The 121,896-nt window shown below is 40.4% G+C and overlaps 9 protein-coding genes across 13 annotated transcripts; 5 read left to right on the top strand and 4 right to left on the bottom strand.

Annotated features, from left to right (window-relative positions):
- Positions 1-10,489: 10,489 nt before the first annotated feature.
- On the top strand, positions 10,490-15,457 carry zgc:123217 (uncharacterized protein LOC641414 homolog). The gene is made up of 6 exons (XM_034214659.1): positions 10,490-10,612; positions 11,115-11,129; positions 12,770-12,935; positions 13,422-13,690; positions 14,393-14,535; positions 14,836-15,457. The coding sequence occupies exons 1-6, from the start codon at positions 10,540-10,542 to the stop codon at positions 15,163-15,165; spliced, it is 996 nt and encodes a 331-aa protein (XP_034070550.1). The 5' UTR covers positions 10,490-10,539; the 3' UTR covers positions 15,166-15,457.
- Positions 15,458-30,022: 14,565 nt separating this feature from the next.
- aldoab (aldolase a, fructose-bisphosphate, b) lies at positions 30,023-34,147 on the bottom strand. Of its 2 annotated transcripts, none has more exons than XM_034214699.1 (7): positions 34,009-34,147; positions 32,723-32,839; positions 31,787-32,053; positions 31,536-31,696; positions 30,915-31,173; positions 30,623-30,822; positions 30,023-30,465 (listed from the first exon to the last, which is right to left on the bottom strand). In XM_034214699.1, exons 2-7 carry the CDS (start codon positions 32,832-32,834, stop codon positions 30,373-30,375), a joined length of 1,092 nt encoding a protein of 363 aa, XP_034070590.1. In that variant the 5' UTR covers positions 32,835-32,839; positions 34,009-34,147; the 3' UTR covers positions 30,023-30,372. The 2 variants fall into 2 exon arrangements, with proteins under 2 accessions (XP_034070590.1, XP_034070591.1); XM_034214700.1 differs by having other exon boundaries at positions 32,723-32,835; positions 34,009-34,026.
- Positions 34,148-36,095: 1,948 nt separating this feature from the next.
- LOC117545042 (integrin alpha-X-like) lies at positions 36,096-51,642 on the top strand. Its single transcript, XM_034214691.1, has 30 exons — positions 36,096-36,276; positions 38,890-38,992; positions 39,165-39,268; positions 39,983-40,053; positions 40,190-40,304; positions 41,719-41,843; positions 42,004-42,152; positions 42,801-42,951; positions 43,042-43,189; positions 43,382-43,455; positions 43,702-43,822; positions 45,025-45,161; positions 45,246-45,392; positions 45,483-45,701; positions 45,778-45,911; positions 46,076-46,218; positions 46,300-46,454; positions 46,565-46,690; positions 46,875-46,948; positions 47,851-47,992; positions 48,086-48,184; positions 48,261-48,340; positions 48,436-48,522; positions 48,616-48,685; positions 48,811-48,909; positions 49,099-49,179; positions 49,308-49,418; positions 50,034-50,147; positions 50,224-50,334; positions 50,811-51,642. Exons 1-30 carry the CDS (start codon positions 36,246-36,248, stop codon positions 50,898-50,900), a joined length of 3,411 nt encoding a protein of 1,136 aa, XP_034070582.1. The 5' UTR covers positions 36,096-36,245; the 3' UTR covers positions 50,901-51,642.
- A 7,344-nt stretch (positions 51,643-58,986) lies between these two features.
- vkorc1 (vitamin K epoxide reductase complex, subunit 1) lies at positions 58,987-60,650 on the bottom strand. The gene is made up of 3 exons (XM_034214488.1): positions 60,365-60,650; positions 59,902-60,011; positions 58,987-59,704 (listed from the first exon to the last, which is right to left on the bottom strand). The coding sequence occupies exons 1-3, from the start codon at positions 60,532-60,534 to the stop codon at positions 59,493-59,495; spliced, it is 492 nt and encodes a 163-aa protein (XP_034070379.1). The 5' UTR covers positions 60,535-60,650; the 3' UTR covers positions 58,987-59,492.
- Positions 60,651-61,752: 1,102 nt separating this feature from the next.
- mapk7 (mitogen-activated protein kinase 7) lies at positions 61,753-67,969 on the top strand. Its single transcript, XM_034214390.1, has 7 exons — positions 61,753-61,875; positions 63,125-63,402; positions 63,525-63,690; positions 64,187-65,715; positions 65,796-66,889; positions 67,022-67,146; positions 67,609-67,969. Exons 2-7 carry the CDS (start codon positions 63,129-63,131, stop codon positions 67,754-67,756), a joined length of 3,336 nt encoding a protein of 1,111 aa, XP_034070281.1. The 5' UTR covers positions 61,753-61,875; positions 63,125-63,128; the 3' UTR covers positions 67,757-67,969.
- Positions 67,970-68,070: 101 nt separating this feature from the next.
- zgc:92313 (uncharacterized protein LOC436869 homolog) lies at positions 68,071-73,530 on the bottom strand. The gene is made up of 6 exons (XM_034214391.1): positions 73,230-73,530; positions 72,927-73,039; positions 72,707-72,786; positions 71,450-71,721; positions 69,418-69,578; positions 68,071-69,227 (listed from the first exon to the last, which is right to left on the bottom strand). Exons 1-6 carry the CDS (start codon positions 73,273-73,275, stop codon positions 68,973-68,975), a joined length of 927 nt encoding a protein of 308 aa, XP_034070282.1. The 5' UTR covers positions 73,276-73,530; the 3' UTR covers positions 68,071-68,972.
- Positions 73,411-87,396, top strand: pax10 (paired box 10). 3 transcript variants are annotated; one of them, XM_034214392.1, is made up of 9 exons: positions 73,412-73,768; positions 74,706-74,894; positions 79,315-79,541; positions 79,748-79,945; positions 82,200-82,282; positions 82,367-82,526; positions 83,053-83,126; positions 84,391-84,523; positions 85,273-87,396. In XM_034214392.1, the coding sequence occupies exons 3-9, from the start codon at positions 79,436-79,438 to the stop codon at positions 85,371-85,373; spliced, it is 855 nt and encodes a 284-aa protein (XP_034070283.1). In that variant the 5' UTR covers positions 73,412-73,768; positions 74,706-74,894; positions 79,315-79,435; the 3' UTR covers positions 85,374-87,396. The 3 variants fall into 3 exon arrangements, with proteins under 3 accessions (XP_034070284.1, XP_034070283.1, XP_034070285.1); XM_034214393.1 differs by lacking the exon at positions 74,706-74,894 and having other exon boundaries at positions 73,411-73,768; XM_034214394.1 differs by lacking the exons at positions 73,412-73,768; positions 74,706-74,894 and adding an exon at positions 76,717-78,483.
- Positions 87,397-88,941: 1,545 nt separating this feature from the next.
- mmp25b (matrix metallopeptidase 25b) lies at positions 88,942-106,921 on the top strand. 2 transcript variants are annotated; one of them, XM_034214509.1, is made up of 11 exons: positions 88,942-89,072; positions 89,206-89,294; positions 92,585-92,717; positions 92,852-92,990; positions 94,655-94,968; positions 95,605-95,784; positions 96,817-96,901; positions 100,060-100,142; positions 100,338-100,490; positions 104,602-104,895; positions 105,205-106,921. In XM_034214509.1, the coding sequence occupies exons 1-11, from the start codon at positions 88,982-88,984 to the stop codon at positions 105,450-105,452; spliced, it is 1,809 nt and encodes a 602-aa protein (XP_034070400.1). In that variant the 5' UTR covers positions 88,942-88,981; the 3' UTR covers positions 105,453-106,921. The 2 variants fall into 2 exon arrangements, with proteins under 2 accessions (XP_034070400.1, XP_034070401.1); XM_034214510.1 differs by lacking the exon at positions 88,942-89,072 and adding an exon at positions 89,083-89,131.
- Positions 106,922-107,152: 231 nt separating this feature from the next.
- On the bottom strand, positions 107,153-111,079 carry ca15b (carbonic anhydrase XVb). The gene is made up of 9 exons (XM_034214511.1): positions 111,014-111,079; positions 110,576-110,645; positions 110,441-110,467; positions 110,189-110,359; positions 109,504-109,652; positions 109,307-109,402; positions 108,947-109,025; positions 108,703-108,866; positions 107,153-108,183 (listed from the first exon to the last, which is right to left on the bottom strand). Exons 1-9 carry the CDS (start codon positions 111,062-111,064, stop codon positions 108,004-108,006), a joined length of 987 nt encoding a protein of 328 aa, XP_034070402.1. The 5' UTR covers positions 111,065-111,079; the 3' UTR covers positions 107,153-108,003.
- Between the last annotated feature and the right edge of the window lie 10,817 nt (positions 111,080-121,896).

Raw genomic sequence — 121,896 nt, forward strand, 5'->3', positions numbered from 1 at the left:
TTTATTTATTTATTAAAATTATAACTACAATCCGAAAAACAGGGGAAGCCTGGCTTCCCTTGGCCTCCGGGAGAAAACGCCACTGGTCGCTGGGCAACACGGACTTTCAACTCCCTCCAAAGATTTTCTATGGGGTTGAGATCTTGAGACTGGCTAGGCCACTCCAGGACCTTGAAATGCTTCTTACGAAGCCACTCCTTCGTTGCCCAGGCGGTGTGTTTGGGATCATTGTCATGCTGAAAGACCCAGCCACGTTTCATCTTCAATGCCCTTGCTGATGGAAGGAGGTTGTCACTCAAAATCTCATGATACATGGCCCCATTCATTCTTTCCTTTACACGGATCAGTCGTCCTGGTCCCTTTGCAGAAAAACAGCCCCAAAGCATGATGTTTCCACCCCCATGTTTCACAGTAGGTATGGTGTTCTTTGGATGCAACTCAGCATTCTTTCTCCTCCAAACACGTCTAGTTGAGTTTTTTACCAAAAAGTTCTATTTTGGTTTCATCTGACCATATGACATTCTCCCAATCCTCTTCTGGATCATCTAAATGCTCTCTAGCAAACTTCAGACGGGCCTGGACATGTACTGGCTTAAGCAGGGGGACACGTCTGGCACTGCAGGATTTGAGTCCCTGGCGGCGTAGTGTGTTACTGATGGTAGCCTTTGTTACTTTGGTCCCAGCTCTCTGCAGGTCATTGACTAGGTCCCCCCGTGTGGTTCTGGGATTTTTGCTCACCGTTCTTGTGAGAATTTTGACCCCACGGGGTGAGATCTTGCGTGGAGCCCCAGATCAAGGGAGATTATCAGTGGTCTTGTATGTCTTCCATTTTCTAATAATTGCTCCCACAGTTGATTTCTTCACACCAAGCTGCTTACCTATTGCAGATTCAGTCTTCCCAGCCTGGTGCAGGTCTACAATTTTGTTTCTGGTGTCCTTTGACAGCTCTTTGGTCTTGGCCATAGTGAAGTTTGGAGTTTGTCTGTTTGAGGTTGTGGACAGGTGTCTTTTATACTGATAACGAGTTCAAACAGGTGCCATTAATACAGTTAACGAGTGAAGGACAGAGGAGGCTTTTAAAGAAGTTACAGGTCTGTGAGAGCCAGAAATCTTGTTTGTTTGTAGGTGACCAAATACTTATTTTACTGAGGAATTTACCAATTAATTCATTAAATATCCTACAATGTGATTTCCTGGATTATTTCCCCCCATTCTGTCTCTCATAGTTGAAGTGTACTGATGAAAATTACAGGCCTCTCTCATCTTTTTAAGTGGGAGAACTTGCACAATTGGTGGCTGACTAAATACTTTTTTGCCCCACTGTATGTGGTTGGCTTAAAGTTTGCTCGATGTGTAAAACAAGCCATGTTAGCCAACATTAAACAAACTGAAATCAGATTCCCACGATAGTGAAGGTAAACACATTTGAAAATACTTCTGTATTTGTGTGGCACTGCGCCACATATTTCAAATCCTTCTGGTTAGTAGCAATCACACTTTTACGTCAACAAAGCTATTTCCTGTTCTTGACACACAAGTGTCTTCTCTAAATATGCTAATTACTTAACTTGTTTACCTGGATGGTGAAGTATGGCAATCAGCATTCAGGTTAAACAATAGTGAGAAACAAAACATACTGGAAGAGTACCTTTCTAAGGCCCTAGCCACTCCGAGACGAAAGGGGTTGTATCCGCTACAGTTCTCTATCTTAAAGACCAGGGGTGCCCACACTTTTTTGGCTGGTGAGCTACTTTTGAAATGACCAGCTCACCGAGGTCTACCAACCCAAAATAATATCCCAAATTGCAAGGGTTGCTGAATAACACGTTTTATTTATACATGGGATAACTACAATAGGGCTGCAACAAACGACTAATTTGATAATCGATTGATCTGTCGATTAATGAAACGATTAATTGACTATTCGGACTATTACTGTATGCCTTGCACAATTTCTCAAACGCTCTTATTTAGCCATCAACTTTTAGATTTAGCTTGAGGTTGTTTTAGGCATGTGGAAACTAACAATGAAGACAATAAAGATGAATACTTGAACAAATTGTTTACAAAACTAACATTGCTTTTTATTTAAATTAAATAAATAATATTTCACATCAAAAGAAACAACAGTGTTTTAACAAATCGTATTAAATAATCTGATGACAGAACTGTAAACAGAATTGCTGAAACTTTAACAAACTAAATAACTCAGTTACCTCTAATCATTAACCCATGTTTGTATAATTGAGTTAACTCCGTGTGTTGCTGCTAGCATAAATAACACCTGACGTGGAAACGTTACTCGTGGATGGAGCTACAGAGCTACAAGAAAGACAGTCGAACCCGGTGCATTCCTTCGTCTGAATGTGGTGCAGTTTTTGCTAAATGTTTAGACAAATTGCTCGTGTTATCGCCCTTACATGCTAAACTCTTATTGCACTTTTGGTAACGAGCATTGTCCACATCGAGACGGGTAACATTTAACCACACCTTGGAGCGCTTCTCTCCGCCATCCCCGCCGTGTGTTGCTGCATGTAGCAGCCGCGTGTGTGTAAACTGCCCCGCCCCCTCGCACACAGACGGGAGAGAGATCTCGTCTCGATTGGAAAGATACAAAATACACCGACCATAGGCGCATTTGTTTTGTCTTTTTGCATATTAGAAACGAGTTGGCGAGATAATGTTATCTATTATCTAATGTTATATATTGAAGTTTTATTTTTAGCGCCTTGGAGGTGATGGTTCCATGACGTGCAAGCATAGTCATAGTCAGTGCTGGAATTGGGCCGGTACTCACCGGTACGCAGTACCGGCACTTCTGGTTCTGACCCATGGAGTACCGGCACTTCTTGCTCAGTACCGGCATGCTGGCGGTACTCCGGTACTCATGCACCGTGCCAGTACTCAACACTCTCCCGCCGTTCTTATTATACATCCATATATATATATACAGCCGCCCGGTACTCAGTAGATGCGTCATGAGGTGCCGAACGGACATTCTCATCGCTCTAACCGCTGGAGTTTCACAGCGGCTGTCAGCTGTTTACTCCTGTCATTCAAACAGAACGTGCTGGAGAGGGGGCGGGGCTTATCTTCTCCATGTAAATACTGTGGTGGAAACGACTATGTCAAAATTAACCTATTTGACCGTGATTTAATAGTAATACACGTTTCAAAATAATAATAATAATGCCGAAGTAACAACATACTGAAAACTGTTAGTAAAACCATGTTTTAATGCTTTACAATTTACATACCTAGATGCACGTGTGTTGTGTTTATGCAGTGCAACTCCCACCCAGTGGGTGGCTATGTAGAGTGATAGAACAGAGCAGGCACGCCCCCGAGAGAAGGAAAGCAAGTCACGTCACAAATTAGCATTTCTAAAATGTTAGCGTGGATTAATAAAAGTGCAAAAAGATAGCGGTTGTCGCCGGAAGAAACTTCAAATACAGAGAATGCTGTTCCTGTGTTGGAAATTGTGTCTGATGGGGAGCTTTCTTTGGTTGATCCTCCTGCTCCAAGTTCTAGTGCATTAGCATTAGCACTAGCTCCGCCGCCTCCTCCAGAGCCTCTAACGTTAGCTGCTGCTGGCGCAACTGCCACCACCAACACCGGGCAAAGCGATGCACCTGACTGCTGGACAACGGACCAGGTGCAATATTTTTGCAAGACCAATGCATGGCTCCTTCTTAAAGATAAGAAGCTAGGATGTCGGATATGCAGAGATGTCAAATCTTTGGGAATACACACTGGACAAGGACTGAAACTGTCAACTGAATGGGGTGAGTGTGCAGTGTCTCATTTCGGTGTTGACAAGGGCAAACAACAAGCTAGCCTGAGAAAAAAAATCAAAGAACATAAAGAATCACAAGCCCATGTAAAAGCTGCTGACATCCTTACATCTGCTTCACGTGAAACTATTCAACATCAAGTGCAGTCTATGCATAAATCTGAATTAGACACCACTATCAGAGTTTTTCGAACGGCATATAAAATTGGCAAACATAGCCGGCCATTCACAGACATGCCAATTGATTTGAATGTACAGAAACTGAATGGGCTGAACGTGGGCAGGGTTTTGCTCTCCAATAAAACCTGTGGCGAAATCATCGACCACATAGCTCAGGGCTGGCCAACCAGTCAGAGGTTAAGAGCCACATTTTTTCTATGTTACTGCAAAGAGCCACATCAAACACAGTCACTGATACCGCTTGTTTCAGTTTTTTGTTTTCTGGAGACAAGATTTCAACCACGTCACTGATGCATTTTTGTGGCATTGGGATATATATTTTTAAAATCCTCTGGAGCAGAGAGAGGAGCTGTGGATTATTGTTATTGATTAATGCATCAGTGTTTCTTAGGGTCAAAAACACTAAACTCACAACTTAAAATGAAAGCGTTTAGTTTATTTAATTAAAGAGCACATGTTCAATGTGAAAAGTGACAGTAGTTATAGATTATTTGCAATTTGGTTCGATATATATATTTAAAAAAAAAATTATATATATATTTTTTTTAAATACCTTGAATTTCAGGGGGGGCGCGGGGCTCCGTTGGCGGGGCGCAGCGCCCCTCCAAGACAATGGTAGGGGAAACACTGGATAATGTTTAATCAACGATAGGTTTTCCCCCCCATAAAAGGTGATTGTTTCACTGCATCGCAGGTATTATTGTGATTGGCTCTTGGGCCACATAAAAATTATACGCGCTGTCATCCTCTCATACTGACACCACACATACACCACATACATAACACGGGACGAAAGTAACGGAGCGATTTTATCCGAGCCCAAACAACTTTGACCGGCCAAATTACGTCAGAATTATCAGCATTCAATACTTAACAGACCTACTAAATATCAGGTTTAACTGTCAGGAGTAGCTAGTGTTGTCACGATACCAACATTTTGGTTTTGATACCAAGTCAAGAATTGCGATTCCGATTCTTTTTCGATATTTTCTTTAAAAAAGGGAAACGGTCTTAAATGTAATTATTGTGCTTTATTTCACACCAGAACCATAACACACACTTTTAAACAATGAGAACAATAAATACAATAAATGACAAGAATTCGTATTAAATCAAATTAATAAATGTCTGACAGACAGGCCTCGTGGTGTCCGTAGGCTTGCCCTCACTGTCAGAGATATCGCTCAAATACTTCCAAATTTCGCTTCTGGCGTCTTTCTTGTCAACAAGCCGAGGCGCAGCGGCAGTTGCACTCCCACTTGCAGCCATGCTTCTCGTTTTCTCACATGCTCTGGCAGCTAGCGCGTGCACGAGAGAGGGGAGGCACTTAGAGCGTGCTTGAGAGGGGAGGGGCTGCAGGCACGGCTACAGTGCAGGGAGTGGAAGCAGAGCGCTGAACACACACGGCTCTTATTAAAACGGCGCTTTCTCACCGGAGTACTTTTCCCCGTCATTCTTAAAGTACCGATACTAATGAAACGGAGGAATCGTAACGTTTTTAACGGCAGGGTATCGCGGTACCTTTCAAGTATCGGTACACCGTGCAACACTAGTCAGGAGTCAGTGTCTCTCCCCCAAACTCACACATATAAAATTCGATATGAACTGAAGAGCCGCATGAAACTAGGCAAAGAGCCGCATGCGGCTCGAGAGCCGCGGGTTGGCCACCCCTGACATAGCTCATGAGCTGAAGAAAAAAAATGGCAAAAGACATTACAGAAAACCAAAGAAAACTCTGTGTTTTGGTCGATGAATCTACCACTATTAGTGGTAAAACGGTGCTTGTTGTGTGTCTACGCTCAGCATTAGCTGATGCTGAGCCCGAAACGTTTTTTTGGGAGCTGATCGAGTTGGATGGAACAACGGCTGATGACATCACAAAGGCGTTAATGGAGTGTCTTGGAAGAGATTTTAACGAGGACTTTTTAGGTCAGTGTTTCGTTTCTTTTGCATGTGATGGGGCTTCAGTCATGCTAGGGAAGAGAACAGGCGTTGCTACCCAGTTGTGTAGTAAATTCCCAAGCCTGTTTGTGTGGCACTGCTCCAATCATCGTCTAGAGCTGGCAGTTGGGGATGTGGTCAAGGAGGTCTCAGGGCTCAATCATTTCCAGATCTTTTTTGACAAACTCTATTCCTTGTTCCATGCCTCCCCCAAAAATCAGAGGCAGTTAGCGCAGTGTGCGCAAGCAGTCGGACAGCGTCTCCTGGTGATAGGGCGTGTTTTGTCCATCCGCTGGGTGGCTTCAAGTGAAAGGAGCGTCATAGCAGTCTGGGAAAACTACCGAGTGCTTCATGATCACTTCACAAATGCTGCAAACGACACGAGCAGGGATTCCAGAGACAGAGCAAAGTACAAGGGCCTGGATGATGTGCTCACATCTGCAACGTTTGTCAGCAATCTGGGACTGATGTACGATGCGCTCACAGAGCTCAGCGACCTCTCTCGGCAACTCCAAAAAAGAGAGATGACACTGCCTACAGCAGATAGGCTCTTAACTCGAGAAATACGAGTTTTTGAATCCATGGTCACCATGCCTGGCCCACACATGACTACAGTTCATACAGCTCTAGCTGAGAAGTCCTTCAAGGGTGTTGCCCTGCGTGAGAATGGCAGGCTTGTACAGATTCATGCAGGTCAGTTTTTCCGCAGTATGGTAGAGAATCTGAGACACAGAATGACTTCCACAACCTCCTCTCATGTCAGCACAAGAGAAATCCCATTACATGGCCGGGAGGCCCGGGACAATCAGCTAATCCAGGACATGAAAGTTATCCATCCTGGAAGTTGGCCTGAAGAGGAGTTAGACGTACAGTATGGGGACGTAGAGGTGCTACGTTTGTGCGAAGTGCTGAAAGTGGACAGAAGAGAGACTGTTCAGGGCTTTCGCGAATACAAGGAAACCAGGGCATCCCGTACACCTGCTGCCATGGAGCCTCTACTGAAAGCAGTCCGAACCATCGCTGTCTCCACTAGTGAGTGTGAGCGGGCATTCAGCTGCATGAACGATATCCTTACTGCAAAAAGGAATGCTCTCTCTGTCAGCCGACTGTCCAGCCTGGTTTTCATTAAATGTAATGGACCATCACTAGGACAGTTCAATCCGGAACAGTATGTGAGGTCCTGGCTAGCAAAGGGAAGGAGAAGTGCTGATGAAAGAGCCTGTCCAGCTCCAGCCCCTGATACTGATGTCCCCAAGGCCTTCTGGAGCCTTTTCTAACAATGTGAAGTATATTGCAAAGCAGCTCACCCAGTGAGAAGACTTTTGGCATAATGTGCCGATTTGTACAGATCCTGGAGATAGAAGGACTTCAGACCAACCAGGGAGTTATCTGATCAGCTTGGTGTTCAATGTAACTCTTTACCATGGCTCAGACTTTGTTACTTGCAGTTACAGTTTCTCATTTTAGATTGTGCAAATTTTGCATTTGTTTTTACATGTTCTTTGTTCATGCTCTTTATCATTTTTCTGAGTTGGAAAGTTAGATTGCATCATAGTTTACTTTATACATATTTGTATTCTTCAGTGGTGAAGTATATTGCAAAGCAGCTCAGCCATGTGAGAAGACTTTTGGCACTTTTTCGTTTTTCGTTTTCTGAGTTGGAAAGTTAGATTGCATTCAAAATGTACAGAAATACTTAATCTTGTTAAAGCTTTTTATAAAAAATGCTTCTGACCAGAGCTTTGTTTCCTTGTCATTAATGTTGAACACCACCAGAGGGGCTCTCACCTGAAAGGTCTCTGCTTCATGTGTCTTCAGCAGAAGATCTAGACTTTGATTGCTATATTTTCAGTTAATATTGACCTTACTGAGCTTTAGCCATATCCGCTGCCTATCATAAAAAATGTTACGTACAGTGAACCTTTCTAAAATATACAGTAGTAAAGAGACAAACCCACCAGCATTATAGTAGCCAAATTCTTGTTTGTGGGCTGTATATATAAAATTGACTTGAAAAAGTTGCTGATTTTAGAGTACTGGCACCTTTTTCATTCCAATTCAAGCACTGGTCATAGTACCCTTGAATGAGTGCTCCTGCCAGAGTTTTCAGGGTGTTTTTGTTTACCAGAGAGGAGATCCGGTATAGGAATCTAGTTCTTTGATTGACTTTTTTTATTACATCGGATGCCATTTTGTCACAGGAGAGGTTTGCCTCAAGAATAGATCCTAGGTATGTAATTTCCTTCTTACTTGTGACAATAATGTCGCCCACTGCAACTGAGATTTGCTGAGATTATGTTTCGAACCGAAGAGAATGGACTCTGTTTTACCCAGGTGTAATGATAATTTATTATCGGTGAGCCAGGTGCAGATTCTGCCGAGCTCGGAGCTGAGGGTTTTTTCAACCTGCAATCTGCTCCTGTCAGAGACCAGCAGGGCTGAGTCGTCCGCGAACAGGAACAAGTTGCAGTCACATGCTGATGACATGTCGTTTGCATAAATTAGGAACAGTAACGGACCTAATATGCTTCCTTGTGGAACACCACAGCTCACTGGGAGGGGGGGGGACAGAGTACCGTTTACCTCCACCATCTGTTCTCTCCCCTCCAGGTAGGATTGCATCCAGCTCACCGATAGTTTATCAAAACCAATTGCTTTTAGCTTGTCAATCAGAATGGGGTGATTGACAGTGTCGAAAGCCTTTTGTAGGTCCAGCATCACCATGCCGCAGTACTTGCCCTCGTCCACCTCTTGATGTGGTCGCTCAAATAAAGAAGGCATGTGTCAGTGGAGTGGGATGTTCTAAAGCCAGATTGAAATTCATAGATTAGTTTCTTTTCCGCGAGGTACTTTTCGACCTGTTCATATACTATTTTTTCCATGACTTTCGAGATGGAGGTAAGTATAGAAACAGGGCGGTAGTTGCCTGCATCCAATTTGCTGCCCTTTTTGTGCAGGGGGGTTACTCTTGCAATTTTGAAGTCTTTGGGTACTTTTCCCTGTTTTATGGAGAGGTTAATTATGTGAGCTATGACTGGTGAGATGGCGGTTGCTGTGTCTCTGAGGAATTTGGAGGGGATATTGTCGTGGCCAGTGGCCTTGTTAGGTTGGAGGGCGCTCAGTTTAATGAGTACCTCTGCTGTTGTTACCCTTGCTAGACTGAAATCATCTTTGCGTACCCCTAGGTTTTTGTAGTAGGTCATGATGTGATCTACTCCAAAAAGCCCTGAGTGGGAGGGTAATTTATTTACAAAAGTTGTGGCTATGTTTGTGAAAAAAATGTTCAAGTACTTGGCCACATCCAGTTTGTCTGTGATGAGCCTGTTATCTGTCTTTATGTTTAAGTTCGAAAATCTCGTTTTAAGTTTTTTACTGCAGCCAAGCTGGTTATTGAGTAATTTCCAAAGTTCACGGGGTTTATTTTTGTTTTCCTCAGTTTTGACATTGATGAAACTCTTTTTGGCAGTTTTGATCATGGAGCAATGCTCTGGGGGGCCAAACGGCTCCGTGTCTACACCCTATACCACATGTGTCAAACTCAAGGCCCGGGGGCCAAATCAGGCCCTTGGTGGATTTAATTTCGGCCCGCAGGATGATTTCAAATTACTATTAGATCTGGCCCGTCGCTATATTGCACGCACACCTTCACTCAATCCTGAGGGTTTCCTCAGCTCAGAGCCTGACCCCAAACATTGATGAACTTGCACTCAAGATGAGATGCCAAGTATCTGGCTCGAACTAGCATCACAGAGCAGAAAACTGAGTTTACATGGATGTTTCCTTCTGCACTTTTTCTCTCACGACAACAGGGCATGTTTGGTTTTTTCTTTGAGGGAAATCGTTTTTTTGAAGCTGTGGAAAAATGTAATCATAAGAAATGACTCTGCAGATAGAGCCATAAGAAATGAATGCAACTGATTATTTAATGTTTAATGTTGTTTTTATAGGCAATCATTTAAGCTTTGTTAGTTCAAGGTTTAATATGTGCAATAAGTTCATTTCAATACGTTTTGCAATAGACATTGAACCTGTACGGCCCTCGGCCAGTACAGATTTTTTTATTTTGGCCCACTGAATATTTGAGTTTGACACCCCTGCCCTATACAATCATTTCCTGATAACGATGACGCAATAGCCCCACCTCTCCCCACCTCTACTGCTCCCGCCGCGTCATTGCTGATGTGTTTCGCCAACAACAACAACAACAACAATGGCGGATCACAGGGTTGATTTTAGATATTTTGGTAAAATTACTTCTGCCTAGTGTTAGATTAGAAGGTCAATACTATTCTCATAGGTGAAAGGTAAATACAATACAACAATGCTTAGAGTAGAGATTGGAAAATAGAGGAAACACCTAATATTTCCTGAATATCGTTGGTGGTTTCCAGACAATCTCATGTCGCATTTATATAATTTAGACAATTATAAAGTCATACATTCATTGGTTATCTAGAAATATTAACTAATGTTATCTCTAACATGTTTTTTTAAAATTATGGATAGAGTTACTCCATGTTCAGCTGAGGAATCAAGAAAAACAGGTATGAGGAGGGAGTGGCATATAACATCATCTGTGGGATGGCAATGACAGACTTAATCATACTCTCTGCGCTTACTGACAAATGTATCGACAGCACAGGATGGTAGCCTGGACGGTGTGGACCCTCCTGATGTGTGCAGTCCTCACTGGGCAAGGTGAGCTTTTACCAGAAAATTGTCCATTGTCCAAGTGTTAGAGGTTATTTTTAGTTCTTAATAACATCTTAGAATAAAGATTGAATATAAACTCTATAAAGACAGGGGCTTTGTCTCGTTGATTTTACAGAGAAATTAATTCATGTTTTTGAAATTGTAATAATTATCTTTAATTGATTGATTGTAAATCATAGGTAGGTGTATTCAAGTTTTCAAATGGGTTTGAGAGAATGACTTGCAATAACTTGGTTATTGTCAGCCTCGTCACCTGTTAACATAACACTGTCTGACCGGTCTGCCGAGATATTTAGGCCTAACAATTAAACATACGCACACACACACACACACACACACACACACACACACACACACACACACACACACACACACACACACACACACACACACACACACACACACACACACACACACACACACACACACACACACACACACACACACATTATTAACTCATGTTTCTCTCTTCCTTGTGTCTCTCCAGGCTCAAAGGCGCAGAGTGAGTTCAGTAACATTTAACAATGAACACATCTAAAACGGCACTCCATTTCCTCCAGGTGTTTCTGGGACATTCCTACACATTTTCCTCTTTCCCTAAAACACATTTTTACAATCCAGAAGTGAATTTAAAACCATCCTAAAATCTAAATGTTCTGTAAATGATTTCCTTGTATATCGACAGTAACTTAAAGGTGGGGTAGGTACATTTGAGAAACCGGCTCGAGATACTGTGACGAAGGTAACTTCGTCACTATGGACTGACGGCTTCAGGCCGGGTAATATTGCACTTTATTAGCGTGATTGCACAGTACAGTTGACATTACATATTTGCACATAATTCATACTAATTATTGAGGTAGTATCTTTTAACTGATTAAACCGTATTTATTGGAATGTTGTCTGGCAGGTACTGGTCGGGTCCTCGGCTCCGCCTGAAAAGATAGGGGAGTTTGCGAGAGCGCCGAGAGTAGTTATGCTGGTGTAAGGATGACAGCGGTTGAGAGTAATCAGGGTGCAAATAATATGTTGATGTCTGTGTGGCTGATGATTGTGTGCACCTGGTGTCCTGTGTTGTCTCCTCCCCCCTCACCTGTCTTGTTGTGCTGATTAGAGTGTGTGTATTTAGGCTCTGTTTCCCTGTCTGTTGAGGAGGCAGGTAGTGTGTGTGAGATCCTTGTGGCTGCAGGCTGTGCTGTGCTCAAGGAAACAACAGCAGGATTAAGGCTGTGTGTGTCATTGTGTTCATGCTGTAATAAATGCCCACACCGGGTTGTATTTTGGACGTTCTGCCTCTGCCTCCTTGCTTGGTCGGGCCGCTCAATTGTCAGCTTCACAGATACACTTTTTGTTATATTCCATGGAATGCTCTTAACATCCTGATAGCAATGAATATCTTAAATGCTTTGACAAAAAATCCATACAAAAATGTCATCTGTGGAAGCCGTAGTACTGTAAAAAGCACGACCAATCATTTTAGCCGGCCAGGCTAAAATAACTGGATGGCCTACCTGCCTGTCAGCCTTCCATCTGTTCACAAATGTATCTCGTGCCCTCATTGGTCATGTGCGCGTTCGTGTGTGTTGGAGGAGGGGCTCTGTAAGGAAGTGGCAGATTTTTTTCCAGCTGTGTATTTTCAAATTCTAGCGCACTCGAGCTGGTTTCTCCAAAATGACCTACCCCACCTTTAATGAAAGCAACAATGTCCCAACTAAGGTATTCATCAATAATAATCACCTATTCAGCCAATATTGGGTTGAAGGCTTAAAGGGACAAATTACGCTATAGAGCCAAAGCCCTCCTCTGGAGCCAAATTAGGAAATAATACTGAGGATAACAAGACATTGACAAAAATAATAGGTTTTCTCCAAACAGCTTACAAAGTGCCAAACACTGCAGTTCATCAAGTGGCCACTAGAGGCCGGCTGCAGAAAGGAGTGAATCTCCATAGACCCCTATGTTAATTAAGTCAGATTTTGGTCCGTATTGCCTACTTAGATATTCATGGTAACTCACCAATTCAAAGTCAAATGAGTCTTGAGTGGAACTTTCGTGCCGGGGCCCTTAATATCCGACACACCTGAAGTGGATGTATTAGCCTAATTTGAATGTATATTAATTACACACAGTTGTCTCTGTCAGATTGTGGAGTAGCACGCCTGAACACGAGGGTAGTTGGTGGTGGAAATGCCACAGCCGGGTCATGGCCCTGGCAGGTCAGCATGCACAATATAGGGCAAAGTCACTTCTGTGGAGGGACCCTCATCAGTGACCAGTGGGTCCTCACAGCAGCCCACTGCATTATAAGGTAATATAATATCCTACTACCTGCATCTGTTGCCTTTTCCAACTCTATACTAAAACGTTATCACTCGTAGCTTCGAACAATCGGTGGCCATTACCTGATTCACATAAGCATTACAGTAGAGTGTTTTATTCTGTGGCTGCAATGCACATTAAGCATACATACATACACATGTAATGAGTCTACAATGGTATTCACAAAGGCTGTCTTTGTTGTTAAACAGTAAACAAAGAGTAAAGGTAAACAAAAACAAAAATCACGTCATGCAGAAACACAAAAAACCAAGCCACCATTATGTTGTTTTGTAACCCTTGGTGCAGACTTTTAACCACCTTAACCTCCAGACACCAAATGCCTTCTCACATAAAACAAGTGTAAAGGACCCTGCAACTCTTAAAATTACAAACCCTGACAATGTGCAACCATACATTTCTTTATGTCAAAATGTGTTCAGTAGAAGTCTTTATTAATTTTCCCGTTCTTTTCCAGTGTCACACCTAGTTCATATACTCTCTACTTTGGAAGAGAGACTCAGTCCGGCCCTAATGTTCATGAGGTTAACCGCACTTCGTCCCAGATCATCCTCCATCCGGACTACAATAACACATGGTTTAACAACGACATCGCCCTGATGAAGCTCAGCAGCGCAGTCAGTTTCAATGACTACATCAGACCTGTATGCCTGGCGAGTAACTCCAGCCAGTTTCACAACTCCACCTCCTGCTGGGGCACAGGTTGGGGCCGAATAGGAAAGGATGGTGAGTATTTGTATGCTAACCCTAGCATGAACCTTGAAGCACAGCACTTCTGTTTTAGTTTGGTTGGGTAGAACTATTGCAAACTAGTTGTCTTGCTAACAGACAACCTCTCCTACTCTCTATGAATTAAACTGAATCGTTACCTTACATGTTACTTGTTAGACACTTTTATCCAAAGCGACTTACATACTCAATACTGTGGGCAATCCCCACAGGAGCAATTTGGGGTGAAGTGTCTTAACCAGGGACACAACGACATGCTGACTGCAGTCGGGTTTGAACCTGTGCTCCCCTGATCCGAACACCACCGCACTAACCCACTACGCCACACGCCTCCCCTGAATCCATAATAAATGTTGATTGGAGAGATTATAGATCATGTTAAAACAAAGTAGTTGTTTCTGTTCAATATTTAGTTTATATCTACAGTAAACATCAATTTAAACTAGACGATGAATAAGGAAAAAATGCTTTATCCAGTTTATATTCTATCCACACGCCTTTTTTTCACATCACATTTTTTGCTAGTCCCACCCCTGCCAATTATTAATGTTTGAGGTACAAAAACAATTGCATTATCAGAAGACTTGTTGAGTCTTGTTCAGCTTGTCCCAGAATACGAAAACAATCCCTTAAAACTGTGCAAAAGAAGGAAAATTAAAAGTGTGTCTGTCTTCTGATTTTTGACTCTCTCTCCCACAGAGGCCTTACCGAACGCTTACTCGCTGCAAGAGGTTCAGGTTCCTGTCATTGGAGGAAAGCAGTGCGGTTGCATCTACCGCTCAGAAGTTAACATCACTAATGAAATGATTTGTGCGGGACAAGAGAACAAAGGCATATGTCAGGTTGTAAAAACAATCCCTTGTATTAGCTGTGCTAATTTTCTTTGTTGCTATTAAAGCTATTAAAGATGTGTTGTTTTTTGTTTGTTTGCCCCGACTGTGCATTTGTTTTTAAGGACATTACTTTTGATAAAAAACTTGTTAAAGTTAACAATTTTGCTTAAGAAGCCACATTCTCACAGAGAGTCGAGGCAAAGCAGCCAGAGGACACAGAGAGAAACAAATGAAAGAGAAATATGATCTTGTTGCACCCAAATCAAACGACAATCATCTAACAGTTTTAGTTTTGTCCCTTCTTTTCAGGGGGACTCCGGTGGTCCTTTGCAATGCAAACAAGCCTCAACGTGGATCCAGTCTGGCATCGCCAGTTTTGGAATACCGTGTGCTACAGCTGGTTTCCCTGAAGTCTACGCCCGAGTGTCTGAGTTCGAGACTTGGATAATAGATAAAGTGGCGGGGGCGAAGGTAAACTTTGTGACTTTCACCTCCGCCGGCACTGACCAAGACAACAGTTTCAAGTGTCGCAGTTCACCCACAAAAGCTCCAAATACGACTTCCACAGCTGTTTTTACTGAGCTTACATTGATTGTCATTGTTGGGACAGTGCTCCTGCAGCACACTGTAGCTCCATAGTGCTGCAATGCGCTAACAACTTCTCAATGTCCTTTTCTGTTGTGTTGGGTTATGTCTCTTACATTGTTTGACTAACATTCTACTTATATGTACTACATCAGTAGTTTTAGAGCATGGTTTTGTCTCTGTGGAAAGGTTTTTTGCACTTACAAACTTAATTCAAAATGCATCTTGTTTAAAATACCAATGATTGTAATAGCTAATGGTATAGCCATTCTTGTTGTCAGTTGCACTACAACACCCTATATTAAAGCAAATAATAAAAGATGATCTGTTTTTCTCTTTCAAAAAAGATCACAAACCTCTTTATATTTTTTTATTCCAGATATGAACAATATAGCCTAATATTTAAGTTGTATGTAACTTCACACCATGGAACTGAATAGTCATTGTGACTAAGGTGGAGCACGACTCGCTTCAAGACATGTAACCTACCACAATAATGACTTCCCTATAGTGAATGATAGTAGTTATACACATACCACTTCAATCTCATTAGTATGCATAGAAAGTGACAGGTCACACCTCTAAGCCCCGCCCCCTTCCGCCGGAAGTCCCGCCTCCTTCTGCCGGAAGTCCCGCCTCCATAAACCACGCCCACTTCCACCGGGGGTCCCGCCCCCCATAGGCCCCGCCCCTTCCACCGGAAGTCCCGCCCCCACTTCCGGTTTTTTCAAAAATAAAATTAAAAAATATTTTAAAAATGATAAAAATAAAAATGCTGCCCCTACCGGTCGCCCCCGCATCCGGTTTTCAAAATAAAATAACATGACATTTAACAACCATGAGAAAAATAAAATGCTGCCCCTGCCGGTTTTCAAAATAAAATGTGAAAATAATTTGAAAATGATAAAAAAAAAAAATGCTGCCCCTACCGGTCGCCCCCGCTTCCGGCAAAATAACATGAAATGTAACAACCAGGAGAAAATAAAATGCTGCCCCTACGGTTTTACAAAATAATAATTTTATAATGAATCACATATGCATAGGATCAATGTCCCTGCCACCTAGTCACTTCCTGTGCGCCTGTATACAGCAGTATTGACTGCAACTTACAAATACTTGCAAATAACATGAAATATACAACCATATATTTTAAAAGTAATGTCTCCGCTCTAAAGAGCAAGGTCCCGCCACCTAACCACTTCCTGTGCCCCCTGTATACAGCAGTATTGACTGTAACTTACAAATACTTGCAAATAACAAGAAATATACAACCATATATTTTTAAAAGTACTGTCAATCTCACTAACTCTTTCTCTCTGCTATTCTCTGCCGTGAAAAGTTTGGTGAACAGTCAAGACAGGTGTGGGGACCATAAAACCCCCGACATCCTCTGCAGGCAAATGGTGGGAACACACACACACACACACACACACACACACACACACACACACACACATACACACATCCCCCACCACTCACCCCTCATCCGTTAGGGTTAGATAAATAAGAGCCATTCGTCTTTCTCACTCTTCAATATTTTCTCAAGTCGAGAGAAATGGCCAAGAGACGTCTTGATATGGGTGTAATCTGCGAGACACCGCCACCTAGTCACTTCCTGTGCGCCTGTATACAGCAGTATTGACTGCAACTTACAAATACTTGCAAATAACATGAAATATACAACCATATATTTTAAAAGTAATGTCTCAGCTCTAAAGAGCAAGGTCCCGCCACCTAACCACTTCCTGTGCCCCTGTATACAGCAGTATTGACTGTAACTTACAAATACTTGCAAATAACAAGGAGAAAATAAAATGCTGCCCCCTACGGTTTTACAAAATAATAATTTTATAATGAATCACATATGCATAGGATCAATGTCCCTGCCACCTAGTCACTTCCTGTGCGCCTGTATACAGCAGTATTGACTGCAACTTACAAATACTTGCAAATAACATGAAATATACAACCATATATTTTAAAAGTAATGTCTCAGCTCTAAAGAGCAAGGTCTCGCCACCTAACCACTTCCTGTGCCCCTGTATACCGCAGTATTGACTGTAACTTACAAATACTTGCAAATAACAAGAAATATACAACCATATATTTTTAAAAGTACTGTCAATCTCACTAACTCTCTCTCTCTGCTATTCTCTGCCGTGAAAAGTTTGGTGAAACAGTCAGAAGACAAGCTAGGACACGTCATAATACCCCCCGACATCCTCTGCAGGCAAATGGTAGGGCGATGGGGAGGGGGGAACACACACACACACACACATTTAAATTCAGAGGATGAAAAAGCAGAAAACATAACTTGTTTTGTAAAACGGTCAGCACGTCAGTTTCAAGAAAGACGTTTGCATACATACAAAAGTGTATCTTACAGTTCCTTTTGTGAGAGAATTACACACAAATCTGCAGAGTGTCACTAAAAAGTTGTAACACAGGGACTGACATTCTGTATGGGGTTTCACACGGACACAAAGTCTACTTCATTATCTACTTTGTCAGCTTTTATACACAAAAGTGTATCTTTCAGTAACTTTCTCAGAGAATTTAAGCATACATCTGTCAAAGATTCTTAACGAAATCTACTTCATTATCTACTTTTCAGCTTTTATACACAAAAGTGTATCCTTCAGTAACTTTCTCAGAGAATTTAAGCACGTCAGTTTCAAGAAAGACGACAATAATTAGTAGTTAGACATTTTGGAGAAATGTTCTCTGTCGTTCTTAATGCAAAAACAAATCATCTCTACTCCCTTTGGGTGAAGTCCAGGAATGTTCTCGGGGGGAGTGGACACTTGCTGTTACATGGCATAAAGCTTCTGCAGTGTGCCAATAAATGTATAGTTTCCCTAAAGCTCCATACATTTACACATATTGACTAATGACATGAGGGGTAAATACAAAACAAATCTAAATATCACCAATTATTCCAGAATGTGACTAGAATAGAGTCTAGAGAATGGACCCAGGCTTTGTCTTCAGCCATCAACTAAATAGGGGCGTGCTTTTTTTTTTTTTGAATCACCAGTATGTTACTCACCATTGAAGACAGTGTTGAGGGGGCAAGCAAAGTGTACTCAGCGGCAGATTGCATGGAAGCAGAAAGGCCTGGCTCAGACACCATGTCTCCAAAGGTTGACGGGGAACTTCCAACCAGTTCCATCACCTGTTTAGCTTGAGGGAATTTAAACACCATTAAAAATATGGATTACAGAAAAACAATATATGTAGTAAATCGGGTAATCATTAATAAGGGGAAAATGTGCAAGTCTAACCTGAGTCTGGCATGAGCACTTGATCAATAAGGTGGATGACAATGTCCTTCTTGAGCACCATCTTGATGCCATTGACTGTTAAACTCTCGCCATCACAGCCTTGAAATCAAAGTAACGCTTCTAAAAACATATATTTTAGAAAAGTAATGTTAGTCATGTCAAGTTATCAAGACTGCTGTGTTTCATCGAAACAGTGTACAGAGCAGAAAGGGGAACATTTGTCGCCACATTAACATACCGACTCCTCTATCAGTTTTTGCATACATAAAAAGTGTATCTTACAGTTCCTTTTGTGAGAGAATTACACACAAATCTGCAGAGTGTCACTAAAAAGTTTTACACAGGGACTGACATTCTGTATGAGGGTTTCACACCTGAGCTGCTGGGGGGAGGGCGTTGAAAAGGGGGTGAGTATGTTTTGGCTCTCTGGTGTGTTAAGAGTCACAGTCTTAAAGAAAAATCTGGTCAGAAAAAGTACTTAACTTTCTACCAGTTGTAAATTGTCTTACATATAAAAAAAGTAAGAGACTTACTGTTTCCTTTGTGAGAGAATTACACATAAATCTGCAGAGTGTCTGTAAAAAGTCTCAAAATCACAAACTGCAGACGCCTCAAGGAGAGACTTGAAAAGATCCATGCCGAGTGGGGGGAGAAGAAGAAGACTAATAACCAGCAGTTGACTGAAGCCAGGGACTTTTTTCTTTAAAGTAAAATAAAAATGGGAAACTACTATGCAAAACGCTCTGTATATATTGATCAGAATGTAGTCAATACCCTTTTAATAAGTGTGGTGATGAGGACGATTGAAAACAGAACGAGTAGTGACCCCTGTGTAAACAGAATGGCTGAAGTTTGTAAACTAGAAGACATTTTGGCTATCGTGCGTTCTGGCAGTACTATCCCCGGTCATTGGGAAACGATTGTAAACGAAACATTTAAAGTGGTCCTGGAATCTTCATTTTCCGAAACATTCTGTAACATTATCTCAGAAATGAAACAAACATCAAAAGTGTATCATGTGCTCTCAGTGTATGCTCTGTTTGTAGATGTAATGCATCTCTGTGCAGAAAGCAGCATACACATGAATATTCTGACTGAAGTGAAAAACTCCATCACGATATCTCCAGTCATATGGGGAATTCTAAGCTGGAGACGGTCCTGCGGATGTTGCAATCAGTATAACTATTTGATTTTTGGGTGTGAAAAATAAAAAAGTGTTTTTACATTTAAAAACTGTTGTCTTCATTATAGCAAGGGGGGAGCGTGTCTCATACATGTGTATTACAGTCCTTCTTTTTGTGTTTTTCAGTGTTTTTCTGTGTGTCTGTACACACAAAGCACAAATCATTTCAAACAAACCCTGAATCAAATTTAGAGAGGACCATTAAGAGTCAGATTCTTAATGAAATCTACGGACACAAAGTACTTCATTATCTACTTTTCAGCTTTTATACACAAAAGTGTATCTTTCAGTATATTTTTGAGAGAATTTAAGCATAAATCTGCCAAATGTTTCAAAAACAGCCTTGTTTCACTGAAATAGCCTCAAAATCACAAACTGCCATTAAGAGTCAGATGCTTTTACGGAATCTAATAAAACAGAGTATTTTCTACAGATGACTCCTCCCACTCAACGCAATAAGTACCATCCCATTCAGCAAATCATATAAAACTAAGGACCCCCACTAAGACGACCGTTGAAAGTAGCCATGAATCTGAGAAAAACCAAGTCTGATATAGCCTCCCCTTATTATCACCAGGATAACGGATATGGGCTTAATGACTGGATGTTACAAAGTAGGGGAGAGGATGTTCCCGAAGAAGAGCCCTCCTCTATATCATATCCATGTAAGGTCTTTAGGACAAAAGAGGACCACGATAACATGACATATGAAGAATATCTTTCTTTAAAAGATGGTATTATAGATAACCTTTATAGAAACAGTATATCTCATAGCACTCGCCAAGATCGCAAACGACAATTAGCAGAAAAGAAAAGAAAAAGTAAAGAAAAACGAAGAAAAATGAAAAGGAGAAGAAAAATGAAAAGCAAACGCAGAATGCGAATGAAAAGAAAAGGACGGAAAACCAAAAAGACAAAACGAAGGAAGGTGAAAAGAAAAAGGAACAAAGTGAAGAAATGTAATGGTGTTGTTGAGTCATTACCGGATCATAATAATCTTATAGATCATCTACCGCTAACCGACTGCTGCGAATGTGTTGAACAAATACCAAAAGCAATGGCAGAGCTTTGCTTCAATATAATGAGAGAAAAAGCACGATACTGTGGAATTGCCCAAATTGGTGACAGTGCCAGAACATGCATTAAAAGAATGTTGGAGGATTTCTATTCTAGTATCGGTTGTCATTACATCGAAGGATATGCCAAAACGTGTGACGACATAGACAAAGCTTTTGAAGACAATTATATGGTACCTGTCCTTACAGCTAAACAAATCCTACGCCAGGTATTCAACAGACCACAAGAAGCACAAGAAGCCCCAGAAAGGATTACATTCAGAGCTAATAACGGTGAAACCGAAGAAGAAGCAAAGCAGATTATAATCGTTGCGGGTGAAAGGATAGAGAATTTGCATGTGATGTTAATGCATTTATCTGATATAAAAAATGCATTTGTTTACTTCCAAGAGACCCCTAAACATCTACTTGGGCAATGTGAATTGAACGATAAACCGATCACTGTCAATGAAACGCGGAGAGAAGCAGCAGTGCAAATCGTTAAGTCTATTACCTTGTATGCACTACGGCATTAACTTGGTAAAATGTAATGTGTTTTTATGAAAGTGTGTTGAATGTTGTGTTTTCAATTAAACAACCATTACAAAATGAAAATGTTTTTTTTTTTTTTTGCTCTCATATATAGTAATAGTATTGTAAACGAAACATTTATAATAAATCTTCGACAGGCTGCCACACAGCCTGCAGTCCGTCACCCCGACCCTCAGTATGTGCACTAAAGAATGGGCAAAGATTACGGCTTTTTCGGTTTTCTAACCACCATTAGGCGTCTAAAAAGAGTTGGTTTTACTGAGGCACCATTTTTTGCACGTAATGGATGTCCTGTGGTGCTGGTCAGTCAGAGTTGAATAGACCTGCGTCAGGGGTTCACACCAAAAGCCATAAAGGAGTCTTTTGTCATTGATGAGCGAGGTCATCTCTCTCCTCCACTGGCCAATAAACTTTCACATTCTCCACTTTTTTATGATTTTGTTTAGCTCACGGACCCCAAACAAAAGTGCAAAGAATTGAATTAATCACAGGGAAATGAATAAAGGATTAATTTGCATTGATTTTTGCTCCACCACAAATGGAGTCATTTTCTTGACCATAAGGACCTGAGATGTGCACCAACCTGGTGACCAAATACAAGAAGCATCTGACCTATGTGCTGTCCAACAAGGGTTTCTCCACCAAGTACTAAGACATGTTTTGCAAGGGGATCAAATACTTATTTCCTCCACTATATTTGACTCTTCACTTGCTGTAACAAATATGCATTTCCTCTCTGTGGGACGAATAAGGGTATTCTGATAATTCCTCATACATACTCCTTTAAACCATTTTTTTAAAGTTAAGACATTCAATGGTAACCTTGTTAACAGAAGTGGCAATAACAGAGTGATATTGACTTTTAGTGATTTATTTATTATGCACTTTTTTCCTGCAGGTGTGGCTTGAGGAAGGAACACAGCGGCGGAGGAAAATGCCACAATGTCAATGGGGGTACATGAGCCAACCACCTTAGGTATAAAGGCAGGGTGGGGCTTCAGCAACACTCTCGTTTGCCCCGGGGCAAACTGAGTGCACGAAGGATGTACAGGCAATAAGGCTGTAAAACTCCTGAGCTCTGTGAAGTGTTTTCACTTATCTTTTTTATGTCTTGAGTATATTGTATGTTGCATTATTGGAGAAGCTTAGGACCCAGGGTTAGGTTTAGGATTTTCATTGCCTAAACAACGCTGTTGTGCATACAGTATGTCAATACAACTTGGTATGTTGAATTGAAACTTGTGTCCAACAGTATAATCAACCAGTGCTGCTATAAGCTGCCATCACGTCTCCCCCTGCCACGGAGCTTATAGCAGCACTGGTTGATTATACTGTTGGACACAAGTTTCAATTCAACATACCAAGTTGTATTGACATACTGTATGCACAACAGCGTTGTTTAGGCAATGAAAATCCTAAACCTAACCCTGGGTCCTAAGCTTCTCCAATAATGCAACATACAATATACTCAAGACATAAAAAAGATAAGTGAAAACACTTCACAGAGCTCAGGAGTTTTACAGCCTTATTGCCTGTACATCCTTCGTGCACTCAGTTTGCCCCGGGGCAAACGAGAGTGTTGCTGAAGCCCCACCCTGCCTTTATACCTAAGGTGGTTGGCTCATGTACCCCCATTGACATTGTGGCATTTTCCTCCGTCGCTGTGTTCCTTCCTCAAGCCACACCTGCAGGAAAAAAGTGCATAATAAATAAATCACTAAAAGTCAATATCACTCTGTTATTGCCACTTCTGTTAACAAGGTTACCATTGAATGTCTTAACTTTAAAAAAATGGTTTAAAGGAGTATGTATGAGGAATTATCAGAATACCCTTATTCGTCCCACAGAGAGGAAATGCATATTTGTTACAGCAAGTGAAGAGTCAAATATAGTGGAGGAAATAAGTATTTGATCCCCTTGCAAAACATGTCTTAGTACTTGGTGGAGAAACCCTTGTTGGACAGCACATAGGTCAGATGCTTCTTGTATTTGGTCACCAGGTTGGTGCACATCTCAGGTCCTTATGGTCAAGAAAATGACTCCATTTGTGGTGGAGCAAAAATCAATGCAAATTAATCCTTTATTCATTTCCCTGTGATTAATTCAATTCTTTGCACTTTTGTTTGGGGTCCGTGAGCTAAACAAAATCATAAAAAAGTGGAGAATGTGAAAGTTTATTGGCCAGTGGAGGAGAGAGATGACCTCGCTCATCAATGACAAAAGACTCCTTTATGGCTTTTGGTGTGAACCCCTGACGCAGGTCTATTCAACTCTGACTGACCAGCACCACAGGACATCCATTACGTGCAAAAAATGGTGCCTCAGTAAAACCAACTCTTTTTAGACGCCTAATGGTGGTTAGAAAACCGAAAAAAGCCGTAATCTTTGCCCATTCTTTAGTGCACATACTGAGGGTCGGGGTGACGGACTGCAGGCTGTGTGGCAGCCTGTCGAAGATTTATTATAAATGTTTCGTTTACAATACTATTACTATATATGAGAGCAAAAAAAAAAAAAACACATTTTCATTTTGTAATGGTTGTTTAATTGAAAACACAACATTCAACACACTTTCATAAAAACACATTACATTTTACCAAGTTAATGCCGTAGTGCATACAAGGTAATAGACTTAACGATTTGCACTGCTGCTTCTCTCCGCGTTTCATTGACAGTGATCGGTTTATCGTTCAATTCACATTGCCCAAGTAGATGTTTAGGGGTCTCTTGGAAGTAAACAAATGCATTTTTTATATCAGATAAATGCATTAACATCACATGCAAATTCTCTATCCTTTCACCCGCAACGATTATAATCTGCTTTGCTTCTTCTTCGGTTTCACCGTTATTAGCTCTGAATGTAATCCTTTCTGGGGCTTCTTGTGCTTCTTGTGGTCTGTTGAATACCTGGCGTAGGATTTGTTTAGCTGTAAGGACAGGTACCATATAATTGTCTTCAAAAGCTTTGTCTATGTCGTCACACGTTTTGGCATATCCTTCGATGTAATGACAACCGACACTAGAATAGAAATCCTCCAACATTCTTTTAATGCATGTTCTGGCACTGTCACCAATTTGGGCAATTCCACAGTATCGTGCTTTTTCTCTCATTATATTGAAGCAAAGCTCTGCCATTGCTTTTGGTATTTGTTCAACACATTCGCAGCAGTCGGTTAGCGGTAGATGATCTATAAGATTATTATGATCCGGTAATGACTCAACAACACCATTACATTTCTTCACTTTGTTCCTTTTTCTTTTCACCTTCCTTCGTTTTGTCTTTTTGGTTTTCCGTCCTTTTCTTTTCATTCGCATTCTGCGTTTGCTTTTCATTTTTCTTCTCCTTTTCATTTTTCTTCGTTTTTCTTTACTTTTTCTTTTCTTTTCTGCTAATTGTCGTTTGCGATCTTGGCGAGTGCTATGAGATATACTGTTTCTATAAAGGTTATCTATAATACCATCTTTTAAAGAAAGATATTCTTCATATGTCATGTTATCGTGGTCCTCTTTTGTCCTAAAGACCTTACATGGATATGATATAGAGGAGGGCTCTTCTTCGGGAACATCCTCTCCCCTACTTTGTAACATCCAGTCATTAAGCCCATATCCGTTATCCTGGTGATAATAAGGGGAGGCTATATCAGACTTGGTTTTTCTCAGATTCATGGCTACTTTCAACGGTCGTCTTAGTGGGGGTCCTTAGTTTTATATGATTTGCTGAATGGGATGGTACTTATTGCGTTGAGTGGGAGGAGTCATCTGTAGAAAATACTCTGTTTTATTAGATTCCGTAAAAGCATCTGACTCTTAATGGCAGTTTGTGATTTTGAGGCTATTTCAGTGAAACAAGGCTGTTTTTGAAACATTTGGCAGATTTATGCTTAAATTCTCTCAAAAATATACTGAAAGATACACTTTTGTGTATAAAAGCTGAAAAGTAGATAATGAAGTACTTTGTGTCTGTAGATTTCATTAAGAATCTGACTCTTAATGGTCCTCTCTAAATTTGATTCAGGGTTTGTTTGAAATGATTTGTGCTTTGTGTGTACAGACACACAGAAAAACACTGAAAAACACAAAAAGAAGGACTGTAATACACATGTATGAGACACGCTCCCCCCTTGCTATAATGAAGACAACAGTTTTTAAATGTAAAAACACTTTTTTATTTTTCACACCCAAAAATCAAATAGTTATACTGATTGCAACATCCGCAGGACCGCCTCCAGCTTAGAATTCCCCATATGACTGGAGATATCGTGATGGAGTTTTTCACTTCAGTCAGAATATTCATGTGTATGCTGCTTTCTGCACAGAGATGCATTACATCTACAAACAGAGCATACACTGAGAGCACATGATACACTTTTGATGTTTGTTTCATTTCTGAGATAATGTTACAGAATGTTTCGGAAAATGAAGATTCCAGGACCACTTTAAATGTTTCGTTTACAATCGTTTCCCAATGACCTGGAATAGTACTGCCAGAACGCACGATAGCCAAAATGTCTTCTAGTTTACAAACTTCAGCCATTCTGTTTACACAGGGGTCACTACTCGTTCTGTTTTCAATCGTCCTCATCACCACACTTATTAAAAGGGTATTGACTACATTCTGATCAATATATACAGAGCGTTTTGCATAGTAGTTTCCCATTTTTATTTTACTTTAAAGAAAAAAGTCCCTGGCTTCAGTCAACTGCTGGTTATTAGTCTTCTTCTTCTCCCCCCACTCGGCATGGATCTTTTCAAGTCTCTCCTTGAGGCGTCTGCAGTTTGTGATTTTGAGACTTTTTACAGACACTCTGCAGATTTATGTGTAATTCTCTCACAAAGGAAACAGTAAGTCTCTTACTTTTTTTATATGTAAGACAATTTACAACTGGTAGAAAGTTAAGTACTTTTTCTGACCAGATTTTTCTTTAAGACTGTGACTCTTAACACACCAGAGAGCCAAAACATACTCACCCGCTTTTCAACGCCCTCCCCCCAGCAGCTCAGGTGTGAAACCCTCATACAGAATGTCAGTCCCTGTGTAAAACTTTTTAGTGACACTCTGCAGATTTGTGTGTAATTCTCTCACAAAAGGAACTGTAAGATACACTTTTTATGTATGCAAAAACTGATAGAGGAGTCGGTATGTTAATGTGGCGACAAATGTTCCCCTTTCTGCTCTGTACACTGTTTCGATGAAACACAGCAGTCTTGATAACTTGACATGACTAACATTACTTTTCTAAAATATATGTTTTTAGAAGCGTTACTTTGATTTCAAGGCTGTGATGGCGAGAGTTTAACAGTCAATGGCATCAAGATGGTGCTCAAGAAGGACATTGTCATCCACCTTATTGATCAAGTGCTCATGCCAGACTCAGGTTAGACTTGCACATTTTCCCCTTATTAATGATTACCCGATTTACTACATATATTGTTTTTCTGTAATCCATATTTTTAATGGTGTTTAAATTCCCTCAAGCTAAACAGGTGATGGAACTGGTTGGAAGTTCCCCGTCAACCTTTGGAGACATGGTGTCTGAGCCAGGCCTTTCTGCTTCCATGCAATCTGCCGCTGAGTACACTTTGCTTGCCCCCTCAACACTGTCTTCAATGGTGAGTAACATACTGGTGATTCAAAAAAAAAAAAAGCACGCCCCTATTTAGTTGATGGCTGAAGACAAAGCCTGGGTCCATTCTCTAGACTCTATTCTAGTCACATTCTGGAATAATTGGTGATATTTAGATTTGTTTTGTATTTACCCCTCATGTCATTAGTCAATATGTGTAAATGTATGGAGCTTTAGGGAAACTATAGATTTATTGGCACACTGCAGAAGCTTTATGCCATGTAACAGCAAGTGTCCACTCCCCCCGAGAACATTCCTGGACTTCACCCAAAGGGAGTAGAGATGATTTGTTTTTGCATTAAGAACGACAGAGAACATTTCTCCAAAATGTCTAACTACTAATTATTGTCGTCTTTCTTGAAACTGACGTGCTTAAATTCTCTGAGAAAGTTACTGAAGGATACACTTTTGTGTATAAAAGCTGAAAAGTAGATAATGAAGTAGATTTCGTTAAGAATCTTTGACAGATGTATGCTTAAATTCTCTGAGAAAGTTACTGAAAGATACACTTTTGTGTATAAAAGCTGACAAAGTAGATAATGAAGTAGACTTTGTGTCCGTGTGAAACCCCATACAGAATGTCAGTCCCTGTGTTACAACTTTTTAGTGACACTCTGCAGATTTGTGTGTAATTCTCTCACAAAAGGAACTGTAAGATACACTTTTGTATGTATGCAAACGTCTTTCTTGAAACTGACGTGCTGACCGTTTTACAAAACAAGTTATGTTTTCTGCTTTTTCATCCTCTGAATTTAAATGTGTGTGTGTGTGTGTGTTCCCCCCTCCCCATCGCCCTACCATTTGCCTGCAGAGGATGTCGGGGGGTTTTATGACGTGTCCTAGCTTGTCTTCAGACTGTTTCACCAAACTTTTCACGGCAGAGAATAGCAGAGAGAGAGAGTTAGTGAGATTGACAGTACTTTTAAAAATATATGGTTGTATATTTCTTGTTATTTGCAAGTATTTGTAAGTTACAGTCAATACTGCGGTATACAGGGGCACAGGAAGTGGTTAGGTGGCGAGACCTTGCTCTTTAGAGCTGAGACATTACTTTTAAAATATATGGTTGTATATTTCATGTTATTTGCAAGTATTTGTAAGTTGCAGTCAATACTGCTGTATACAGGCGCACAGGAAGTGACTAGGTGGCAGGGACATTGATCCTATGCATATGTGATTCATTATAAAATTATTATTTTGTAAAACCGTAGGGGGCAGCATTTTATTTTCTCCTTGTTATTTGCAAGTATTTGTAAGTTACAGTCAATACTGCTGTATACAGGGGCACAGGAAGTGGTTAGGTGGCGGGACCTTGCTCTTTAGAGCTGAGACATTACTTTTAAAATATATGGTTGTATATTTCATGTTATTTGCAAGTATTTGTAAGTTGCAGTCAATACTGCTGTATACAGGCGCACAGGAAGTGACTAGGTGGCGGTGTCTCGCAGATTACACCCATATCAAGACGTCTCTTGGCCATTTCTCTCGACTTGAGAAAATATTGAAGAGTGAGAAAGACGAATGGCTCTTATTTATCTAACCCTAACGGATGAGGGGTGAGTGGTGGGGGATGTGTGTATGTGTGTGTGTGTGTGTGTGTGTGTGTGTGTGTGTGTGTGTGTTCCCACCATTTGCCTGCAGAGGATGTCGGGGGTTTTATGGTCCCCACACCTGTCTTGACTGTTCACCAAACTTTTCACGGCAGAGAATAGCAGAGAGAAAGAGTTAGTGAGATTGACAGTACTTTTAAAAATATATGGTTGTATATTTCTTGTTATTTGCAAGTATTTGTAAGTTACAGTCAATACTGCTGTATACAGGGGGCACAGGAAGTGGTTAGGTGGCGGGACCTTGCTCTTTAGAGCGGAGACATTACTTTTAAAATATATGGTTGTATATTTCATGTTATTTGCAAGTATTTGTAAGTTGCAGTCAATACTGCTGTATACAGGCGCACAGGAAGTGACTAGGTGGCAGGGACATTGATCCTATGCATATGTGATTCATTATAAAATTATTATTTTGTAAAACCGTAGGGGCAGCATTTTATTTTCTCCTGGTTGTTACATTTCATGTTATTTTGCCGGAAGCGGGGGCGACCGGTAGGGGCAGCATTTTTTTTTTTTATCATTTTCAAATTATTTTCACATTTTATTTTGAAAACCGGCAGGGGCAGCATTTTATTTTTCTCATGGTTGTTAAATGTCATGTTATTTTATTTTGAAAACCGGATGCGGGGGCGACCGGTAGGGGCAGCATTTTTATTTTTATCATTTTTAAAATATTTTTTAATTTTATTTTTGAAAAAACCGGAAGTGGTGGCGGGACTTCCGGTGGAAGGTGGCGGGGCCTATGGGGGGGCGGGACCCCCGGTGGAAGTGGGCGTGGTTTATGGAGGCGGGACTTCCGGCGGAAGAAGGCGGGACTTCCGGCGGAAGGGGGCGGGGCTTAGAGGTGTGACCTGTCACTTTCTATGCATACTAATGAGATTGAAGTGGTATGTGTATAACTACTAATGATAATTAAGAATACAGCTATGTTAACTGAGCTTTCTTATTACACTCATGGTTGTGCATAAAGTAGGCTACTGTGCCTTTGTATGCCGGGTCACAACCAAGCTTTTTTTTGGTAGTAGTATTGCTAGGAGCATGAACATATTTGGTTTGGAAGCATGTTAGTACATTTTAGCGTTAGCATGTTGAAATGTGTACAGTTAACATGAACTTGCAATTATAGCTCTTATTTCAGAAAAGCCACTACAAAGATCTTTTAATTTTCTGTTGATGTTGGTGGCCCCTTTGGAAAAAGTGATAGTGGTTTACCGGAATGAATTTCCCATGACAAACATTGTCATGGGAAATTCATTAAAGATCTTGATCTTTGTGTCAGCTACCTAAGAGATTAATTAAACCACGTTGCATTCCCACTAGGAGAGTCGTTTCTGAAATGTTGTTGCAACATAAACTTTGCATATAGGGTATTCGTTGATGAAATATCACATTAATTAGTGTAGCAACCTGCAGTTTTAAATTAAAGTGCTGTTGTCAGCCTGCAACCTGAAATGAAACGTCACATCTATTGCAATACATTTGCTGCCTGACCGCTTAAAAATGTTCAGGCTAACATTACATGCCCAAGTAGGCTCCAGCTTTGAACTGTTGTTTGCATGAAATAATGTTTAGCAAGGACTCAAAAAGGAAGTAAAGCAACAGGTTAGGGCAAATTCTTTATTCCATGGTACCAGTATTAATCATATACTGCACTTGGTGAATTCAAAAGAAATCGTACAAGTTGTGTAAAAACAATGTGGGAATCTTCACCTGACAACAGGTTTAAACGTTTTAAAAATAAAAGGAAAGGGAATGGAGGCAGAACATTTTTTACGAATTTCCTGGCTGCAGCAGTACCCAAATGGAAGGTCTTCTCCTTCGCTTTCTACCAATATCCTGTACGAGTGCTGGTCTTTAAAATAATTTTCACAATCGGTGACATGGCCTTTTTCATGGTGATGGTGGTACTAATAATGGGAAGAAGGCGAAGAGGGAAACGGTGAGTGTCCATGCTTAATAAGCGTGGTTGGCCACGAACAGGGAGTCTGCGCCGGCAGCACTGGCTCCAGAGGGAGCATATTTGCCCTGGCAGGCCAGGTTGTTAGCCTGTATGAGACAAAAAGCACAATATTACTTAATGCACAATACAGAAAGGGGTTGCTTGCAGTCCTTACAGTTCTATGAACACTCTACTGCGGCTTCTGTGTAACACAACACTTTTTTATAGACGTACAAACTTTTAAATAATATTATTCATACATACCAGAGCTCTCTTGATGAACTCCTCCTGGCATGCCTTTCCATTCTCCGTCTTGCCGCACCAAGCTTTGAGGGCAGAGGCCTGCAGGGCACGGCCGTATGAGAAGGTCACGGCCCAGGGCCTGTGCAGAGGGCACTGGTTCATGGCGTTCAGATTGACAGAGGCCTCCTCCTCACTCTGGCCACCAGACAGGAAGGTAATGCCTAAACAGGAAGAGCATGAGTGTTTAGCTGTGCTAGCAAAGTTGGCAAATGTGTGCAACTCAACAAGGCAGTATTGTGTGCATCCTGTTTACCAGTGACTGCAGGGGGCACAGTGCGACGCAGGGCAGTAACGGTGGCCATGGCGATCTCCTGGTTGGTGTATTTGTGTGAGCAGGAGTGTCCGGCGGTAACCATGTTGGGCTTGAGCAGTGTTCCCTCCAGGTAGACGTGGTGGTCGGACAGGGCCTTGTAGACGGCAGCCAGGACCTTCTCAGTGACGTACTGGCAGCGCTTCAGGTCATGGTCACCGTCGGGGAGGATCTCAGGCTCGATGATGGGGACGATGCCGTGCTGAGGATGGCAGAGACAAAAGGAGTCAAAAACGATTGTGTCAGCAACATGAGAGAAGGTTAACATTGGAATAAGAGATTATGATTTGAGTTTAAAAAAAGAGTAGATCCGAGACATATCATGCAGTGGAAACAGGGCATTAGAGACGACATGTTTCTGATCTGACTAATGCAGATTGTTTTTAATGATACAATTAGAGCATTTAATGCAGCTTTGGGGCCATTGTGAAATCCATCATAGCCACATAGACTTTTGAGAAGAATTTTTTTTTTCTACTGATAACTGAGAATGAAGCTTATAAAACCAACGTGGAACTTGTCCAGACCTTACACTGATTTCAACGTCTGTCTGTTGTGTCTTACCATCTGGCAGATGCTGGCATAACGGGCCAGGACATTGGCATTCTCAATGATGGCCAGCCTGGAAGGAGTGGTGGGGGTGATCTTCAGCACAGAGCGCCACTTGGCGAAGTCAGCACCATCCTTCTTGTACTGGGCGCAACGCTCATACAGTCCATCAAGACCTGCGAAAGAGGGAGGATAGAGCAGATAAGTTAGACAAAGGTGTCAAAAGACGTAAATACTCTTTGGTTGTTTATCGGTTCTTCGCTCACCCTGGGTGGTTGTCTCGCCGTTGGTTCCGGCCAGGGGGACAACACCTTTGTCGACCTTGATGCCCACCACCATGTCTCTCTCTTTGAGATACTGGGTGAAGGGCTTGCCGTCGTCGGTCTTCTGGTACATGGTCTCGTGGAAGAGGATCACGCCTCCAATGCAAGGCTTGATGCGTTCATCAGCGGTGAAGAGGAGCTGGCGGTACAGCCTCCTGTTCTCCTCGGTGTTCTCAGCATTGATGCTCTGGAAACGCTTGGCCACGCTTCCTGGAGGATGAGGAAAAATATGATGAATGAAGGCTTGATCCATCTGAGCACTTCACTACAGTTTGTTTGAGCACTTGCATTAGAAACGTTTTAATTCTAAGAAATGTCAAAGTCATAATCGAACCAGTTTTTCCCCATTCTTATTGACTTTTAAAGATCTCCTACAATGCTATTTTTAGGCATATATTATGGGTCTCAGATATATAAAAATATATAAAAAACATGGGGCTCAAATGCTTTTCTCTTGCAGGTTTACCACAAGGTGGGTGAGTACCTTTTTATATCCTGATTGTTTACACATACTCTCTCCAGTACAGCTTAGCTCTGAGTGTTAGCATACTTGCTAATGTAAAGAAAGACCATATTACTTCCAAAACACATCACGCATTGTTTCTGATAGCGACTTTTCTGATAGGGCCGTGAGCGTAAAGCCAGCCCACATTTCCGATATTACGTAATATCGGCAGAAAATCTGGATCAGCTCCGTTGTACCCCCGTTTTTAGAGATTTGGGTACGGAGGAAAAGAGAGAAGGTTTTGTTTGACACTTTGTGAGTTCCCTGACACATCGGGACACATATTTATGTATAAAATACATCAAAAAGGGAATTTGTGCATGATAGGAGACCTTTAAACAATAAAAAGTACATTCTCTTAAAAAATGATTTACCGGTAGACTCGTCTGCGGCGAGGATACCCTTGCCGGTAGCGACGATCTTGTGAGCAATGTCACTGAGCTCCTTCTTCTGCTCAGGAGTGAGGAAGGGGTATGCGTGAGGCATCCTGACTGAGAGAATTACAAAAAATGAGAAATTAAGAAAATATTAAAAGGCTGATAGGTCAGCGGGCTTCCACTAGGCAGATGTGCAAGGTGAAACGTTTAACGAAATGTCAAGCTGTGTAAACCAGACATTTGGGGTTGTGGTTATACTTGCAAATACATTGGAACCTGCTTCATGAAAGGAAGCAAAACTTTTGGTTGGCCATATGAAGGAAGCGGTGCAGTAAAGGCCTAACAACATGCTTTGATGTTTTCCTGTCTGTCTTCGGTGACTATAAAATTAGACATGCTGGTGCCCCGACCGTGAGACTGCAGTTGTTGCAGCTATAACTGCTCCAGTAACCCAAATACTTTATGAGCTGGGGCTAGGCACTATTCCCCAAGCACAATATGCAGCTGCAGAGGGGATCAGTATCAGAGAGCCCTCCTCTACCCCACCCATCACATACTGTATCTGACCACCCTTGAAAATGCGGGTGACCTATTCCATTTTCTAGCCTCTTATCCCTGACCTTTCTTTTCCCATTCCCTATCCCCCCCCCCTCTTCTATCCCACACCTCCTGTTCACCATCCCCCTCGCCTGTGCCTCCACTATCAATTGACTGGACTAAATATAAACACAGTGTACTTTATCAAGCACCATGGCTCAGCCAGAAGGCATTACATAAGAGAGAATCGTTCAGTTTCTCTACCCTATTTTCAGCAGGCATGTACTGTAAAGGAAGAACAATAAAAGACAGCCTGGAAAATTGAAACAGTTTTGAATAAGAGCTTAATAAGATTAGTGAGTCACTTCTGACCACAATGCAGTGGAAAGTTTTCATCAGATAAAGAGGGGCGTTGCAGCCACCAGTGATGCACGGAAAAAGACGAACTAAACTTCTCAGTATTGTGAAGTAAGGAGAATACTGAGTGTATTATTAATAACACTTCCCGTTTTTAGTGTCTCAGAAAAGCCACGACAAAGATCTTTTAATTTAGAGTTAGTTAAGAGGACATCACTGTGAGTTAAATGTGACTCGCATTTAGTATGTTTAGCCTTCATAGAAAAGGGAAAACGCCATGCACTTCATGCTTTATAAGAAATAAAAATCAACAGGTTGCACAAAAAGCCAATTAAAACATTGCATTTATCTCATATTTGTGTGAAACCTTCAGTTTAGTTTAGTTTTACCTTGGAGGTTAGGAGGAGATCTGAGAGAAGAGAAAAGAGGGAGAAGATCCGGCGTTCGTCTGCGACAACCCTCCACTCTGCTGGCCCTTGTATTTATCCTCTCATTGTGACCCCTCACATTTCAGCTGCCCGGCTATAAAAAGATCAGGACGCAACCAGAGATGGCTCGTGACATTCAGAGTGACTTGGGCTGGAGTAACATGGTGGTGAGCAGCCAGTCAAAGGGCAAAGAGTGTTTCGGTGAATGGCAAAGAAAGGGAGGGATGTATACAGGGATAAACAAGTAGAAATGTGGTAAAGTGTGCAGGTAGATGGGTAGGAAACAATAACCAGAACATTTGAGAGAGATTGCTTTACTTTAAAGTCTTAATTTCCTGAGTTATCCACAGGCAAAAGCATGCTTCTTCTTCCATGCTCAAATGGCACCCTGAGCATTGTAGTTTAAGGCATTGTTATTGTATGTAGCATTGATTATGGCATTCTGTATACAAATGTGCTGTTTCATCTGAGAAAAGCCTCCCAGCAGCCAGAGGCCATTACAAAGGGTATGTGGATGAAACACAAGATAACTTAAGTGCAGCACACATGCAGTCTCACACAGAGAGCATGTGACAACATTGCTAACCTGAATTTAGAAATCAGATCCAGACACGGCGACACAGTGCTCTGATCCTTGATCTTTCTCTGACCTTTCCCGATCACCCTTGCTCGACAGGAAAGGGTGAACTGGCAAGCTTGGCAAAGGTTGCACATAGTCAGGTTGCAGAGCACTTTATATCTGTTTTATTTTATCCCTTCAGATAGGTAGACACAGAGCACAAGTCACACATATAAAAGGATGCGAAATGTTGCACCATTAAAAAGGTCAACGTTTTTGGCTTTATCTTTGGTGGTCAGTGGCAGGAAGAGGTTCACTTCCTGAACCGGCTGTCAGCTAAAAGAGTAAACACGCAAAGCTATTTTAATAGAAATAGATAATCTGAGTTACATTTATCATGTGTCTGGCAGGTCGAGACTAAGTTATAGTGCATAACATATTGGTTTTAATGTCACAGTAGGCACCATGTACAATAATCTGTCTATTTTTAAATCCATATATGAACAGGTATATACATAGGCACTTATTAAACTGGAACACAGGCTTACAGGGACCAGACAGTGCAGAGGAAGTCATGCAAAAAGGAGAAATGGACATTCTTATTTTTGAGTTTGGTTTTTGAGAGTAAGCTTATGCAAACATTCACTGTTTGTGCATTGATCACAGTGAGGTTGGGCCATATAAGGAATTAAATGTGTCGAACGATGTGTGAAATGTAACTTCCTCCTCTCTTCATGCTCTCTGAGAAAATTTTATAAACAGCAACAGCTCTGTTAGAAAGAAGGAACAGGCCTTCTTGCTACTGTGGATATGTTCATACAATTTGAAGTGATAAAACTATGTTCAAGGTTTGTTGAAAAGTCTTTTTGTTAAAATAATTTAGCAGCACATTAAAGGACAGGGTAAGGTGTGAATTATTTATTTGAATTATTATTCATCAGCCTTGCATGCAAATAAGGATCATTATACACTACACTATTCTACCAAGTTACAAAAATAGGTGATCATTTAGAAGTGTGTAGGTGTGAGATTGCGTGGATATTGACTGGATCAAATTAAACAGTGCAATCAAGTGACAACATATGGTGTGCTCATATTAAAATATGTATATATATATATATATATGTATGTATAAATGTAAATGTATGTAGGAATAACTTGCATAATGATTTAAAGGACAATCATTGATCAAGTAAGGGGTGGGAATTAATAAGCATTTGCTTCCTCCTACTCCCTTTCGGACACATGTGATTTATTATTATTATTAATATGAAGACATTTTTTGTTTTTTTGTTGAATATACAGTACAAATATTACCATGAATGTGGATAAATACTGTATTATAACAATACGGTATTCTGTTTTTCACATTTGTTATTTGTTATGTTTTAATCTGTTCGAAATAAAGACTGAAAGAAAGATATATGCTGCAACGCCTCCTACACAAGAGTTCCTCTAAGTGGCTGCCTTACTCCGAGCTGAACCTTGTGATTTCTGCATTTTGCTTTCAACATCCCCCTCCTTGACAGTTGCAGTGGTACAAATTGGAACTTGGCAGCCAGAAAGCAAAAAAGTTTTCAATAAATGTCTATGAGCTTAGAATATTTTACACATTTAGTGTTTCCATGGGAATAACACAATGGACTGGATCATTTTCATACTTTTGTCAGGTAAGACAAATTTATACTTTCTGATTGTGTCTCTCTTTATAGATCTTTAAGGCAGCTGTTAAAACAATCCTGTCATTTAATACATTGGTATGTTCCTACAGCATGCTGAAATCATAGAAATGTATTATCATAATATTTATGTTATTAGTAAAAGTGAACAGGGTGAAATGATGAATACCTCCTATATGAATAAAGGGCATCATTAATAGTTATTATTTCCATTATCTCTAATCTTTTTAGATTAACTAATCGTTTAGTCTTTTAAAATGGCCACATCCCAGTTCCTAAAAATCTACTGTTATGTATTAAAGTGTCTTGTTTTGTTAGTCCAAAACCCAAAGATATTTATCTGATGATATAAAACAGAGAAAAGCATGACATTTGAAATATGAGAGGCAAAAAAAAAAACAGCATTTTATGCTATTTGTTACTTTTACCAATGAGTTGGACCTATAAGCTGCTAAGTCTAATTATGCATTTATAAATTAACATGACTTGGGGGGTTGAGATAAAAGGTGTACATTTATCTACGCTTTTAATCTAGAATACCAGAAAATAAATTCACAAAAGCAGGTTAAACAGAAGCTTAAACTTCAGTCCAGCTCAATAAGGAACACAATGAATCCACCAGTTAAAACAGAAGTCAAAAAGTCCAAGCAACGTATCCATTTGTTAAAACTGGAGCTAGAAGTTCAGTCAGGAAGGTATGAGAAGCAGGACAAGACATAATATGAGCAAATTATTCAAAATATGAATAAAAATATGCAATAAAAACAACACTACATTCTCAGCAGGGGGTAGGAGGGCAGGGCCACTTCCTGCTGCCACTTTACTGACAGCTTCTGCTTCTGGTGGTACATAGAGAGTTCTGTTTATATTTATTGAGTGACAATCTAACATTTTTAATTCACTAAATTAATTTCTGTTCTCTCACAATGCTGTGTTTTAACACAACCGAAATGCATGACATATATTGCAGTATTTGTGTCATTCTGAAGTCAAAGACTGCTGTTACCTACTAAGGCTGTAGTGGTCACAAGAAAAAGCAGAACCTTACTTATGGTGATTCAATCTGATACAAATGATATGGGTTATGGTTAGAAGCTATTACAACAAGACTATGATGTTATTTCGTCAGACTTTTGAATGTACATCATAATCAAGAGGTTAGGGTTAGCCTGAGGTTTAACACAAGTATAAGATCATCAGAGAAGTTAAAGGTGGGGTAGGTAAGTTTGAGAAACCGGCTCGAGATACACTTTTTGTCATATTCCATGGAATGCTCTTAACATCCCGATAGCAATGAATATCTTAAGTGCTTTGACAAAAAAATCCATTAAAAAATGTCATCTGTGGAAGCCGTAGTACTGTAAAAAGCACGACCAATCATTTTAGCCCGGCTAAAATGATTGGATGGCCTACCTGCCTGTCAGCCTTCCATCTGTGCACAAATTTATCTCATGCCCTCATTGGTCATGTGCGCGTTCGTGTGTGTTGGAGGAGGGGCTCTGTAAGGAAGTGGCAGATTTTCTCCGGTGGTCTATTTTCACATTCTAGACTCGAGCAGGTTTCTCCAAAATTACCTACCCCACCTTTAACACATGTATAAGATCAGAGAAGTTAAAGTAGTTCAACACATTGTTTCTATTTATATTCATCTCTTGTAAACTTGAGAAACCATGAGGAAGTAATACGCCAGTGAGTACAATTGTACAGAAAACCTCATGTTGTGGCCAAAAAAGGAAAAACGGAAGACTTCATTTGTGCAACGCAAATCTGTCGAAGTCAGGAAATGTAATTAAGGGTCAAAATGAAATATAGACCTCATAGATTGCACTATACTGTAGTCTCTAGGAGGTAGTGTCAGTTATTTATTTTAAACAGTATTGAACTACAATTTAAGGTCCTCTAAATGTGACTATAACTCACACAGAGCAAGGGTTACTTCATTTTCTGCTCATGTAGAAATTATATTTTTAAACATAAATCATTTCTTTGTGTCTTGATCTTTACTTTTGAAGTTGAATTTATTTGTAAATGTATGATACTGACGCTCCCTGGTGGTTTTTGTTTTTTAACATAGCAGATATAAATCCACATCACTTTTACATTTAGGCTACTAAAGGCAGCCGAGCTTTAGTCAAGACCAACTTAATCAAGTCAAAGTTGAAGAAATAGGTCCAGTCGAATCTGAGGAAAGAGTGAGAGCATACCGAGTCCTAGTGTCCTGATTATGATGATGTTATTCCATTGATTTCCTGCATAATCACACCCACACGTGATCACTGATCACAGCCTGTTACTGTAAATGCAGGCAACAGACTAGTTGCAACATAGGTATAAATAGAAAATGTAGCAATGTTAAATGAAGGTCAATGACCAAAAACACTTCCTTCCTCTACGTAAAACTCAAGACTAAGACAATTCAGAGTCCAACATGCATCAAAATGTTAAAAAAGTGGTTTTGAGACCATACCGGCCTCAACGTCTTGGAAAGCAGCACATACAATACATGTTTCTATTAGCTATATGCAAAACAAGTGTTAATGTCACATTAACATTCTTCATTTAGTGGCTTTGATTTCGTTGTTCTTTTTTCTTCTCGTTCCTCAGTGTTAAAAGCTGCACTTTGTTTCAACATCGATCCTGTGGCTTGGAAGATCCTGAAGTACTCTGACGAAGGTTTTGGGTACCAGGTGGTGCAGAGGCCATCAGAGTAAGTCAAAGCATGGATGTTGTTGTGGAACATGGGTCTATAAGGCAGAATGTGTTCTAGCTTTTCCATCGTGTGTATCTCACACTAATGCTAAATCTCAAGTAGCATTTTAAATGTTTTCCCATTTAGCTACACTGCTCAGTTACTTGTCTGTCTGCTTGTGTTTCCTCAGCTTGCTGGTCAGTGCTCCTCTTGCACAGTCGTCTCCCACAGAAAGGGGGAAAATATTTAAATGCTCCGCCGAAACTGAATCATGCAGTCCTCTACCAATTCCAGGTAAGAAACTATCCAAACGCTTCATAAATATTAAACTCAAGTAATTCTCATTGCCTGTTTACACAAATGAATAACAAGAAACAAAAGGTTGGTTATTGAATCTCAAAAGCAGTTTTTCATCCAGTTTTTCTGAAAAAGATGAAGAAGTCATCAAGCAAAACATAGAATTTGAGAGAAAATATTTATTTTCTCTCAAATTCTATTTTCTGCTTGATCCGGAAGGAGTTTTGCTGAGGTTTCAGAATCAGAATCAGAATACCTTCATTAGAGGGGAAATGTGCGTTGTTACAGCAGAACAAGAGCCACAGCCAGCTTAATGTTATGTTACATGCATTAAAAAGTACAAAGTTAACAAAAAGTTATGATATAATAACAAATATAATAAAAAATTCAAAGTTACACAATTTAGAAAATACACATCCTGTAACAGTTTTTAGTATTTAGCAGCCAGGTATATATTGCACAGTTATTAACGGCATATATATATATATACATATTGCATGTATGGTTGGTATTTAACAGCAAGGGGTGTTATAGTCTGTGTTGTTGTGTGTGTGTGTGTGTGTGTGTGTGTGTGTGTGTGTGTGTGTGTGTGTGTGTGTGTGTGTGTGTGGTCTCTCCATGAGACAGCAAGGGTTTGTAGTTGTGACTTGTGACTGAGGCTGTTGTTGTGTTGATCAATTATATTTTTTCAACATGACTTTTTCAATGCAGTGCCAGGATTTGCCGTCAACATGTCTCTTGGTTTAACAATGACACATGATCCAACCACACACAACACTTTGGTGAGCAAGTAAACTGAAAATCCTTATTATTTGTCATTCTACCAGTTAAATATTTTTTTTCTCTGCTTTACATTTCATTAAAGGACAGCACCGATAGCAACATAATACTCATCATTCAGGACTTTGTCTCTTTCAGGCATGTGGACCAACCATTCCAAGAGACTGCAAAAGTATCACCATGTACAGCGGTATATGCATGCAGATAGACAGATCTAATGGCTTCACAGGTCCTGTACCTTCTACTGCACAAAGTAAATATGGAATAATAAATACGGACACACTAAGACTTGCATAGGAATCGTTGCGTTGTAGTAACTTACCAAGAGGCTTTTCTAAAGTGTTGAGCCCTTAATTCATCCTTTTTCCTGCATGAAAACGGACATGTACCCATAAACTATGTTGAAAACAGGTTAATGAAAGACAAGAACAAATCATGGAAGTATTGTTAGTACACTGCCATTAATATCATGGGAACAGATATTTATAAATCACTTATTCAGATGTAAGGTCTGTTTCCTTTATGATGTCAGCAGACACGCTCATAATTACACATACAATGGTTGTAATGTACATATAAGAATAAAACAAAAATAAACTCCTACATTTTATGGGTGTAGCATACTGTACCTGTCACGGTGCATACTAGGAAACTTGGACAAACTCGACACATTACAAAAACAAACTACAACGCCTTTACCGCTAGCCCTAACTGTGTTGGTCATTGGCATCTAAATCTTTAGTTAACAGCAAAAACAAGTGGAGCTAATGTTAGCCTTTAGCTTGTAGCCCCTCATGCTTCCACCCAAGAAACATAGATTTTATTTAAAAAGCTGGATTTATTCAGTGGGTTTATCAGATTTACTCATTGGGTATGTTTGTTTTGGAGAGGAGGAGACCTCTGTGGATAATACAGCTTCTGGTAAAAACCTCCTGAACAATAAAATCCTAAACAGGAGAAAGACTGAAATGACAGACTTCCATGATTAGCTGTTAAGCTTTTGTAATTGTTTTGAGTAAGAGACCCCTAGTGGCAGAACATGACATAGTGTAATTTTAAAGGTGAATTGAGAGAGCCGTTTTGGTAGTGATGAGTGGAAAGAAGGCTATCTGCAATTTCAGCACAGGCCAAAAGACAAGTTCCTATATGAGCCTATAGTAATGTATTATTTAAAGGGGCCCTATTAGGCTTTTGGGGTTTTTTCTATTTCCTGTAGTGTTATAGGTTTGTGTGCATGTAAATGGTCTGCAAAGGCTAAAATCCGCAATTTTCTCCAGAGGAAGTTTCTCTCTCCGACTAACTCCCCCCCCTGCCTGAAACACCTCCATTGGACTCCTTTGTTTACTTCTGTTACATCATGACATCACTATGTAACATCCACGCTTCTATTGGCTAGCGCTCCAACACATTTTACATGATAGGCTAAGGGTCGGGACATCTCTACGCCGCTGACCAATCACAACAGAGCTGGCCAGCTAACCAATCAGAGCAGACTGGGCTCTGGTTTCAGACAGAGGGTGAAAATAGGTGCTGCAGCACAGGCACTATGAGAAAGATAAAGAGCTTATTATACATTAAATAGGGCCCCAGTTTGCTGCTTTTATCTGACTTAATGTAATAAAAAAAAATTCAACTCACTTTTAAATTGGTTGAAATCTCTTTGACAGAGTGCCGATTAGCAGATATTGCATTTCTATTGGATGGTTCAGGCAGCGTCCCCAATCAGGACTTTCAATTAATGAAGAGATTTGTGAAAAATGTTGTCGACTCACTCCTGCCACTTGACACAAGGGTAAGTTTATGTTTACACTGACCTGACAAAATCAGAGAAGTAATTTTCAGAGTTTAAAACCATTCTTAATAATTTCTACAAGAGATTTGACAGGTACATTTTAAAATGTGAGTGTTGACTGTGATATTAACTTGAATTTTTGTTTTTCCCATTTTCCCAGTTTTCTATTTCCCAGTTCTCTACTTACCCTAAAGTACATTATTACTTTAATAATTTCATATCTGGAACTCAATTATGGCAATCTAAAGTTGACAACATTAGGCAACTCAGTGGTTCCACTTACACAGCCAAAGCCATCAAGTTTGTGGTGTAAGTGTCATCATTATGTTGAATTCCCATTTGTGAGCAATGTTTTTCAGAATTCATTTTCTTTTATTGTAAAAATGTATTGAGTCTGTCAAAGCATCAATTGGTTTAGGCATTTTGAATTGTGTGATGGAAAAATAAAAACATTTCTTAATTTGGACCTACAAACACGTTAGAGTAGCTATGTGTTTAAACATTTTGCAACTTTTGCACATTTTAGTGGCAGTGTTTATTGGGGCAGACAAAACAGCAGGTATCTTTGGTGATTCATCTAGTAAAAGTAAAAAAGTATTATAGGTATAACACCTTTTAACTCTTTACAGATGATGAGTCTGAACCTTTTTTTATCAAGTTACTGTAATTTTGTTCAATCACATTTACAGTATACGTATTTAAAAAAAGTCCTGCAACTAAAATAGTAATCCAAATCCTAAAAGATTAAAAAAACAGATAGCAATTTTTACATTTCTCAAAGCTAAATAGTAATTGATGATGATGATTATTAGGTCAGTATTCCTGCATTAAAATAAATTGTCCGAAACTGACATCTTCTGTGTAAATTGTTAAAAGTAAGGCATTGTGCTGTCCCAATTTAACATTTGATACTACATAATGCAAACATGTATTGAAATTGCATCTTTCTTTTGACAGCAATGAAGTTTTCACAAGAACACGGGGTTCCAGACCCAATGCAAAAAAGGTCTTGATAGTTATCACCGATGGAGAATCAAACGACCGGGCTAATCTCAAATCTTCAGCAGACTTAGCTGAGAGAAACAACATTGTTCGATTTGCTATTGGAGTAAGTTCTTCAGTTCCACTCTGGGATTAAATTGTGATCCACTCTTTGGCGCAGCACAATATCTCAAACCTTTGTTTTTAACATCTCCAGGTGGGGTCCGCATTTGACACATCTGCAGCAAAACGGGAACTGGATACTATTTCATCTTCTCCCACGGAAAATGTTTTTCGAGTGCAGAACTTTGACGCCCTTGAAAAAATAAGGGCGAGTTTGCAGGCCAAACTCTTTGCTATTGAAGGTAAACTTATGATGGTGAAAATGTCTTTGAAATGTCAACCTGCATACAATTTCAGTCAAAGCAGGGACTTTGATTTGTAATGAATCTGCTCTTTTGAATTACACTGTATATAAGTAGGTATCAGGACATGACCATTGAATGATGCGGCATTGAGAGGTCATTGTGCCAATTCATGTATTATTTCCATTACAGGATCGCAAACAGATGGAGAGTCACTGAAAATGGAAATGGCTCAAGAGGGATTCAGTGCAGTTTATGTACCTGAGGTAATAAAAAAGCACGCTTGAAATTCACTGGACAATGCAAACACATAGATGAACACGTCTTTGTATCTTTGTACCTCTTTGTATCAGCGTATGTTGATAGAAAGCAGAATATGCATCATGTTCTTTGGGAGATGTTTGGGACACAAGTTACTTACTACTTCTTTAACTTCATTCAATAAGTTTAGCAAATAGTGGAATGTTTTTTTTTGGAAAGCCTGTTTAATTTAACATCTGTTTGAATTGAAGGGAGTTCAGATCGGTATGGTTGGGGCGAATGTGTGGAAGGGAGGCTACCTGCAATACTCAATGGGCACACTCCAGAAGACAGGCTCATTTGAGGCCAATATAGAGGAAGACAGTTACATGGGTAAGTTAAATACATATACACACATATATATATCAGGGTTTCCGTTAGCCGGTAATTACCGGTTTTTAGCTGGTAACATTTATTAAAAACCGGTAAATTCAAAACCCGCCGGTCAAAATGTCTGGTAATAATTAGGGAGGCTCCGATAGATCGGCCGCCGGTCATTATCGGCCGATATTCACTCTTAATAGTTTGATCGGTGCTCTCTATAAAGGCCGATCAGGAGAGCTGGATCTGATCGATATGGACATAAACGCGAGTGAAGTATAACCGGACACGCGAGAGAGATCAGATCAGCTGCTGAGTCTGACCGAGACACGCAGCTCTGCATGATCACCTGAAGCCCCGCCCTCTGTTTAGCGAGCTGCAGGAGCTGCATGAGAAACTGACGGGCTGTCAGGAGAGAGGGAGGGAGAGGGGAAAAGAGAGGATCCGTGTCTCCCGTGTTATTATTCAAAGTTAATGTAAACTTTTGAATAATGTACGTTATCTACTACAAGTAGTTTGTTTGAATGTAATAATTATGTTGTTTGTTGTTTGTGGAATAATTTATTGAAAAATGAATCTGAATTTTTCGATCTGTTACGATTATAAACTGAAGCAATATAAAAATGAGCCCCGTGAACTGAGTTTTAAACTGAAGCATATCTGCTCATAGTCCGGTAATTACCTGCTAACGGAAACCCTGCTACACAACTCTTATTATTATTATTGAAATATGACCGGTAATTTTCAAATGTGTCCGGTAAAATAAATTCTGCCCGGACATTTGACCGGCGAGAAAAAATCCTAGCGGAAACCCTGATTTATTATATATATATATATATATAAATACAAATTCAAAATGTACATCTTGTACTTGTACTGCTCCACTGCAAATGTGTGTCCTCTCTGTTGTTAAGTTATTAATATTATTGTTGTTCATAAGCAATATCAGTCAGAAAAAGTCAGTATTATGTTTTTCCAAATGTCTTAACGGAAGCTGATAATAAAGTATCTGTATGTATGATACTTTCTAGTTTAAAGATTATAATTTTGAATCTGGTGATCTCTATCTAAATTAAGTATTTTTATGTAGAGATCAATATTTTCTAAATAATGCATTGTTCATATTCATTTTCTGCAGTGGTAGTTAAAAAAAACTAAGATCTGCAAAAATAGACAGTTTTCTCAGACTTTTGACCAATGAGCTTTAATTTCAGGGTACTCCATGGCTGTTGCCAGGACGACAAGAGGCACATTGACAATTATGGGTGCTCCAAGATATAAACACCGAGGAGTTGTGAGGGTAGTTTACAACCACCTGAACCACAAAACTATTGACCCCTCTCGATGGCAGGTATGTGCTTATCTTTCAAAATGATCCAACAGTCCTGAAAAAAAGCAATCTCTTGTTTTATGTATGTATTTGTTGCTTTCACAGTTTCAGGTTGGTGAATATTTTGGTGCCGTTGTTTGTGCGATGGACGTGAATCAAGACAGTTACTCTGATCTTATCCTCATATCCGCCCCAATGTACATTGACTCTGATCGAGAGGGAAGGGTTTACGTTTGCACCGTATCTCGTTTGGTAAATGACAGTTTCATCTGGTGCCATTGAATTAATCGGTTTCTTTAAATACAATGCAAACATTGACACTCATTCCTATATTTCTACCAGGATGTTGAGTGCCACTTAGATTCTCCATCAGTACTGAGAGGGGATGCATCTCAAAGAGGAAGGTTTGGGTCTTCCCTTGCTGTACTGCCAGATCTGGACACAGATGGTCTTAGTGATTTGGCAGTTGGAGCGCCTTTGGAGAACGACGGTCAAGGCAGCATCTACATTTTCCACGGCGAAGATGGAAGAAGGAAAAGGATCAGTTCTACCTACACACAGGTGAGCGAGAAACATGACCCAGTAGTTGTGGCTTACACCATATCAAAAACTAATCAAAATGTTTCCATTTATTTAGAGGATCGCTGCCTCTGAAGTCAAGCCAGGACTAAAGTTCTTCGGCATGTCGATCAGTCAGTCGTCTTTTGACCAAAGTAGTGACAATCTGCCCGATTTAGCGGTGGGTTCAAAGGGCAGTGTTGTCTTACTCAGGTAAGTGTAATTCTACTGCAAAGATGAGTTAAGCCTCTTGGTACACATGTTAGCTCTTCACCAGTAATGGTTTGTATCAGGCAGTTAAGATATGATTTGCTGGACTATTGATGAGAAAGACGGAAGTTATCCAACTATGTTTTCCTGCTCCTTCAATTTCCCAGATCAAAGCCTATAGTAATGGTAGAAGCAAGAGTGTCGTTCGGCCCAAGCCAAATCTCTACTCAAAACTCAGACTGCACAAAACCTTTGGCAATCCTAGCTACAATCTGCTTCCGCATGACAATGCACTCTGAAGTCCAGCAAGGTATCCCATACTCCCCCTTTCCATGCATTTAAATAACTGTTAACATGAATAAACTCTAAATTAAATTCTGATCGTTTACAGCTCAAGCAAAGATTAATTATGTTTTAACACTGGATGCCACCCGCAAAGTCCCAAACAACCGAGCTTACGTTGCTGGGAAACAACGAGAGGTGTCTAGAAACATTTCTCTCGGCTTGACTGGGCCGACATGCAACACCGAACAATTCTTAGTTGAGGTGAGTTGTTAGAAATACAAAATGCGGACAAATGCCATGTTTGATGCCTATGAGTTCAACCCACGCTGCATTGACAAAAAACATTTCATAATAGTGCCCTTGTCTTGCAGGCTTGTCCAGAAGATTCTCTCAATGCGCTGGACAATGAACTCAAATTCACCTTTGAAGGATTGCCGTCTGCCCAAATGCTCAGGCCGAGTCTCGCCCTGCAGGCTCAGACGACAACGTTTCATCGCGTAAGTAAAGGGATGCTAACACGTCTTACACATGGTCTTCATCATCTTGTCAGAATATTACTTCAACAATGCTTCAGTGTCCTTCTTAACACCAGTCAATTGTTATTTCATGGATGTCAGACTTTTAAATGTGGTGTCTAATCTTTCTAAACAAACGTGTTTTACTTCATTCTCTCTTCCACAGTTAGGGTTTGAGATCAACTGCGGCACGGACAATGTGTGTGTAGATAACATGAAAGTGGATTTCAACTTTACCAAGTGAGTTACAAACGTTTAGCTTAACTTTGGTGTTTTCTGCAAGTGTAAGGAGTGCAAACTAACAATTTTTGTTTTATGTTTGGGTTATACACAGCAGAGATATTTCAGATGTTCTTTGCTGAAAGAAAAAACGAATGGATCTAATAGATGTCTTGTCGCATAATAAATACAATTAATCTTGATGACTTTGGTGATCCCCTCACTTTTCATCTACTGCCATTAACAGGTCAAGTTTAGAACTATATGGATTCACACCAGAATTTGTACAGACATCCATGGTTCCCAGAGGTTTACTCTCATGATCGTCCCTTTTGCACCATCTTGAGGCTTTTACTTGAAATGCCTCAATGACAGGATGAAATGTAATCACCTCTGTGATCCTTCTTCTAGCGCCATCTTCAGATAAAAATGGAAAAAAATAATCTTTTTTTATTCTTAACAGCAAGCCAATGTGCTGTCCTGTGCTAATTAAAATATGGTAGCACGGTAACATGACAAAATAAGACGGTAAACATAACGCTGTTAGCTATTAGCTCTAGGTATTGCTGTGCCTCAGCTTCACAGAGCTGCTAGCATACTGTAGCTGTAGACTCTTGGCTGCTTCAAACAGCATGCCTTTTGACTTAAGTAATTAATGTAGCTGCCTGTACAAAGTACTGTTGAATGCACTATGCTTTCAAATACAAACTTTTTGAACCCTCTTGGGTCTGGGTCAGGATAGCCAGAAAAGTATGCTGCTCACTGCTAAATGCTACCAGATGCAGTATGACATCCTGCTATTTTTGGCATGCTGCATTTGACAATTAGCCTACCATGTATTGACACATATAGTTGTAATATGATTATTGGAACGCACCTTAACGTAATGTAATCTACCTTCATTTTTCTTTATAATCTGTCAGATCCTCAGAGGTCAAAGTGGGCATTGATGAACTGCTGGATGTCACTGTCTCCGTGGAGAACAGTGGGGAAAACTCTTATAACAGCCGCGTCATTCTCACATACCCAGCTGGACTCTCTTATAGGAAGTTTACAATTCTGCAGGTAAGGCATCCAAATTAAATCTGCTTCATTTAATCTCCAGTCATCCCATTCTCACTTAATTTTGCGATTTTCTTCAATTATTTTGAACTTCAGGGAAGAATTGAGTGCAACTCCTTGGACACTGAAGACGGTTTAATGCGAGGAAGAACAGACTGCACAGTTGACAAGCCTATTTTGAAGAGCAATGCTAAGGTTTGTCTTTTGTACCGAGTATTGTACTGCTACAGACACAGAATAGGCTATCTGATCTTAATTCATGTCATTTCAGGTCCTATTCATCGTCTCCTATGGGGTTGAAACCAATAGTCAACTTGAAAGGAGGATTTTTGTTTCTGCAAATGCTACCAGGTACTGCTAAGCAACATGCATTATAAGCACACCAACAGGCATGTGTGCATTAGTGCTTTTATAATTTGTACACATATATTTTTCTCTTTCTCTAGTGGGAATAATCAGCACTCCGACTCAAGTGAACTGTACCAAAAGAAAGAAATCGATGTGAAGTACAGCATTTTTGCTACAATTGAAAGGTTTGTGTTGTTTTATGTGAAACTAAAGATATTATTTAAAAAACTGGCATTTTATTACCTAATATCTATCAAATGTTTAATGCGTCTGTTTAGTTCCCTCAGCTACAGCAACTTCTCTCATGGAAAGAATAATTTGCAGAAACCATTGCGGCAATCAATTGTGGTAAAAATATGTTATAATAATACAAGTTATCTATTTGAAATCATAAACTTTAATCCAGACTTTTCCTTAATGCTCATCACAATGATTTGATGCCTACCATGTTTTCTATTCTGCTCTTCTTTTAGGTTACAAATGATATCAGAGCGCTGAATCTCACTGTGGTGATCAGGGTGCCGGTGAAGCTCGGAGATAAAGGCATCTGGGTGGATTCAGGCAGTTTGCAGGTAACACGGAAACTTCTTGTCCTTGAACCCCCAAATATCTATCAAAAATAGAGTATTTTATACGATACAATAATACTTTAACAGATCAAGTCTGACTTTTGACTTGTATCACAGCAGCTCCATTTGCTAAATCTACATGGACAAATATCAATAATGCAACTAATACACCATAAATCGGCTCCATTTCAGATTCCAGACTGCCAAAGACACAGCGATGAAAAACCCACTGTCACAGATTTTGTTGCAGAGATAAAGAAAAATAAGTTGGTGGTAAGTATGCGCTTTATGAGTAATTGCAACGTTTTAGATTGATATAACTACTATGGTTTCATTCCACTGGAGTGTGCAGGCCTGAACACAGCTTTCTCTGCTCTCTGTTTTATTTGAATGACCCACAGGACTGCTCAGTGGCCAGCTGCAGAGTGTTCAAGTGCAGTCACTTCATTGGAAGACTGAAGAGCCAAACGTACTACATTTCTGCAAACCTTAGTTCGGCATGGATAGAGCAGGTAATAATGTTAATGTAATGTGAATAATAATAAACTAACTGACTTGTTTATTTTACGTGCTGCATTTGAAACATCTTATAGTATCACATCTGACCAGGTATAAAAGAGGATTACTAAAAGCAGATAATTATTCATTTAAAAAAGTATTTTATTTATTGTTTACTTGACGTTATGAAATGAATATGAACTAAGTGATTGCTTCACTATTGACGTTTTTTGAGACTGTTACAAATGCTTTTAAATTACCAAAGAAATTAAACTAATGTACTGTGTATAACTCAAATACGCTGTAGTAAAAATAATTGTGTATATAAAGATAGTTTACTTTATGTCAAAATATAATTAGGGTTGTGCAAATAAGCTCATAAGCCATCTTGGCGGTGCATGTCTCTCAATTCCTAATACTGTGTTATATTAATATATAGAAAAAACCTTCCATATATTGTATGAAAATATTCAAAATGTAAAACCGACTACTTGATTACTGAACCGCATTTTTTACAGGAACGATCGTCCCAAACGATTTGATCCACATTTAATTACTGTTGCTGGCTAAACTGAGGTAAAATTATTCCACAATCAGTATTTTACTAACAAATGTTTTCCCCTAAACAGATCGGACTTCAATCTGCCAAATTCCTCTTGACCAGCACAGCCATGTTGGAGTACGACAGAAACCAGTACATCTTCTTTACGTCGGGCTCCAACAACAACCCTCCTGTTCGCAAGGTGACTACACGTTTTATCTTTTAAAATGATGTGTGTTTTAAACAAGCTTGAATTTAACCGACTTTTCCCCTCTCAGATTGAGGCAGAGGTAGAAGTGTATCCTGAGCCAGACTTCACCAAAGAGATTGTGGGAGGATCCCTGGGAGGACTGGCTCTACTGGCCTTACTCACCGCTGGCCTGTATAAGGTGAGACCCTGAACATAGTTTCAGATTATTATGCAACCAGGCCATTTTGAGTTGTGGTATTTTAACCTGTGCGCACATTTAAAATAAATACGCACATTTAAAAAACGGATCTTAGAACAGCAAACTCCCTTGAAATGTTTAAAAGCAAATTAAAAACCTATCTTTTTAATATGGCTTTTAATTTGGGTTAGCTTTCAATTGTCACTAGTATCATTGTCCATGTTTTACTGTATTTCTTTTCTGTTTTGCTTTTATTTAAAACACATTTTTTTAAATTGTTTTAACATATTATCACTGTAGATGTTTTATCTTGTTCTGTATTCATTTTAATATTATTTTAATATTGTTGTTGTGTTTTCTGTAAAGCACTTTGGGCTGCTTTGTGTATGAAAGGTGCTATACAAATAAAGTGTATTATCTGTTCATTCATTTATATTGCATCTTTTTATGTAACGTTATTTGTTTCGTACTTTCAGGCTGGATTTTTCAAGAGCAAATACAATAAGATGATTAACGATGATGCAGCAGATCCTGGGGTTGAAGGAGGCGCACCCGCACCAGAATAAGAAATATATCATCAGTGAATGTCCCACAGAGACCCACTGTTTTAGTTCTAATACATTCTTAATATTGAGCTTGCTTGTTGCAGCTGACCGCAACAAAACCAAACTGTTTCAACATGTATGTATATGTGTGAGTTTCTGTTACCATAAGTAACTCAAAGTTGTGCTTTATTTTTTAACTTTTTGGTATTATCTGGAATGTAAATGTTATTTATGGAAGAAATATCTGTCATACCATTCTGATGATTATCAGACTTAGGAGGTAATTGTAAGTATATATAGTTTAAAAAATCTTACACGTTTAAATTGTAACAGTTGAATTAGCAAAGGTCCCTGATATATTAACATGCACCATGTAACAATTACAAGTAGACATCGGTTCTTATTAAGGGGTGAAAACCACATCAAAAAGTCATAGTCATGCAATGATTAAATTCAATGGCGGGGTGGAATTTAGTGCACTGTACAGCCATGTGATTTAATGTGACAAGAGGCTTTACAAAATGAGATTTGTGTTATCCAAAAAGTCTTAAGTCTAAAATGAAACATTCCTTTTATATTTCTGCAAGCTGTGCTGTTGTTAATGTTGATTTTGAACATTATGATCCCCTGGATTCTGTTGTTCATCACATATTGTACTGTTAAACTGCGGATATTGAAACTGCAATATTGATCGAAGTATGTTTGTTAAGCTTCATCAGTATTTATTATGCATGTGATTAAAATGACTTTTTACTTGTCTTAACATTTTAGTAAACTCACACATGACCCATCACCACATTTTCATGTAGAAAGACACAAGAGGTAGAGCGGCATATAGAATATATTAGAACTTCAAAGTTGTCCTTAATTTAACTGGATTCAGCGAGGTACGTTATAAAAAATACATTTCCCTGTATCATACTACGATAAAATATATTTTTTGTTATAAATATATTAACTTCTTTGGACAAGTGACCTTAGTATCTTAAAGGACACCTATCATGCTATATTTAAATGATATATTGTAGGGCCATACCTATATAAGTTATATTTATACGTTTCTGTTTTCAAAATACCAAACAGATCATGCATTTTAGCCATGTATGATTTGTTCAACTTTTAAGTGCAACAATGAACTACTTCACAACAGTACTAACATCCTAACACCAGAAACAGTGAGGTAACGGGGACAGCGAGAGAGAGGACTAATGAAATTGAGAAACTTGCTGCATTTCCTGTTGCTGGAGACGGCATGTCCCCAACTGTCTCCTTTAAGAAAGAGCTGAATCTTGAAGCTTTGGCAAAGACCTGCAGGTCAGCACGGACTGATTTATTTCCACTCATGGATACAACGGCCACCTGGAACTAAGAGGAGTCTGACTTGCAGAGGGCCGCCATGATCCCCCTGCAAAAAAAACAAACAGGAATCATCATCAATGGGTTACTGAAAACATCTGTCCAATTACAAGGACAACTGATTGCTAAATTTGAAAACTTTATTTACCTGTTGAAGGTTCATGGCATAAGTGCAAATGTTGTCAGAACCAGACCCAGTCCCACAGCTTGCCACTTGAGTTTCTATATCCCGCAGGCCTAAGCCGGCTTTTTGAGTGGCTGAAAAAAGTATGTATTGATGAAGATTAAGATCTACTGAATAATACAGATTTTTAAGTGAGCAAAAAGCATCATAGAAGCTTACCTCCGCTCTTGATGCCCTTATCCCAGCCTGCCACCCAGCATTGAGTTCCAACAGGGAAGCTTTGGGCTTTGCTAACGTCCATACACACAGGCTGGATAAAATCTCCTGTGCTGGCTCGCTTAGTCAGCTTCAGCAGAGCAATATTGAGGCCCGTACATTTTCTCAGAATAATTTTCTTAACGCCCCGAGTCATCACAAACTCCTCATTTCCATTCACTACACTCAAAAAAATGACTTTTTGGTGTAGTAAAATATATTTAATTAACTGTCGTACTTTTTACATGGTAATATCAAGATTCACAAAGAACTAGAATTTCTTAAGTAACATTTTAAATGTATACACCTTTTATTCATGTAATACATTTACAGTGTGGGAGGAGTACGTTTTATTATATATTTACTCATACTATTTAAATCAGGGTTGCCAACTTTGGGTACCTGGCTGTAGTGATATTTTGATATCATGGGTTTAATTACATATGCGCACGAAATGACTGCTATCGTGTCAGCAGCAGGACCTTAGCATAGCCTATATAGCCTATAGGATATATATACAATATATACAAATACACAATATTGGACACAGACTATAAAAGGCACAAAGTTTCATTCACTAATGAAAGTCAAACACATGTTTGTTTCCACTGTTTTATTGTGTGCCTGTCGCGATAAGCAATTAATTGACGTATCGTACGATAAATAAAAATGCACTCGATAAATTGCCATTTACATGAGGATGTGACTAGCAGTTTGAAAGGATGTACTTGAATTATTATTATATATTATCATTATGTCAGTGGTCTAAAATGGTCATACAACGGTGCCGACAATATTATCGTTTATCGCAATAATTTCCGGGAAAATGTATCCAACAAAATTAATTATCGTGAGAGCTATACATGAAACACACACACACAAACAAATCTACAGACTTACTCCAAACTGCCAAATATATTAATTAACACACTCACTCTCATATACTCTTTGACTCTATTTTGGCCTAGTAGAACAATAAGCAGCAGACTTTTACTTTTTTATCATTTCTACTGGTTCTTAGATCTGAGCATGCGCAATACGGGTTGGCAGTTGCGAGAGAGTATTTTTGTTGGGTAATCTATGGTAGGGCTAACCCATACAGTGGTGGGGCTCATGTCAGTATTTGCAATGTAATTACATACACGCTCCCCTTGACAGTGAAACGCCACGCGTGAGGTTTCGATTATTTCCCTGTCTCAATCCAAATTGAACTGTATGAAATAAAAAGGCACATTTGTCTTGTAGTAAATAAAAAGGGCGACCTGGAGCTAATCCTGCAATTTCCCCACAGGTGAAAGAGTTGACATGCTGAAAACCCAACCCCTGCAGGGGGGGTCTGGGGGGAATCGCCCCCAGGAGATTTTTTTTGTTTTAGTTTTGAAATAGGCTACTAACATAAAATACACATTCTGGTACTCTCTTGAGAAGAAAAATAAATAAATCTATTACTACACGACATATTGAAAAAATGAATGCCATTTTAGTTTTTTGTTACTTTGTTCTGAAAGCTGAACCTGCAGAACCTCACAGAAAGAAGAGGGAAGAGGCTGTGTGAATTACTTTACATTGTGGATAAGGGTGGATAGGCCCCATTGTTCTTTGTGTCAAAATGAAAGACAGCCCACACACCTATCCAGGGACGTGCACAGACATTTGGAGGGGCTATTGCTCTAAACTGGAAAAAGGTCCTCCCCCCGAAAAAAAAAAACATAAGACCTTTTTTTAATGTAAAAGAAACCAAATGATTATTACATCAACTAAATTGAACAGTAATTCACATCTCATAACAAAATAAACTAAGGCGACTACTTGCATTCGGTGACTTAATTTCAAAAATGAAAATCAGGGAAATTTTTTGTTTTGCGGTCCATATCTCATTAAAATATCCAATGTTAGTAACTATTAAAGACAAAATGGGGACAATTCTGTTCTAATGTAGTTTGACCATTGTAACTGCTGTGCAGTCCAGACATACTGATAAAATAGGGCCTCTAACCAGGGGTTAAATTGGGCCGGGGCTGTCCAGGGCTGTCCGGGGAAAACATCTCTCGTTCTTAATATAGACTTTATTTAGGGGTCGATATGTGTTGACTTTACAATTTAAAATAGCAGATCTCTGTGACAGGATATCGTTTTTCCGCTTAGTGAACGTTCCGATCAGGAGCTGCAGCACCGTGGCTCCTTCGTGCAGAGAGTCTGCAGCGGTGTGTGTGTGTGTGCAGAGAGTCTGCAGTGGTACCGCCAAACCCCCGACCCGTCTTGTAACACGGAGCCCGTTTCCTACACCATCAGGGCCGGTTCTAACCAATTTGCTGCCCTAGGCGAGATTTTTGCTGGCGCCCCCCCCTGCCAGAAAATCGTACAGTAGAACAAATAAAAGTATCCAAGGAATACACAATAGAATATATAAAAAATAAATGAAAAATCTCTACAAAAGACCAATGCACTACAAAAACAGAAACGTATTGACATAAGTCATATACATCAAAGGCTTCAAATGTATTCAGTATTATATGAACATGTTTTAATAGGGGTGAGGATATCACATCCTCTAGGGGGGTCCGGGGGTATGCCCCCCCGGGAAGAAATGTTTGAATATTTAAAGTAAAATGCTTCAATCTGGTGCACTTAGAGCACACATTACTAGAGTACAACTCTAACGGCCCGTCCACACAGCGGCGTGCGTTGAAGCTTGCCGGCGGGCGTGTCTGAAACTCGACCAACAACCAATCACATGAATCTCCCGCCCCTGACATACAAGCAGCGGTTTGATTGGCTAGAGCTTGTACTGGCATATGATTCGATTGGCTGACGCTTCTGCCGTGGCTTCAAAACTTGAACATTGCTCAACTTTTGCAGCGAGCCACGCCAGCAAAGTGACGTCACCCCATTCAAAGTGAATGGTGAAGCTTTCAACGCACGCTGCTTTAAGCGTGCCGAGCCGTGCGTGGCCCGTTTTTGGTTGCGTTTCCACTTGGCCTAGTTTTGGCCCGGGGCTACTTTTTCACCTTTTTTCTGGCCCGACTAAATCGTGGTTCTAGGGCCAGGAACAACCAGGCTGAGTCGGGCTGAGTATGCTAAACTAGAGAGAGAATCGCTGGCAAGGGGGCTACAACTACAACAAGACATATTTGACCGTGATTTAATTGTAATACACGTTTCAAAAATGATGCCCGAAGTAACAACATACTGATACCGGTTAGTAAAAACCATGAATTAATGCTTTGACAAGTCTGCAGACAGACGGCAGGCGAAAAACCCTTTTAAAATGCGTGTTTTCTAAATGGAGCTTGGCTAAGCTAACGTTATATATGCTCCGACCGTTCACACTCACAACAACGGCCTATACAGACATAAATAAACCAGCGACTGTATTCACCATGACACAGGCAGTCTGTGGTTTGTACTTGTTTAACTTTTATCTAGTTTCTGAACAGATATGAGGAGCTGTGAGCTCTGAGTGCTAAGAGCTAACGGCTGTGTTGTTTTTCCGGGGCTCTCGTTGAAGATGACGTCACGGCTCCGCCTACACTGCGTTACTATAGTAACTGCCCCAGTTCCTAAACTGTAATGGAAGCGCAGCATTAAAGTGAGCCGGTCCTAATAAGGCCTAACCAAACCGAGCGAGGCCGAGTGCAGTGGAAACGCGCCATAAGTGTGGCCCGAGCGAGCGAGAGAGAGACCTTAAGTGTATTGTTGTTGTTAGCATCTGGTGCTAGCTAGCTGCGCTAACGGATATAAGGAGCTGTTTAAATGAAAACAGAGGAACGACATTTCGCCACAACTGCGCCGAGCACTTGACTTTATGCAGGAAGCCAGACAGTGGGACATTGTACGAAAAGTCAGCACACTCAGCACGGATAGTGCGCAACATGATTGCAGCGTCCAGGCAGCTCCCGTTCGAGCATATGCCTTGAGTTGCACATAGCTCCAACGATCCATCACACACACACACACACACACACACACACACACACACACACACACACACACACACACACACACACACACACACACACACACACACACACACACACACACACACACACACACACACACACACACACACACACACACACACACACACACACACACACACACACACACACACACACACACACACACACACACACACACACACACACACACACACACACACACACACACGTATTGTATTATTGTATGAGAGGTTCCAGGTTGAATTGAGGCGAATATTTGTAATGCAGAGGTTGTTGTGTTTAATATTCATGAGAATATTTGTCATTGTTCAAATGATAATAAACATTAGCATAAAGCATATTTGTCCACTCATATGTTGATAAGAGTATTAAAAACTTGAAAAATATTCCTCTAAGGTACATTTAGAACAGATCAAAAATGTGCAATTAATTTGCGATTAATCGCGATTAACTATGGACAATCATGCGATTAATCGCGATTAAATATTTTAATCGACTGACAGCCCTAATATACATATATATATAAGGCTATTCTTGGTACATGATCTTATCGACTTCCCTCCGAGGACTTTTTCCTTTTAACTGTACCAAAAGTCCGTACTGAACTTGGAAAGAGGGCGTTCAGTTACGCTGCTCCTGAAGCATGGAACCAGCTTCAAATTGAGCTGAAACTCAGAGAGCTGGTCTCATTAAACAGACTAAAAGCTGCTATAACTATTGAAGCTGGCCGCTGTGTCTGTAAATGCTTTGGCTATCATTCCAGAATTGGAGGACATTTCATGTCCCCCATATAAAAAATATAATAATCCATGCCCAAAAATCTATAACATGCACTTGTTGTGTTAAACATACTTGTCTTGAGACAAAATGTAGAAAAAGTTGTAGAAAAAGTGGTTTAAAAATATTATTTAAATGATCAAATAGCTCTCGAACACCCCCTAAAATGGCCTTTTTCTCTTGTCACCCGCTTCTTGGTGACCAACTTGCATGTCAAATATAACATTTAAAATAGGGATTTTATTTATTTTGTTGGTATTATTCTATTGATATATGTCTCTTGTAATGGTAAAATCTACCCAAACCATTTTAGATTGGCAGAGGAAGTGAAAAAACTGTAAGTCAGATGACACAGTGGAAGTGACATCAGCAAGCCATGTGCTAGTGCCATGGGTAGACCAAAACTAAGTCCTCTCTTGTAAATGTATTTTTCATATTTTTTACAATCTTTTCAGTCTTAAAAGAGTGTGGCACTCTAACCCACTCAACCATGTTACTCATATTATCAGAATAAAGCATATTCATTTCAAAATGATCTTTCTTTCATTAAATATCCAAGTTTGTCCTTGCCTTGAAAGTAGTATTACATGCTACATCTAGCAATAATTCCTGAGGTTAAAGCTCAAATTAGCATTGATTTTCAACCCTGTTACTTTAATTAGAGTAACAGGGGTAATTCTTCATTGGGAAATATACATTTGATGCCTAGCTGGGCAAAATGTAGAAGACTACCTTATGAGGAAGGAAGCTGTCTCTTATGAGGAAGAACGTCTGTTTGTGACGCAGTCTGTCCTCACTCAATCAACCGTCAGGAAGAATGCTAACAAAGCTGCTGAAACAATACTGTATTGTGAAACAAACTCTCTCCTTTCTACACATTTGTAAAGGATTGACACTTTCTTTTGTGTTGTTTCTATTGGTCTAGGCTTTGTCGTTGAATTGAACAAGGTGTTGTTTTGGACACTGTAGTTACCTGTAAAGTGAATGGACATGTGGAAAATGACATTTGTCTTCATTGTTTCTTTATCAGATGTTTGATGAAGGTCACAGTGGCAGCAGGAATGAAGTCCTACAGTTTGACTCAAAACTGATGTAATGACAGGAGGACAGATTCGGTGCCACAACTAAATCAATCTATTTGGCCCAGTTGGATCAAATTAACACTAGTGACAAACTACGCTGTGTCTCAACAGGTGGGGCATCTTGAACCTTTCACTGCATCCAGCAAATCAATAGCAGCCGTACTAATTTAGACTTGCTGAACAGGACGTGAAATGGTGTTATGTAACATAGACTGTAGTGAGTGAAAAATGTTTGTGCAACAAATTGGACGGATGCAAAACCAGAAAGTTATAAAATCTTACATTATGCGCCATTTCAGATGACCTAAATGTGACTGGCTTGGCGCATAGCCGGTCTCATCAACTTACTTTTATACTCCTCAATTTTCAGTTTACACCCACTGTCAGTTGATGTAGCTAACATTAGCTATGTTTGTTCGGCACAAAAGGCCTGATTTATCCCATTATCCTGCAGCTTTCATGTTTGTTCTTCATCTCAAAAAGATTCTTGAGATCATAGCAAATAATTAACCTTCCAAACAACACAAGCTGGCAACAGAAAAAAAAAAAAATCATACCTGGTAAGCAAGCAGTTAGCCATTTTATTTCTGAAGACCATATCACATTACATGTTTGTTTAACCATGTGAATACTGTGGTTTCAAAATAACACTTTACCTCTACATTCACCCTGATTATCTCGTGCTTTTTGGCTCTATCTCCTGGGTACACTGAGTAACTGCATGTCTCTTCATTGTTTTACCACCTAGTATTTTAAAATGTGGATTCATGTATTCCCATTTTTAGGATCTTACATTTCTTCACAAGCCAGGCCTTAATCACATGAGACAAGAGTTAGTGTTCAAAGATGTGTATTCACCATCACAAATGCACATTCTTATACAAAAATGACAGCAGCTCTTACAGGTTTCTGTACTAAAGATCATCATGTACATTTTCATTGATGCATATCCAGTCCTGTTTCTCTGCAAGGTCTGAACAGCATGCAGAAGAACTGTGGAAGACAACGTGCTTTCAGATCCAGTGAGGCTTCAGGTGTAGAATTTCACAAGTGTCCCTTTTTATCCAGCCTTTTCCTTCACTCCTTCAAACGCTCTTCTACGTTTGATGTTGGTGAAGAGCAACGCAAAGTTGACAATATATGTTGACACACAGACCATGCAGAAATCCCCCAGAACAAAGGCGAGAATAGATGCAAGGTAGAGTGAGCCGGCCACAGACACCCAGGAGAAGAAGACCAACAACATTGCTGCTTTTTTGGACAGAGACAGACCTGAAAAAAAAAAAGTTAGATATATGTTAGATAAGTCATGTTGGTGAAATCCTGCATGACATATGATTACTTAATTTTTTTTTAGGCAGGCGCAGCTATGGTTGACTAACATTCTGAATGTTACATACATTACTTTGCATAAAAACACTCAAAACTGCACTGTAATTTGCAGGGGATATTGATAATGACAAACTAACCCAGGCCCATCTGCAGAGTGTAAAATATGATGCCAAGCACACTGTTGGGCTGGTTCAGAGGGTTATCTGCGGCAACAAAAAACTGGACCAAACCAAAGCCACGTCCCCATCTGCCAAAAAAGAAAAAGGGACAGTCAGGACATAACAAGGACATATTGAAAACAAAGTAAATAGATAGCCTACAAAATGGTTTATATCTCCTGTAAAACATATAGGCATGCAGCTTATAAAACAAAAACATGTAAAGAAGATGTTCTACTTGGTATTGTAGATCAGTATCTGATTTAAGGGGTTTAAAGCATTTAAAGGATTTTAACACGTGGCAGTGGGCTGGAGATGCAGATTTAATAAAATCATGTAAAAGCATGAAATCATTCAATTGTCGCTGAAGTACAAGTCGCGGTATAGGGATTATGCACAATTGAGCAGGTAAGAGCAAACACACGAGAAATAGCTAACATACCTGGAGGTGAAAACCTTGGAGCAGCTCACCGACTCCCCCAGGTCGCACATCGCTCTGTAATCTGGGTTACTTTCTCGGGACAGCTCGACGTGAAGCGCATAAACAGACAAGAACAAACCGAACACGCAGAGAAATACCCGCGTCTTTCTCTCCCATTTCGGCAATGCCATTGTTACAGTTCAGTTTATTGATATGACTGTAGATGTCCGATTCGGTTTCCTTCCAAACTTCACTAAATTGTTTTCCTGGGAAGCGACGTAAAAAGTTGGGTTCTCGGTTTTGATTGGTCCGGTGGTTTTTGTCTCGGCCTCTCATTGGACAGCCGGATCTAGACCAGCCAGGAGGACTGTTTACACTGTATTTAATGTGGACTTCAGTCTGTTTGGTGTTAGAAAATCACTGCTGGAAGAAGTACTAATTTACACCAAAATCAATTTAAAGTAGCAGGCCTGCATTCAAATGTTATACATAGTACATTATATTATCAGCTGGAAAAATACGACATGTTTAATGTTGTTTTTGTACATTACATAGCATTTAGCTGACGCTTTTATCCGTACATAGCCTATAACTAATTTTTAACTACTTTATTCTTATTACATGCCTGCACCACTAGAGTACATTATAAACAAAAAGGTCATTGTGTCAACCTTGTTAATAAATTATGTGTTCACATCTGTTTACATGACCAAATTACTAATTAAAGTTGCGTTAAATTTAAGTGCCAGCTATACCATGATACATAGACTATTTAACCCTGTAGTGTAGTATAGTGTAGTGTAGATGCCTGTAGTGTAGACGGGCCGTTATTGTGATAGGAAAAGTTTGATTATTTGATTCTTGATTTATAGGGGATATGAAGATGTCAAATAAGTATTGTAAGTATAAACTATCAACACATGAATAATAAAACAAGTTAATAAATGTAAGCATTAAGACTATTTACTAGCCATCACTGTGCATAATTAATTTACGCAACAACTAAAGTTTGTATTTGATTTCAAAGCCATCTATCCGTGTCTCCCTTTTGTCTATCTCCCCATTCTTCTGTCTATCCATCAATCATACATGCAGGCTCCAAGTTAAATTATTAGTGTAATTATTATTGACCTTTTATCAGTTTAGTAATTAGTAATTGTGAAGGTATTAGTGGTAGTATGTATTGTTCTACTTCACTAGTTGTTATTTAAGTCCAGTACATATACAAAGAGGTTTAAATGCAGGTAAATGTGTCCCAATATGGCCCCTCCGAAAATGTATCCTGGAAAACAGCGTCACTACTACCACCCAAAAACAGAGACCCTACTGTCTGCGGTGATGTCCCGCCTCCCATCACGTTATCTGCTCTTTATTGGACAATCTCTCGGACGTCGTCCAACGTGGTTGGCCGGCCACATGTCACTCAAACCAGAACAAGGAACTGTACAAGGAAGCGGCAGACAAAAACAAGAGATAGCAGTACTACTACGGGATTAAAAACACAATTACGAATGTTGTGGGTGGTTCACAAGGTGAGAGTCTAGTCCTTCACTTCGAAACACGTTTTTATGTGTGTCCTATTTGGTAATATAAACCGAGATGGACATTATTTAACGGTTTACGTTCACAGAAAGCCTCAGCTTCAGGTAACGTTAGCCTACGCCCCTGCGTCAAAAGTGGGTAAGGCTGCGTCTTTATCATGTAGGCTAATTAGTTTATTTGATCCTCTATGTAGTAAAATAACTAGCATTTCCTTAAAGACAACTCCTTGTAGAATTGTTCTCTGCCTATGTATTGGTCAACAGACTCCAGCTGTAACCTAAATCCTTCTTTTGACAGAGCTACAGGTTTTGACTGACATCCAGGCCTAATGGATAGTTGATGGTCAGCTTGTTGTCTACGTCTGGTCGCAAACAATACCTTTGTTAAATCCATATTGTTACTAAATTGGCAAATCATTGTATGAATCCAATAGGTGTTATCTATAATGCTGTTCAGACTACTTTACCTGATTGACCTGACTGACCTTTTGAGAAACAGTCCTGATTTGGCTCCTGGGGGCCCGGGGTGAGAGTAAAAGATTTGAGTGAAAGGTTTTATAAACACATACAGAACAATTATATAGCAACAGCAAGCAAACCCTTCCCATGTACATATATAGTACATACCCCTTCAAACTTTGATACTATTACATTAGATTCAAAATACAGATTATTACCTGTTTGATTCACATCCGTGGCTCTCATCTCTGGTCTTTCAGCGTCAGATGATCACTGTTTTTTTGCGTTTATTTCGTTGTCTAACTAAGGATAGATTATTAGGACACAGTAACTAATTTTAACAAGCAGTAAGTAATGGACCAGTATGTTTTGTAAGGCAACACAATTTACCCACCTTTAGGTTATGCCGATATATTGTGTTTTAAGAATGCATGTGTAAATGCAGGATTGTATTATTCTCATAAATGCCACATCTATTTGTTGCTACTACTAAAGGTTATTTATTAATCTGCCATTTATAACATCAAAACATGAAGATATTTGATGTACAAAGAGCGGCAATATTCACATTTGAGTAGGGCTGAATTATAATTTTTTTTTGTTTTAATTTGCAATTATGAACATAAGATTGATTAAATTGGGCTGATATAATGTAGTGTAGCTTTGTACATAAGTTTGATTATCTTCTGTGATTTTTGCATACATTTGCCGTCTTGTAATCAATATTAGAAAATAACCATCCTAATATAAAAATACTTTGCCATTGTTTGATTCTTTACAGGAACATGTCAACTGAGGAGGGAGAAGGAAAAAATGATCCGAATGTGGCCATGTCACCTGAAAGAATGGCCACCGATAAAAGCAGAGAAAACCAGAACCAGGGTAATGTCGAGGCAACAGGAGGCCCCGCAGACACCAGCACAGCAGAAAAAAACCTGGCTTTGCTTAAAGCACACTCTCTGGACGTGAAGTTTGACGTTGGAGAGGAGTATGATGTCATAGAAACCATCGGCACAGGGGCCTATGGCGTCGTTTCCTCTGCCAGGAGAAGGGACAATGGTAGGACTGATTTAATGAAGAATAAACGCATTCTGTGTGAACTACAATCCTCAATATTGAATACTATTATCAGTTAATATTGTCATTCTAACTCTTCATTGGGGCGTCTTTACATTTCACAGGCCAGCAGGTGGCGATAAAGAAGATCTCCAATGCTTTTGAAGTGCTGACAAATGCTAAACGCACACTGCGAGAGCTGAAGATTCTCAAGCACTTCAAACATGACAACATCATCGCCATCAAAGACATCCTGCAGCCTAACCTTCCTCACTCTGCCTTCAAGTCTGTGTAAGTATTTTTTAACGGTTGTTTAATGTTCCTCCTCAGACTTGAAACATCTGTAAACCCCAAGTGTATTATAAAGTCAATATCTGGAAATATTAACTTTTATTATATACTTTGGGATTTGGATGAAAGAATTGGATGTCGGATTTTAGTCAACACATTTAAAAACAACTAAACATTACAACAGTTTTTACAGCAAGTTGCAATATACCCCTTTATCTTGACGTTCACAATTTTTTCACCCATTTCGAGCATTCAGTAATGTTGATCAATATCCAAAAACTTCGAATGTAATAACAAAAATGTGGACCTGAAATATGCATTTTGGAAATTGATCAAATGTGGCTAAATTAAACAGATTAAAACAAAACCTTAAAAATGTGTTTATGTTCAACACTATTATGTCTGTGGAAATGTAGATAGGTTTTGTAGCTGATATCATCTTATACTTTATATATCTCCTACATATTTAACTTTGATTCATTTCCAATGTGTGTAGGTACGTGGTGCTGGACCTGATGGAGAGTGACCTGCACCAGATCATACACTCTTGCCAGACGCTCACCTCAGAGCACACGCGCTACTTCCTGTACCAGCTGCTCCGCGGCCTCAAATATGTGCACTCTGCCAACGTCATCCATCGCGACCTCAAACCCTCCAACCTGTTGGTGAACGAGAACTGTGAGCTAAAAATTGGAGACTTCGGCATGGCAAGGGGTCTCAGTTCTCACCCCGAGGAGTCTCATTCCTTCATGACTGAATATGTTGCAACTCGATGGTACCGTGCTCCTGAACTCCTGCTGTCTCTGAATCACTACAGCCTGGCTATTGACATGTGGTCTGTGGGTTGTATCTTTGCGGAAATGTTGGGCCGTAAGCAGATTTTTCCTGGGAAGCACTATGTCCACCAGCTCACGCTCATTTTGGGTGTGTTAGGCACTCCTCCTGAGGGGTTGATAAGTACTATTAGAGCCGACAGGGTGCGCTCCTATGTCCAGAGTCTTCCATCACGGTCTGCTGTACCGTTGGCCAAACTGTACCCACAAGCTGAACCCGAGGCTTTGGACCTGCTGCTAAACATGTTGAGCTTCGACCCTCGTGAGAGAATCAGTGTGACGCAAGCGCTGGAGCATCCTTACCTGTCAAAGTACCACGACCCAGATGATGAGCCAATATGCGTGCCAGCTTTTGACTTTGAATTTGACAAGCTTCAGATGAACAGGGAACAAATTAAAGAGGCCATTCTGATGGAGATCCAGGACTTTCATCAAAACAAACAGGGCTGCCGTCAAAGACTGCAGTTCAGGCCCTTGGCAAGGGCAAACGTCAGAGCAGCAGCACAAAGCAGCAACCAGTGTAATGCTCAGCCCTCTGCTGTTCACCTAAACAAATCCACACTGGTTCCAATGGCACAACACCCACAAGCAGCACAGATTCAACAACAGCAAATGAGGGAAGTGGAATCTCAACAGCAACAAGATCACACACCAGCAGAAGGGAGCCACACATTTACAACTGGGTCTCTTTTAAAAGCCGCCCCACCTCACTTGACACATCATTTGCCTCTACTTTCCAAAAGCGAGAGTGGCCCAGTTGATGTGGACATGCCCAGTGCCAACTCAGACAGTGGTCAGCCTGAAACTATAGATTTAACAACACCGGTGTCTGGTCAGGATGCTCTGTCAGAAACAATGAGAGACAGTGAGGTGCAGGAGCAGCTAACAGGAAGTCAGGCTCCTCTGAGTCAGCCCACGCAGAACCAGAACATGACCCAGGCTCCCTCATCTATTCCAGGAACGCCAGCTCAAACCATGACCCCCCTACCCGCCACTGTGCCTTCCCTAAGTCTCTCCGTGGTTCAGGCCCAGTCTCTGTCTCAGACCCTCTCACAGTCACTGTCTAAGAATGCCCGGCCTCCTCCAGGTGGCGGAGAGGGGACCAGAAAAGAAGGAGCCATTTCAGAGGATACTAAAGCTGCTCTTAAAGCGGCTTTATTGAAATCAGCTCTCAGAAATAAAGCCAGGGGTGGTAAGTTTGTTGTTTTTCATATCTTCTTATATCATTGACTCTAGACGTCCCTTTAACATAATTTCCTATCTTCACTGCAGATGGAGGTACCTCTGCGCTGGGCATAGACGTTGCCGCAGGAGGAGGTGTATCATCCTCCCTGTCTTCAGTTCCAGATTCGCGTCGGCCAGTCACAGCTCAGGAGCGCCAACGGGAAAGAGAGGAGAAAAGAAAAAAGAGGCAGGAACGAGCACGAGAGAGGGAGAGGAAAATAAAGGAAAAGGAGAGAAGAGAGGGAAGGCAGGGGGACTCGCTGGGTGGGGTTCTGCTGAGTGACGACGACAAAAGCCTTTTGCAACGTTGGACAAAGATGATGGACAGCCGCAATGAGAAATCTTACTCTCCTAATAACGACGGAGCAAAGAACAACGACTGTAATGTGAACTCCCACCGGGGTGTAGCTATCGGTGATCAAACTCAAGGAGCCGTGAACAATAAGACAGCCAAGGAAGCTATTAAACAATTACTCTCACAAGTTAAACCTAACCAGCAGGGCCTGTTTCAGCCTCCCAGCACCCAGCAACCGCCCTTACATTTCTCCATGGGCCAGAGGAAACCTTCAGCGGACGCGGCCGTTGCTGTAAGCGGAGGGATGGATATAATGTCGGTCACTAGTGGCTTTGTTAAGAACAACACGCTCAAACCTCACAGCGAGCGCAACGGACAGAGTGGTTTCAGCTGTTTGGGGAATTGGAACGGGCAGCATCTCGAGACGAGGCCGCCGCAACAACCACAACCAAACAGGAAACCGCAGCCTCCTCCGTCAAGCTTTCTCCAACCTCAGATTCAAACCCAGCCTGACCCTCAACCTCACACGCAACTGCTTCCCCTGGAGAGTTTTTTGGCTAAAGCTCAGACATTAACCAGCAGAGAGACAAATGGGAATGTTGATATCAGACGCCAGAATAACCTCAACGCCCACCCGAACCCCTCGACTGCAACCAATGGTCCGATGGAGAAGCTGTGTACCTCTATAGGAGAGAAATCCAGGACACAGACTACAAACCCTCTCTGTGGGGCTTTAGGGGTCCCCTCACAGCCTCATCCCAGTTTAGGATTCACAGACACTGGACAGCAAGGGCCCTCTGTAGCCCCTGACATCCATACAGTCACACTGCAGCTCTCAAAGTCCCAGGTGTGCCTTTCTTGTAAAATATTCTATTGTGTACATATATAACAGATTGAAATGTCACATATCTCCTGCTTGCCTTGAACTGATCTTCAGGAAGTTCAGTTGACCCATCGTTTCCTCTTCTTCTCCTGTCAGGTGGAGGACGTTTTGCCACCGGTGTTCTCCGTCACCCCTAAAGGCAGCGGGGCCGGGTACGGCGTGGGTTTTGACCTCGATGACCTTCTCAACCAGTCTCTCACAGACCTGCAACACTGTGACAGGTAAGGTCTAATACATAGTGAGCCTGGTTTGCTTTCACAAACTAATCCAATGTCTAAAACTAGTTATACAAAATGAAATGATAGTTTCATGCTTAAACTTTACCCATTCACAAAAAACTCATTCTCCCTCATTAAAAAAAAAAACACAACATTTTCAAGTTGTGCAATATATACTCTTTTGCCATTTTAATGCATTACTGGCTTTACTATCGATGTGTACTTATTTTCTTTTATAAATGTGTGCCTGCCTCGTTATTTAATATTTAATAACTTCAATTTTGCCTTTTATCTGCACTGTCCCTTTATTATAACAATGTAAATACTCGCTGTGGGACCAGCAATGCATTTATACTGTAAATAATCAGTTTTCATTACAATGATACAGTGTTGTCACTCATGCTATTTAAATGAGTATAATATAAAAAAGAGGGATAATTTAATGCTTTCTCTATTTCCCTGCAGCTACGACTCGGCCCCCCTCTCAGCCTCCCTGCTCTCTGACTGGAGCGAGGTGCACCGCATGACGCCAGCTGATCTGGAATCGCTGCAGCAGGAGTTACAACTTGGCTCTCCCATGATCCTCTCTGATACCATTCCTCCTGATGCCTGACCTTCCCTGCCTGGACTTTATAAGACAACATTTTGATTTGTGTGAATGTTCGAATTTTTAATATAGCATGAAAATCTTGACTGAAGACTTATACAGACTAATTTAAAAGCTAGCTTTCTTTTTTTTTATAAATATGCACTACAAAGTAGTCTTTTTTTATTACCATAATGACATGTTGCGCTCTCTTTCTAATAAAGAAGTGTCATCACCTGCCTCTGCTTCTGGATATTTAATAAATGACAGTAACATTTGTAAGGGAAACTTCTGTAGCAATGGAGAGTCAGGACTCAGAGAGACACGAGGAGAGTTGGAGCTTTGATGTCAAACACTGATGGTTTATTACAAATATCGGCCGGAGGATTCACATCACAACTCACACAGCCAGAGGTTCTGACTGCACGGGAGGGTTGCCACGTCAATTCTCAAGCGCCTCTGTCTCGCTAGACCTTTTAAACTAGTTTACAGAGAGTAATCAACATATTGGGGGAGATAGCCTAAACATCTGGGGACAGTGAATCACTTGTCTGACCCTCATGGCCTCGAAGAATGCACCTTGGAGTCCACAAACACAGAGAAGGAAGTGTTCCAGCGTTCTCAGAACCATAAACCATTTGTGTCCGAGATTTGCCCGGTCATAAACTGGGAATATCAACATATAGCTGGAGCCAGCGCCATATGGCTGGAGCAACACATTCCTTAAGGGAGATAACCGAGTCAGGGTTGGTCGTAAACGTCAAAGGGCAAAAAGGTTAGATATCTTAGGAGTAAAGGAGTTAGAATTATTCCCCAACAACATTGATATTAAGTTGGTACTGTTGGAAACACACCTTAAGATTGACTTACTGCTTTTAAAATAAACATTTGAAAAAGGATTAAAAAAAAAACTTGATCTCAGAAATGTGTCAAACACTTCCAAACTCAGCTATAAAAAGTTGAACAGAACACTGACCTGATTTTTAAGAATCAAATGAACAATTTATTTCAAATACAGAACACATAATTTATTAAGCTCATAATTCTGATTTCAAATACAAACCTATCAAAACTACATTTAATCAGTTACAAAAATTACGATTAAAATTACATTTCTTGTTCAATATGGCTTGATATGCACTTCAGGTTTCTAGTTCTACCATTCAGGATAACTTTGGACGTGAGTCTGACATATTATTTGTTTTCTCCTTCATTTGGTCTGATATCGCGTTGATACAGTGTTCTACCTCTGAAGCAGGATCAGTAGAGAGGACAGCCAGCTGACCAACATGGCCGCCCTCCCACACCAGTTCTTTGCAGCTCGGCCATACAGGCGGATCCCTGGGACCGCGTCTCTGATTAAGCTGGAGTAGCTGGTGACTCTCGCGTAAACACCTGGCTGGTTCTCTTGAGCACAGCCCAGTCCGAAACTCACCACCCCCGCCTGCACCCAGGTCCCATTCACCATCTTGCAGACAAGGGGCCCTCCTGAATCGCCCTGAGGAGAAGACACACTCAAATCAGCTTGGGGAGGAAATAAAGTGCTCTAAAGGAAGATCTTAAAAACTACACAGTGCATGCTAGCAGGAAAAGTACACGTGTTCTTCACTGCAGGTTTTGTTTTTGCTCGTGAGTGTGTCTGAGTGACTGTAAACACAGAGCATCACAAACAGCTGATCCAACAGTACCTGGCAGGAGTCCTTGCCGCCCTTCTGGTATCCAGCACAGATCATGTCATACAGGATGTCCACCTGCTCCGTCGGGTGCGTCTGGTACATCTCCTGACATGAACTCTGGGAAATGATTGGCACCTCCACTTCCTGCAGAGTCCCGAGTCCTGGCAGAGGGACTAAAAAGAGGATGGTGAGGGAGACTTTGTAACTTCTGCAACTAAACAGTTTGTGAAGGAAAATCTTAATGAGACAAGTACTTAGAATCAAAGAAGGCTGCAAGACACCAAAGTGATCTCTGGTGCTAAAGGTTTATTGGATCTTGTAGAATAGTGCAATCACATTGTATAACACCATACGTTCTGGAGCCAAGCCATTCTCTCTCGATATTTACAGAGCCTTTTCTTATATTTAAAGAGCCTTTTCTTATCAAGCTCCACATTTGTGGAATCAGCTTCCAGTTTGTGTTCGGGCGGCAGACACCCTATCCGTTTTTAAGAGTGCGCTTAAGACCTTCCTTTTAGATAAAGCTTATAGTTAGGGCTGATTAGATTCAGCCCCTAGTTTTGCTGATATAGGCTTAGTATGTCGGGGGACATCTTACTTCTTCCTTCTCTCTGTCTATACCTGTGTACTCTCATGTTCCGATTAACCCAGCTTCCCCAAATGTCTTTCTTTTTGGTGTCTATATACGCTGGGATCCGGAGTCATGGATGATCCTGTTGCTGCGGTCCTGTGTCCTGGATCGCGAGCCCTGGATCTTGAGTCGTGGCTGTGGTCCTGGATCATAAGTCCTGGATGGATATCCTCGTGGATTCATCTTCCTATTATACACACATGCATTTCCAAACATTTGGACTACCTATGTTGCAAATGTATTATCTTTTCAATTTACACACGGCATCTATTGCACGTCTGTCCGTCCTGGGAGAGGGATCCCTCCTCTGTTGCTCTCCCTGAGGTTTCTCCCATTTTTCCTTTTAAACTGTGGGTTTTCTCCGGAAGATTTTCCTTGTACGATGTGAGGGTCTAAGGACAGAGGGTGTCGTATTGTCATACTGATATTCTGTACAAACTGTGAAGACCACTGAGACAAATGTAACATCTGTGATATTGGACTATATAAATAAACATTGATTGATTGATTTATCCTAAATAGGGGAAGCGATAAACTTGTTTATCCAAAGTTGTAACACTAGATGGTTCATTAAAACCCTTGTTAACATTTTCAAAGCAAAATATCTGTATCATCGCTGCCTCTGAAATGTGTCGCAAGGCTTTGTATCTCACTGACCTCGCAGTCTTAACTCTTATCAGCTGTGGGCCGACAGTTCTGCACATCTATGTTTTAAGACTACATTTTGGAGAGAATAACTTGACAGGAGGAGAGATATAACACATTTGATATTTAACCTAAGGCCTACTTAAATGATTCATAAATAAAATAATAACATTAAGAAAATACTTAACATAGGTAGTCAGTGGGTGTATGCTACAATCTACAGTAGTATGGTTCAAAATGAATGCTAATTACTAGTATGTTGGTGCATTTAAGCATTTAAATGACATCTTGATTGTATTTTAAACTATTTATTGTGTATAAATATTTTCTAACACCCCTAAATGAAAAGTGGAGTAAAGGGTGTGTATAAGAGAGAGTTTCTATATTTGAAAACGCTTATTAAAATGTTTTACCAAAAAAATGTTTTTTTGGTAAAACTAGTAAAAATAATAAAATATTGATGTTAAAAATAACAACATCTTGATTCTTACATGAATCAATTTCCCACCCAAACTGTACTTTTCACTATGATATTCCAGCACAGCACACACACATATTTATCTTAAAAAATATATAATAATTAATATCATAAACATATAACTGTATGGCAAATAAATAAAAGTGTATTCACAAATGATGAGTGTGTTCCACTTCATGCATGACATCAGAAAAACCAGGGCATTTCAGAGACCTGTAGAATAATCAACTGCTGCACAACAGTAATCTTTACATATACTAAGACAATGTGCAGAATTTAGCAAGCCTTACCGCTATCCCTGACATTTCCCCAACCGGTGACGAAGCACAGCAGGCCTTCTGGGAACAGCGTGCCAGAGTCGGGCAAACAGACGGGCTGGACGTAATCTGACCAGGTCACTGGGCTGGACAGCTGCACCAACGCCAGGTCCTTCCCATTGTGCGGCTCGCTGTAACCAGACGGGATCACCACCCGGCTCACACTGTACATCCCCTCGTGCTGGTTCCATCCGTTCAGCTGGTACCGGCCAACGTAGACGACGTAAGAGCTTAAATCTGAGGGACTGAAAGAAGACATATGAATACTGTATGAATGGAAATTGAGCGGGGTTCGAAACAATAGGGAATGTAATGGCCTAATGTCAGACAGGTGCTACTTGAAATGTTTACTATAATCTAGAAGAAAAATACAAAGTTCTGCTCACTTGCACTCACTTTAATAACAACATGTTGGTCCTTGAACATTCATCTAGTAAAGTCAAATAAATCAAATGAAAACTCCTTTGTCCTACTAAGCAACATTCATTCGAAATAATCGACAATTAGTTCTCAACATTAGAAACACTCATTATTATTGATGTAGTCAAATTCATCACAATGGCGCAGGACACAGGCATGTGGTTGTTTTTTTATTGAAAGGCCACTGTTTTTAATAGCTGTTCTTGTAGTATTTTGACTGTTTCTATATATTGTGTTATGACTAGGTATTTCTACTACCTTGTCAAATAGATTGTAAAACTCTAAGATACTTCCTGGTTAGCTTTTATGCACCACAAGCCTGGAAAACACACTGCCTGAAATTCTGAGGCCCAACCCTGGGTTCTTTTAAATCAAGGTTAAAAAGCTTTGTTTTTAATGTAGCCTATCCTGAGATCCTTTAACCGTGCCTTATCATTGCACTTTTAGCTGCAGCCAGTATTTTATCGCTTCTATGAATTGTCTTTTTTGTTTGTGTATTTGTTTTGTGTTAAATGCCTATGTGAAGCACTTTGACTTGCCTCTGTGTCCTAAAATGTGCTATACAAATAAACTAACCTTGAACATTAAACAAATAGGGTTTGTTTGGAGGGAAAGTCATTTTCTAAAAGACTTCCTGGTGTGCATCCTTGCAATAAGTTAAACATTTAAAACAAATCACTCTAGTTGGGATATAGAAGCTTCCTGAATAGATAACATGATATTTAACACCTAAAATGACCAACACAGCACACAAAGGAATGTGATTGTCTCTCAGCTGTGAATCAGTGAGTCTGAGGACAGTTTACTTACTTGGGGAAACAATGAGCGGCTGATAGGACCCAGTACTCTGAGATGATGGAGCCTCCACAGATATGAATAGCAGTCGTTAACTGGAGGCCGAAGGGGGGAGGAAAAGGAGTGAGTCACCTCGACAAGCAACAAGCAAACTCCCTCTCAGCAGGTTTTATAAACAAGACCTGGAGTAAACCCCACGTATAACTGATGCTGAAGAGTATTACAAGGGACCTACCTGTATATCCACCTGCCACGGCCAAGCACCATCTATGGCGTCCATCCCTCCCACAATCCTGTTCTCCACTATCGGTGATCGGCCACATTCTTGGGCATCGGAAGCCAAAACGCCTAAATATATTAACACAAATTACATTTGAGACTCACTTTTGGTCGATGGAGCTGTTTTTTTTACTCAACAAGCGAAAATACAGTTCTGTCCGATTAGCTAACACAGTATGTTTAACAGGTGGACAAATCAACAGCAGACATGGCGAGAGCAAGGGGGACATGAATGGGGGAAATGAGGGTTCAAACTCACCTATTACGCACAGAAAGATGGCACGAAACTGTGATTTTGGCGACATTTTGTCAGATTTCGCTGCAGCAACTATTGAGCAGAAACGACTATCTCTTAACAAAGAACAGTATCCTCTAAAAACGTTACATGCAATGTCCCACTTCTTCTTCCTCTGTTGAGGCTTAAACTGGAGCAGTAAGACAATTAAAAAAGTTACATTTCCGTGCGTTTTGCCGTCGATAAATCCCTTAACGGTTCCAGGCTTTCCGAAAAATTCTCAAGTAAATTCCGAGTAAACGCCTAGATCACCAACAGATGGTTACCTGTGCGCCTACAGCCAATCAAAATGCTTGTCCCGCCTCCTGATTTACCTGCGTACCAATTACATTTAAGGAGCACAACCGAGGACCAACCATATCTGCCTCCTGATTTGGTAACAAAAAATGTCCTTTTTCCGTTTTTGTGTGAATAATATGATCCTTTTCTCTTTTCCCACCAAGTGAATTTGCATGTTAACATTTCGTCAGTTATAATCATGCAGGCCTCAATCCCAGACAGAGGTAAGTGATAACATGCGGTTAGTCCACTTGTTTTTGATTTTACTTGCAAATACGGTTTACATTTTGTTTTGGTGCTTTAACTTGTTGTTTAGCGCGATGTTTTATTTTAGTTGAATATATATGTTCAACTAACTAACTGTATATTGAGTAAGATATGTTGTACATCATGTGTAAAATCGTTTGTTTACATTGGCACGCTTATCATGTTAATGAGTCGTTCAGTGGATATATTCTAATAATATAATGTATGACTTTTTTTATAGCTCTTTTTCCCCAAAATAAATACAGAAATTGTATCAGCCATTTAAAGATATAACCTGTGTTATTGGTATTTACATGAGGGTTAAAGAAAAATAACCTTTCATATTTCAAATCAAATCACATCATTTTGCTAAAACAAACGACCACCAATGTAAACTACTAGGTCATCTGTACTTAAACATAAGCTTCACCTTAATACCAGGTAAACAAGATGAAGCTGTTCTGTGGTTGCCATTAGCCTTTTGTGTTTGTAAACACAATGAGTAGGCTACTTCATGTTCCTTGCTCCAGGAACAACACAAACCAGTTTGACATGTTTATTTTCCAAGGAGAAGCAACTGGGTTATAGCACACACAAGAGGCATCCTGGAGCATGTAGGATTAGGCCCAAAATGACCCAGGTCAAAGGTCAAATACTGCCCTAAATTGGGTAGATGTGCATATGTATCTGATTGTATTTTTTCCAACAGCTAAGCGAGTTTGATGTTTTTGGCTGTCAAATTGACTAAAGATGATTGTTTTTGAGAGTGTGCCACACATCAGGGCTGCCATTACTCTTTTTGTATTACATGACACCAAATGTTTATTCCTTCTGTCCGTCTAACGCTGTCTGTCCGTCTCCCTTTTTCCTTCTCTCTTTTCCTCTCTTCCCTCCCTCCCTGCCTCTATGCCCCAGGCAGTGTGTCTAGTTTCACAGAGCAATTGAAGGTGACAGGGACAGAGAGAGAGGGAGAGGGAGGGAGGGACAGAGGGAGGACACATCACAGTATCGCCTCGGGCTACACAACAGTAGAGGAAGAGCGAGAGATGGAGGGACAAAGAGAAAGAGACACACGAAAGTACTCATAGGGAATTCCATAAACAGGTAATTGAAACATATAGTTATACACACACAGCTGAAATGTGTGGGAGTGTGTCATATATGTGTTTGCCCGCAGGTCAGATGATTTAAACTTTTTTTTAATATTGTTAGTAGTCTTTTTTGTGTGCGAGCCCCTTCCACTCCGCTCCCCTCACTCATAATATATGAACGCATTACAGGATCCAGTCCGTAAGAGCAATTACAATGCACTCCAGTTTGTTTTTATTTTAACGACTTGATGAATATTTGTCGTGGCATTGTAACCATGGTGACTGCCTCCACCGCCGCCGCCCCCTCCCCTTCCAGGCCCGTCCACCACCCCTTCCCCATCCCCCCTTCAGCGCTGAAAAAGCGAGGGATGGCGAGGGAGAGGGAGAGGGAGAGAGAGAGGTGACAGGAATGAACTAACAAGATGCACTAAAAAAAAAAGCATGTCCTGGAGCTACATGAATCTTTGCAGTGAAGCACGTGCCGCCTCACACACACAAACACACACTGACACACACACATACACACACACACACACACACACACACACACACACACACACACACACACACACACACACACACACACACACACACACACACACAATATTGCACTCAGCACATAGGGATCACATAGGTTATGCCACATTCCAACAACTGGAACACAATAAGATGCAACAATGATTTCTGAATACAGGAACAACAAAGGCGTAACCAGCTTTAGTGGGGTTGGAAGATGAGGGTTTGTGGGGGGTTTATGGCATGTTTTAAGGTTTATAAGTTTAGATTTTTAATTAACTAAGCAGTTTTATTTCTCAACTGCCACTGACTTTCTTTCAATTTCAATTTTTGTTAGTACATTTGCGGACATTTTGGGGTATTTGTACATGAGTATTTCAATTTGTTTTGCTTCTTTATACCTCTACAACACTTACTATTATCGAGGCACATTTTTGTTTTATTACTCCCTTACATTCATTTCACAGATATAGTTAAAACGCATTAAAAACATACATACATTGGTTTTGTAACATATAAAGAATTGTATTACATGAAGCTACCAGAATAGCTTCACTAAGCTCCACCTCAACCAGCTATGAATATTTAAACGCTGCATTTAATGTTTATGTATCAGAAATAATGATATGCGTATGATACCTCTTCAATCTGGCTTTTAATGTGTGATTGTTTTTGTATTATTTGACTTTAACTATATATTTATTTGTTGTTCCTTTCTTTTCTTTTCACTATATCTGTAAAGCGTCTTTGAGCACCTGTAAAAGCGCTAACAAAATAAATCTATTATTATTATTATTATATGTAGTCATTGAGCTAAATGAGAACCACATGTGTTACTTAAAGTGCATTTTTCTGTTTACACATTTCTACTGTTAAGTAACATTTTGGACCTTCACTCATAATGAAGTATCATTATGTGTTGTGAGGGCTTTTACCTAACTAAAGGTTCTTAATGCTCCTTATTACCTGTCCTCTGCTCTCTCCGAGGCACGTCTTGGAGGAAAGTAACAGAGAAAGAAGGGGGGGGGGGGGGGAGACAGAGCAATGGGGGCAGCGGGGAAAGAATAGCAGAGTATGAAAGAGAGAGGGAGCGACAGAGAGAAAGGGAGCGCAAAGTCTTGTCAACCGGAAATAAAACAAGCTGGCACCCTCCCCATCCCCAAGCCCCAACACCCACCCCAAAGTCACATACTTCCTCTTCTCTCTCTCTCTCTCTCTCCTCTCTCTCTCCTCTCTCTCTCTCTCTCTCTCTCTCTCTCTCTCTCTCTCTCTCCCTGCTTCCATCTTCCTCCTCTCCCCTCTGCTGCAAAGAGACACATGTAAACCCCAGTTCTGCTCGGCTCTCGCTCTTTGACTCGGCCATACATACCGTCATACCTGCATCATTACTCACGCCTCACATCAGACCTTGTGTGTCTATCGCCGAGGGTTTCTGTGAGGTGCTCCTTTAACTCGCTCTGGGGCCAGACAATGCCTTTGTTTATTGTCCCGTAGCTTTGAGCTCACTGGACTGTAGCAGCAGGACAATGCCTCTGTAGTCAGGGAACAATACCCAGGTGCTCACATCTTTTAGCCCCTTTGTTATAAAATATACTGTGGGAACTTGATCTGTAGCATCTCTGCAGCACTGTAGGCCTAAACAACTTTCGCTATAGGATTAAGTAACTCAGTCCATATGAGCATTATATCAAATACATGATTAAGAAGATAAGCTCCGACACTATCAAATTAGTCTCGATCGACTAGTTGATCCACAGGACATAACATGCAATTCTATCAATAATCAATTCATCGTTTTAACAACTTTTCATACAGAGATTATCAAACATTAACAACCTTTAAAATCTTAAACTGCATTTAAAAAAATCATTATATTAAATAAAGTTTCTTTAGGCTTTCTACTGATCGCCAATAAGGGCAATTTGAGGAAGAGTGTGTCAAATGTTCAATACTTTATAGTTTAGTTAACCAAACTGAAGAAATAAATCAGCAGCTTGTAACATGATCTTTTCCTTAAGATAAATGTATAGACTGGAACATAAATAATATAAAGCATTATTTAATTATATAATGTCTGGCCATATATTTCTAATTCATAGAGAACCTATATTTTTTTTAACACAAATGACTTACAATGCAAACACTTCTTCATTTTAGTTGGACATAACAGAAGCCTAGGCTGATAGCAAAATCAATAAAAATGATGTATAATTTGCGTAGCATTGGCACATATCATTTTGAAAACATCTCTCTAAACATATGAAACTTTTCGTTACTTTAGCAGCCTAAACAGATATGAAAATGTGTATTTGTAAGTCTTATATCATCTCCTAATGATTATATTGATACCTGTTCATCTTTTATTTTTGCCTTGAATATATAAATGTATGCTTCCGTGTGCCGTGCCAATACACTGCAATAAAACACAGTAGTAGATGCATGTGGACACGTCGAAGCTTTATTAAAGTTAAAACAAATTAGGATCAATAAAATTAGTCCTCAAGTGTGAACATTGAGCTTATTGTTATTATGTTACTGGTCTGGTTGCACATGTGTTTGTGTGAAAACGTGTGCATTTGACTGCCTATTATACCCTCTATTTATGTGCAATTTATGGTTAAAATTGAATTCCATCATCTATTTATCACCCACTATCTCTCCATTATCTGTGCTTTATGCTCCACTCTCTCGGCCTCCCCTCCTCCTCTCGCTGGCATTAAGTTCAAACTTGACACTGATGTTGACTCACTTTGTCACCCCTCGGTGGCTCCCTCTCTCTCTCCCTCTTTCTCTCTCCCTCTCTCTCTCTCTCCATCGCTTGGAGGACAAGAGTGCCCGCAGACGCATTTCTCTCCAGAGCCCCCCCCCTCTCGCTCTTTCACTCTCTCTCACCCTGTCTAACTCTCTCCATCTCTATCCTACTCTCTCCTTTACACACACACACACACACACACACACACACACACAGAGTTATTGTCAACAAATCTGGAGAACAAGGGACGTAGGGGGTACAGGGGAGTAAAGGTCCACAGAGGAGGAAAGTAACACTTGGTAAGACCCGGCGCGTCATTTCACCTGGACATTTGGTAAGTTTGCAAAAATGTAGAGTCTTTCCGCTGTTTTCATGCGGTGTCGTTCGGCGCCGATCTCAATTTAATGTGGACTATGTTAGAGGCTTAGGAATGGACGACAAGTTACTTTGCCGTTCAAGCAGAATTTCTAGGTTTTAATTGACAAACGGATGATTACATTCGGGGCTGCTTCACCCAATTGAAAGAAGTTTGACCTTTGACATTGTGCTGCTGCAGTAGTTTCTGAGATTTACCCAGTATTGACAAGTCTTTGCATTCCTCTCTAAAATGGATTTTCCGAACAAAAAAGGGAAAATTAGATGAGATTATAAGCAGAGAGAGGATTTTTATTCATCGCGGACTCAGAGATATATTTATTTGAGAAGGTAAAGATGCCAATGGACGTACTTGAACCTTGATGTCTTATACTGAAAGTTAAACATGGGCTTGGTTCGAGTATTTCGGAGGAGATCTTGTTCATGGAGCCGCTGTCTGTGTAAATGCTAGTTTTTGGCTACATGCAAATGCAGTGTCTTTTCATGCATACGTGTGTGCATGAAAGCTCGTGCTTACCAGCAAAGATAGAGCTAAAAGCAAGTAGCATAATAAATGTCAGGGCTTTTTAGAGTGGGTTCAAATGTACCTTTGCTCCCCATGGTATACTAGCATACCAATGTATAACACACACACGTAACGACAGCGTGCATGTAACCAACTCCATTTCTGTCTGTCATCATGAGGCTAATTCGCCACAATGCCGACCATGTGTGAACTCATGCGATATGAACCCCTCCTTCTTCTTCTTCTTCTTCTTCTTCTCTTCGTAACTCCCCCCTCCTTCTTCAGGCGGAAGAATTGGAGTACCGAAGGAGGGAGAGAGGAGCCAAAGGTGACAGTAAACAGGGGCGGACACGCACAGGACAGGACTCAGTTATTTTCTCTTCATGGTGGTTTGGACACTCGTAGTATGTATGAGAAGTTAACCATGCTGAACCTGCAGAGCGGCTCAAACTGGAGTGGGCCTAACAACTGGTACCATGACCCCACCGGCGTTCAGACGCAACACAGCACAGGTGAGAAGAGATCTTAAACATGTCACTGCTCACAGATCATCAGTTCATTGTCGTACAATTTAAACCAAATTTAAAGCAGTGGTCACTTGTGGCTGTTTCATCCTCTTCCTGTTCAACGCATGCTTCAAAACACTCTGTTATACTAAAAAAAGTAGGAATTTTCTTGACACTCCCACATCCCTTTTTGTCACTTTCCTTTCTGGCAGTATCTGAGGGCTGTCTGCTGGACACAGAGGGCAGCCTGGGGCGGGAGGCGGGGGTAGGAGGGGGCACGGGCCGAGGGGGAGGAGTCCCCGTGGAGAGGGACGAGGGCGAGGAGTCTCAGCTGAGGCTGCAGCTCAAGAGGAAGCTGCAGAGGAACAGGACCAGCTTCACTCAGGAGCAGATCGAGGCTCTGGAGAAAGGTCAGGCCATGCAAGCACGCACAGCTCACTTGCTGCTTTCCAGCCAATCGCTGACCTCCGTGGTCATGAGTGTTGTCATGACGCAGCTTGTCCTGCTGCTTTTACCCCCTGCCAACACCTTTGTTATATGATTATTGTTTGTACACCTTGTTTACAGCTTTGTTGCTAACTGACAGGGAGAAATTACAAGTTAATATTTTGGTAGGACATGATTTTCATCAGTCCCTTTGGCAGCAAACAATGCCACCCATGATCACATCCATAATCTTCCACAAAGCTCCAAAAAAGCCTACGGCAGTGTCTATAGCAGAGTTCTTTTTATAATGCATCATTACTTTGGTTGTATTATGCAGCGAGATCCGGCCCTCGTAGCCAGATATTCATTGAGAGGGATCAGAAAGCCACCCTTGACTGGATATGGCTTCAGCGGGCCCTTGAGCTAAATCAGGACGCAATGTCCACTGTGCAGCCGAGCGGAAGTGTATCTCTGTGGTCACTCTGTGCAAATGACATTAATGAGGTACTCTGACCTCAGCGCACGGCCAAGGCACAATAACAATGATGTGTTGACACAGACGCCAATTATAACCGAGCCAATTAGAACAATTTGTGAGACGGATTTAATTTATGGAGCAATTGTTGTAATCTATGTGCGATATGGATTTATTAACCATGTGTTACTGGTGTGAGCTTTAGTCTGGATTATTTCAGGGTTACCGCGGATCTTTCTTAAGTCTTAAAAGGCTTTGACTTAATTGATCTGAAAATAAGGCCTTAATTGGTCATACATGAGTATTTTAAGACTTTTAAAAATCCTAAAACAATGAAGTTGGATTTTATGAATATTATTTCTGACATTTTAAAAATCCCTAAATAATTAGTTGAATACTAACCTGACCCCAAGTCATTTATTTTTATTTTTGTATTTGTAGGTCTGAAATTTACTCTAAGTGGCTTTGAATAAGTCTTAAATCTAACTTGCCTTAAGCTGTATAAACCCTTTAAAGGTGGGGTAGGTAATTTTGGAGAAACCAGCTCGAGTGCGCTAGAATTTGAAAATACACAGCCGGAAAAAATCTGCCACTTCCTTACAGAGCCCCTCCTCCAACACACACGAACGCGCACATGACCAATGAGGGCACGAGATAAGTTTGTGCACATATGGAAGGCTGACAGGCAGGTAGGCCATCCAGTTATTTTAGCCGGGCCAAAGCACTTAAGATATTCATTGTTATCGGGATGTTAAGAGCATTCCATGGAATATAACAAAAAGTGTACCTCGAGCCGGTTTCTCAAACGTACCTACCCCACCTTTAATTACAATATTTGTGTAAATTATAGTTTTAGCAATACATTTTTTTTTAAAGTGCCTTTTTCAGATTTAACCAATCTGATTTGTTTTCTCCGTTGGCATTTATTCTACATGCTTAGCTAATGTTAAGCATCACAAGTGCAGACAGTAAGATCTCTAAAGACGTCTCCATTAGCAGACCTGAAGCTTCACAGTTGATTAGGGTGACTCAGACTGTCAGTTGGAGGGTGAGGCATATTCTCGTCTCGACTTGTCAACAGCAAAAATGTCAGCAGTTTGTCAACTTTAAATGAACTGCCACATTGAGAAATGATCCTCTGATACAGAAAGTCTCAATGATACAAACTCTTGTTGTTTAAACAACAACTGAGTCAGGAATTGACTCTCCTAAAGCCCCTTTGTCTGTTTTATTCGGTTACTCAGAATACAAGATAATAACACACAATGCTTCTTCTGATGAGAAACAACACCACATTTAGAGAGTAAATTATAACAAAATGATAATGCATACAGATCTTGAGCCTAATTTTAGTCAACCTACTTTGAAATAAAGTGCTTAGGCAGCTTCTCAACTTGGATCCTTCATTTGAACTTTCTGCGTGTTGCATAAGGATAAATAATTTATACAAAGTGCAACAGATAAATATTTCAAATATGGTTGTAAGGATACATCTTAGCTTCCTGGATTTGTATATTCCACGACAAGATAATTAGCGACACTGACCTTAAGCAGTCATTTCTTTATGTGTTATGTGGCGGAAATCTAGTAAATAATAGCTGATTAAAAAATGTAAATCTTTGAAGGCTGGTGCTTTCTTTTAAAATCAACATATGAATTTAAAAAACATGTTAACACTGAACGGCGAGATGCTCCACAGTTATCCTGTCATCTTCCATTAGGATTCACACTGTGTGCTTGACATTAGTTAATATCTTCCACAGAGTTTGAAAGGACACATTACCCAGATGTCTTTGCGAGGGAGAGATTGGCAAACAAGATTGATCTACCCGAGGCTAGGATACAGGTGAGAGTGGATTTTTATTCCTCGGAATTACAACCTGTTAATACATGTAGATTATCACGATTAAGAAACCTCTTTGATTCACAGGTGTGGTTCTCAAACCGAAGAGCCAAGTGGAGGAGGGAGGAGAAGCTCCGCAATCAAAGGAGGTCAGGGGGTGTGACTTCCTGTTCACAGAGCCAAGCCCCTCTGACCACTTCCTTCAACACGTCCGTCTATCATCATCAGCAGCACGGCAGCAGCTCAGGTAAACACCTGCAAGACCACCCTCTATTTCTAGTCATAATTACAGTTATCAGTTACATTCAAAACAAGACTTCACATTTGCTCTGTGTGACTTAATAACAAACATCAGAGTGACATTTGCAGGCAGGCAAACCATTAGAGTTTCTCCATTAGAGCGCATCTATATTTCCACTGCAAGATGTTCCCGTCACATGCTCGTGTGTGCGTGTGTGTGGTGTGTGTGTGTGTGTGTGTGTGTGTGTGTGTGTGTGTGTGTGTGTGTGTGTGTTGTGTGTGTGTGTGTGTGTGTGTGTGTGTGTGTGTGTGTGTGTGTGTGTGTGTGTGTGTGTGTGTGTGTAGTGTGTGTGTGTGTGTGTGTGTGTGTGTGTGTGTGTGTGTGTGTGTGTGTGTGTGTGTGTGTGTGTGTGTGTGTGTGTGTGTGTGTGTGTGTGTGTGTGTGTGTGTGTGTGTGTGTGTGTGTGTGTGTGTGTGTGTGTGTGTGTGTGTGTGTGTGTGTTCACCATCTCGCTGTGTGTGTCTCTCTCCAGGGTCCATGTTGAGTCAGGCTGAGTCGTCCCTGCCAAGCTACAGCTCCTTGTCAGTTTTCTCATCTGGAGTCCAGGTTGGACATTTCATCATTCATCATTCATCATTCATCATCAGCGCCTTACAAACTTTACGAAAGCAGGGCATCGTCACAGAGCAGACCCCCATTATGAACTCCTTTATACAATACAATATATAATACAATAATGGCATTAAAACGTAACTCATAAATATTACTTACTTACTAACGACCACTTCAAATGTAAATGATACCATCATTTTTACTTATTTAAAAAAAATATCTTGTTATTATTTTGATAATAGTACAACATTACCTAAACGTGCAAACCTTGAACTATGTGAAGTATACAGTGATTTTCAATATAATATTGATTTAAAAGTGGCTGTACAATCAAACATAATCTCTCAAATATTCTGCGCTCCCGTCGTTGTAACATTAATATAGCATTGTTAGCCTCTCCCAGTACTCTCTAAGATTGAAAATAAGAGGACTTCCTGTTGGTAAATTGCCTTTGTAAAACTCTCTTTATCCATTTCATTTGATCAAATAGATATCTCAAAGCCTTAAGCTATTTTTTAAAGCTTCAGTATTTGATATAGACCAAAACTCAGTGGGCTCTAAAGATATTGGGGTTTTGGGATCATCAATTGCAAAATACATTTCGAAAACCAGAAAGAAAAAAAAGCTTGGGACATATTTTACCAGCAGGGACAAACATCACAGTATTTATCATCCCACAAGCATGGCCTTATAGACATATTTCTTTCTCATTAATTATACATTTTAAAACACATGTTCGACCCTCTAGTCTACTTCCTTTTTTTTAAAATGTCATGCACAGGTGTCAAACTAATTAAAAACACTGATACATTTGACGGAAAATATGACTTAAAATGTGTGCATTAAATCATATTTTCCAGTGATCGGGCTAATTAGTGAGTCTCTTGTTCAGTAATTCTGAATTTTTGATGAATACCTATTATTATAATGAATAGGTATGTGTATAATTGGGTCTATACACAATTACATAAAATAGTTTAAAATGACACCGTATTGATGTAGAAACAAAGAGCAGAACATAAGAGTTAAATCATTTTAAAATCATCGTAGTTCAAAGAAAAAAAGAATATGAGCCGCTGCTATTCTCCTACCATGCAACACCACTCTAGCGCCTCCATGTGGTCAATCATAGACAATGCAGTCAATGCTTTAAACTGCCTTTCTACACATTTAGAAATTGGTTCTCTCAGATTATATAGTTTGCTGTTTTATTATATATCTAACCTACATATTTCCTTTCCTTCTCTCCCCCTCTCAGTCTATTCCTCCCCAGTCGGCCTCCTCTTATTCCTGCATGTTGCCTCCGTCCCCCTCTACCCCACGCAGCTTTGACTCCTCTGCGTATTCTTCCCCTCATCTGCAGACTCCGTCCTCAGCCAACTCCAACACCGGTGAGTGTTTCTGGGGAAGATATGGGTTCATTTAACAGGTGCATAGGGATATATCTATACAACTATAATATCTACAACACCCCTTGTTGTTGAATACCAACCAACTAGGTGCAATATGTGCAATATACTGTATATATACACCGTTAATAACTGCAATATATACCTGGCTGCTAAATCCTCAGAACTGTTACAGGATGTGTATTTTGTAAAATGTGTAATACTTTTTTATGCATGCTTCTTAGGTAACCTTAAAGGTGGGGTTTGAGAAACCGGCTCGAGATACACTTTTTGTTACATTCCATGCAATGCTCTTAACATCCCGATAGCAATGAATATCTTAACTGCTTTGACAAAAAATCCATAACAAATTTGTGTTATCATCTGTGGAAGCCGTAGTACTGTAAAAAGCACGACCAATCATTTTAGCCGGCTCGGCTAAAATAACTGGATGGCCGACCTGCCTGTCAGTCTTCCATCTGTGCACAAACTTATCTCGTGCCCTCATTGGTCATGTGCGCGTTCGTGTGTGTTGGCGGAGGGGCTCTGTAAAGTATTTTCAAATTCTAGCACACTCGAGCTGGTTTCTCCAAAATTACCTACCCCACCTTTAAGCTGTCTTTGGCCCTTTTTTTTGCTGTAACAATGTACATTTCCCCTCTGTGGGACTAATAAGGGTATTCTGATTCTGATTCTGATATCTCACCTACTGAAATTCACAATATATAAATCTCCTTCTGTTCTCCATCCAGGGCTCATATCGCCCGGCGTTTCAGTGCCGGTCCAGGTCCCAGGAGCCGACCAGCAGACCATGAGTCACAACCTGGGTCAGTACTGGGCCAGGTTACAGTGAACTACAGACAATCGCTGCCAGCCGGCAAACGAAAGAAGAACGATCGAAAAAACGGGCATGTAACAAAAAAAAGTGTCAAGAAAACAATATGGGGGACACACGGGTTATAAGGACGCACAGGACTGAAATATATGATGAGTTGCCGAGCCCGAAATGCATTATATGTTTACAAATTCAGTCAAGAGCAGCTTTGGTTGCACTTGACAGTACTCTGGTCATTCTGGTATCTGCTTAGTATTATCAGGTTGTTTGGATAGTAAATTGATGGTAGGGCTGTGATCAGGATTAGAAATAGGATCAGTTTGAGGTGTGTTTGGATTATAATAGAGCCAGGATTAGGATGAGGTTTATAAAAGGGTGGAGGTTACACTGTCTGTGGAGGTGCAACAGTGCTTTTTATTACCTGATAGTTGAGAATAACATATTTTTTAACATATTTTATTGTGTAGAATATTCTGGCTTAAATTGGAGTTTCATGATCTAAAAAAATAAGAAAAAAAGGCATTACTGTATTTCCCCCAAAGGATATACGACTGAAAACTAGTCTGTCCTCTTAATACTGTGAGCAGGGGGGTGAAAAGTGAGGACTATTCTAAGGGCCCATGACTGACAGGGGCCCAAACTATTTTAGAATATTAAGAGAAAAAAAAGTAACCAATGTGATATCTTTTCATGGGGCCCAAAATCCCTGGCAGCGCCCCTGACTGTGAGTTGAGGTTGAAAGCTCTGAAAATTGACTATTTTGTTACTTACGTTTAAACCACTTTTATCCGTAGTCGGCAACCTAACATTACCAGCTCTCAGCCCATTAAGATAAACTTAAATATCTCCAAATATAGCTAAAAAAAGAAGGGTTTTTGCTCTTACATACTGAGCAAGTGAAAGGGTTATGGTTTTACCTCTACCACGCAGAAATGCTTCTAATAGGTGATCCAATGATACTAAGTAAATGCCAGCAGATGTCTGTATTGTGAAGTGTAACCACAGTTTGTTGTTTTTTGAGCAGCTCAATGACATTGTGAGAGCAGCTTGTTCCCTAAGCATAAGCTATGTGAGGCTACTGTGAAGATTTTAGACTTGCTTATGGCAATCACTTTTACTAAAACTTAAACATTACAAAAAAAGACATCCCGCCTACCCTGCCAGCTACATTACACTAAGACTGAAACTGCATATTTTTGTACAGATAACTGTGGAATATTGTCAGATGTTATTGGAGGGAGGAATGTAGCATGTCTTGGACTCAAATCATCCTCAAAAGCACAGAAACAGCATCATTATTTGATCAAATATCGACTGATACAAGGCTGGATATGCGTCACAGATGACTTTGCCAAAAATACAGTAGCAATTAGGTTTTCTCTTGTTTTATATAAACAGTATATATATTAGGACTTTACGTCAGATGTATCTAAAAGAAACAAGCAATTCCATTACGTATTTAGCAGTGACTTGTACGTAAGTGGCAGGGACTTTTTAGTACATCACTTATGACCCATATCCATTGGCCAGTGACAATCAAGCATCATTGCAAAGCAATCACAAAGAGGCTGCCTTCAAACCACCAAATGCAAACACTGCAGAGACTGACAATCAACGCTGGAGGTAGAGGAGATAAAAAATAATAATATGAAAACTGTGATATTAATGTGCAACACTGTCAATACAATCGCTATGACATTGTTAACTGTGCATGACCAAAAATAAGCCGCTATAGACAATCAGCTACTTGCAGAAATAAATCGAGTATTGTAAAAAAGCGTTACTGTACATTGCAGAGTTTTAACCTCTGCTCACTTTCCTCTGACTATTGGTTTTGTTGATGCATCTCAGTTTAAATCTCATATGAAATGTCTACTTTAACTCTTATTTATTTGTCTTTTCACTCGTTCACACAAGTCCTCTGTGTTGTTTCTGTTGTCGTTGTGTGTTGTGTTAGTTCTGTATAGCTACCAAGAGTCAACCCTTTTGTGAAGGCCTTGGATCCCTTTAATGAAAATAAAACTGTGTGTAATGAAAGGTCCTTATTTCTCGTGTGTGGTTCAAGATTTAAACATTGTGATGTTTGGCATTTGAGCTTCTTACTTTCTCATCACCATTAATCATGTATATAAATAGGTACATTTAATATAATGTGACAAATAATTTGGATTTGATAACTTATCGAAAAAGGAGATTGTATGTCAGTGTTGCTTATACAACTTGTTTCTGCTGCCCACAAGTGGCCAAAAACAGTCATTACTCGGTTAACATGTTATTTGTTCAGGATAAAGATATTAGAAAGAATATTAGTCATTATAATTAAAGCTTACAAAAGTACTTTTTATAGGTTTAGAAATGCTGGACACCTGAGAGTCAGTGTGGAGAAGTGAGATTATCCAACACTTAAAACATTACTCACATCCCTTTAAAGAGTCAAGTATAATCGTGCAGTGAACGTGGCGGCAGCTGGTCAACCATTAGCAGCGCAGCATTTGTTCTAATGGTATGGCTCACTTGGGCCCTGGAGGATGGACAGAATTTAAAGATGGGAGAAGAGGAAGGGGGGAGGGGAGAGAAAGATGATACCAGTGGTGCTCTGCAGAGAGAACTGGTATGCATGAACATAATGGGAGTCCAAGATGAGATGCCGGTGCCTAATGCAGCGTCATGAATTTCCACCAAATGTATTTTAAGTGCTTACTGTGGTATAACACAGGAAACATAGTTGAAAATGAAAACGACATTAATGTCTTGCATGCTTCATACCAAACCAATTGTTTTCATAAGAGGAGTGATATTGTTGTACACACATTATTCATACATCGAAAATAAAAATATTTATGCAATTAAATATACATTTTGCAACGATGACTATTTCAAAAAATATTTCAAAACATGATTTTATTTATTCATTTATTATTTATTTAAAGTTAGTTATACATGGAATTCAAACACCAACGTTTGGTACAAGCTAATTTGGGCCTATTATTTTTCCTCACATCTTCAAAATATACATTTAATATGATTTCATTTTAATATTGTCTGACCTAAGCTTCTTCATGCACAATTATATCTAGTATTTTGAAAAATCCTCAAATCCTCTTTTGTTAAAATGATTCTGCATTTATCCCATTGACATACATTTGTTTGCCATATCTTAACAGATATTATTGGTATATGAATCATGTCATGTTCTGTACCTCACCTTGCTTTCTTTGTCGGTCCTTTGGTATTTTTCAGGGTTCCAACATTGTGTTTCCTATAGTCTCAACACGGTTCTGTCGTGTTGGACCAAAACTAAAAAGAACAATTAAAAAGGGCTAGTAATTAAATCCAAGGTCTAAAAAGATCAGACAGATGTTCAAAACAGGGAAGTCAGTAACACATTTCAGATTCAAGTTTTCATAACAGAAGCTTAAAAACGCATGATGATCTGACATGAGTGGAACTGGGCTTGTTACACAATGCAGTGTTCAAGTGGAATCAGGCCAAATTCTGTCAAAATGTATTTTTATTTGGACATTGAAAAGTATTACAGATGGAGAAGTACATGATGATCGCATCTTTTCACCTGTACCTGAGGCAACACGCGCCAAACATCTGTATGATGCGCGTGGTGGGCGGATATGAGAGCCTCGGATAACGTCTCGCGGCTGAGAGAGTTTCTAATCGATGCGCCCTGCCTAGTCCCCGGAGAGACTGAGGAGAAGAAACACGGTGAGTGTTGCTTCAGTGCCCACACGCTTTTGTTATGGTTTGGATTTGGATGAAACTGGGTCAGTTATAGAGAAGAAATGTGTCCTCTGTTTACACCAACTTGTTTTGATAATAATGGAGCGTGTTTTCGCAGTGACCGGAATGGAGTTGGGTCTTCTGCTGTGGATGATGTCGACCCTAACGGGAATCACATCAGCTGTCCTGGAGCAGTACAGAGCAGTGGTGAGTGAATTACACACATTAAACTGTTTTAAAACTTTGTATTTTGAGCGAGGATGATCATTATTGTTTTGGGATTGGAGGTTATATTTACTATCACTATTAGAGGAACGTATATATTTCTGGCTTGTTTTTTCTCAGGGTAATTATTATGTGTGATTGGTCATTGTTTCACTTTGCAGATTATATTATTTGTGTGCCAAAAAAGCATTATTATTTTTTTAAATCATGTAATTTTAACTAAACTATTATTTACATACCAATTGTGGATTTTTTACACCATTTGGCAGCTTTCATGTCAGGCATATCTTTCTATCATACACATATTCATCTCTATATGAGAAGCAGGAAGTCATAAATAGAAAATGACTTAATGCAAAGAGGCTAGTGGCTGGTGAACATAAGGCAAAATCCATATGACTCCTCAGAGGTTAATAAAACACATAAAGGAAAAGCATCAGATTAGTATTTTGTTGTGCATTTATTCCATTTTCTTTGATAAGAAAAAATGTAGGTCTGGAAGAAATATCTTAACCTTAAGCTTAAGTGATCATTATTTCACAATTTTACGAGTATAATAATAATAATAATAACTTTATTTGTATAGCACCTTTCATCCAGGGGATTGCAGTTCAAAGTGCTTTACATCAGTAAGAAATAAGACATAAAATCAGTGTAAAACAAGCAGCAAGAGCAAAGCATAACGTGGGATAAAATAATTAAACATAAAAACATGGGGAATAAAACATAGAGAAATAGTGCAATGTCAATCACAGAGAAATAGTGTATAATAGTGTAAAGTCAGTAAAATGCTTTGGTAAAGAGCCTTTTAAAAATGTCTAACGTATTGGCTTCCCTAATATTGTTGGGTAACGTGTTCCACAGTTTTGGGGCGTAGTTTACAAAGGCTGCATCACCAATCTTCTTATGACTCTTTCTGGTGACCTCTAATAGACCTGCATCTGATGATCGCAGTGTTCTGGCGGGTTTATTAGAGAGTCAGCAATGTAGCTGGGTCCTTGTCCGTTTAGAGCTTTGTATGTGAGGAGAAGCACCTTAAAATCAATTCTAAAAGTTACAGGAAACCAGAGTAGCTCAGACAGGACAAATGTGTTCCCTCCTTTTGGTATTAGTTAGTAGTCTAGCTGCAGAGTTTTGAATGAGCTGGAGTCTTTCAATAGTTTTCTTGGGGAGACCAGTGAATAGTGCATTGCAGTAGTCTAGTCGGCTAGATATAAAAGCATGAATTAGCTTCTCTGCATCATTTTGATTTATGAATGGTCGTACCTTTGCTATGTTTCTGAGATGAAAGAAAGCTATTTTGGTCACTTTGTTTAAATGGGCGTTGAAGTTCAAATCTGAGTCCAGGATGACACCGAGACTTGTCACCTCCGGTTTAATCCAAGTGGTTAAACTTCCTAGATTATTTGTTAGCATCTCTCTTTTTGATTTGGGGCCAACAAGTAGGACTTCAGTTTTGTCCTCATTCAATTTAAGAAAGTTATCGTTCATCCATTTGTTTATTGCTGTCAGGCAGTTGGTATTAGGGTTTATGGCTGTCACATCATTTGGTTCAGCGGATATGTACAATTGTGTATCATCCGCATAGCTGTGGAAATCTATACCATACTCTCTGATGATGTCGCCGAGCGGTAACATATAGAGAGAAAAGAGTAATGGACCTAAACAGCTCCCTTGTGCAACCCCGTAGCGGCTTTCATGTTTCTCTGATGTATGAACATTTTAATGTAAGAAAATACAGTTGCACAATATTTCAAAGAATAAAGGTCAACTAATAAAAAAAAAAAGAGGTCTTCCTATGTCCAGCTCTGTGGAAACTTCCTCAAAAACAACATGAATTATGTTTATTTGGCCGACTACAAAAATAAACGTCAGTGTGTGCATGGTGTGAACAAAGTTTAACTTCTGTGACTTAAACATATTTCCAGGTTGCATCCTGTATGATACTGCTGTTTTTAAGGGTTGCAGAGGCATGAGCATCGAATGCAGGGCAAAAGTCGTACTAGTGAAATCATATAGCTTGTTAAAATGACCTAACCACCTAAACACGGTTTTAATTGAATAACCTGACCCCCGGCTCGATGAGCGAACTATGGATAAATCAAAGAAAATAAAAGTATCGGAGGAACACAGAGGGTTTAATTCTGCGTGGTTAGAGTTATATGCTTTCACAGCAAACGATGCTGGCTTACCGGTATGTTTGATATGTGGAGAGAAGTTGCCAAAGGTGCTGCAACCTTTACGTATTGGAGGAAAAACATGGAAGAGCTGACGATCTTCAGTCATAATTCAATCAGTTAAATATTTTTAGGGTGCAGCTATATGTTTTATTTATTTCAAAGTGGGCCCATTTTAATTATATTAATTTTCTTAAAATGTGCAGAGGACTCCCCAAGTGCTGTGTTGATTTATTTTTAAGTAGGCCTGTGTATTTTTTAAAATTCTCCTTATAAGAGGTCTTTGTTTATTATTAGAAGTACACAGTTTTCTATCATGTAATAAATAATAAATGCAAAAAAACTGTAGTTTTTGTCTACGATGTAACAATATATACAACTTTATAAGCTATCAAGCTATCAAATATGTTTTTCGGCTCCAGACAAAAAACATTGGTGGAAAAGGGGACAAAATGGCTCTTTTGGTCCAAAAGGATGCAGACCCCTGATCTAGTAGAACATGGTACTTGAGGAGGACATTTTTTGCAAAACCCACTGAAAACAACTGTTGATGAATTGGCCAACACCTTTTCCTTTCAACTGCAACAACGCTAAAAGGGTGGAGGCAAGGCAGGAAGAAGGGCAGGTTTCAAAATCACTTTCACAAGACAGATTAAGCTTCCTCTGATAGAGATACATGCTTACAATAAAAAAAAGATCACACCAGATTCATCATTTTATTTCACCTGCAGACTGTTCTCATACAACTTGCCTTGTGAAAATTATAGGCTTCCTTTATGCATTCAAGCAACTCACTCAACAGACAGGGCTATATCATATTAATGAGTAAAAAAAGGCTGGCACACTGCTTTGTGCTGGGTCTGATGTATAGGAACAAATACCCTCCATGACATCAGCTTTTGCCAGTTATCTTGAAGTCATGTAGGAAACTAAACTGAGCGATATTGTTGCTATACTTAGGTGTGGGGTGCAATAACTAAGAAATAATTCACCGCAAACATAAATAACCGTGTTGTTTTCATACTACATCATCCTGTGCTTCATGAGAAAACACAGATTGCTACATTTCCTCATGGTTTCTTGTTTTCTGTGCAGGATTGGTTGAGCAGGTATGGCTACCTTCCTCCTCCGGACCCTCGCACAAGTAGAATGCAGACCAAAGAGGGGCTGGAGAAAGCCATTCGTGTCATGCAGAGATTCGGCGGGGTCCAGGAAACTGGGGTGCTCGGTAACAACGCCTCACCATAAATCTATAAACACAACATATCATGCATATGAGATTTCACAGATATGATGTCACATGAGGTCTCAAACTTCCTGTAATCTTGAGTTTCAGCAATATGTGATCGACTTCTCTTCCAGACAATGAAACACTTAAACTCATGTCCATGCCTCGATGCTCTCTTCCTGATATCATTGGTAATGAGGACAGGCTGAGGAGGAGGAAGAAAAGATACGCGCTGTCAGGCCTTAAGTGGCACAAGACAGACCTCACATGGAGGTGTGTTTCCTGTCATGTTGTTATGGTGGCTTTACACCATCCCTGTATGAGTCACAGAGCTATGTGTCACACTCACACACACAATTGCATCAGTTATTTTCATATTTCTAAAAAAAGGTTACAGCCGTCATTATGGATGCCAAACCAAATTTAAATCATACCAAAAGTTGTTTGGTTTTAAAGCCCACTATGTTAGGATTTAAGTTATGTCCGTAGAGGAAGGAAGGCTTTTGGGAAAGTGTATACTACTGTTTACTGTCTCACAACCTTATTGATTGGTTTTTAATAAAAGGCAAAGATAAATAAAAACGTAAAGAAACACAATGTGATACAAAAGGTCCATACAAAGGATTTATATGCAAGGCTGGGGTTATTCTCTAGTTTACTGTGGTGTTTAAAAAGTGCCATTATAGTCCATCCCTAAATGCTCTCAGACTTTCCTTCTTCAAGTCAATTGGTTTCTACTAAAGATGTAAACATTTTAGTTTGGTAATTTCCTAAAACAGCTGGGCCCTTTAATTCAGTCTAAAGTGGAGACTTATTTCAGTTGAGTAAAAAGTTTACAGCAACAGGACATTCTTTTTAAGGGAGGATTAGAAATGAACTAGTGTTCACGTTAATGAAAACAAAAGTAACATACCACCAGGCTCAAGAGTTCCGTTGACTGATGTGCTGGTAGCTGTTTTAGGGTTATGGCTACAAAGACAGTAGTTTGTTTGTTTTGGTGTTTATATTGGATATGTTTACAGAAAGAGTCATCCAGGCTACCAGCAGTGTACATACATGACTGGTTAAACAGCTCAGCAAATACATCTCTGAGTTAAGGCCAAAAACGTGTTTTGTAAAGTCACAGTGACCTTGACTTTTGACATTCTTATGAGTTCATCCTCTTGTGTCAAATTTGAAGAAATCCCCTAGGCCTAAGGTGTTGTTGAGATATCGTGTTCAAAAGAATGGGACGGATGTACAGATGGACAACCCGATCAAATAAGATACACCTTTATTGATCCCATAGGGAAATTCAGGCACAAAAGCAGCAAAAGAAATACAAAGACAAAGAGCTAACAAGAATTAACTAAATAAAGAATTTTATATAATAAAACATCCACAATTTAATCATGGAAACTGTTAACATATATACAGACATCAATAACTATGAAAATTGCCAGAACATTTTATTTTTTTACTTTTTGTGAAGCAGTAAAATAATTAAATTGTAACTCTGAAAAACTCACCTACAATAAACTTTGAAAACAAATTAAAAGGGAAAAACAAAAGTATCACAAACCATACATATCCATGGATATTTTGATGTCCATTTAAGTGTAAAAGCATCAAAAATAAATAAGATTAAAAACACAAAGACAAAGAGCTAACACAATAATTAACTAAATAAGGAATCAAAGTAACATTATATAATAAAACAACCACAATATAATCATGGAAACCGTTAACATATATAGGCCTACAGACATCAATAATTATGAAAATTGTATTTCTTTACTTTTTGCGAAGCAGTAAAATAATGAAATTGTAACAGCTACAATAAACTTTGAACACAAATTAAAGGGGTAAAACTAAAATCTCACAATCTATAGTAAGTTAAAGTAAAAAAATAACACACTCCATATTTGCTCCAATACAAAATGTCCTCTGGCCTGCAGTGTCCACAGCTACCCGTCGCCCTCCCGCTCACCCGGCCTGTCGGGTGACTCGGGACGTCTGGTCGACAGCCTCCTGACTCGAGCCTTCAAAGCCTGGAGCGACGCGGCCCCCCTGAACTTCCGTCAGCTGCAGAGTGACAGCGAGGGGGTGGCGACTGAAGGGGACATCAGAGTGACTTTTGCCCGCATGCTCCACGACGACGGGTACCCTTTTGACGGGCAAGGTGGCACCCTGGCCCACGCCTTCTTCCCCGGCAGGGATGTAGTGGCGGGTGACACACACTTTGATGATGATGAGATCTGGAGCTATCGAGGTATTTACTGACTGAAATCATGAATGGGTTTATGGCTATAGAAGAGCTTTTAGATGTCAGTCTGTACACTGTAATCTATTGGTTTACATCAGGGGTGACCAAACTACGGCCCGGGGGCCATTTTGAATCGGCCCTCAGCTAATTCAAAAAAGTATAATGTCATACAGCCCACAAATGGAACTTGTGCTGGTCTTATATTGTACTTATTCATGTGTTAATAAGCCCACTTTTCAAACAAATTCAGTCAATTCAAGTTGGGAACATCTTTTAACAAATCTTAGTTGATAAGAAAAAAGCCCAATAACACATAACAAGCTTGAAATATACCCTTCATATGTCCCCTTATTATAAGCAATCTCAGGCTTCTGTTTTAAGGAATGAGCTGCTAACAAAATAATTGAAACCCTCTGGAGAGCTGTGATGGAGGCTGTTTTTTTCTTACCTCATTTTCAAGTATCAAGAATAATTTATTGGATTGATTTTCCCAACTTATAACTGAACTTATGAGGAAATATACCTCCCCTCTAGGTAGTGGTCCAGCCCTTCGTATATTTTTCTGTATGTGGCCCTCGTGAAAAAAGTTTGGAAACCCCTGGTTTACATGAAGGTAGTGATGGTTTCTTCACACTTCCTCAGGTGACAGCGGCAGCACAGACTTGTTCACGGTCGCAGTGCACGAGTTCGGCCATGCGCTGGGCCTGTCCCACTCGTCCTCTGACCCGTCCATCATGAGGCCGTACTACCAGGGCGCTGTGGGAGACGTTGCCAACTTCCAGCTGACTATAGACGACAAGTTGGCCATCCAGCAGATCTATGGTCAGTGACCAGTTTGACTCACTACAACGTGTGTCTGTAATATTTGTTGAATCCTGCCTACAGTGTGGCTGATGGTGGTTTCATGTCTGTTTGTATGGGACAATATAAGTGCCAATAGGACAATAAATTACATTTGCATTTTTATTTTTCATTATGAAAAAAGTTGAAATTTCGGATTGTGTGCTGACACTAGTCGTTAGATTTTTTTCTCAAAGGTTTGACTTTGATCATTGAATGTTGTTTTAGCTTCATTCTTGACATTTCATCTGTCGTCTCCTGACATTTTTTATTATCCATCTTTGGTTTCATTTTCCCTATGACACTAATACATAAAGTTTGACTTTGAGTTTTGACTTCCCTTTCAAAACTTCCCTTATTCCTTGCTCTAATACCGGTTTGTTTTCTGTGAAACATTTGCCTGCACACAAAACAAAGAAAAGCTGAAGCTGATTGTTATTAGTTTTGCAGGTAGTCAGGGGATCTCTAAAGTCAGTATAGGCTTCTAATCTTCTGGCATCATTATATCAAACACATTTAATTGCAACCCTTACTGAGTTCCCTTTGGGGGTTTCATCCGGGAACCAGAATGTTCACTTGATTCAGTGTAGTATGAAATGCTTCCTTTCCATGTAAAAAAGAACATTAATGGTTTGTGGTAATTTCTTCCGAGAATGTGGAAGTGGCCCTGAACGACTTTTTTCTTTATGTGATGAATGCTTGTATTATAATTTCAAATTTAAGAAAGATCACAAATGTTGATTTTGTAATGTAGCTTGAAAAGACAGCCCACAAAGGATAGAGAAGTCTATTAAAACCTCTATCAAGAGGACATAAACTGCCATCTGACCGTTTATCAGTGTGGTTATGTGTGCAAAGGTGTACTCACAAAAAGCAGATTTCAACAGTTTCCTTCTGTGCCTAAAAACAAAAGCATTCTGTGTGTGTTTCTTCCCTGGTTTGCTTTACAATTTTTGTGGTGCTGTCATCAGTCCTTCAGCGCCTCTTCAATGTTGTCTTCTGTCACTGTTGTAGGTGTGAGTGATGGCGGACCACCAGGAGGTGTTGATCCTGACCTCCCACGCCTGCCCAGTCCATCTCCTCCAAGACCAACACGGCCGTGAGTAAAATCACAGGAAACAATGAAAATGAATGTACAATCATCAAAACAATAAGCACTTAGGCTTTGAATATCCCATCAGTTTACTCGTGGATGATTCCTTAAAAACCAGGGGATGCAGATAAAAGCCTTCTGATCAATCCTCACTGTGTTTGGTCCTGTTGCACCCTCTAGTGCAGTGGTTCTCAAACTTTTTTCAATAATGTACCCCCTTTGATAAAAAAATGCAGCCAAGTACCCCCTGATCAGCGCAACAACTATTTGTTAGGGACAAAAAGCCTATATAAAGAGGGAGAGTACATGTGTCTGATTTATTAAAACACAACATTGTAACTGAGAAACACTTAAATGCTACATTTCAAATGTTTACAATCCATCACTAAATTCAGGGCAAACCATTTTTAACATCAAGCAATAACACTAAGACGACATTAATTGCATTGAACTGATCTTTTTAATAAGTTGTACTTACATAGTGAGAAACATGTGGTTGTGCTTCACTGAGGATCTTTGTCATTCTGACAGGGAGGCAAACTGCAGTTATTACACTTTGCATTTTGAAATATGTGTAACTCTGTTAATATAAAACCCACTCTGCTCAAACTTCCTTACTTTTCCTAAAATTGGTATATTTATTTATTTTGGGGCGTGGGGAATGAAGAGAAAAAAAGATATGAGCATTTTATGAGCATGGGATTTTGACCCCTCATATAAACATATGCATAATGCTGCGCTATACTTTGCGGCCACACGCCGTTGCCAAGCAACGCTTATTGTTTAGGTCCTTTGATAAGCAGGCAGTCATATCTTTAACTAGAACTAGCTAGATCTGATAGATTTGGACATAAACGAGTGAAGTCTAACCGGAAGCGAGAGAGAGATCAGAGATCAGATCAGCTGCTGCTGACGGAGAACACGCAGCTCTGCATGATCACAGCTCCGCCGCTGTGACGGACCGTTGAGTGGAGCAAAATACACTAAGAGTTATACACACATGCATTTCCAAACATTTGGACTACCTATGTTGCAAATGTATTATCTTTTCAATTTACACACGGCATCTATTGCACGTCTGTCCGTCCTGGGAGAGGGATCCCTCCTCTGTTGCTCTCCCTGAGGTTTCTCCCATTTTTCCCTTTAAACTGTGGGTTTTCTTCGGAAGTTTTTCCTTGTACGATGTGAGGGTCTAAGGACAGAGGGTGTCGTATTGTCATACTGATATTTTGTACAAACTGTAAAGTCCACTGAGACAAATGTAACATTTGTGATATTGGGCTATATAAATAAACATTGATTGATTGATTGAGTTAGACCTAACACACTTAGCTGTTTTATCTACTCTGGAACTAGCTAAACTAGTTATACATAGGCCTATATGTATTCTTTACTGTCGGGTCACTTATTACAGGTTCAGCGAGCTGCACGAGACTGACGGGCTGTCAGGAGAGGGAGAGGAAAAGAGAGCACCCCGTTTATTTTTCCCATTTTATTATCCAGAATTACTGTAAACCTTTGAATAAAGTAGTTAATCTACTATTAGTAGTTTGTTTAAATGCATTAATTATGTTTTTTTTCTTACATTAACCCTCTATGGTACGCACTATGATGCCATTTGGGAAAAAAATGTTTGGAGTGTTTTTTTGTTTCAAATTTGAACAAAATGTATTTAAAAACACATGGAAAATACTAAATAGCCTCAACAGGTTCAATTGCATGCCAATTCAAATGTGAAAATCTTTATTTTTGATATTTTAACAAGATTACATGTCTGAATGTTGCCTGCAGGCAACATTGTACCATTGTGAAACAACCTTTAGGAATAAATACGCAAAGAGCCTAGGCATCTTTCATCACACTTTATTGAGCCATTTGACAAAATAGACTCATTATTGTGGAAGTTCATGAAGCAGTTATTGTCAGCAGTGAAGCACAGGTACGTACGTGACACACTTTGATCACTGCACTTTCACCCTTACAGCCAGGGTATTTGCACCGGCCCTTTTTCTCCACCCACACAGGCCAATGGTCAGTGTGGTCTTGATGCACAGGTGTTGATGGCACTGATGAGGAAGAAACTCTGTGCTTCTTCTCAGCCAGGTCTCTGTCAACATTATGAGATGGTCTCCCCCTCTTTTTCAAGACTTTCCTCTCGTTGCAAAGACAACTTGCAACTTCAGCTTTGAATTTAAGCAGGCTGTACACTTCTTTCTTGGGGATGCCGCAGTCCTTGCAGTCCTTGCAGTCCCTGCGGTACAAGAGCCACACATTCACTAGAGTGAAATCCATCATGTGCAACACGATCTTGTGATGCCACTTCCTTGACCTGATCTTTGTTCTGTAGAGAGCAATCAGCGAGTCTAGAAGATCCACTCCTCCCATACTCTTATTGTATGCATGCACGACACTTGGGCAGGTAACCTGCAATGTTTCTTTCTTTTTCTTATCCCATCTTTGCACAGATCGTTGGGTTGGCTTTAACATCAAATGTATCTTGGTTAAATTGTAGAGATCTATGATGAATGGTATGCTTTTGAACAGTTTATACCTAAACACACAATACCACAATATCATGGTGAATCCATAATGGTACGGTGTTGCCTCAAGGCAACATTTACAATTGACCATAATGGTACGATGTTGCCTCCAGGCAACATTTGCATTTGAACAAGTTTCCATTACCTAATTAGCAAATTAAACTATTAGAAAAGAAGGTTTACTCACCTATTATTGTGAATACATTTTTTTCCAGACAAGAAATGCGCAGGAAATTACGTTTTTAGACACATTTCTTGGAGAGAAATGGCTGAGCTGATCCTTGTGGGAAAGGCGGCAAACAGGGTCTTCAAATTGGCCACCAGAGAGTCATGGGACAAAGTCAAACACTACTATTGGTTCCTTATGGTCCTGCCTCTTTTTTAAAGTATTGCATCATAATTTGAGATGTATTGTGTGAATGTAAAAGGCAAAAAATGGGTATGTTGCCTGGAGGCAACATCATACCATAATAAATCTCACGTACCCCCTGCAGTACTCCAACGTACCCCTAGGGGTCCGCGTACCCCCATTTGAGAACCACTGCTCTAGTGTATTTTGTTTTAAATCAAATTACATCCTGTGAAATATATTTTGATTGGAGTTTTTGACTTTTTCTGTCCCAGTTCTGACCCCTTATTCAAAGAGCGCTGTGAGGGAGGCTTTGACGCAGTCGCAAATATCAGGGGAGAGGTCTTCTTTTTTAAAGGTAAGAAGAAACAATCACAAATGAACAAAATAGAAATTTCCCAACATAGAAATGTACTTAAAAATCTCCCAAATCATGTCTACATTGATGATTCAAGAAACACTTACTCACGGTAGAGAGGTGTTTTAGTTTTGTACATTTAGTGTGTTTGAATATACAGTTACATGTGTCGTGTTTACTCTCTTTCCTGGAAAGGTAACCGCTTCTGGAGGACTAAGCGAGACGGGTCTTTGGTGTCCCTCAATCCGGCTCTGATCGGAAACTTCTGGATTGGCCTCCCGCCGGGAACAAACAAGGTGGACGCCGTGTACGAGAGGAAGAGCGACAGCAGCATCATCTTCTTCATTGGTGAGAAACTACATCTTGTGGTTACATTTGGCTTTAGTGATTCTAATTTTGGCAATGGTGTTATTGAGTCAGACGTGTGAACACGGTTGATTATTCCCACGGCCAGTGGCGTTTCTAGGTGTACAAAACTGGGGGGGCAGAAAGAGGTCGGGGGAGAGAGAGAGAGAGAGGGGGGGGGACATAGAGAGGGAGGAGAGAGAGAGGGGGGACAGAGAGAGAGGGGGAGGAGAGAGAGAGGGGGAGTGTCAAATTACATACTGAAGACCACAGGAGCAACACTGTGAGCGCATACATTTACGTACACAGCGTGGGGATGTCATAGTAATGCACCTTCATACATGGAGTAAAGGTCACCATCACAAAGTAATTCTTAACAATAACAACAACCGTAATGCTTTAGCATTAAAACACCATAGACTGTAAATATAAGGAAAACACAGACACTCATCATCGAGGTCACAATATCAATCGATCTAGCAGAGGCAAAACACAGAAGATCAACAAAATATATGACATAAATGAACTTACCAAAGCTGAAGGCTCACTTGAAAAGAAAAGCGGCACGGCGGTCCTTCCTCTGACAGAATGTGTCTATCACTTTGGGGATGAAGTCCTGTAGTTGCTGGATCAACTGGCTTTCAATTGAAAGCATGGCCAATGCGTTAAGTCGCGGCTGTCCCATGGTGTTGCGAGTGAAAGTCTTTATCCTTTTGAGGGTGGAAAAGTTCCTCTCTGACTCGGATGTCGTCATCGGAGTTGTCACTATTATTTTGACCAAAATAACAGTCTCAGCAAACGTTTCCTCCAAGTTGTTCTCGTGAATGGATTTCAACAGAGACAGGGCAGTGTTTCCAGTGTGAAGCTCACTGTGGCGGTAGAGCGTGGTCAGCTCAGACTTCAACTTCTCCTTGTTTCCCAACGCAGGCCACAGTTTCACGGCGCAGTCAAGCTCAGGTGTAGGAAATGACAGGACATGCTGTGGGAAGAATGAGCTGTCAACAAGCTTTGCAGCGATCAAATGGTCACTCTGTGAGAACCTCTGTTCCACCTGTGAGATGACTGTGTCACAAGCCTCCTTCATCACCGGCGCTGTGCTGCTGACTCGTCGGCCTGGCTCATCTGTTCCATCATGAGCAGTGGCGGCCAATGCATCAGTTTTCTGCCTCATTTTCTGAACATTTTCCTTGAAACGGCAGAGCGCGCTGTTGATCCCAGGTGCATCGATGCTTCGTTTTTGCATAGTGTTGTATAGAACATCCACTTCTGGCATAAGCAACGAAAAAAACTCCAGGAGCTGCATAAATGCTCGGTCCCGCAGTTTCTTTGACAGGCCGTATGCCTCACTTATGGTGACCGCATCCCATCCTGGTTGTGCGCGTATATGCTTCATACACTGAAGTAGTGCATCTCGGGTCTCCCAAACCGCGTTCACAGTTCTGCTTTTAAAGTTCCATCTCACAGCCGGTGGCCGTGGGATGCGTCTCTGTGTTGCCTCTGCAAGAGCTGCAACACGTTTTGGAGCACCGGAGAAAAAAGTGGAAAAAGCAGTTAGATCTGCAAAAAACATCTTCAGGATGCTCATCCTTGCTGAACACAGTTGCTGCAGGGTCAGGTTCAGTTGGTGGGCGTAGCAGTGAACAAACTGAGCGTTTGGGTACGTCTCCTTCATCACCGTCTGTACCCCGCGCACGTTACCGCTCATGACGGCCGCCCCGTCATAGGTCTGAGCGATTAGCTTTTCTTTCAGCTTCAGGGGTTCCAGAACAGCCTTGATGCTGTTAGAGAGACCTACACCAGTTTTGTCCTTTACTTCCACAAACTCCAAAAAACGCTCTGTAACTGTGAGGTCAGGCATAATGTATCGCAGCACAATCACCATTTGCGATTTACAGGAGACATCGGTTGTCTCGTCGGCCTGAACGGCAACAAATGATGTGTTGTCCACTTGCTTGGCTATTTCCTCCCTGTACACATCATACATGCAGTCCAAGAGTTCATTCTGTATGGTGCTTGATGTCCCTTTGAAAACAAGCTGAGCTTCATAGTGCCGTTGAAGCCTGGAATCGCCCTCACACATTGTCTCGAAAATTGACCTGAATATCCCTGGATTCAGAGAGTCCGCCGACTCGTTGTGGCCCCGCAGTGCTGTCTCACATTTCCCACACAGTTTAATACAGGTGATGATCCGACCAAGCACGTACCTGTTTTCTTCCACCTTCCTATTATGAGAATCAATGTCTGTAGGCGCTGTCAATCTGAGCTGCAACATTCACCCTTCCAAGTAATCCCAATTTTACGGCATTTTCCAAATGACTGTTGCTGCTCTCATGCTTCATTGTCCTCTCCGAAAGATGCTTTAAGTCCTTGTAACCTGTCCTCGACCAAGTACCTTGATCTTCACCAAAAAGCAGGCAGGGAAAGCAAAAGAGGGAATTCTTCTGGATGCTCGCCGTTAGCCATTTCTTTTTAGCAAACCACTCGGCGTTAAACCCACGTTTAACTTTGCCCGCAGTCTGGACCATTTGGAAATCCGGTGGATGGTGGGCACCGAGGCGCTTTACCTCCAGTTTCTCTCCGAGACTAAGTGTCTCAAATGTGTGCTCCAGTAAATGGTCAACTTCATTCATTTTCTTTCAGTTTTTTACTTCTTTTAATCGCTGGTGATGTTAGCTATATGCTGCTCTCTCGTCTCCTCTTCAAACTACATGTGACGTTTCGCAGCACTGCACACGTGAGTACTTACAGCCAATCAATTCTGAATTATGTGAGATGACGTATGGTGGGGATGGGAGCACTATGCCCCTACGGTCATTATTTTTTTGCCACACACATTAAATAGAAAAATACTCTGAGCATGCGCAGTGTAGTTTTTACAATCACCGTTCACTTAGACTGTGAGAGGGAGGGGCAGGATCGGGTTTTGTCCCACATGGCTCTAAACAGCTCAAAACGGCACTCTAGACACTAATTAGAAGAACACAGACTAAAACAGAAATGTACAGACGAATCAGATTATTAAACATGACCTTAAAATATATTTTATATGTTTTTTTATTTATTTTTTAGTATTTTTTTGTAATCATTATTTGTAATACTTTCTTCTGACACTAGGTGGGGCTGTGCCCCACCTGCCCCTAATGACCCGCCGCCACTGCCCACGGCTATATTTGCTCTTACGTTGAAGGAAGTAGTTTTAAGCGAGGGAAAAATGTTGGCATGATTTCTGCAGTACAAACAGGAACTTGGCAAATGGTGTGTGAAGGTGTATGAATGTTAGCTTCCCTAGAGAAATTGGCAATTCTCTGCATAATTGGAGTGTGAATGGTAGCGTTGCACTTCAGCCTCTTGTGGCCTGAATCTGAATTACAACAAAGACTGTTTAATTTTTTGTTTCAAAGATATGAAAAAAGTAATTTAAAATAATAATCCAAAAACAAACTATGTCTGACCTAGAAAATAGAACACCAGATTGTTTTTCTTTCTTGCACCTCGGGACTTCAGATCTTTAATAAACCAATTATATTAAAGGTCACCTATGATGCAAAATCCACTTGTTCACGTCTTTTATATCTGTGTAAAGAGATTCTGAAAGTTTCAGGAAAAAAGATTGTCCTGATCCATTCATTTAAAAACCTGTCTGAAAATGAGCTGATCAGATTTTGTCCACTTTATGATGTCATAAAGTTGTTTTGTTTTGTGTAACCATTAGCCAATAACTAACCAAGGTAACACCCCCCCCCCCACCTTATCACCTGAATCTCCTCCTAGAGCACCATTGTGTTATTTTAATATTAATTGTGTGTCTCTCAGAGGGGCGTGGGGAGTGGCTCCTTATTTTCATCTAAAGTAACAGACAGAGAATCAGCACTTTTGAAACAGGGCTGAAACAGAGGGGATTATGGGTAATGCTGCAATGCATGATCTGTTTGGTATTTCAACACTTCAGAGACATGTTTTGTATTTATCTGAGACCTATAATATATTGATAAAAAACAGTATAATTGGGGACCTTTAAAACCAAGACTTTTAAACACATACCAACCATCTTTTAAAAAAAAAGAAGAAGACTTTTAAGACTTTTAACTTCTCACACTTTCCTCCTTCTATCCAGGACCTCAGTACTGGGTCTTCAGGGACACTCTGGCCCAGAGCGGCTACCCGAGGCCCCTCTCCGATTGGGGCATGAAGACTAAGAGCGGGGGGGCGGTGGAGCGGGTGGACGCAGCCTTCGTCTGGGCCCACAACGGCAAGACCTACCTGTTCAGCGACGGGGAGTTTTGGAGGTTTGACGAGAGTCCCAAGGACCAAAAGGGGACCATGCAGCCGGAGCAGGGCTACCCCCGGAACAACAGCCTCTGGGGGGGAGTGCCGCCTCACATGGATGACATCATCAGCTGGGGAAAAGGTAACACAGTTCAGAAACATAAATATGTGATGAGTTTCTGGCACCAGTGATACATAAATAAACAAAGGCACAGAGGACTTTTATTAAGGTGCTGGTATGGAAGTTATGAAGTGATAAAACATTAGAAAAGTATCGATCAAAGCGAAAATGAGAAAAGGCTATTAGTTTAATTACAATTAGGCTGAAGATTTTGTTTCTTTTAAGCAGCCTTGCAGTGTTTTTGACCACTATAAAGCTGATTTAGATGCAGGCTGATGCTGTATTTTAATGTCTGATAGAAGAAAGAGATTCACACATACTGCTCTTTAGGAGATGCCTACTTCTTCAAGGACAACCTCTACTGGGTGCTGAAGAAAGGAGGACTGAACCAAGAAGTCGTCATGTCTAAATCCATCGCTGTGGACTGGCTCAGATGTCCAGCTCCGCCTGTAACCTCCACTCCTCGCATCCCAAAGGAGTGCAGCTGCGACTTAAAGGGATCCTCATCATTTCTCAGAAGCAGCTGGCTCCTCCTGATCTCTGCTGTATTGATAATTCATGAATTTGTTAGAAAATAGATAGCTGAGCTGTCATTTTTTGCAAGTGGCTGCAGGCTGTTTTTGTCCTGCTTCCCTTGTTCCATTAAAGGGAACATAAAGGCGCTTTACACTCACAGTACATTAAAACCCACAAGCTGGTTTCAGATTACATAAATACCCGCCCTATGTTGAATAACTTATTCCATAGAGCCCTGTGAATTCTTTTTTACATCAATAAATAAAAATGTTTTTGGGGTACATAAAGCCAATCAATGACATTGGTGATTGATATTTGATATGAATTTGCTGCTTGTGGAACCACGATTTATCCTAAAGGAGTTATATTAGGGTTGGTTTGCATTTCTAAGGCCTAATAAAGAAGGCTTCTAGCTTTTTATAGTGAATTTTGAGGTGTCTATGTATACAATAATTTGAAGGAAACAGCAAGTCTACCCTCACAATCTACATTTATTGATTGTAAATATATCTAGTTTGCATAAGAAACACTTAAGTGTTATTTTGTAAATGACAGCTTATAACCAAAATCTATTTAAACAGTGGTGCAGTTAATCCAGTAAACAGAAAAATACTGTTACATTATTTATAATTTTTTTAGCAGGAACAATTAAAGAATGTTGGCTTTAAAACATTGACCACAGTAATCTTGAAAGACCTAATAATGCGGTTTCAGCACATTCCCATCGTCCGGTAGATCAAATGTTTTGTTTTCTTTTGAGTCCTTCTCTGTCTTCTCTTCTACTATAGCATGACCTGAGTTATTGTAAATACTCGACCTCTTAGGAACATAAAGCTGACCCATGACAATACATTTAGCCTCCTCCCTCCATCCTGCTATAGAACTTCACCCCCTCCTTTTCGATGAGAAAGTATTCAATTACATGGAGCCTGTAGGACAAAGCATAGAAATTCCACACAGAAACTCCCTTAAGCTTTACTCATCCACCCCGTGTTTGGGCAGTAAAACAGGCCACACAAAAAGACTGAGACATTTGAGCTGATAGTAGGCTTGGCTATGTTATTGCAACAGTTCTGCAAACAGATATGTGGACTCATAAAAGCACTAACGCAATCATATTTTATAGTGACTGTTCAAAGCAGAGTGAACATTAATCAGTCAGTGGGGGAATTAAGGTTCCTGAAATGACATGTCATTAAAAAAAGAAACTACAAAATGACTGCAAGGAAGTCGCTTTTAAACAATCATACATCAAAAGGTTTTTTGTCAAACTTTAGTTATTTTTGCACTGATTTAATTACTATAATGTAAAAAAATAAATGCTGTTTAATCTTGTAAATGTTTATAAACATCTGCAGACATGTGCCATTCATTTGAGAGAAGTTGTGCAGTAAATTCATTTAATCTTCAGGTTTCTGTTGTGAGTATTGGCATTTAAATTGAAGGTGGCCAGATGTAGTTGCTGTAATGGCATGTACTGTATCTGCAGGTGTGTGTAATAATAAAAAAAAGAGGATTTCTTATTAGTTTACGTCTTTGTAAATGATTTAGCTACGTCTGTTAGGTATGTGACATTCCTGACTCATGGTAACTGAAGCATGCCGATCGCTGCCCAGTGACAGCCCCATGCATCAACTGATTGTTACTTTTATTGGAGACACCTATTGTTTTCCATCCTCTTTCAGATAGCTCGACAAGACAACGATCACCCGATGTTACAGTAGCACCACATCTAAGAGTAATGTGATAACCACACAAGAACTTTACTTAAAACCTTTATTTATTTTTAAATATGACAAATTCTTGCTTTAACAGGATACTCAAGCTCTTACTTCACAGACATTAAAAATGTGTACACTGCTTACTTCAAAGACCTTCATAATCTCCCTTAACAAGGAATGCAATACATTTACAACATGTCTTAATCTTTAGTTTGAGGCATATCAATGTGTATCAAGGAAGTTTGCAGAGGAGAATCAATATTGCCTTGTGATAAGAGTAGCTGTAAGTGGCTCAGGTCTTTTGATAATGTTACCCGTGAAGCAACGTGACGTTAGTGTGAGTTATGAAGTAACATAGTGTACTTTAACAATAGGGCTCTCAGGTTTGTTGAACTTTAAAAGGATAACACAAAAGACACCTTTGAAGTTTCTTGCTAAAGTTGAGTCTAAGTGCAACAACTGGGATGGTTTTCCCAACATTAATTTAAACCATTTTGATGTACATTTGTCCCACAACTATCAAAGCAATAACTAGGTTACAACAAAAATATCATTTTAATTTGGAAACAGCTCACAGTTTTGTCACATGTGCAAGTAGTGCAACACAGAGCTAAACAATGTAAGGTATACAATGGTGATAAATATTAATTATTTTAATTATGCCTAAATCCTCATCACACTCATTAAAAGGAAGCAGAACCAGTTTCATTTTTGAGTGTTCAGCTTTGCAACATCTCCTATGCTGACAGTATCTGGTCTGATACTGTCTCTATCAACCTGGATGAGGACAACATGAAAGCGAAACAGGTTACAAAATTAGCTATTACAACAATCTCAAGTAAGAAATCATGCAAACAGGTTTACCATCAAACCATTTAGTGCTGAGACAGCCTTAAATGTCTCTAACGCCTCCCAGAACAAGACTCAGGACCAATAGCCCCAGAGAGTATCCGGAGGTCGAGCAGGAGGACTGGGTTGTGACAGATTGCGTTGGCTGGACGCTTCTGAAGACATTGACCATAAGCTCTGATGAGTCGTCAGCGATGCGTACGGTTGTGCTGAACTTGTCAATCTGAAAACAAGACATTAACCCAGTTAGCTACAGGAAGCATTGTCGGAGTCTTAGTTTATCTTACAAGACAAACTGTAGAAAAGTCTTGATGGATCAAAAATAAATGGGGACTGAATTTAGCAGGATAACGTTATCAAAATAACCATTTGCCAACTCTCACAAAACTCATGCAGTGTAACCCAATTGTCATTCATCCAGTTGTATGCTCACAAATTCTTATACGTTTTGGCAAAATATTACTGGATCCACAGGAGAGTACCAAAAAGCATGTGTTGGGAATCAGCCAACATAGGACCTAATAAATTAGACTTATCACAATGCACGAGTTGTAAGAGATTGTGTAATATGATGTTTTGATTTACTTTATGTTATCCATGTTAAAAGAGCTGTGTTTAACCCAATTATTCAAGACTTTTCTCTGCCTTTTCAGGAATGCAAGATAACATTGAGTCCTTGATTTACAAATGATTGCTTTGTGGGCGAAGTATTTGTTTAATGACACAAGAAGAAATAACTTACCACATCTTTGCTGACTTTGATCGTGTCCTTAAACACAGTCCAAACCACGGCTTCATTGCAGGAGGGCGTGGTCAAGGAGCCGAGGTAGCGGTAGTATTTGGTGCGATCCACCCCTTCCAGGAGATCATCCAGTGAAATTCCAGATGCCACTGCGGTGCTGTTTCCTGAGAGGCAGAAATAAGACCATGAAGGGACTGTAGAAGAAGCATTTCATTCAAAAGTCAAATGTCAAACATTTCCTTACCACTGTTTACGATTTTTGACAGGTAGGAGCTCAACAAGTTCCATTTGGCAGGTTGCCCCGTGGCATCACCTGACATTTCCTGAGAAAAGATTTACACAATATTTAATTTCCAGCTTGGTTGAGGAACATCATGGGAGGGTAATGGCTGAATAGGTCAATAGTGATGTGACAAATTAAAAAGGTAAGGACATTACGTGATGCGGTCCAACAGTTGCATCGAACAGGATGCAAAGAGTTTGTTTTTTTAAACGCAACATTTGACTTTTTAAAAAACATACCAAGTTGGAGAAGTGGCTTAAACACATCGAGCACTGACTTTTCTGACTGGCATTACAAAAATGTGAATTAATCTTTCCTCACCTCAATGAAGAATCCAAGAGCAGCAAGTCCTGTTGAGTCTGTCACAGCTAGAGCTGTGTCACCATTATAGGTTGCTTTGCTGTTGACAATGTGTAACTGGGAGAGAGAGAGAGAGAGAGATAGATAGATAATTTAATGTGACTTTAGCGGAACATTTCTAGCTGATAGCTTATCACAAAACAAAGACTGTGCATTACCTCCATGGCATATCTTTTGCTGTTCACAGTGTGCTCAGAGCCGGGGACAGAGGAGCCATTTCCCCAGTGCAAGTGGAACTGCAGGCTGTCGTAGGGATCGGGCAGACCCCCTCCGGAAATCGTAATCCCGCTGGCAAGGGCGATTTTGACTGGTGGGGAGCGGGGGGAGGGGGGAGGGGGGGGGGGGGGGGGGGGAATGGACACAAAAAAAAAAACATCATAATGAATACAGATGAAAAATAGCCTCTGGCACATTCACAGAAATGTTGATTAATGTGCACTGTCCCTGTTAAATACATGAATAGAACATTCTAAAAAGCAATTATATACATATCTTCAGTAGAAAATACATTTATCACAAAGAATATACAGTACATGTTCTTGATTAGTTAGAATGTTCAATAAAAGACCAATATACTAGAGCAAAATAAGTAAATACATATGACAGTAGTTTATGTGTAGGATAGAAATAGGACATCATAGCCTACAATTAAAGCATGATAACTAGCGTTAAGAATCCTGGCTGCATCTCTTTCCGTCACATTTCCACAGAAGGAAGGCAGACTCTCTGTATGCTGAATTGTTGATTTTTCCATTACATTTGAACCAGCACGCCATCCCTTACTCTAGCAAATATAATTAATGCATCCACCCCACTTAAGTGTTTTACGCTCCCCCACTCCACCTGTCTTTCCAGTGTTTTCGATCTTCGTCAGGGCGGAGTCGCTGTTGTAGTTGGTGAAGGTGAATGCAGTCAGGTTGGAGTCAGCTGTGGCAGATGCTGAGACGATGTTAATGGGTGACTGTCGACTCCCAGCGCAATAAGAAGGAAAGAGGGTAGGCCACTTTGTGTCACCTATAACAGGAACGAGATGTTTAGTAGCTGAGGTGAATATGGTGTTGTGTTCAAGTGGGGATAAAAAGTGAGATTACTTACTGCAACTTGTATTATGGTAACACCAGCCTGTAGGGGGGAAAAACAAATCAAAATAATGTCAAGCAATCTAAACAAGGACTCAAGGTTTATCCAAAAAAGTCGATAAAGATTAAATAATAAAAAAAGTTTAAAAACCTGTCACTGAGGCACAGTGGACGCTGGGGACGAGGACGCATACAGCAGCGAGGGATAAAAGCCAGTTCATCTGGGGGGAAAACAACGTTAAATATCCGAGGATAAAACGCACATAAAGTCATGCAAAACCTCCAGACCAAGGTGCTGTACAGTGAAATAAAACAAAACAAAAATCACACAGCTCAGATCATTTTAGTTGGTTTTCAGCTAAATGCAATGTAATGTAATGTTCCAAATTGACACACCAAGTTTAAAGCTACACACTCCAATTCAACTTTTTAATTGTTTTAAATAAAAAAAATACTACAAATTTGCCAATTAAGTACACTTTTTTCAATATTATATATTTTTAAAATGACTTCTGATTCAGCATTCAAAATAAATACTACTAACACAACTTGAGACCCTGAATGTCGCAAGTTTTTGCACACGGGTTACCTTCACGCAGCTCCTCTTCTTCTCTGAGTGCAAACTGCGGACGGCTGTCATCGTCCAGCTTTTATTCGCTCAGCGGTCCAGGTGCCGCCCCTCTGTGACAGCTGAGAGGAGCAGGTGGAGGTAGTACCATTACCTTAGTGAAAGTATGACTACGGCCTTAAAACTCTCCACAACCAGTTAAAGATCTGAATTTATATCATAAATATTACTTCAGTAGAAATATGGAAGTTCTGCCACTAAAATGTGGGATATCAAGAAAGGCTTTCCCCCTAGAATTGTACAATATTATATTTTGTATTACCAACAACTTAATGTCATATTATAATGCTGCAGTTTGTCAAAGTTAACCAATTTCATTTAATATTGTGTAGATTAGTAGCAGAGTACTGTAACATAAATCACGTGTTTTTATATTTAGGGAGACCATGGGACAGTTGTAACGCCTTCAATATCTCCAATCACAAACAAGCTAGTATGGAGCGCCTTCACTCCTAAACGCTGATATTTCTTATCATACAACCTATAATCTTACATACATAATATAATAACTAGCATGACTATTTCTTTTTAAAAAATCACCAAAAAGAAACTATGAAACCAAAGGAAACTAAACCAGAAATCCATAGGCCATTTTATAGATTATTACATCAGGTGCAGTGTAGTTAGAGTTCAGCTCTTGTCGTTGTCTGACTCACCACTTTCCTGTTTTAGTTCACTCTCCCAGCTCTAATAGCGTTGTAGTTTTTGGAGGCCGGCAGCACTTTGCTTCAAAGAATCTCTTTGAACAACGTACAATAGCTGCTCAGCATGGCAGCCAGAGAAAAGTTAGCTGGAAATAGTGAAGCAATTATGAGCCAATGAGCCATATATTTATATTCTGCAGGAGTTAATGGAGACCAAAAACAGCAAAAATGTGAAAAGTGCAACCAACTGAGGATACATAACTCCACCACTTTAAGTAAGCCAAACCTTTCTAAATACATTTCTTTGGACAGATATAATTAATTTCTTCACCTGGGGCACAAAGCGACAATAGCTTATATATAAGAAAAATATTATATATAATGCTAACATTTATACTACTGAAAAAAGCTTGATATGTATACAACATCTACTATCTTTTAAATTGGCCACAATAGAGACAGAGCAGTGTTAAGAGTCATGCATCATGACTATGGTGTAACGGTTCACAGAAGTCACGGTTCGGTTCGTACCTCGGTTTGGGGGTCACGGTTCGGTACGGGTTCGGTACAACAAGAAAAAGCAAAAAAGTCCCAAATGCATAATTCCAGGTTTGTTATTTATTTTTGAACAGTAGTGCAAGTTTCAGTTTAAAAATAAGGAACTCTGACATTTTGAATAATTAACTGTATTAAACAGTTAAAAACAAACCACAAACAGTACCACACACACTCAGATGGCCATATTATCTATAATGGCCAGTGGCGGCTGGTGGAAAATATTTTTGGTGGGACTATGGAAATAGGGACCAAACCATACTAGGGCGGTCCGGGGGGATCCTCCCCCGGAAGACATTTTTGAGAAATGACCCTTTAAATGATGACTTCTGGTGATGTTAGAGGGGGGGGGGGGGGGGAGGACAAATTGAGGCTTAAAAATATGAGATAATCCATAATCTTCAGTGTGGTTAGCTATGAATCTTCCAAAACTGTGCAACAGTACAGTAGGCCCACACAAACTGCAGAACACTGGTGCTTTGAGAACACTCAAATGATTTATCCAACCTCCTCATTTTGAACCTTTTCTTTTCCCCTTAAACAAACAATTCCCTCTGCCTTTCTTCCCTTTGGGCCCCACCCCATTTTCCTCACCTGTATCCAATACACCCCTGATTAGCACACCTGATTCCCCTGTTGCTGCCCGGAATATACAAGGCAAAGACTCATTCTGAAAACTGCACTGGAACAACTCAATGTCAAGGACATGGATTTCAAGTCAATATATGAAAGTAAATCAAGAAATGAAGCAAACAAGCTGATCTTCAAATTCCTCAAAAGCACTGGTTTGAGGACAAGGATTTAATATGAACATTTAATTGATTGATTGATTGATTGAAAAGTTTATTAACAGCTTGTATATTGGGTACAGTACAGTACAGCTCAAAACATACAATTGTTAAGGGGATGCAGACCAGAGAAAGACTTTCGTCTTGTTTACATCAGGGTCCCCCATTTCCAATTCATCATGTCATTTAAGACATATAAGACATATTTGACATACAGATGGCTTATTTACAATTTACATACAGGTGGTTTTTTACATACAGATTGCTTATTTACAATTTTCATTTTAGATTTCGTTCTAATACATCCTAACCGGACATTTAAGACATACCAAGTCTACAGATATACAGTTAGTAACAGAGTCTAAAATGCGAGTATATACATAGATGGGGGGGGGGGGGAAGCTGTCCATTGAACGACAGGTTGAGATTTGTACCATTACCGGGGCCAGTTTTGCAATGCTCTCCCCCGAAGGTGCTCTTTAAGAGAGGTTTTGAAGGTAAGTATAGTTTTACTTTCCTTTACAGTTGTGGGAAGAGCGTTCCACCTTGATGTGGCATAATTGCGAAACGTGTATTCCCCCTTTTTTGTGCCAAATCTGGGTTTCACATGATTTGTGGAGCTCCCTCTGGTGTTATGATCATGGTATTCCTTGACCTTTGGGAAGAATTTTGACATGTACATGGGTACCATAGAGGTGTAGTGGATCTTGTAGACCAGGCCCATTGCAAGTAGCTGTACTCTGTCGTCTACTCTAAGCCATCCTAGGTTGTCAAAGTGGGCAGAGGTGAGGTGGGTTCTAGATGAAAGGTCAAGCAGTAGTCTGACCAGTTTATTTTGCGATGTTTGAAGTTTTATTTTTAGCGCCTTGGAGGTGCTATGGTACCATGACGTGCAAGCATAGTCATAGTACCCTTGAATGAGTGCTCCTGCCAGAGTTTTCAGGGTGTTTTTGTTTACCAGAGAGGAGATCCGGTATAGGAATCTAGTTCTTTGATTGACTTTTTTTATTACATTGGATGCCATTTTGTCACAGGAGAGGTTTGCCTCAAGAATAGATCCTAGGTATGTAATTTCCTTCTTACTTGTGACAATAATGTCGCCCACTGCAACTGAGAAGTCGTCGGATTTATGAGATTATGTTTCGAACCGAAGAGAATGGACTCTGTTTTACCCAGGTGTAATGATAATTTATTATCGGCGAGCCAGGTGCAGATTCTGCCGAGCTCGGAGCTGAGGGTTTTTTCAACCTGCAACCCGTTCCTGTCAGAGACCAGCAGGGCTGAGTCGTCCGCGAACAGGAACAAGTTGCAGTCACATGCTGATGACATGTCATTTACATAAATTAGGAACAGTAACGGACCTAATATGCTTCCTTGTGGAACACCACAGTTCACTGGGAGGGGGGGGGACAGAGTACCGTTTACCTCCACCATCTGTTCTCTCCCCTCCAGGTAGGATTGCATCCAGCTCACCGATAGTTTATCAAAACCAATTGCTTTTAGTTTGTCAATCAGAATGGGGTGATTGACAGTGTCGAAAGCCTTTTGTAGGTCCAGCATCACCATGACGTCTCTTACGTCGAGGCGTGCAGGAAACTAAACCCACCTCCCCTGAACATGGGTCGACTGTCATGCCTGCCTACAAGCAGTAGTGCTTATAAACACACTTTATAAAGTCAGGCAACACTAACCAGGCTTCGTGTGATTCTGTTTATTTGTACCTTACTTTGACCATCCGTTCACTGTTATTGATCATTGTGGAGAGAGGCAGACGTTTTGTTTTGTATTATAGCAGCTATTCTTTCACACACAGTGACGTCACGAGCTACCCACAATGCAAGGCGCGCCATATATATATATATAAATACGCCATTTTCCTGGAGGTGCTAATATCCTGGAGGTGCTAATATCCTGGAGGTGCTAATATAAACAGCTAGCTAACGTAGCCAGGCAGAGCGCACTAGGTTTTCATTAGAAATCGCTGCATGTCTTCGGATTACATCTCTGGACTTGAGGGGTGTGCTTTAGGCAGTGCTGGAATTGGGCCGGTACTCACCGGTACGCAGTACCGGCACTTCTGGTTCTGACCCATGGAGTACCGGCACTTCTTGCTCAGTACCGGCATGCTGGCGGTACTCCGGTACTCATGCACCGTGCCAGTACTCAACACTCTTATAGTATAGTATAGTATTATACATCCATATATATATATACAGCCGCCCGGTACTCAGTAGATGCGTCATGAGGTGCCGAACGGACATTCTCATCGCTCTAACGGCTGGAGTTTCACAGCGGCTGTCAGCTGTTTACTCCTGTCATTCAAACAGAACGTGCTGGAGAGGGGGCGGGGCTTATCTTCTCCATGTAAATACTGTGGTGGAAACGACTATGTCAAAATTAACCTATTTGACCGTGATTTAATAGTAATACACGTTTCAAAATAATAATAATAATAATAATAATGCCGAAGTAACAACATACTGAAAACTGTTAGTAAAACCATGTTTTAATGCTTTACAATTTACATACCTAGATGCACGTGTGTTGTGTTTATGCAGTGCAACTCCCACCCAGTGGGTGGCTATGTAGAGTGATAGAACAGAGCAGGCACGCCCCCGAGAGAAGGAAAGCAAGTCACGTCACAAATTAGCATTTCTAAAATGTTAGCTTGGATTAATAAAAGTGCAAAAAGACAGCGGTTGTCGCCGGAAGAAACTTCAAATACAGAGAATGCTGTGCCTGTGTTGGAAATTGTGTCTGATGGGGAGCTTTCTTTGGTTGATCCTCCTGCTCCAAGTTCTAGTGCATTAGCATTAGCACTAGCTCCGCCGCCTCCTCCAGAGCCTCTAAAGTTAGCTGCTGCTGGCGCAACTGCCACCACCAACACCGGGCAAAGCGATGCACCTGACTGCTGGACAACGGACCAGGTGCAATATTTTTGCACAGCCTGCCTGGCACGTAACAAAGACCAATGCATGGCTCCTTCTTAAAGATAAGAAGCTAGGATGTCGGATATGCAGAGATGTCAAATCTTTGGGAATACACACTGGACAAGGACTGAAACTGTCAACTGAATGGGGTGAGTGTGCAGTGTCTCATTTCGGTGTTGACAAGGGCAAACAACAAGCTAGCCTGAGAAAAAAAAATCAAAGAACATAAAGAATCACAAGCCCATGTAAAAGCTGCTGACATCCTTACATCTGCTTCACGTGAAACTATTCAACATCAAGTGCAGTCTATGCATAAATCTGAATTAGACACCACTATCAGAGTTTTTCGAACGGCATATAAAATTGGCAAACATAGCCGGCCATTCACAGACATGCCAATTGATTTGAATGTACAGAAACTGAATGGGCTGAACGTGGGCAGGGTTTTGCACTCCAATAAAACCTGTGGCGAAATCATCGACCACATAGCTCATGAGCTGAAGAAAAAAATGGCAAAAGACATTACAGAAAACCAAAGAAAACTCTGTGTTTTGGTCGATGAATCTACCACTATTAGTGGTAAAACGGTGCTTGTTGTGTGTCTACGCTCAGCATTAGCTGATGCTGAGCCCGAAACGTTTTTTTGGGAGCTGATCGAGTTGGATGGAACAACGGCTGATGACATCACAAAGGCGTTAATGGAGTGTCTTGGAAGAGATTTTAACGAGGACTTTTTAGGTCAGTGTTTCGTTTCTTTTGCATGTGATGGGGCTTCAGTCATGCTAGGGAAGAGAACAGGCGTTGCTACCCAGTTGTGTAGTAAATTCCCAAGCCTGTTTGTGTGGCACTGCTCCAATCATCGTCTAGAGCTGGCAGTTGGGGATGTGGTCAAGGAGGTCTCAGGGCTCAATCATTTCCAGATCTTTTTTGACAAACTCTATTCCTTGTTCCATGCCTCCCCCAAAAATCAGAGGCAGTTAGCGCAGTGTGCGCAAGCAGTCGGACAGCGTCTCCTGGTGATAGGGCGTGTTTTGTCCATCCGCTGGGTGGCTTCAAGTGAAAGGAGCGTCAGAGCAGTCTGGGAAAACTACCGAGTGCTTCATGATCACTTCACAAATGCTGCAAACGACACGAGCAGGGATTCCAGAGACAGAGCAAAGTACAAGGGCCTGGATGATGTGCTCACATCTGCAACGTTTGTCAGCAATCTGGGACTGATGTACGATGCGCTCACAGAGCTCAGCGACCTCTCTCGGCAACTCCAAAAAAGAGAGATGACACTGCCTACAGCAGATAGGCTCTTAACTCGAGAAATACGAGTTTTTGAATCCATGGTCACCATGCCTGGCCCACACATGACTACAGTTCATACAGCTCTAGCTGAGAAGTCCTTCAAGGGTGTTGCCCTGCGTGAGAATGGCAGGCTTGTACAGATTCATGCAGGTCAGTTTTTCCGCAGTATGGTAGAGAATCTGAGACACAGAATGACTTCCACAACCTCCTCTCATGTCAGCACAAGAGAAATCCCATTACATGGCCGGGAGGCCCGGGACAATCAGCTAATCCAGGACATGAAAGTTATCCATCCTGGAAGTTGGCCTGAAGAGGAGTTAGACGTACAGTATGGGGACGTAGAGGTGCTACGTTTGTGCGAAGTGCTGAAAGTGGACAGAAGAGAGACTGTTCAGGGCTTTCGCGAATACAAGGAAACCAGGGCATCCCGTACACCTGCTGCCATGGAGCCTCTACTGAAAGCAGTCCGAACCATCGCTGTCTCCACTAGTGAGTGTGAGCGGGCATTCAGCTGCATGAACGATATCCTTACTGCAAAAAGGAATGCTCTCTCTGTCAGCCGACTGTCCAGCCTGGTTTTCATTAAATGTAATGGACCATCACTAGGACAGTTCAATCCGGAACAGTATGTGAGGTCCTGGCTGGCAAAGGGAAGGAGAAGTGCTGATGAAAGAGCCTGTCCAGCTCCAGCCCCTGATACTGATGTCCCCATGGCCTTCTGGAGCCTTTTCTAACAATGTGAAGTATATTGCAAAGCAGCTTACCCAGTGAGAAGACTTTTGGCATAATGTGCCGATTTGTACAGATCCTGGAGATAGAAGGACTTCAGACCAACCAGGGAGTTATCTGATCAGCTTGGTGTTCAATGTAACTCTTTACCATGGCTCAGACTTTGTTACTTGCAGTTACAGTTTCTCATTTTAGATTGTGCAAATTTTGCATTTGTTTTTACATGTTCTTTGTTCATGCTCTTTATCATTTTTCTGAGTTGGAAAGTTAGATTGCATCATAGTTTACTTTATACATATTTGTATTCTTCAGTGGTGAAGTATATTGCAAAGCAGCTCAACCATGTGAGAAGACTTTTGGCACTTTTTCGTTTTTCGTTTTCTGAGTTGGAAAGTTAGATTGCATTCAAAATGTACAGAAATACTTAATTTTGTTAAAGCTTTTTATAAAAAATGCTTCTGACCAGAGCTTTGTTTCCTTGTCATTAATGTTGAACACCACCAGAGGGGCTCTCACCTGAAAGGTCTCTGCTTCATGTGTCTTCAGCAGAAGATCTAGACTTTGATTGCTATATTTTCAGTTAATATTGACCTTACTGAGCTTTAGCCATATCCGCTGCCTATCATAAAAAATGTTAAGAACAGTGAACCTTTCTAAAATATACAGTAGTAAAGAGACAAACCCACCAGCATTATAGTAGCCAAATTCTTGTTTGTGGGCTGTATATATAAAATTGACTTGAAAAAGTTGCTGATTTTAGAGTACTGGCACCTTTTTCATTCCAATTCAAGCACTGGCTTTAGGTCGTTACCAGCGTAAACTAGAGCTGTGTGGGTTGTCCGATTGCCCTGACTGCCTGCAGATGTATGGAAAAACGACTCTCGAAAGTGGCCTTGGGTCGATTTTGGCAGCATCTACGTCTATCTTCTGGAAACACCAGGTGAATACCCCACTTGTCACAATAATATTATCATGCCAATGCATATATGTGGTAATTTAGAGTTGACTATATTGATTAAGGCAATAGACTATGATATTCTGCTTGCACCTCGTGTGAAATGGCGGATACCGGCAGTACGGTGTCGCCCTCGGCCCAAAACCCGTATGTGTGTGTGAAAGAATAGGATGGAATGGGCTGCACAGGTTGTCGTGTCCGACTATCACAAGTAGAATCATAATAAAAATACGCCGGTAAAATGTGCCTGTAGAAAACGGTTTATGCCACAATAGGATAGCAATAGCAGTCAGTTGAGCTTCGGTTGCTATGCTAACATCACCCATTTTATACCAGAGAAACTTTCATAACAGCGTTGTGATGCCAAACAGCGTCAATTCAGACTGACACACATTCACTTAGGCTAAGGGGAACTGGGGATATGTATCAGCTGCTTGTGTGAGTCGGACAGTGAATACTTTAGAGCGGCCGCTGCAGTGTGAGCTAACCGGGAACTAACGGAGGAGAATAAACTCCCGTGGAAGAGCAGCCAACACTGCAGCGGTCGGTAAATGCCGCAGAAACACATTAATAAACAATTAAACACGGCACTCTGGAGAAAAGTATAAGGTTGGAGAAGTCGTTATTTAATTTAATCTGGCTTCGTGTGATTAAAAGCAACACGATCATCGACCCGACGCAGTTGTTGTTGTGAGCGCCGTAACGCCGTTGACGGTGACGTCATGACGCAGCAGCGGCAGCACCAGTCGGGCTCTGGGCGATGTGAACAGAGCGGGAGCAAAAAGGGAAACCGGAGCTGAACCAGAAAAGCTCCCGCTCGGAGCTAGAAAGGGAAAAGCGCTGGTGTGAAAGCCAAATTATGCGGCTGAGTGAAACTGAGTGAAAGCAGGAGGGGAGAGAGGGACAGCAGAAAATGTCTACAGTGATGGCTGTGTCACATTTTGACGTTTTTATCTTTAAAAAATAACTCAATCAATTAATTAAAAAAGGATTTAAGCTAAATAATCCAAATGAAAAAAAAGAAATAGTTTAGATAGAATATTGTTAAAATCTATGTAAAAAAATAAAGAATCTGAAAATGTCCTCCATCATGTGATGCTGTAAACTTGTGATCATTTGAATTGCTGAATAAGAAAGGTGCTCTTCCAGGCCGTTTCTCAATGTCGAGTATACCTGCTGAAGAGCCACTATTTCAAGTATACTACGTCGTCGAGTGGCGCCGAAGGACTGTTTAAGGCCCAATCCCAAACCACTCCCTCGACCCTACCCCTCCGTGATGGAGTGAACTCCGTCTGTAGCCACACTCGCAGCTCAACGAGGCTCCCTCCTGTCAGATGGAGGGAGTAAATACAGCAGCAAGCTTTGGGACGGCCTCCCCTCTCTCCGGCAGAAACAGGAAATGCCGTAACTGTATGTAACAACGGTTTCAAATCAGCATCTCTTAGACAAAAAGTTTAAATGAATAACTCAAATAAAACTCCAAACATCTATCATTGTGTTTCAAAGCTCTTTTAGTTTTAAACCTGATGTTTATAAGCTTCTTAGTTTTTGCAACGGTCTGTAAATATACACAACTTTATAATAAAATGCACACATTTACCTTTTTCTAGACTAAACACAGGTATGATCCTAAGTTAAAAACATATGAGGTTATCATGAGGTTGTTAACATCGCAATTTATCAGTGGATGTTTGCTGGAACTACTTGTAAACAGCGTGTTTCCTGACGGACACACACAGCGTGACTTCGGTCAGGTAGAGACCAAAGAGGCTTCTCAATACTCAAATTTCCCCTCCTCGACTCCTCGGTCCTCCGGTAGTGACCCGGAAATGAATTTCAGCGCGCCATTTTGAAGGACATCTCATTTCTCTAAATGCACACCGAGGATCGAGCGTCGAGGAGGCTCTCTGGAGGAGCTATAACCGAGGATACACTGATGGTTCCTCCACGGCTCCTCCACGGATGCATTTCCGGGAACGGTGGAGGCGTGACGCACGGCCGGACTTATCTCAGCCAATGACAGCTATGCATGCATCCCCTGGATATTATTTTAGAAACTGCTTTCATCGCGTCGCGATGTTTCCAGAGAGAACAGCTGTAAGGTCCATGTAGAAAGCAGAGCAGTGTGTATAATAGATATCACTCAGTATAACAGGCCTACTCTCTTTATTTGCTTTAGTTTAGCAGATATCTACAAACCATTGCTTCACATAATAAAATACACAACGGCTTATGCTTTAGGAGCTGTAGGTGTGTGTGGTACAGTGTGTAGGTATGTGTGTGGTACAGTGCGTAAGTGTGTGTTGTACAGTGCGTAAATGCGGCGGACAGACGGGTCTCAGTTGGTTTGGTGTCCTCTGCTTACTTTTAATAGGCCTACTTGTAAATACAACTTTTGGCCCGTAATTTCAATTCCCCATTTCAGCGACCAGAGAGAGGGGGGGATATATCCAGTCTCTGATTGTGTTACGTTATTATGTGAGTGCTCTCATACTTTAAATTGTAGCCTAGGCTATATATTTATATAAATATATTTGTGTAATATAATAAAATACCCAATATTACCCAATAAATACCCAATAAAATACCCAATATTAGCGGTGTGTGTGTCTGCCCAAGGACAAGTTAAGGTAAAACCTAATAGAGGTGTCATACATAATAACCTAATAAAAGTAAATGTAACAACTACTACAGTGCAACAAAACAGGAATATTAAATGTGGTCTCTTAAACATAAGATCTCTAGCATCTAAAGCAATATTGGTAAATGATTTAATATCAGATTATAATATTGATATATGCTGTCTCACTGAAACTTGGTTGAGACATGAAGAATATGTCAGCATAAATGAGGCCACTCCACCCAGCCATATCAATACTCATATTGCCCGAGGCACGGGCCGAGGAGGTGGAGTTGCAGCAATCTTTGACTCAAGTTTACTTATCAATAC

Source organism: Gymnodraco acuticeps, unplaced genomic scaffold (assembly GCF_902827175.1).
Source record: "Gymnodraco acuticeps unplaced genomic scaffold, fGymAcu1.1, whole genome shotgun sequence".
In the NCBI taxonomy this organism is placed as follows: domain Eukaryota; kingdom Metazoa; phylum Chordata; class Actinopteri; order Perciformes; family Bathydraconidae; genus Gymnodraco; species Gymnodraco acuticeps.

What these genes read in the sequence shown, in the direction of transcription:
- zgc:123217 (XM_034214659.1), top strand. Translation starts at nt 10,540, where the DNA reads ATGTATCGACAGCACAGGATGGTAGCCTGGACGGTGTGGACCCTCCTG. An exon ending in GGGCCGAATAGGAAAGGATG is followed by an intron (nt 13,691 to 14,392) that starts GTGAGTATTTGT and finishes TCTCTCCCACAG; the next exon opens with AGGCCTTACCGAACGCTTAC. An exon ending in AGAACAAAGGCATATGTCAG is followed by an intron (nt 14,536 to 14,835) that starts GTTGTAAAAACA and finishes CCTTCTTTTCAG; the next exon opens with GGGGACTCCGGTGGTCCTTT.
- aldoab (XM_034214699.1), bottom strand. Translation starts at nt 32,834, where the DNA reads ATGCCTCACGCATACCCCTTCCTCACTCCTGAGCAGAAGAAGGAGCTC. An exon ending in CGCCGCAGACGAGTCTACCG is followed by an intron (nt 32,054 to 32,722) that starts GTAAATCATTTT and finishes CTCATCCTCCAG; the next exon opens with GAAGCGTGGCCAAGCGTTTC. An exon ending in AGTTCATCAAGAGAGCTCTG is followed by an intron (nt 30,466 to 30,622) that starts GTATGTATGAAT and finishes TGTCTCATACAG; the next exon opens with GCTAACAACCTGGCCTGCCA.
- LOC117545042 (XM_034214691.1), top strand. Translation starts at nt 36,246, where the DNA reads ATGGACTGGATCATTTTCATACTTTTGTCAG. An exon ending in GTGCAGTTTATGTACCTGAG is followed by an intron (nt 43,456 to 43,701) that starts GTAATAAAAAAG and finishes TTTGAATTGAAG; the next exon opens with GGAGTTCAGATCGGTATGGT. An exon ending in GTGGATTTCAACTTTACCAA is followed by an intron (nt 46,949 to 47,850) that starts GTGAGTTACAAA and finishes ATAATCTGTCAG; the next exon opens with ATCCTCAGAGGTCAAAGTGG.
- vkorc1 (XM_034214488.1), bottom strand. Translation starts at nt 60,534, where the DNA reads ATGGCATTGCCGAAATGGGAGAGAAAGACGCGGGTATTTCTCTGCGTG. An exon ending in TCCAAGGTTTTCACCTCCAG is followed by an intron (nt 60,012 to 60,364) that starts GTATGTTAGCTA and finishes CTTTTTTGGCAG; the next exon opens with ATGGGGACGTGGCTTTGGTT. An exon ending in CACTCTGCAGATGGGCCTGG is followed by an intron (nt 59,705 to 59,901) that starts GTTAGTTTGTCA and finishes TTTTTTTTTCAG; the next exon opens with GTCTGTCTCTGTCCAAAAAA.
- mapk7 (XM_034214390.1), top strand. Translation starts at nt 63,129, where the DNA reads ATGTCAACTGAGGAGGGAGAAGGAAAAAATGATCCGAATGTGGCCATG. An exon ending in CACTCTGCCTTCAAGTCTGT is followed by an intron (nt 63,691 to 64,186) that starts GTAAGTATTTTT and finishes CAATGTGTGTAG; the next exon opens with GTACGTGGTGCTGGACCTGA. An exon ending in CAGAAATAAAGCCAGGGGTG is followed by an intron (nt 65,716 to 65,795) that starts GTAAGTTTGTTG and finishes TCTTCACTGCAG; the next exon opens with ATGGAGGTACCTCTGCGCTG.
- zgc:92313 (XM_034214391.1), bottom strand. Translation starts at nt 73,275, where the DNA reads ATGTCGCCAAAATCACAGTTTCGTGCCATCTTTCTGTGCGTAATAG. An exon ending in CATCTTTCTGTGCGTAATAG is followed by an intron (nt 73,040 to 73,229) that starts GTGAGTTTGAAC and finishes TAATATATTTAG; the next exon opens with GCGTTTTGGCTTCCGATGCC. An exon ending in GGGAAATGTCAGGGATAGCG is followed by an intron (nt 69,579 to 71,449) that starts GTAAGGCTTGCT and finishes TCCTCTTTTTAG; the next exon opens with TCCCTCTGCCAGGACTCGGG.
- pax10 (XM_034214393.1), top strand. Translation starts at nt 79,436, where the DNA reads ATGTATGAGAAGTTAACCATGCTGAACCTGCAGAGCGGCTCAAACTGG. An exon ending in TCAGACGCAACACAGCACAG is followed by an intron (nt 79,542 to 79,747) that starts GTGAGAAGAGAT and finishes CCTTTCTGGCAG; the next exon opens with TATCTGAGGGCTGTCTGCTG. An exon ending in CTCAGCCAACTCCAACACCG is followed by an intron (nt 84,524 to 85,272) that starts GTGAGTGTTTCT and finishes TTCTCCATCCAG; the next exon opens with GGCTCATATCGCCCGGCGTT.
- mmp25b (XM_034214509.1), top strand. Translation starts at nt 88,982, where the DNA reads ATGAGAGCCTCGGATAACGTCTCGCGGCTGAGAGAGTTTCTAATCGAT. An exon ending in GACTGAGGAGAAGAAACACG is followed by an intron (nt 89,073 to 89,205) that starts GTGAGTGTTGCT and finishes GTGTTTTCGCAG; the next exon opens with TGACCGGAATGGAGTTGGGT. An exon ending in CATCATCAGCTGGGGAAAAG is followed by an intron (nt 104,896 to 105,204) that starts GTAACACAGTTC and finishes ACTGCTCTTTAG; the next exon opens with GAGATGCCTACTTCTTCAAG.
- ca15b (XM_034214511.1), bottom strand. Translation starts at nt 111,064, where the DNA reads ATGACAGCCGTCCGCAGTTTGCACTCAGAGAAGAAGAGGAGCTGCGTG. An exon ending in AGAAGAGGAGCTGCGTGAAG is followed by an intron (nt 110,646 to 111,013) that starts GTAACCCGTGTG and finishes TTTTCCCCCCAG; the next exon opens with ATGAACTGGCTTTTATCCCT. An exon ending in CCACTGTGCCTCAGTGACAG is followed by an intron (nt 110,468 to 110,575) that starts GTTTTTAAACTT and finishes TCCCCCCTACAG; the next exon opens with GCTGGTGTTACCATAATACA.